Raw genomic sequence first — 140,399 nt, 5'->3', positions numbered from 1 at the left:
TGGTTTAAATATTATTACATTTTGACAGTATGGTAGTGTAGGATCTACAATACCGCCGCTTTAATCTATCAATAGTTGGTTGTAATACAAATACAAATTTTTTAAAAGTCTCACTTTTAAACTCAACTCATATATTCTGATATTGTTTGTTTAAATTAATATTCTGGATATTCTTATAATCCAAATATGATGTGTATTAGCGAACATTTTTAATTTGTTTTGTTTTCTATGTTTTACCCGTCTGAGCTTCATAATAATTCCAATATTATCTTATTATGCATTTATATATACATTTATATATAAGGCATAAACTTTTATGGCACTTCACATATTTACTGTTCGCTTTTACTTAGCGTTTATTTAAAATACTAAAATTAATTTAAAAACAAATGATAACAAGTAGTACAACAATATATGTCTTCATGGGTATATCATATTGTATATAAAAATATTAATAAAACAATATTGTTTATTCTATTTGAAATGAAATGATTTTCATATCCTTAATACCATAATAAATATTTTAATTTTATATTCTCTTTTTATTCTTTCAGGTAAGTTTAAATGTCTTCCCTCGATACTTGAGCACTCACGCAGCTAAGTACTTCATTTCAAACAATTATAAAATCATTTTTCATAAAAATATACATAATTTACTACTTGTTTACCTGAGTATATATTTTTACCTGTATATTTTTACATATTTTGAAGGGCATAAATTCAGAGCAAGAAACCCAGTGTAAGCAACATAATTGCTTAATAAATACTTTAGGTTGTCGTTAAATAAAAGCCCGTACAAATGTGTGAGATCGCGCGTGTATTTGCAAGGATACGAGCCTGAAATCAAAATCTCCATAAACACACATTGCACACATCTCAATGCCACTCCCACACCCTCACCCTCACCCCTCCCGTTTACGACACTTGAAAACAATTTTGAAAGGTGCTTAAATATGCATATAAAAATTGTTATGTTTATGTGATTAGTACGGGGGAGGCAAGCATAAATTCCCTTTAAGGGCGTTTCAAAAATAACAAAATTTTAAGAATAACATACTAAAGCCACAGACAGAGTCTCAGAAAAAAAACCAAATAAACAGAACCACAATGCAAACAAATAAAATAATGACAAATAATAATAAACATTAAGGATATGCAGGATATAAAATTTGCTGAAATATGTACAAGTATTTTGAACGTGTGTTTGTGAAAAATATTTAAATTTATTTATTTGGTATTTTCATCTTTTATTTTCAACAAATAAAAAATCTATTAACCACGCATAAATATGAACTGAAACACATTTTTATTGTCCTTTAGGCTTTTAAAATTGTTTCGAAAATCATTTATTTGCATTTTTAGTATAATTGAGTATTATTTGCGTTTTAATACACTTTTATATAGTTATTATGGTTTTTGAAAAGTTTTATAAAAAAGGTTTTCATAATGAAAGTGAGTAGAATGTGCATTTGTAGTGGTAAAGCGGATATAAAAAAGTCTATAACAAAATTATTTGGATCTTTATTAGCACTTTGGATTAAAATGATGTTTAAAGATATTACTTCCATATAATCTTCTCAGATTTTCTTTATATGAATTGAAGATTAATTTAAAGAACTCAAGTTTTTGATAGGAATTATTTATCATATGATGGAAAATATATACCTACGAAAGATGTTCATATAATAAAATAAACATTAGTAGTTGAATATGATTAAATCTCTTTCCAATACGCAAATATCCAATTTTATTGCTTTTAGACTTAGAAGTGCTCTACCGACGAATTATTTTTAGTGTAAATGTTTAAATACAAATATATTAAAAGCTTGATGTTATTATAAATATATTTTTGGCTCGAATATCTATAATCATTTATACTCAAATCTGTATCATCATTTGTTTTAGACTTAAAAGTATACCGCGGGAATTTGGCTTTTATTTATAGATTGGAGACACAACCAGATTAAATTAAAATGGGGAACTGGAAAAATTGACTTTCAATTCCTTGAACTTTTGTTTCCAAATAGAGCTGTAGTTCATAAGTTCGTTCTAATTTAAAAAGCACGATAAAAATTCTAGAATTTGAGCATTGAAAGTTTCTACAGCCTTGCCTACTTGTAGAAAAACACGATAAGTCATTGTTTCTCATTTGCCAGGGACGAATTCTAAGCCTGGGACTTGCAGTTCAATAAATTATATACGGAAATTCGAATGCTTCCTAAAGATCACTGATGAGTAAATGGCAATACTCAAAAAAGTGTTGTATGTTCATTCGAATTTCAGTAAATTAATTGAAATTTTTGTTGTTGTTTTCTCATTACTATTTAAACCCATCTAATAGTGTCTTTTCATCATGAGAGACATCACTTTCAACAGAAAAATTTAACAATGACCACATCTTTTTATAGACACAGTTTTTCAATGAAGCTATATACTACCACTTATATACGTCAAGCCTTCATCATATTTGCACTAATGAAAGAGTGAAGTGATGGTGTTTAAGGTTATCTGTATAAGTTTTTTGGATAAATTCTAAATGCTGCGTTTTCACTAATGGTTTTTTAGAAAACCCTAACTTTAATTTCAAAGTAAATTTTATTCATACTTTAGTGAACTCATACATAGTTTTTCTGGAAATTACAGTGATCATAAATATTGATGTTACTCATCACAATCTAACCGATGGTCTTATATTCTTAAGTGTAGTGAGACTAGATATGATTTTTTAGGGCTTTTACTTAACTGTAGTATGGAAAAACTGTTGCTTGTAGTACCTTATATATATATATGCATATATTAATTTATATAAGTACTCATACATATATAATATAATTATATATGTGAAGAATATAGAAACTGCTTTATTTAAAAAATATGGTTTGCAATCTTTCTTTATGAATGTTATATGATATATGTTTAGTTGAAAAGTTAAACAATTTTTTAACAATTATTTATTTTAGTGTATAATTTACATAAAATTTTTCTATATTTATTTTGTGTTCAGAAATATTATTATTGAATAATTACTCCTTGTGTATGGTACACGAATCCATAATTTATTTGATTTATTTTTAGTAAAGATTTAGTAAATACCAAATAATATTCAAGTAATGCTTAAGAAAATATTATTAATATATAAATTTATGTTAATAAAAAAGCTCTGATGAGTTTTTCACTTTCTTCTATTTATTACCTTTGAAGAAAATTTTTGATTTGTTGATATTTGCTTTTTATTTGCAATTCTCTTAAATGTCAGCAAATAAATCTCAATTAATGTTTATAAAAAAGTATAAATAACGAGCATAGAACACATAAATTTAGCAAAAATTTAAGACTTTTGTGTGATAAATAAATTTCTTTATAAGCCTTATGAATGTAGGATTTAACTTCTTTATTTGTAAATATGTGTGTATATATGTTAGCAAATGTAATATATGAAACTCAGTAGTACACTTACATATTATAAAATTTAAAATTTTTTAAAGTAATTCTATTTAAAATAAAATTTTAAATAAATATTAAAATCTATTTTTTTTTTGTTTACGAATTTCACACTGAATTAAATGCATAATTGTAGACAACTTCAAACAGTCAATAAAAAGTTTGTTTTTTTTTCTATTTACCATATCGAATATTAAAACACTTTTCATGTACGATGAAGCGCACTTAAGATTTCAATTTTTCCACAAAGACAACCAGAAGAGTAGGGAAAAACAAACAAATCCTCTTAAAATGTCGTATATATCCTTTAAGGCTGAAGCATAATTGCTGATTGATTACTCATCAAAGGCACTTTGTAACCAAAACAAAATGCAAAGTGCTTCGTCTTCATTCGCTTTTGATGTAAGTGTGCTCATAAAAATCCTACTTAAAGCAAATAAAAGCAAAAAATTATAGACAAAATTGACAATGTGGAAAAACAGTAAAGTGAAATGATAAAAGTTCAGAAGATAGTAGTAGAAATACCGAGAAAGTTGTATCTCACAATTCCACATTTTCCATACACACTCTCATGCACACTCTCATACCCATAAATAACGGCATGAAAATGATTGAGCATTACAAAACTGTCAAACAACACATTAATCAAATAGAAGAACTTGAGATACATTTCTTCTTCTTCTTCTCCGTGAAAATACCATATTCCCAAATGTCAATAATTTAACGTTAAGTAAAATTTAAAAAGAACGAAATCATGCAATCAGTCACAATAATTTGCCTTTTGTACGCAGGGCAAATAGACGAAAATCGCATGGGCACTGTATAAATATTAATATGCTGGGCGGGCATGAGGCTTGGAGTATTTATGATAAATTTGTTTTATATATAATGTATACGTAGACACTACTCGTTTAACATAAAAAGATGGCCGGTCATAAATTAGCTGATCTCTTAGTTATTTGTGCTGTCAAATCAATGCGTCAACATAATTTCTTTATTCCTACCGTGGCTTTATCCGCTTTTCTAAAGCAACTTCTGGACTCATAAATTATTTTATTGTTAGGAAGGAAAAAGAAAATAATGAAATGTGAAATTTATGACAGCACAATTCTCAAAATATATTTTAATGATTTCCGAACGCTTGTGCTGTACAGTGAATGTACACGCGATTATTAATTTAAACTGATTTTCAAAATTAAATACGTCTGAAATAAACGAAAATAAACGATAAAATACACACTCATGATGTCAGCTGTCATTTTAATATGGCAATATGGCAATATGACAACAAAAACAATACGACAACGAGCCGTTCTGCCATCCGCCATCTGCCATGGGTGCAGTTATAGTAGGCGTAAATATGCGTAGAACTCTGAAGGAAGGTAAAAAAAAAGAATTTGTTGGAAGAGTGAGAGAATTTTAAATTCAACAAAAGTTTCTTGTTTTTGTCATTGAAAGTATATCCTTCGAGCTGCTGCATAAACGTCGTTGACAAAGAAAAATTGTGTTTTCCTAACCTTTAGGAGAATGCAGCATATGTTCTATTGGAAACATTATTTGCAAGTTTTTTCATTGTCTGGCATGACAATAACTGGAAGAAAGAAACATAATTTAAAGTTTTGGCACAAACTGCTGCTGTGTTTCTTTTGTTATATAGTCGAAAAAAAAGTACGGAAAATAACACACTTTATCTTCTTTTTATCTTCATTCTTTACTCTCCATACAGATAGACATACTCGTTCTATATTGTTTTGCGCTGCTTTTACGTGCAGAATCTACTTTATTAACATATCCAGACGCAATGCATATAAATTGGCATATTTATTTTCCACTTTTTTTTCTTTTTTTTTTGTTCGTTCAAAGTTTTACTAATCTAACATATCAATTTATGCACAGATTTGACTTTAATATACTTTTGATTATAAATTTTTATAAAAGTATTTCTACAATTTCATATATCTATATGCATTTTACTTCATATATAAAACAAAATAAAATAAAATAAAAAAAATAAAGTAAAATAAATAAAAATAAAATAAAATAAAATAAATTAAAATAAAATAAAAAAAAATACAATAAAATAAAATATAATAAAATAGAATAAAGTAAAATAAAATAAAATAAAATAAAATAAAATAAAATAAAATAAAATAAAATAAAATAAAATAAAATAAAATAAACAAACAAATGAATAAAAAATACAATAAAATAAAATATAATAAAATATAAATAAAGTAAAATAAAATGAAATAAATAAAATAAAATAAAATAAAATAAAATAATCAAAATAAAAATATAAATAAAATAAAAATGAAAAATACAATAAAATAAAATTAAATTAAATAAAATGAAATACCATAAAGTAAAATAACACAAAATAAATAAATACATAAAAATAAAATAAAATAAATATTATAAAATAAAATAAAAATAGAATAAATAAAATATAATAAATAAAGTGAAATAAATAAATAAAATCAATAAATAAAATTAATAATAAAATAAAATAAAAATAATAATATTAAAAATAAATATAATATAATAAGTAAAATAGATAAAATAAATAAAATAAAATAAAATAAAATAAAATAAAATAAAATAAGGTAAATAAAATAATATAGCATAAAATAAAATAAATTAAAATAATATAAAACAAAATAAAATAAAATAAAATTTGATGTTAAATTAAAATGAAATAAAACAAAATAAAATAAAATATAATAAAATTTGATGTTAAGTCAATTGAATACTATGTTCAAAAATCTATATATCTTTAATTTCGTAAAAATGAAATTAAGTTAATTTCGAAAGTGTCAGATGTGTCTGAACATAGTACAATCATAAAACTAAAATGAAGTCAAATAAAGACAACTATTTCAGAAATATGATTATGATCGATAAGTGTAGATATTATTCTTAAATAACTTTTTATGTTATTGATCACGTAATTACGCTAGTATTTATGATTCTTGTACGTAAATGTCTCACATATGAAAGTTGAAATATTGCTATAATTAAATAAAATTGTTTAAATTTTTTCTTATAATTTTTCCTCACTTTTTCCTCAAATTATGTTTAGAAAACTTCACCTGTCTGAAAATTATTTAATTATTTTTAATTAATAACTGACCAGGCGCATAACTCATACGCTACGGTGTACTGTACATTAAAAAGTTTTGCGATGTTAGTGAGTTTTTATTTTGTTGAAAGTTTTATTCTGAGGTTACGTATTGTACCGGAGCGTAATTAAAATCACTGTGGTTACTCATAAAAGCAAAAGTTTCTAGTTTTTATTTATTTAAATGTAGTTTTTTAATTAATACTGCGTAGATTTTATTAAAATAATTTAATTTGCTTATTTAAATGTATTTATGCATGTGTAAACAATTTAATTAGTACACAGTTATAAATTTATTTAATTTTAATTTCATTAGAGCATAAAATGTTTTGAAACAAAATTTATTACAATAACGTTTAAATGTTCGCATGAAGACATCAAATTTTCTATATTTTATATATATATATATATATTTTCACTTTTTTTATATGTGATGTTGTTTGAGCATCTAATGCCGCGTGATGTAATCTGATTTAATTTGCCTTCACTGTTAAATAGTGTACCTATAACAGATAACCAGAATACCTTTGGGTCTTGCAAAACTTCAGATGGGATACTAAAAGTTTTATAAAACGTAATGTGATGTGATCTATTTTGACTTAATTTGTCTTGACTGCATAATAGTGAACCTATCATAGAGTACCAGAATACCTTTGTGACCTGCAACTACAAGAGACATGCCAAGAATTGTATGTAGCGTATTACTTATTAACTTTGTTAAGAAAACGAAACAGGTTCTGGAATAGATTTGTGTTTATAGTATCTATTTGTTCGTTTTTGCTTCTCAATTATCAATTGGCGAGTTCAGAATCTCTTCGGATTTCTATTAATATTTGCTTTACTTTGATTTAAACATAAAAGTTTTATTTAAGTGGTAATTGCAACTGTAAAGGATAGATTTCTTATGCCACATGTTTTTAGATATTACACGTCCTTTTCTCTCTTTATGTCCCTTCTTAAAAATCTATTTCTTCTAAAAGCCATAGCTAGAATTTTTTAAAACTTCTTCAATGAGCAATAAAAGCGAAGCGTAGCTTCTTTATGCAGCTTCTTTTTTATGGCAGTGCTTCGTTAGGAGTATTCAATTTTCATCTTAGATTAAATTTATAAACCGGGAATTATATTTCCTCATTTTTATACTGATATTCTAGTTGAATTAACTTTCGGAATTATTTAGAACTGTTTTTGTTTTACACATACAAGAAGATTTCAATAAAAAAAATTTTTTCTTTTAGTTTACAACAAATCTCTTACAGAACTGGACCAAACATTTCTCGCTTGTCTTATGCAAATTTTTGTTGCCTGACTTCAGGCGCAGTAGAGTTGGCAAACTTTTTATGTATTTGCAAGCGACAATGTTGCTTAATACATTTAAAAACTATAACTACTTTGATTGTTAAAAAGATTGCTTTGCTGAAAACAAAGTTTCTTAAGAAAATGTTATTATGTTTACTTGCCTACAGGCTTAACTTCAAAGAAAACTTTGCATAACTATAAGTAAAAAGGATAAAAATATTCTGTAAGCAAAAAACTAGGGCGAATACTTTGAAACAATGTTAATGAAGCTATATTGAAATAAATTTGCAAGTTAAAATATGTAGTAAATAATATTTTTTTTTTTATATATTTCTTTATGTTATATATTTAAACATTTATTTTATTTTTATTTTTTATATTAAAAAGCGCTACTGTTATTTATATAATTTGTGTATCTAAACTGACTCGAATGCCGACGTTGATATCCATTGTTTTGAAGGATTGTCTGCGGTGCTATTAATATTTTACTTACATGTAAGAATGCCGTCGTCAATCATTTTTCTGCTGCTGCTGTTGTTGCTGCTGCGGCTGCTTTGTCTTACAAGAACATACACTCAGTCACTCAGACCACTAAACACTGGAGATGAGCTATCATGCGAGCTTGTTGGTGGTTATTGACAAATGCTCTAATGCTTGCTTGAGTGCAAATGCGAGTGTGCGTTTTTTGTATATGCGCTAATGGCGTCTATTAGTGTGTGAGTGCAAGTAAGTGTGTGTGCTGCCGATGATGAGCTCATATTTCTTTTGTTATTTGCTCATTTAATGCTTGTCTGTGTTTCTATGTTTTTATGTTTTTATGTCCTTTTATTTGCTGAGTTGTGCTTACACTTTGCTTAATGATGAACAGCAGCAATGATGAGGCATGAGTGAGACCAAATAAATAATGAGTTTGTGGGTTGTTTGTGTGATATAAATAATAAATAAAAATAAGCAAAATTAATTACATTTATTTTGATACAAATTTTTATTGCCGAAACTCAAAACAATTTCCATTTAAAACAAAAACGTTGCCTGTACCCTCTAACCTCCGTTCTCAATTTACAATTTATGGCATAGGATTTACGTACATTCAAACAAAATTGTTTATTGCTTGCTGTGTGCGCTCATATTTTTTATTGACTCCTAAATCAATTCTACCAAATAGTCGAGTTTAACTCACAAAACCGCCGCAAGCACAAATCATAATAATTTGATTATTTATGGCTGAAATGAATACTGTGTGGCGCTTGCCACCACATACGAAGATGAACCGAAATTACTTCTTCCATACTTCTATACAAAATTTGCATGTACTTTTAATTTAGTTGCGAACAACAGACATACAACAATAATAACAACAGCAACAACAACAAATGCGTTTTTCATTTTGTGGCCAACAGAGCGTATGCGTTACTTTGTGAAAAATGTTTTGTCGTTTTTGGTAGGGGAATATCACTATTTTGGGCAATATAGGGTTATTTCGTTACATTCAGTTTTATTTTTTTCTGAATATGTGTTGAACATAAATTCAAAATGAATTGGTTTGGTTTAGCCTAAAATTGCCAGACATGCCCGTACTGCACAAAACTAATACAAAGTCAACCAGTCAGTCTGTTATTGCAGTGCTCAAAGGCATATTTGCTATTTTTAGCCTGAATATGAACTACCATGCAAATAAAACTGCATGCCACATGCGAAGCGTTATTGAGGAAAGGCAGACCCAACGCACGGGATATATTTACTGAGGTATTAATATCGGAATTGTACTGGTATTTGTTCTATGCTTCGTTCGGTCCATTTAAAAGTCACACACTGCGTTTGGTCTGTTTATTAAAATACAAATCTCTGCATGCCTAATGGTGTTTTGGGTTTTCATAAATTTATGAAATGTTCAGTTTGCTATGTCTCTCTCCTCTCATTCAGTTGTTCAACAAAAATTTGCTTATTTCAATTTTGTATTGTTTGGAATATTTTTATTAATATTTCTTTGAATTGATACTGTATTTTATTTATTTTTTCGTTTTTTTTTTTGTTGGTTTGTAATATAGCTAAAACATTTATAAGACCATTGGGACATTATACTTAAAGCATTACTTGCTGTGGCAGCCAGAAGTTATTTTTATTATGCATTGCAGACATGTAAATGCTCTCGATAAGTGCCCTCGTGGGCTTTAACTTAAGTAACAATAAGTAATTTTTACGAGTTCTATGACTGTCTCAATCAAAGCAATTTTCTGTCGCTTTTGTGGTACTTAAATTTTATATAAAATTTAATTTAAAAGAAATATTTTACTGTACAAAATAAAAAAATATTTGATATATAGGAAGTGTGCTAGTTAGGCTAAGTTGCGTTCTAAATGAGGGAAATTCTAAGTTGTGCCGATAATGTAGTGATGTGTCGATACGTGTTGATAAATGACTAAATGTGTGCAGTGCAAAAAATCCCAAAAAATCTTCCGTTTGGTTTAGCATTAACTTAGCCTAACTCGCACACGTCTTTAATTTTTCAATCCGTATGTTTTTAGCTATTAGTTCTTAAAATTGACTTTTAATATAAGCTTGATTTTATAAGTTACTGTGAGTCACACATAAACCTGTTGTCCAAACCGATATACCTTTATAAATTTATAATTGACGCAGTAAGATGCCAGCGTTTGTACCTGACATAGTAGTACTTCAAGTTCCTTCTAATTTCAACAGTAGTTTTGGTATTTTCGAACATCCCTTGTTTCATTTAAGAGATAAAGGGTTTAAGGCCACCGATCCTGATGTGATCTTTACATTTCTGACTAATTTGGTGCCAACTTGGCATTCATGGAATTATAAAAGTCGCTATACATATCGGATTCCAACTTATCACTGTTGTTACTTTTTGGTTGGGTTCCATAACAGCTTGGAAGATAAAATAAAAGAAATAAATTACTTCACTCGTAGTGCCCTGACGTAGCTACTTTGGTTGTATAAATGTTGGTTTGTTGGTACAAATCTGACTTAAACCTTTAGCGACTAACAATGCAATTAACATAAAGTAATTAAAATTCTGCTATACTCTCCAGCCATTGTTTTAGATTTTTGTATTTATGTTTTTATTTAAAATTTAGTTTTTTTCTGCATTTCCAACACTTGAAATGAGAGTGACTTTGTTAAAAGTTTAATTCAATGATTTAGTTCTGAAAATGTTAACTTAAAAAAGGTGCAAAATAAAATAACAGAAATGCTTGCCACTAACGGCAAACAATGATGGCGAAAGTAAGACTTCATGACTTTTGAAAATGTTCAACATGGCGGAACATAGCTTGAGATGGGACAAAAAGGTAAAACTCTGCGTTTGACACATTTGGAAGAGATTTTTCATTGTGTAGAAAAATTAAAATTAAATTAAAAGAAAAATGGAAATAGAATTAAATTTTTCAATTCTCGTTTCCTGAACTTTTTTACATTATTCCTATTTTCCATTTTTGTATGAATTACTGCAAAATGTTAATTAATTTCATTAAAGTCACATTTACAGAATCCTGTAAGACAATGCCAGTTGTCTTAAGGAAAAAAATTACCGAGGAAGTTTTACACTTAAAGCACGAAAGCGTGAAGCAATAAAACAGTTTAAAATGTTCCCCACTATACAAACCGATAGGGGAAAAGCGACTCATGCACTTTAAATGCGCGGAAAAGTTGAGGGCTTTAGATGAGTAGAAACAATGGCGACCATAGAGCAATTTAGACCCACAAAAAATAAAAAGAAAAAAAAAACGAAAAGTATCATTAGAAATGTGAACACAGAAAACAGTCACTTAGACTTTGTCATTTTTCTTCTCTCATTCCAAATTAAATAAAACATTTGTATGTAGGTGTTGTGTTCTAATAGAAATTGTCGGTCTCCATTAAGAGATGTCACTATGTAAAGCTCATCTGCCCTCAAAAATGTAACGGAATAACAAAACAACATTAAACTGAAGTAAAATAAAAAGAGGAAATTTGTATTTTGCGTTACCTGAAACGATGAAACGTTCCATTATCTCCATTAGCTTTTAGGTGTACAACTTTGAAATTTACTTTTCAAAATTCTTAAAATGTGTGCAAATCAAATTTACAAAAACAAAAAGATTTCCTCGACTTTCAATCACAAGGACACCCAATTTTAATTCGCTTCCGAATCGCTTCAACTTTTCAAATAAATTTAACCAACGACGTAATGCGTAAATGCAAAATATTTAAACACAAACGATAATAACATTGAATGCCAGCGAAACTTTTTGTACCTGCTGACGATGTCAACTGAAGAAGTCTATGGAACTGATGTCCTCACCGCCAGCACTATCCAGCACTGTTGCAGAAGTTGCAATTGGCTAGATGCTCGATGTTTACTCCTGGCTGGTGGCTGGTGGCTGATGGCTGTTGGGTGATGCCGCACAGAACAATTCCGCTTATTCCGCAACTCCAGCTGTCACGTAATACAGTTTGTTCAGCGACTTTAGTAAATTTTAATTGAAGTGGAATCGACATTTTGAATTTAAAATGTTCAACATAATTTCATTCGTAATCGTTAAAATTTATGCAAAATGTTTCACAAAAGTAATTGTCAAGTAATTTAAACTTTTAAATTGACAGCATTTTGAATAAAAATTAAATTAACTATGAAAATAATGACAGGACAAAGTTTAATGTTAGCACGAAACTGCTTCAGTGGGCTACTCCTGACACGCCTACATTTCTAATGTTTCACTTAATTAAATTCAATTTTTCATACGTATCCTAAGATGTACGCTATAATGACAATTGTCTATCTGTCTGTCCCCCGTTGTCTTGGTTATTTTAAAAATTTATGAGGGAGTAAAGATTATATTAACAAGAAATTGATATGTTGGAAGTAATTTCGGTAACTTCTCTCGTTAAGCTTTTTTGGGGATTGGAATATTTGAGGAATATAACTGGCAAATACATTTCTACATAATAATAATTTTTAAGAATAACATTACTGAAATATAAATCAAATTAAGTTGTATTCAAAATTTGTTTTCTAAAATTTACAATTCTAACTTGAAATAAGTAAAAAATTAGTGTTGATTTATGCCTAATAATTTGCTCCTTAAAGGTTCAGTCTTCTAAAAGCTTTTTTTAACGAACGAGTTAAACATGTTTACATCCAAAAAATACGTTTAAGTATTAAAATCACTAATTAAATATACATTAGATCCTTCTTTTGTTATAGTAAATATATCTGAAAATACATTCCATCGAATTTTAGGTAATGGAAAAGTGTTAACTGCGAAATCAGTTAATGCTTTTAATAGAAAAGTATTAACTACAAAATCAGTTAATACTTTTCTATTACTTTTCTGTAATTTTCTATTCTATTTGGAAGCACTCTTTACGATTCATTGTAAATCATACATTGTCCACATTTGAGTTTCTTTAATATAAATGCAAGACAACTTCTTCCATGAACTTCAAAAGAAATTTAAGAAGAAGACTTTCTTTAATTTATTTAATATATGTTGATAACAAAAATTAAAAGAAACATTTTCGCATGGACATGGGTGATCATGGATTGCGTTATCACCTTAACAAAATGGGTCCATCCGAAGAGATAAATAGTCGAAGCAGGCGAGATTTCCAATCACATTCTCTGTGACTGCCAGGTAGAGGTCACTGGGTCGAGATCTACTCCCCCTTCTGACATTAGGAGGCTCTCAACGGCCGACATTCTGGTTCGGTTAGGATCTGTTGCAGCACAAAAGATGAAGCATGATCGCAGTGCTCCTCTCCGTTGAGAACCGATACCCCGTTAATTCCTATTCCTATGTACAGATAAGCATATACATTCACAAAGAATCTCACTTTAAGTAAATTAGTTACACAGTAACCTGTTGTTACTGTTGTTGTTGAACAAAACAAAATTCCTTTTAGTCTTGGCACTGCAGCAGCTCATGCTCATGGTAAGCTCATTACAAATATTCCAGACCGAAACAATTAAATCTATTTATGACTTTGTGCTGCATTGTATTTTCACTTTTGCTAATGTGAACTTATTCTGTATTGTTTGTGAATTAACTTTTTGTTTCGTTTTAATTGCTGGAGGACATTTTTGGCTTTAGTTAACTTTATTTTGAACAATTGCAGAAATGAGGAAAAACAACAAACAAGAAAAACACACAAAAACTTATCAAGTAAAGCAAAATACTAAACAAAAATATTTTTTTATGTCAAAAAAACAAAAATAAATAATAGAAACGTTGTAAGTAAATACATTTAAAAATGAAATGAATTATATATTTGAGAGAAACAAAAGACTAAAATAATAAAATTTAATAAAACCAAATAAACAGTAGCCAGCTACGGTTAGCAACAAATAAAACAATAGCTACTGCTGCGCTATTTTTCAGCTTTACGAATTTTAATTCGGACGCCTGAGGATATGCAATATTTTTTGCTTTTAAGTGTGGGCGGAAATACAATAAAAATTACATAAAGCCTCCTGTTACAAAAATATATATCAAATGTATTTCTGTGCTTTTTTTTCGTATATATATTCGTTTCAGTGTTTTGCACTTAAATTCCATTTTACCTAATGCAATATATAAAAGCGATCTCAAGAACATCAGATAGAAATTTGGGTTAAAACAACTTAAACTTTGGCTTAAACAATAGAATTGTTATTTATTTTTATTATTTTATGTAGTATAAAACGAATAAGAAAAAATTGTTATATTTTGTGGCGTCTACATGGTCATAATATTAAATAAAACAAATAAAAGCTTATAGCATATATATCTTTAAGTATATATCGCTGTAACTGTTATTTCGCTTTTCTCATTCGTACGACTTTAACGACTTAAATAAAAATTTATTCAAGCAAAATAATTTCTGAATTCTACGTACATGTCTAGTGCATATATAAATGTATCTATATATCTATATACGTATGTATTTGTCTTATGATTATTTTTATTAAGAAGATATCAAGAAAATCATTCGAGCGCAATGTAAATTATTTGCAAAGGAATACGAAGGAATACAATGTATGTGAGATTATATGACGATTATATCTTATTATTGTCTTAGCAGCGCATATCAGCATGGATACAAAATGAATCTTTTGATTTTAGTAACAAATTGTTACGCACAATCGCAGAAAATCAAGTAATTTCAGTTGATGTGTAACTAAGATTTTTTCCAATATCGAAATAAAAGTATAATAACATGTAAGCTTGTGTATTTGGTAGAAGTATTTACATTATATAACATAAAATTTAATTATATGAATCATTAAATATAAGATGTGAGAGAATTTGAGAAATAAATATTACATTAAAATACTAAAAATTAATGGAAAAGTTGCTTTTGGGATATCAAAAATTTTGGATTATCAAGTACAAAAAATAAAAGTAGTAAAATTCTTATTTAATATAATGATACTTGTTTTGTTACTTCGAATTAAACAAAATGCATAATGAATATCCTGATAAAAGCACCTTATATGAAACAAGTTGGAGCGATTGTCTAATTTAAACTATTAACTTTCCATTACTTTTTCTTCTACTACACTAGTCCACTCACTCCACCTGGCCGAAAAATTGTGAATGATTTAAAGTTTCTTATTATATATGATATGTGTTTGTATATAAGTAGGTATACATATTATGTTCACATAAATGCAATACCATAATTGTAATATAACCTGACAACAACAAATGTCAATGAAAGATATGTTGGCGTCGACATATCAAAACCGACATATAACTTCTAAAATTTAATTAAATTGTGCTTTTAAGTTGTGTTATGAATTAAAGCAGTTAGGGTAACTAAATTTAATATCCTGATTATTTAACATTCTACATTTGAGAAATGCAAAATCCAACTATAAACACGGAAACTCTTTCAAATTCTTTCAAGTATATGAATAGCTCATATTTCGTTTTACTATTCCAGATACACAAAGTGAAAAATGACAATTTTCTACATAAATCCCTACAAAATCTCTGTCATAAACATCGCAGCATACAACGCGTAATGTGATCAAAATAAAATGTCGTTATGGTAAAATAAAATAAAGATACTTTTCAAGGATAGTGTCTAGCATTGAGAGGTTCTACTCAGCAATATACTAAAGAAATATAAAAAATAAAATAAAATAGTCAAAGATGTCAATGCTACTTCCCAGCAAAAGACATAAGTAAATAGCTAAAGCAATTTTATGAACTCATAAAAAAAATTAGATACATTAAAGATTTAACTAAAATGTAGCTGATATAAATCATAAAGGATAAAATTTTATATGTAATAAAAGTCTGCAATACCTGCGATGCTGCAATTAATCTTTAGTCCAATATTCTGCCATTGCAAGCATTGTATACGTGAACTTTCTGATTCTTTAGCAAATGTATCTGATGTTGTAGTTGTAGTTCTTTTCTGAGCTTTTACACAACACAACTACTTTAACATGGATTTTTCTGTTATTTTTAAATTATAGCTTCCATTAATTTCTGTATAAATATTTATGTTAACAAATATAAAATTTTTTATTTTTGTATATTTATACTATAAGCTAAGTTTTATCGTCGCCAGTCTAACTGCCGCCGTTCAGTAAACTTGTATCTTCAGGATACCAACAGACACCCGCAATTTTTATTGCTCTTACTTTTGTTGGCTTTCTGTTTTTCTTTCGCAGATATTTATCTTCTTTTGTGTTTCTATTTGAAATGATTTTGTTTGTGTTTTTCATCTTTACAGAAGTTTTATTCAAGTGAATTCTCTTTCTAAACTTCAACTTAAAGTGTAGTTGCTTTTGAAGTAGAATTTGTTTGAAGATATAATCATATTTGTGAAGAACGTGAAAAAAAAATGGTTTCAAAATGATTCATTGGAATAGCAATAGAGATTAAAGGCACAAGAGTCTTTTTTGAATTGCGTTATTAGAGTTACATTTTAAAACAAATTAAAGTTTTTTTAGTCTATCGAAATAATTCTTAAATTTTCTATAAGTAATAGACCACTGCTCTCAAAAATTTGTCTTTACCAAACAACCAAATTCCTTTTTGGCGTTTGCCAATATTGATACCAATACTTTTGTTTTATAAAAATCTTAAATCCTAAATATTAGGATTTAAACAATTTTCCCCAATCATGTCCATATCAATACCATGGCGGTGAGGGTCCATACCTTCCACTGTTCTGACCAATAGAGGTTGGCCCCTTCAATGGAAGCAACGTGATAGATGTGGTTTAAGAACAAAGTTTCAAGGGAATAATGACTGTACTCGTTACTTTAATTCAATGTGATGTAAAATATTTTAAAACGAAAACCCCAAAAAATTGAGAGGTGCTGAATAAGTCTCACTCACTTCAAAGGATAAAACTTAATTTAAACGAATAGTTACGATAGTTACGACGAAATTTTAGTGCAACCGTGAGTAGTTGCATACCTGTGTTAAGAACACCGTGGTATTAAGCTTTAATTATAGGTAATCACAATAAAAAACATAGGATCTATAAACAGTCGTATCAAACAGGCAAACAGTCCAGTTAGACGAAGCATATATGAGATGTTCACATTTTCAGTTTCTAATAAAATCATATATATTAAGCAAAGCAAGTTCTTCTTTTTCAAGTGTTTTTCTTTTTAACTTATACTATGTTAACACTCAGACTTATGGAATACCTTTAGCATGTTTTTTGTGGATTTTGTGTGCATTTAGTATAGATTTAGTATTAAAAATGACTCATAATACCAGAGATTTGTCGAGTTAAGAGTTAAGTCTACATATAACTTGTGTACGATTACTTCACATTCTGTAATTCAGATGTATGAAGAAGGGAGCTTTAGTTTCCCATTTACCAATGAATGGAAATATCGATATGGTTTTAATGAGGTATATACACATAATTTAGCATTTTCTTTAAGGACATCAAGAATATTTATTGATTTAATCAAAAAAGTAGCAGTTGTTTTATTTCTCGAGTATCTTAAAGATTTTCTTTAAACCTGATCCATGCCTAACGATTTATTTGTTCACTCTGGACTTGAAATTCTTTCAGTGAGTTGTTATTTTAGAGAACTTTTTAGTGAATTCTTTATATAAAAGTCATTTTCAAATTTATGTTGAATTCATTAAATTTAAATTCAATTTTGCTCTTTTCGTTCTGATTTAAATATGTACGTGGAACAACAATACAAGGAGTAAAAAAAAAATCTATACACATATACATTATGAAAAATAAACACCACATCTCCCGCCGTGCTCTGCCTTTGTGGGTCTTATAGGTTTCCACACACATGTGAATACCGCAATTTTCGCACACTTAAATGAATATGTCTCTATGCAAACATTTTTTGTGCTCAGTTATTTTGACATCAAATCGGTGCCACCTACACAAACACTCTTAATACATTTTGTCTCGTGTAAGGCTTTGAGGTTTGTGCAGGTTTGTGTAGGTTGTGTAATGTGTATTGACATTTCATGCCTGCTACCGCAATTATTTTTTGTGCACCGTACAGATTTAATTATAACTTTTGATTTGATTTGTGTTGTATTGCGTTGTTTTTTTTTAGGTGTGAAGTATTTTGTATTCAATTTTTGTAGGTCCTTCGCTTCCGCCTGCATTCATACATAAATTCATGCAAATTTAATCCGCTTTAATTTGTGGCTATTCATAAAAATATCACTGCATATGTTCCATTACACAAAGCATGTCCTCTATGTCTAATAATAATCCATTTGCAATAGTATGGGTATTATGCACATACCCGTGTATTAAATGAAAATGAGTGTGAAATGCTTTTAGGCGCATGCAAAATTCATGCGAAGTTGATTTTAATCTATTGTTATATTTTTCCACATCACAGTTTTTTTTTGTTATTGTGACAAATATTTAACTTAATCTCTTTTATTTCATATATTTTCAGCTCGTGGGTGGCGAATTTGACATGGAATTAAATTTTGTCATACAGGATGCACAGAATATAAAACACATGCTAGAATTACTGGATCATTGTCCATCTAACTTACAGGTAAGATTTACACTGTTTTTATTATATATATGAACTTAATGAAGAAATAGTGAATCATATCAATAACATATAAGACAAAATTGAAATGTGTTGTTATATATGGGGTATAGTATTTCTTAAAATCCTTATAACAGACACATTTACTTGTTTATGATTTATATAAGTTTAAAGCTCTGGACATAATTAGTGTGTTTTCTTTACATTTGACTAAAACCTTTTTTTTTGATATTTGATATTTTTATATTTTAACAGCTTCCCATAAAGGTACGCCCAATTGGTCTACATATATTTTATTTGTGTAATTAGTAACAATCACTTACTTCCCGAATATAGTTCACTTACTTCCCGAATGGTCATAATAACCTGTCTACGTGCTTCGATTGTACACAAATTGAAATGGTCATAATAAACTATAATATGTTAGTCATAATAGATGCAGAAGCATAGAAGCTATCATAGAATGAAATGGCACTGAGTTTCAGCCTTAGGCATTATTTCTTTCCAGGTTCCTCTGTTGCGTGTGTAAAACGTAAAAGCACCAACGTTCCCTTTAATTATAAAGTTGTTCTTTATATCTTATATATATACCTATGTATCTTATATATTAGCTTTTCACGTGATTATCACTGCTCCATACAATTTCTTCTATACATTCTCTTGTTGAAATTAAATAAATTCAGCCTTAATATTATTTTAATACATTACAATGATTCCAATAATTACCATGACAAATAACAAGTTTTTCCACAATTTGGTACATATTAATAATCACTTATGTGTAGATATTTTAAAGAATATTTATTCAATTACTTATTAATTATAATTCTCATTTAGTTTGATGAAATGTGCTTGCAAACAAACCTTTTCAAAAGGTCGAAAATAAATAGTTAAATGCTGTGCTTTTCAAAGATGTCGTCTGTACTAGTGATATGTGTTATCTATATATGTACATCAGAACACTTTCGAATGACGTTTCGAAGATTTTCGGTTTTGAAAAAATCAAGATATAAATTTAATTAAATATAATGGAATGGCGATTATTGCTAATATATTCACAATGCAGAATTTGTTCTCTTTAACTTTAAAATAGAACATGTTGAATTCTAATTTTCAAAAATTTGAAATTCTTTTATGCTAAAAAAGTGTGACTTTTTCTTAATGTATTTTCTGGATTTTAAATACATTTTCGCTATAGTAATCCCTTCCTTATGTCAACGTAATGAACAACATGAAATACCTTTTAGCTTCCACAAAACTTATATATCCTGTACTAATTTTTGCTCTTATCTGTCTTATGTAAATATTTTTTTGGCAGTTTCTATATGCAAGTGTTTATGCATAAGGTTGAGTATATTATTATATATACAAATACCATAGATGATACTGCCTTTAATTTATTTGCATGAAATTATATGTATGTGCCCGTCTACTTCAAAGCACAAATACCGGATTGCAGTCATGTTTCGAGAATGTTGCTTAGGTTGTCCTTTGGTAATTATTTTTCAAAAAAAAAAAAAACTAACCTAAAAATTAAATAAAAATAAACATTAAATTATGGAAGAAATACACTGCATAGTATACGAGCATATGAGGTAGCATAATGTTTTTAGTTGCTTAAAAAGGATATAAAAATATTTTTTTTGTTTTGTGCACTTTTTTTGGCTTAAGAGCCTTGAGCGTTCATTAATTCACGCATGTCTCCTAATACAAAATTACACAAACGTGTTCTCCCATACGTATTCACAATAGCACACAAATACATATGCAAATTGCCATTAAATTCACGTAGTTTACCCAATAGTTGTTGGTAGTGTTGACGTTCACGTTGGCGTTGACGGTGGCGTTGACGTTGATGTTCACGTTTATGTTTATGTTTATGCCTCCATATTTTGTTATTTTATTTCCTTTGTAGTACGTGTTGCTGCATTTTAAATGCGGTTAACTCAGGTTAGTTAGTGTAAACGCATAAAACAAAGTAATTTAGTACAATTGTTGAAACGAAGGTATCAGAACTGGAGCCACATTAAGTGTAAATTTAGTAACAAAATGTTTCACAATAAAAATGTAAGTATTGTAAATCTGAATATTAACTGAAAATTCTTTTGAGAGTATTAAATATACAATGTAATTTAAAATAAAATTTTACAATAGACTTTAAACATATTTTTTGTCATTATTGTAACATAAAATATTTACGTATTGCACAAAATATGTGTGGGTTGATAGGGTATTATACAAGGTATAGAGTATAGCCGCTTTCCAAATATTGATAACCTTATGATTGAAGACCTTTTCGGCCAGATTTTTTTCTTATACCATATATATCGATTAGTATTAAAAGTGGAGTCATATTTCGAATATTGGTAAGCTTATGATTGAAGACCTCTTCGGACAGATTTTTATTGACTCCCAAACTCCCAAATGACGGAGTTTGTAACATTCATATCGTTCATTTTGTGGAATAAAGAATAATTTCTCATATTTATATTATGCGACACACTACATCTTAACGTATTGCCTTGATCAATTGTAAAGAATAAAAGTTACTAAGGTTAGAACTCAAAAAAAAAATAAAAATATGCATATATGGCCCCGGGTAAACTAACTCATATTTAAGCAAAACTGCAAACCAATTGAAGTTTTAATATACAATTTTTAACAGAAATATATTTTATGAAACCTACACACTGCATAAAATTGTTTTAATCCTTTTAAGTGTAATCTATTTAGAAAATACATTTACTGATTATTTAATCAGATTTAATTATTAGCTTTCAACAACAAAATTTAAAAAAAAAATTCCATAATCCAAACGAAAACAATCTGCTATCAATCATTTTTGGGGATGAAAAATTCTCTAATCTTTTTTTGGTGTAACCTTTCAATTTGGAATAACATTGAGCATAATGATACGGCGACACACCCACAAAGTGTAGAATACAAAAGCGTTAAAAAAGCTGTCAATAAAATTTAACTTAAATTGAAGTGAAACAAAAACCGAATCCCTAAATCCATCAATTTGTTCACGTGTTAAGTTGACGAGAGTTTGGTATCGAAACCTTCTATAAAAGCGAGCCGGAATAAAAAGTTCCAGTTTGCGAAAGGTAACACCACCGATAAAGTAAATTTTTAACTTCTCTCCTCAGTTTCGCTTCCTCGGTTCACTATAAAATTGTGGTATGTTATGCGTTTTAGTAGAATTTTTTATACAAGCCGATTAAAGTAAAGGGTAACACTTCCTTCAACACAAAAAAAAAAAATTGAATATAAAAATAACCTCAAAAAAAAAAAATGCAAAAAAAATCGAAAAAATTCAGCTAAAAGTTAAAAAAAAATATTAAAAAGAAAAAAAAAAACCTTAGGAACGAGAAAGGAAAAAAATCGAATTTACTTTATGTTCACAAGTACAAGACCCATAAAAAGGATTTATTACACTTTTCTTCTTTGCAAGAAAAACACTTTTGTTAAATATTTCAGTGTCACTTTATTTTCTTTCTTCTTTCCTACCTTTTTTATTTTTTTATTTCTTTCTTTCTTCTATTCTTACCTTAAGTATATTTTGTTGGTGAAAAAAGGGGTATTTTAAATAAAATATAATAATGCTTTATGCATGTTAAACTTAAATACTTTTAGTTAAAGCAAGGACCACTCGAATTTGCATTGATATAAATTTGCAGATATTTTTTATGAGGTTTTTTATCTTCATTTATGCTCTATACTTTTGTTTTTGGGTATTTCTTGGTTAAATTTTTTTTTGTCAAGTATAAAAGTTTTATAATATAAGATTGACACCTTTACGTCAAGCTAAATTTAACACAAATAGTATTAAGTGTTTACCCTATTTAACATAATTTTTGGCGGTTAGTGTCGGTATGTTGATTTTGGATTGGTTTTAAAGTTAATCGGAATGGAGCTACTTCGGAAAAGTTTACCACAGAGCTGCCAGTAACCGCAGTAGAATATTACCCAAGTTTGTTTTTAAGAAATTCTAATACATTTTTACGACTTCTCTCAATTGTAGTTTTGTAACTATTTGTTTAATATTATTATTTTTGTGGGTTTTATATGTGAAGCTAAGGTTTGAAAAACCATATTACGTTCTAAAATAAAAATTACAGTATAAAATATGAAATCTATCTTAAACTTAAGAGTAATCTAGTGCAGTGCTTCCACATATCTTCAAAAATCTAGTATAAAAAAGGCAAAACAATTTTCAACTTCAGACATTTTTATATATCTTTGAAATTTAGTCACTTATCATAATTTGTTCGTAACTTTCTTACACAAATTTTGGATTTAAGTAAACTTGATTCACTTGAAACTTTTTCTACATGAGAATCTCTCGCACCTTTATTCTATAACAGTGCTGTTCTATTTACAAGATTATAGACTTTTACTCCCATATTCGAAGTAGTCACTTCATTTGGGCTATTTTACCTGCTCAGTCTCCTGTAGCCAGATGTTTAAATATCAAATAAATCAGAATCTTAAGCACCTTTATTTGGAGATAACAATCTTACATCAACAGATTGTAACCCTAATCGACCATATCCGTCTGAAGTGGTCACTTCATTAAGACCTACTACTATACCTGCTCAGTTTCCCGTACTCAGATATTTAAATAGAATCTCGAAATCTTACACTCCTTGATACGGTGACAGTGAGTTTCCAATACGGGTTATGACGTTTATGTTCCGTATTCGAAATGGTTACTGCATTTAAATGTACTACCTGCACCACATTTTGAGTCACTTCATTAAGGCCTACTACTATACCTGCTCAGTTCCCCGTACCCAGATGTATAAAATATCGAAATCTTGCACTCCTTGATACGGTGACAGTGAGTTTCCAACATAGGTTATGATGTTCATCTTCCATATTCAAAATGGTTATCTCAGTTAAGCGTGCTACCTGCATAGAATATTGTCAATCAATGATTTAAAACTTGGTAAATTTTAAATCGTCTCATACGTATGGTTTTTGTTACGATAAAATTAATGCAAGATACAAAATTTTGTATCTGTAACTTACAAAAATACTAAAACACAACGAAACCAAACGCAATACCTCGCTTCACTCACTGTACTCCATTCAACGTCTACTTCTGCATTCAACTTTATATGGACGTTCTTGTGTGCCTATGAGAAAGATAGCTTTGCCTCATCCGAAACCCAAATTATGATGAAGCCAAGAGTTCATTATTGCTTGTCTTTTTAATTCTTTTTTCTTTATTTCTACGAATTCATCAAAACTTGTGTGTGTTATGCATCTGGACAACCAAAATAAAGTCTGTTGGCATATCTGGGAAATAGTCTAGACCTAGGTTAGGTTATACCGGGATCGACAATGGCCCATTGTGTTACCATATAGAAAAAAACTCAGGGTCTAAAACCACCTATAACCTTTAGCAAGGCATAAGATGGTATTCAGTGTCAGGTGCTCTAATTGTTCTAGATTTTGAAGAAAGAGGGCTACTAAAGCTGGGCATGAGCAAAATGAGCTGGGTAAAAACATAGTGGATGAGAGGCACAGCATAGACCTTATATTTATTACAGCTTTGTTAAATTTTCTTGTAAATTTAATCAATTATTTTTTGGTTTGTCTTGTTTTTCTTTTTAATATAATTCTTAAACTTCAAAATAACTGAATCAATTTAGATTTCTTACAGATTTTTAATTATAATTCATATCCTTCTTTATCTGCTCCTCTTATTTAACATTTCCAGTAATTGTCCTACACACATACTCCCGTCAGAAAAACTTTAATAATTATGAACCTCAGAAAAACTTTTCAAAATCTATCATGAAAATTATTTTAAAAATCCAACTAAAACTACAAAATTCTTTGAAAATACTTTCTTGCAAACTAAGAAAAAAAGCAGGAAAAATAAGAGAAAAAGACAAAGGATTTTACAGAAAAGTGAAAAAAATGGAAAGCTTTTTATTTTTCTTAATTTCCTTTTTGCAGTTCGAGCAGAGATTTTTAGTCTGGAAATTCAGTCGTAACCATAGCCTTCGCATGTTTCTTTTGCGATTTTCGTTGTTAGCCTTGCGTCTTAAGATGCAATGCTCGTGGGAGATTAGCTCCTGATTGTTATGAATTCCGCAACATCTTAAGCTGTATTGCGATGTGCTGCGAAAGATTATAAATCGTCGGAAACAAAAATGTTCATCTTAGCATTTCCCAAGCTAAAAGCGATAATCCGCGCGCTGAGATTCCAACAAATTCAAAAACATTTCTTGCGAAAATTATAAACCAAATTTTTTATTAAAAGATTTGCAATTTTTTTTGCTTCACCAACAGACAGAAAGCTATGTTAAGAAATTCTGAGTATTAAAAACGAATGCAAAGAAATGCAGACTGTAGGTAGGACTAGATTTCTGAATGTATTTGTGAGAGGTGAAGGTCACGTTTCACTGAAAAACTGAAAAACTGAAAAACTTCCAAATTCCCGGGCTTAAGTGACAATCTATTCGATTGCTTATGTGCGTAACCCTGTACTCTGTACCCTGTATGTGCATTTGTAGTTGCTTGTGCATTTCGAAATTAAATTGAATTTTATTGATTGCGGAGGTCAACGGAGCGTATGATTGATATTTGTTTGTGGCAATATATGACACAAGCGACACTCAAACCGAAGTATGAATATGTGAAACGATGAAATTTGTTATATGCAAGCGAGTAATCAGTATAATACTTTAAATGGAATTGAAATGGATTTTATTTGCTATCACAAATACTCCTAAGAAATTGAAAATGTTGCAGTTGGTGCGGAAACCAAATAAAGCATTTCAAATACCATGAAATTTATAGTTTGGCAAGCACACTTTAATCAATCTCAAAATAACATGACATTTTCCAATAAAATGCAATTCAAAATAAAATTTAAATTCTCGTATTTAACCAAAATTATAACCCATCAGATAAAACATAGAATTGAAAAAGTTTTGCCATTTTCTGTACACTTTCATGAATTTGGGATGAAATGCTACAAAACAAAAACTTTGTTCTAAAATGAAAATCCTCATACTGACACACAAGAAATCCCGCTTAATTGTATGAATATTTACTTAGCGTTTGCTAAACATATTTTAGGATTCCCTCTACCTCAAAGTTCCCCACTACCACTGGAACCGCCAGTTTAAACGGTTTAAACGGTTTGAACGCACATGTGCAGTTTATTTACTGTTGCGGTTTTGTTTACCAAAGCAAATGTTGAAATGTCGAAGTTCCCACAAGGATGCTCCAGTCTGCGGAACTAAATGCTGTGTCATATCAAACTATTAAACTGTTAATGTTCGTTATTAATTTCAACGCGGCTGGTTGTCTGAACAAAGAAACTTTTGTTTGCTTAATTATTAAAATATATACTTTTCCAAGTCTAAATATGAAAAGTTTCGCAGTTCACGCTTCCACGCACCCATCTCCATATGCAAATAAGTTTTCTTTGTGGCAAGTTTCTATGTGTTTCATTAGCATTATTTTTCTTATTTGTTCATTGTTCAGCCCGCCCTCCGCTCCCCGTCCTCCGTAGTCCTTTTAGTGTGTAACAGTTGCACATACCCGTATTTGCTGTGTAAATAAAAGTGTAACTTCTGTTCACTTCTGTTCTGTTTAGGAGTGCAGTGGAGTAAAGTGCTCTTTGGAATAAAGGTAATTATACAATTGCAATGTGGCTGAGTTGTCGAACATTTTACTTTTAAAATATTCTTAACAACCACAGTGTTTAGATTATTTGTACTATATTATTTGGCAAGATGTTGACTGTTTAAAATGTCGTAGTGTTTATCTTTAAGTGTTTAGATGAAACTTTGGTTCACATCTTCGAAGTTACTAACAGTCATTTATAGTATATATTTGCTCCTAACAATCGTATTTTGTGAACATTATCATTGCCATTTAGAAGTTACTTCGAATGTTTTTTTATTTCAAAACTTTTTATCCGACACCAATGAAGAGCAGAATAAAATTTTAGACAATATGTGTATGTTATCCTTAACAAAACTTTTCCAATCATGTATAATATTCCATTCTTATTATTGCAATAAAATCAATTGTAGTTATTATTTCCAAATTCTTTGATTGCAACTTTAAAGAAGTAGTCATTTCATCAAAATTGTAGAAAGGTATAGTCTTTACTGCATTTGAAGTATTGCTTGTATGAGTTTTAAACAATTTTTAATAATATTTTATTTCAAATTACTACTTTTTGTAGTTTATTATTGATTTTTTCTCAATTAACAAACCTGAAACTGTATTCATCGCGTTGAATTTAGTTAATTTAATAGTTCTATCTTCCAAATTGATGAACAATCTGACCAACTGTCAAAATCGTATTTACCGTAAGACCTGTTTCTTCTGATAGCCCAAGCTAGGCAAATGTCTGGTCTCTCTTGTTTTAAACTGCTTTGATTTTATGTTGGAAAATTGAAAGGCTTTCAATTACAATAGTGACCGGTTGACTGTCCGGCAACACTTCCTCCAGCGGTAAAAGTGAGAATATTCCCGAGATAATGTAAATGCCTCCTACCCTATACCTATCGTATAAGGCGACTTAAAACCTGGCGGCATTCCAATTTTGTTTGAAGTGTGAGTAGTAGTGAGTGAGATTCACTTGCAGCATCCGGTCCGACGTATATATTTGGTATCATGAGTGTCAGTGCCCACAGTTTTGGATGTCCTGACCAATTGAGATTAACAATGTGGTGGTGGATGTGTTTACACTCAAACTTACAAGGAAACAATCATTGTATTTAATTTTATTCGTCATGGGTGCTGTGACGGACTCAAAGATCAGCAGAGGTTGGGTAGACCTCCCTCCTTACCAAGGCGAAAGTTATGAGAACACATAACTTCAATTGGTGTCGGCGTAAAGTCCTTGGCATTTTTAATGAGACGTTTATCCGCGCATTATCTTGATATATGTGGTTTCTAGTACACCGTGATCTTAAGCCTTCAAAACAAGTAAGCAAACTTAACACCACTGGATTCTGTCCGGCAATACTACATCTATTCTTAATGTGATTTGCAATTAGCTTGAAATGCCTTGAGTTATTAAAAAGTGATTTAAACTGAATTTTTTTTCTGGCATTTACAATAATCATAATATAATTCTGTAGACGTTCGGTATAGTCTATTATCTCAATGGGTGCATTGTGATACCGTTCAAAACTTGAAGGGTTTAAAGCTATCTGAAACCTATAATAAAGCTTAATATGCTATTCAAAGAGAAATCTTATAGGTGTCCTTAATGACTTTAGAAAGTAAATACTTACAAAATTTCACTGACGAAGCTGATGTGAAGTAATTTTTTCGTTCTTTTCACAGTCCGTGCCAAGAATCATCAATAGGTAAATTCAATTTTCTGGCATGGATACTTAACTAACAGTGAGTCGTTAGTAAACTCACTATATGCAAGACTGGTATCTTTACGGGATATCTCAATGTCATGGTTGGATTCTTTTTTTTTTGGTTTAAGATGGCCCAACTATCGTAGTTAACTGATAAAATTTTTAGTGGTGAATTTTCGATACTCTAAAACTATTTTTATTTTTTTTTATAACATTTTTTTTTTCAATATTCTCTAATTTCGGAAATCATCTTTGTACCAATTGTAGTTATATTCTTTATCTTATTTATTCAGTTTTTTTGGTGGTTTGTTTGGTAGTTTGTTTGGTAGTTTGTTTGGATCTACATTTCTTTCGTTTTATATTCAAAGTGTCAGGCATTTCAATTGTTTATTCAGTGACACATCTCCTATTGCTTTTTAATAAAAACAAAATACCGAGAAAAGAGGAAGAGGAATACATTACAGACCTAACTCCATCTCAACAGTTGTGTACTATGGTACGTGTTGGTGATAAATATACATCTGTATGCTAATGTATACGCATATATATGCATTACTTTTTCGTATTGATAGCAACCAATTCCATTGAGAATACTTTTTTGTGAAACTGAACTCGAAACTGAATTCCTTAACAGTTTGGCATTCCTATTGCTATTTCATGTAGATACTTATGTAAGTATGTATACATATATATATGTACATAATATATTTTTTTGATATGTTATTGAATCGAAAATTCAATTTAAATTTGCAAATTTAATGCGATATTTGCATTAATAGTTTTGTTATTAGATAAGCATACAAATAAGGGAAACCATGGGTATTCATAAAAGTGAGAAGAGTTGTAAATTTGTCAGGAAATGGTATCTGTAGGTTTGAGAGGTTTGGTTAGCTACATTAGTAACTACCCAAATTTGTTGTAGCAAATCAAATCATAAATTTTATTACTCTTATGTTAGTTGAAGTTTGAAAAGATGACATTTATTCTAATTTATTATTGAAATCTCATAATTTATGTTAGGTAAATATTTATTAAATTTTTTTTTAAATTCTCTATTGTGAACAAATAACTTTCAAATAGAGTAATAAATTGATTCAATATTAAATTATACACTGAAATAATTTTTTAAAGAAAACTGTTGTTTTGTTGCTGAATTAAGTACACAAAAGAATAGCTGGATGTTTTTCAAAGTAAACACTTCGTAAATGTAATATGAGTGTTAATTACAGATTAGGATTAAGTCCTTTTCCGTGTTGCAGACTCCATTAAAAAGTGCAGAGATCATAAAAAAAGGATTTTGTTTGTTAAAAATATCCTGTTGCGAGGAAGCATAAAATAGTTTTGTGCTTGTAATTTCATGCTGTCATAAATAAAAAATGCTCTACATAAAGTAGTGGCAATTAAGTCGTTAAATTAACGAAATTAAGATAAATGAGTGAACAGACAATAGTATTTTAAAAAAGTTGTTAAAGTGTGTATTCAACACAAAGCAAGTACTTCATATAAAATTATAATAATAAATTCTATATGTGAAGTACCCATAGAATTTCTAATTGTGTGCATCTGAGTTTGAGTTCAGTCCTGAGTATGTGCTTTATGGTTTGAGTTTAATTAAGTAGCGCTTAGTATTGAAGTTCTTTTTCAAAAACATAAGAACTTATTTTTCTACTTACTTTGTGTAATTAAATAAATTATTATTGCTTGAGTGCATTTTTATTTTAATTTTAATAACTTTAATTTGATTAAACAGTCAACTTTTAAACTGTGAACTGAACTGCGAATAATATTGTTAAGTATATTAAAACGAAATATAAATAACAAACTTAAGTAACAAATTGTGTCCAGTAACAGGCGATTCAAGTTACTTTCTTGAAATCCGGAAGTTCATAATTTTGCTCATGGATTGTGTACAACTTAGTTGCGTTTTCGAATGCCATAACACGCGCTTCCAGACGATCTTGTTTTACGTTCCTAACGTTAGGAGGTGGTGCCTTAAAATTATTTGTTAGATTTTAAAATTCACACAAAAGAGATAAATTCTTTAATTTACCGTGCAAAAGATACTGATACACAGAAGTATCACCATAATAATTAGTATTAATTCAAAAAACCAAGGAGCCTTCGGAGAGGAAATAAGTTTGGAAATCCAAAAGGACTCACGCGCCTCAGTCACAACAGGGTTTGGCAGCCACATATTGATTTCGCTTTCCGTCTGTAACGATTAGATACAATACTTGTTATGTGATAATTTTTTTTTTTTATCTATCTGAAATGTCAATTTGACACATATTTAAATTTTGAAATGCATGGCATGCTTTTCGATTACAAAGAATAATTATAAGTAATATCTAGTAAGCGATAATTTTTATAGTTGGTTTAAATTGATTTTGTTAAATAAAAACAATATTGAACATTTCTATTTCTCATATTTAAAATGTTATAGTCAATAAATATACAACTGCATATATAACTACAGTAATTTAGTAAACCAAAACTCACAATAGTTTGGCTTTAATGTTTTGAGTATTCACAATAACTTATCTCTGATACTATAGTAATTATTTCGAGAAATAGGTGACTTCTGCAAAAGCTGCAGAGATGTAAACAACAAACACCTTTTTTGTTCCTGTATACTACATAACAAGTAGAGGTTATATCAGTCGGAGATTATTTCATAAATTATGAGCGCACTTTTACAAAGGTTACCACAATTTAATATACTTGAATCATTTAGTATTACAATCAGCGAATTTCACCTAAATGGTTCAGTATTCAAAACTATTCAACTTTATTAACTTATTAGATAAAGTAGACTTACCTATTTACTCTTTTGCACTGTTTGATATAAATGACCTATAAAGACTAGGTTTTTTCAGTCAATTGAGAGCATTACATTCCAGTTGCCTATAAACCCATATAGCAGTACCTATGTGGATCGGTAATGTTTCGGTGAATTGTGCTGTTAGTAATATTCGTGTGCACTATTTGAAAAATATAAATCTCTGTGACTTTTATGTCACATTTTGACCGTTCATCGTTGTTCTAGTTCTCTACGAGTTATTGACGGCTTCCGAATCTATTTAAATTATAAGTATTTTGACTTATAACGCAAGATTTATGATATTATTTAATGAATTAATATGCAAAAGTTGTATTTGCTATAGTTTAGTAAATAATTACTGATAACATTTTGTGTACCTAAATTTTGTAAGAAAATGGTTTAGAAAAAGTGTGTAACGAATTGCTTCTATCTACTGAGTATAATTCACAGTGAATACGCCACTATTGTGAATTTCATGCATATTTTTAATATATTGTGTATTACAATGCTTGTTTAACAGTGAAGCAATTAAAGTTTTAAAGCTGCTTTTTTTGATCCATAAAATTATAAAATGAAAAAAATTAATGAAAATTACTTTTATTAAGGACAACAAAATATTTGTTGTAGTTTAACATAATTGTTAAAAAAAACTTTGTTTTTGTTTTATAAATTGTACGATAATTGCTTTTATGTATATGATTATTTTAATATAAGCTTGCAAAAGTATAAAATATAATTATATCTGCCTTTATTGATCCCAAAAATACGTATTCGTTCATATATATATTTATATATTATATGAACTCATGCGTAAAAAATAAATTGGATATTAACAATGGAGATTATTGTAAAATATTCAAATTTTTGTAAAAGAAAATTTTATTCAGCAAAATCATTTTGTTATTGGTAGTTTAAAATTATTTAAAATAATTGAGTTCACAATACAGCAGATTATTATTCAAAATTAATTAATTTAAACCAAATACTGCGCTTTGGTTGTATTAACTTTTATAATAGACTCGTGGCCAATAGAAAACATGATTGAAATGAATTGAATTTTCTTTTTCTATATAAAAGTAAATAACATTTTTTTTGTTGGTATTTCCGTAAATGAATTGCACTCCATTTTAAACCGAAATACCAATAAACTTCACTAATAAAAACGATTACAAAAACTTTAAGTGGAAATGCTGTTGTGTTCCGCTTTCAATTTTCATGCAAATTGTGGAAAATTCTTTTGTTGGTTGTTTGGTGTAAATACGAAAGCAGACAAAAATTTTCATTTACAGTATGGAAGCAAATCAAGGAAAACACGAAAAAAATGTGAAAGAGAAAACAATTGTAAGCAGAAAATGCAAAACGCAAAACAATAGTGGAAAATTAACATTTAAAGTGAATTTCGTTTGCATTGTTTTAGGCTGCAAGACAGGAATTTTTAACAAAACAAAAACACAAAAGAAAATATAATTAAAGTTCAATTAAAGCAAAATATGTGATGAAAAACATAAAGAGTGAGTACTACTTAAGCTTCAGAAATCATATATTGCTAAATCATTTTAAGAAATAAAACCCAATGAAAATATGATGTAGTTCATGCTACTGTGAATTGTCAATCTCTCATTCTATTGTGAACACTTCAACGTTGTAAAGCATGCTAACAACTACTGTGAATAGTCAACTCAAAAAATTATTGTAAATTAAGAAAGCGAAGTAAGCCGTTTGAGTAAACAAAATTATGATTTTTTGTATCGTGTGAATACACAATCTTCGTATCTTTCGGATCTTTAAATCTTTTAGAAATTGTAAGCAGTTTTCTTTTTTTCTCTTTGCTTGTTGTAACACGAATTAGTGTCTAAATCACTTTTAGTCAATAATGCCTGTAATCAAGTGGTCTATTGAATTATGATAAGCAGTTACAAGCTGTTGCAGTGATTCTATAGAAGTATAGTTTAAAGCCTAGCACATCTGCCTGAATGCAATTCCAAATTAGTGTGAGCATTCACAGAAACTAACAATTTCATCACTATATCTTTGAAGTACTTTACCATCATATCGACTCTCAGGCTTTTGTGATATCATCCATTTTAATACACCATGTGTAGAAATTTTTTAATTTGAGGTGCAGCAGCATGACCTTAAGAAACACAACCGCAAAGTAGTTTAAATCTAATTACTCTTTATAAAGAAGAGATTTATTTTTCACTCCCATCTTTATATAGATGTATTAACATTTGATTGGAGAAAAACTTTTTATCACTTTTTTTACTTTTGAGATTTCTAATATTTCTTTAAATATTAACTTATTTTATAATTTTTAAATAAAGATAATTATTTTATCTTTTTCTTTGAAATATCACCAATCATCTTCAGCAATGACTTTTGAACTTCGAGTTTATCACTGAAAAGTTAAGCTTTGTTATGAAATTTCGTATCCTTCTAATGTTTGCCTGCCAATTACTTATCCTGGGCCATATATTCCACATAATAGGTAGTTAGTAGCTTGTTGTCTGTATGTGGGCAGATACCAGGCACGTCTTCATATCAAAATTAAATTCAGCATTGTTCATGCGTTAAAGCTACCACGAAAATTTATCACGAATTGTTACGTTAATATTAATATTCCTTCGGCCAAGTCGACTACCAAGTCGGAATGAGAAAGCGAAGGTACAAGGGAACGAAGGAACCTGGATGGATTTAAGCATTTGTCATGTACTATATTGTAGGTGTGCATACATTAGCAAAGCAAATATAATTGAATTAAGCGCGTTGCCATACAAATTGTAGCTTCAGCCAACCAAAATTTACATATAAAAGCCGAAATGATTAAATGCCACAATCCTTTGTTGCTGACTATTTGCTGTTAGTGTGACTCATATAATGATATATGTGCAGATAGAGAATGGATTTAGTAGGGCATTGTTATGTAAATTATAGTAAGTTTATTTGGAATACAAATTAAGACGAATAGCTGTACGAAATTATGCCGTTTACCGTTCATGTCGTTAGGGACAATAAATAGAGAAGATAGAAGAATTAAAAAAAATTTTGGTTTTTTGTAGAATCTACTCGTGCATTCAATTTTTCTATATAACATTTAATTAATTTATTTTATTTAGCTACTGCAAATTTAATTAATCTGTAAAACAGCAAAAAGTTGTCAAGTCAAAACTAAGTTGTGTTTTGTTTAAATGTTCTCAACTTTTGCATTCACATTTCATTTAAAGGACTTTAAAACCAAAATAAAAATGTTGGCTTGGTTTGGAGTAACAATTTAATTTTGTATTCCACATAATTACAGAAAGTTTACATTGCAAGTCGAACTTTGTAAACAACTAATCAAGCAGGCCCACACCTACGAGTTCCGAACTATCTGTACGAGTATGCAAACTTTTTCTTTGTCCTCGGAGGAGCCATTGGATTAGATGTGAGAGTGGCCTCATGTTGGTGCATTTCAGCATTTCAGAAACTTTGTAATTGTAATGTCAAATTTTTTGAATTCAATTTTGTTATTCGTATTGCTTGTTTTAGTTGAAATCTCAGTTCTCAGTTCTCAGTTCTTTTTGTGGATATTTTATATGTTATTTTTGTGTTACTGTGTGCATGACTGACTACTAAGAGGACCAAGAGTTTGAAGTACGTCAAACGTTCCAGGCTAGTGGCTATAGTTTGGCAAAAGTTGGATGAATTAAAAATTTGCATTGTTAGGGAAGTAACAAGAAGAATGTAATTATTTTTTAGTTTTATTTTTGGTTTCTCTATTTTTATTTCTTGGATAATATACATACAATTGCAGGAAGTAAGACCTCACTTTTTAAATATATTTTTGTTTGGGTGAAATTTTAAAATCTTAAAATTAAGATAATATTAAATAACGAATTATAGTAGGTATATGTTAAATTTAAAGAAATTTTATAAAACAATATATAAAATGACCAAGTTGAGTAATGAATAAGTTTGTAAAATGCAGTTTTAACCACATGAAACCATTAAATGTAGTTGCTTGTTATATTTCCTCAACTGAAACAGATTCTCCTTATTATCACTATTATTATACAAAACATAATAGGGAGCACCTTTATTCGGACTTAGACTGATTTTCTTAGGACTCAGTATTACTTTCTGATAGATTCAAACATTAACTGCTCGTGGCAATGCAGTGAACACTGTATCCAGCACTATCCATAACTACCGAAGGATTTCTTTCACATTGGCTGTATGCAGAAAAGTTTTAATCTTCTCCATATCGATGTTTAATTATTCTGACTCGTGGATTAATTCTTTGTCGACAATTTTGTATCTATAATTTATTCGAGCAGGGCATTATCTAAGAATATTTGTCAGTTGTCAAAAGACAGTGTTATCACGAATCCAAATTGTTTTTAAGTCGGATCTCTTCGGATTTAGAAGATATTCAGAAGATATTAGAAGATTTAGAAGAAAGTGACAACTGTAAGTATCATTATCTGCAAGATTTTATCCCCTGACATGGTTCCTATTCTTCGTCAATCTGTTAGCAAAGCCGTGAAGTAGTAAAGTAGTAAATTTAAATTGTTAAATTTTTTTATAACCAAAATTAGTAACTTATCTTTTGTTATATTACATTTGCTTCATTCTTTTGTTTTCTTTTTTTTCAAAAAACATTTAATTTTTTACAAATGTCGCGTATTTAGTGTTACGATTTATTCCTCATTTCCTGCCATTCTTAGTTTTTGCTAGTTTAGGCAAAAGCAGAAGTAGCTTTTCCGCATTTGCCAAGTGACGTACTTTGCTAGGAAAGAGGTTGCAATGTGAATGAAGCTGCATGTAAAGTGCTGCATTTGCATTTTTATTTAAATATGTTTTTTTAATGTTTTCTCATTATATTTAGAATACCATTTGCCAGCATTAATAAAAACATTGTGGTCCTGTTTTCCCTCCGGTAAATATTTCTTTGGAGTTTCCATGCAAAGTGAATTGCTTTACTTAAGTAAATGATGTTCTCACCTATATTTGATGTAGAATGGCGGAGAATTCACATCTTACTGGCATTTATGCATAAATGGAACTGGAGCGAAAACAAGAGTAGTGCTTATTAGAAAAATAGGTTAAATATTCTCACAGTTTTCCTTTCTTATGAATATGCATATGCGATGTAGGTATAATACACCATATTTTGTTTCTTAAGTGCTAGTCACAACTGTTTGGAACAATAAGTATAAAAATATGTTTTGCTTTAAAATTCCTACACTATATCGAAACAAAACAATCGGGAAAAAAATATTTTTATAACTCATAGAAAGTATAACCGATGAATTACAGATAAACACCTTTTTAACTTAAATGCAAATGTGCATTCCTTCATTCCTTAAATTTAAATATAAAAACATTTGAAAATTAATCCCTTAATCGGAACGTATTTAAGCACTAAAGTACTGATGCTGATAAACAAGAAGAGATCATTCCAAAAGCTTGTGTTTCTGTAAAATACGCTAGGATACCCTTTCTCGCAAAGATATCCGCTATATCGATTCCCTTTATTTGAACGACGATTACGCAATTGAGATATGAGAATTGTGGAACCTCAGATCAGCTTGAATTTAATTGTTCAAAATTGGTTAAATTTGATTTGACTTTGATGCGCCAGTTTCTATAATGCTGCAAACTTGAGGAAAGTCTAAGCTTGGAGTCAACTCTATGTTCGGTGTCATATCGACTCCGAACATGGTGCGTGGCTTGTAGACAGGCTCTTGTTCAAGATAGAAAGTAAGAAATTTAGTGGAGTTACGCCTCATGGTTTCAAGCAGCATGGAGAATTTCGGAAGAATCCCGACCACATATGAAGTATATTTTGGCAAGTGAAAACAGGTACTCCTTGTAGATACTCCTTGTAATTCATCTATTTTAACGCCTGATCGTGCTTGGCTGTCAGTTGCCACGACTCAGAGAAAACTGTTCTAACTGTGCAGAGTAGCACTCTTTTTTGCGGTCTACTCGAACTGCCGTTATATCTGTTGCGATTACAAACTCACTCTGTATGTAAATAAAATGGGAAGTAGCAACATTACATAGTTAAGTAAGATGGTTACTTGTGAAATCAACCCTTTGAGAGAGATTTCACTATATTACGCTCCTGAATTTAAGAAAAAAACTTTCGTTTCAAAATCTATCAGATACTTTCCATTAATATGGAAAACTATTTTTAATCCTAAACTCTTCAAAAGTTTATTGCTCTCAACAAATAATACCTTCTCTACTTATATGCTTTTATCTAATACACCTCCCTAAAGTAATTCAAAAATTTTACATTTCATTTTATTCTATACGTTTTTATCTATTTTTATTGCATCGTATTTATTAAAAGGACATTATGCAAATTTTAAATAAATCACATCGTTTAGTCCTTTACCCTTAGTGCAAATATGCACAGCATTTTATTTAACAAATTCTATTTTGCAATTTATTAGATTTTGAGTATCTGTGATTTTCCCCACTTGCCTGCTGTGGTTCCTACTTCACAGCACTTCCAGCACTTCTCACTGCATATTTGCTTTCTTTGTGTACATCCACAGACATGTATCAATAAAAAAAAATAGAGTAGAGGAAACAGAAGGCGCCAGTAAGTGGAGAATATAAAGCAGTAACCTGCGGGCAGCGCCGTATGTTGTTGCCAACGTTGGCAGTCTTAAACAGTAAATTTCCGTATCAGTCAAAGCAGATTTCCTATTTGAAATGCACGAGAATATTCTTTTTCTACGCAGAGTACTAGGCAGAGAGGAAGACGAAGTTTCACAATACTGAAGCAGGGGTACAGGGGTAAAAAATTGCATTTGAATGCAATCCAGAGTAAAACGATAGCAGCTCAAAGATCTAAATAGGAGCCAGAAACTAAGAAATGTAAATAAATGTACTACGAAGATAGGAAGTAAAAGACTTAAATTAAAAGTAAATAATGCAAATGCCTTAAAAAAAATAAATTTATTGAAATTCGATTTAAAGTAGACGATTTCGATATTGCTTAAGCTGTCTGTGTAGATTGATTCCGATATATTCCATAAAGTTGAATACAAGGACAGGAAATAGATTAAATAACCAAAAAAAAAAAAACGGAAAGTCAAAAGAGCGACAAAGAGTAATGTAAAAAAATGTCATTACTTAACGACTGGAAATTCTAAAAATAAAAATAAAATGAAATCAAAAATACACTTTTTTCTTCAATTTTATATTAAAGAACAATTTATCAGGATATATTTAATACACCAGAGCTCATCAAAAATAATGGCATTCCAATTAATTAGGAATTTAATTTAATATTTTTTATCCTTTCCTTTATTGCTATGCCTATTTTCTGTGCTTCTTACTGGATATCACATAACATCGAAAATTATTCACTCCAACTGCAATTGCCCAAAAATTTAACCTTTACTCCACTGAAATTACAAAAGCAAATTAATATTCCAAATATTTTAAGAAATTTACAACAAATACAACTACGGCTTGAATAATTTTTTGTATAAAATTCTTATTTACAATTCAGTTATGACGGAAATAACACAAAGCCTATTATTACAGAGCTGTAATGGCGGCTGTCTCCTTTTCCGGTTCTGGTGCTTGTTTAATGAAATCCGCAGTCTCACGCTGCTTCTTCTATCCTTGCCTTTTCCCTTTATTACAACAAAGTGGAACGGCGTCAATTCAACTTAAGTTTTGTATAAATTTTTCCTTTTTTAAATTATAACAGCAAATAAAAATAATAAAGTAAGACATTGACAAAAAGTGTGCCTAAAACAGAAATTTAATTTAAAAACCTCTTAGGGAATTATACACAAAAAAGAAAAACTTAGAAAATATTAATAAGAGTGAAGGAAGGAAATGCACGAAAAAGTGGAGTAAGTTAATAAGGCAACGGGACTCTTAAAGAAAATATTTTGAGTTGACAAATTAAATTAAGTGAACTGCATTAGGACAATAAACTTTTTATTCTATATTTTTTTTATTCTCTTTTTAAGTAATATTTAATTAATTTTTTAAATAATAAAAAGTACTATCTCTGTTAGAATACAAGTTTTATATAGTTAAAACGAAACCACAAACAGAAACCGAAGCTAAAGCTGAAGCTAAAATGCTTCATTCTATGTCAATATAATACAGCTTGTCCGATTTACATCGACTTAACATAAACCCTCTCGTATGGCAAATCGTTTCTGCCTCTGAATTATGGCGAATACTTCAGTGAATCAAGCCTATGTTGGTTATCTATTGGTAATTTCTTCGATTAGCTTATACCCAAGCCTCGCTTAGGTTTATTTGTTTCATTGTTCCTCGAAATTATGCTTTTTTGAGGTTATATTTTTTCATTTTGTCTATGATCGTAACGAATCGGTTTATGGTTATAATTTTTTTGGGAATTATTTCATCGACTATTGTTTCAGATGCAACATCACATGCAGATGTTTCCGTCTGCATCTTTTTATATACATTTCGATTCGTTGACTTTATTGATTTGAAAAAAATATTTTGAAAAGTATCCACAACTAAAAACGAATTGAGTTAGATAATGCATATCTAATATGTTGGATTGTATTATTATATTATATATAAAATATATAATATTAAAGTTGACAAATTTTAAAAATAAAATAATAAATAAATGTAATTCTTAATTCTAAAACATAAGAAGAACATTGAAAATGTGATCAATTTTATTTCAAAAAGAATGCTGTTGTTGCTGTTTCTAACCCAACTAAATAAATGTTGGTGCCACTATATAATCCATTTTGCTTCTCTTCTTATATATACTTCTTCACAGTTTTTTAGCTTAAACTTAAATAAATTAAATGATATGAATAAATACAAATACAAAACCGATTCAGTTATGCCTAAGATGACATCGTATTTATTCAAAATTCATTGTTATTATTTGGTACATATATTTTGCATTTGCATTGTTGCTTTTTACTCAGGTCTGCTTTGCAACTGAAATATGTAAACTATGACGTGAAATAAAAAATAAAAATAATAACAATGGCATGGTATTAATATTAGTGAAAAAACAAATAAAATCAATGTTAGGCTGAAAAATTTTTAAAGCAAACAGCTAAAAGTACGGTGGGGTTCACGTCCAGGAGCCACTTATCGAATTCGACAGGCAAGTGCCGTTCAACACTCCCAAAAGGGACTACGCGAGTTGATCTTTGCGTGCTATAACAACAACAAACAACAATTATTTTCAGTACAAGATAATATATGTTCTAAATATCTTATATGTAAAAAAAAGCAACACTTAAAATTAAAAAATCATTATAAGAAACATAAATAATCGCATTTCTTTTTACATGTAGAAAGTCACATAAATTGAAACCAACAAATGTTAAAATTCTCAGATATTTTTGATATTTTTTTTACTTCGAATTGAGAAGGATGATGGGTATGGGTGCTTGCTCAAATTAAGTGCTACTGCGAAGCACTACACCTACAGGATACATGTTTTATGTAAACAAGTCAAAACAGCAGGTGACAAGCTGGCATTTTTCAACTTAGTACGCTTCGAAATGGTAAAAGATAAACGAAAAAGGAAATTAAATTAAAATTTGAAGCACTCCCCTCACTCCTCTCAACCGCCATGTTGGTTTTTTCTTATTTGCTCAAGCAAAGTTACGCAAATGACTTTACTTATGTAAAAGATACTTTATCAGTATTTTCTGCTCCTTTTTTTTCTTCTTTTGTTTAATTGCGCCCTCATTAAATTTAATTAAATTTTCATTACAACAAAATCAATGTAAATAATGTCTAATATATATATATATAGGTGGGAATGTGTGTGTGTGTATGAAATAGCAATTCCAAGCCAAAAAAAAAAAAAGCAGAAAAGAAAAGGAAAAAGTCAAGCAAACACACACACAGAAATGTGCAGCAAACAAATTATTTTGTGTTTTCCAACTTTTTTCAATGTATTGGAGTTCATTTGAGCAGTGCCGTTCGTTTTATTCCATTTCATTTTATTAGTTTCTTACTTTTCTTTCCATTTTATTTTGATTTACATGATTGTTTACATTTCTCTTGAACAACAATTTTCTTCTTACATTACTGTTGTTTAAGTGTGTGAGTGTGTGAGTTTGCGTATGTTAAACTACACACGTACATATACTACGCTTATACGTATTGTATTGGATGTGATGCTTGATTGCTAACTTTATTCTAACGTATTCAGTTTCTCATTCTCTTTCTCATACTCGTTCTCATACTCGTTCTTCTGTTTTATTTATTTACAGGCTGAGATCTGGAGTGTGTTTATTGCGATTTTACGCAAGAGTGTTCGCAATTTACAGGCATGCACGGACGTTGGATTAATCGAGCACGTACTTGTGAGACTGCAATGCTCGGAAACGGTTGTGGCAGGTATGTGATTTCTTCTTTTTTGGTACTTTTTTGTTTACTTTTGTAGAACTTTGTTAGAAGTTCTTCTTAACTTTAATTTATTGATTCTATTTCTTATATTTTTTAAAATTTATACCTATGAGAAGTTAAAGCTTAAATGAAAAGTTTACATTTCCTCCAAAATTTATCTTAATGAGGTCTATATTAAAAAAAGTGATATTAAATGAAGCATTTTTTACTTAAATATTTTTAATAAAAAAAAAATAATTTTTTTTTTATTTTTATACATATTTATAAATATTTAAGAGATACTGTAAATTGCTTTTTAAATATTTAATTTTTTGAAAAATAATAGAGAAAAATTTAGGTTTCATTCAAATCTTTAAACATTTACAAGGTTATTAATATAATATGTTAACGAAAAAAAAAAATTGAAATGAAAGTACTTATAAAGAGGTTTTTCGAAAAGTAGTGAACTACAACAAAAAAATTTCATTTTATATTATTTTAATTAATTGAGTTTTCGGCTGACCATGCAGCTGTTTCGAGTATTGCCAAATACCCATCATCAGTGGTCTTGGAAATAATTCTCGTATATAATTTTTTGAGACTGAAAGTACTTTCGATATTATGGATTATTGTACAGCTCAAGAGTAGTCAATAACAGGAAATCTTGTGTAAAAAATTGATTTACTCACTCATGATATAAATTAGATTTGGTAGATTAGTTGCTCGCAACACATAGATCACTTAGTCCTTAGTGGTACCTGATAGAGAGAAAAAGTTTTTATGTTGATTTATAGTGGACAGAAATTGATGGCTTTAAAAAACCGAATAAGAGGTTACAGTTCCAATCCTGATAGAAATTAAATTCGAAATTTGATTAACTATTTTATAATATATAAGTTAGGGTAGGTTAATCTAGCTCTTGTAAAACACACAAAGAACCACTTGGCCCTTACCGATACTAAGGGTGCATACTATAGGGAGTGCGCCTGAACATAATGTGTTATTTTTCAATCGATTTCTCTGAAATTTGAAATAGAAACAAATTAAATATTAATTAAATATTAAATATTGTTATATTATTACTTATTATTAATGATTAATATAAATGAGGTATATTAAGAATATATTTTTCATAATTATTTAGTAATTTCTGACAAGTGAAATATATATACTAAATAGACCATATATATAGTTTGAAAGACCATTTTTTATTTCTTAAAAACGTTTAAGATTTAGCTAATGTTAAAAAAAATTTTATGGAAGTATTCATCGTAGATAGAACTGAAACAGCCATTAAAAAGTGGATGAGTTTTTATACATTTTCACTTATAAAATTTTACTGTTAATTAAAACTTCAAATTTTTTTATGCAGAATTAATAATAATATCTTAAGCTTTAAAAACATAAAAAGTCATCAGATTTTTATGATGAATAAGTAGTAAAAAAGTTGTAAGGGTTTAAAGTTGGTACAATTTTTAAGAAATCTCAATTTAGTTAAAAATTTTTAAAATTGCAAGTAATCATCAATTTTATGAGTATTTTTATAAAGGGTGAGTGTTGCAATAAGCTTTCTAAACCTTCTTAATATAATAAAAGTATTTAGTACAAGCAAATCCATTTCCCTATATATTATATTTCTTTTTAAGTATCTAAAAAAATGAAAAAGTTGACCATATTTGGAGTGGTTTCAGTAGGTGTATTAAAATACATTCAAAAGAAATTCAGAACTATATTTATTAAGAATTTCATTAGAATACTTTTACTGGTTAAGAAAATACTGAACTTTGATTGACTTATTTTAATTCTACCATACACTGCTCAAAGTGCGGCTCTTCAAAGTGCCATGGTACATCCGAACAAACGACATGCTAAGAGACCTTAGAATAGACCCGATTAAAAATATACATAAGAGACAGAGCCCTGAAGTTATATGCGAAATTAGGCAGGCTATCCTACTTACCACTGTCTAATCTTAGAGTAATCACTCTCCGCAAGGTGAGGTACGCTGATCTTAGATCAATCACTGAATAATCATAAAGTTTATAGGCAATACATAAATTAGTCAATGAGATGGGTGGGACCCTGCAGTACCCTCAGCTATCAAAGAGTAAAAGTGTACAGTTGCGCTGACTCGAAAAAAGGATCAACATACATACTTGTTACTATTATTACGAAATTCTTTAACAAAAAAATGTATCCAATATGATAAAAATATGTTATATTTTATGCTTTAATTTACAAATCAGTAACTTTGCACTTAATTTAATTATAATTTAAATATTCTTACTGGCAGAAACGAACAGTATAAAGACTCTCATCCGCACATTTTCTAATCCAGCAATTAAATCTATTTAAATGGATTCCCCACACACTAAAATGTTTTTACTGCAGCCAAAAGTACATTTTTACTGAGACAATATCAAATCTTCTTCACTCTTTGATTTTGTTGAGTCAATGACACTTTTCAGACTCGAACACTCAGTCAAGTGTAACTGCTGCCAATTTGAAAGCACACTGTCAAGCCAAAGAAATTTCATTTGTCTACTAGCACTCGTACAAAAATCCCATACACCCCACCCCTCCATTCACTTACTGATACCAACCCACACTGTATGCATTCTGCACTTACACTACACAACCAAACAATGACACACGCACTCACATACACTCACATACACTCACAATGACGAACGTGACATTTTCCATATTGAGCTCATCATCCACACAAAGTTTTACCAGCTCAATTTATCGTATACACAAATGAGTGACACCATGGCAGTTGAGCCAGTTGAACCAGTTGAACCAGTTGAACTCTGACAGCGTACGAGGGGGTCATGACTCATGGCATAACCGAAAAATCAGCGTCACAGAAACAAAAGTGTAATTAACTAGTCAGTTGGGTAAACCACATGTAAAGTGTAAAATACGTTAAAGAAAATGACAAATAGAAGAGTAAAAGGAATTTTAAATTAAATAAAAAATTATTACAGTCGATTTTATTGCTCTTGTAAATGAAATGAAATCCTTATTGCAGTTTGAGATTGACAGGACATGGGAGTTTTTAGCATGTAATATAATATTGGTTTAATGACTCTTAAGTGACTTTTATTAATTAATATTATGATTGCCACTACAATTTATGCTATATATATAGCACAACTGAGAGTTCCAAAGACTCCAAGAGTTAGGCTAATTAGTTCAAAATTTTTTATAGTTTTAACCAGTGTTAATCTTATTGATTGAGTTAAGTTGATCATGCCTTTCCAAAATGTGGTTAAGACAAAAATGTTGACTCGGAACAAATATGCTGTCATGTCAGATATACAGACAGACATCAAACCAAGTGGCAGAATTATTTGAATATTTATTTAATTTGTGGGATTGCTTTCATTCACGTATTTAACACAGACGTGTGCGTTGTGATAACGCTAATTCGAAGTAATTTGTCAATTTTTACATTAAAATCCTTTGTCTGGAATTCGAGCCAAGTAGCCGTTCCTCAATGGTATTATTCAATTTTGCTTGCCAAGAATTTTGCCAGCTCTTTTTAGTATAAAAACATATTATAGAAATTTTAGAATTGCAAAATTTATAAAAGAATAATTCACTCTAACGACGTATAAAAGCACAACTCATTAATGCGTATACTAATGATATATAGTGTATTTTATATACTAATTTATAAAATTTTAATTTATTACTACTTTAAAACAAAACAAAAAGCTGTTTACAAAATGTTTTTTGAATCAATATTCTCACAAATTTCGCAACTCCAATGAGGTTTTTGACCGGTACATATTCTGCATAGACAAGGGATTCGCAACTGTTCCGTAAATGTGAAATAAGTCGATTAAAGTAACTACAATATTGGTATGTAGCTAAACTCAATGATGGGAACAGTTTCTACAGAAATTATAGTTACGAAAAGCAATTGAAGACTGCCTTCCGTATAATAACTGTCAATGTTATACACATTGACTTCCGATGAAACTGTCGATGTTGTACACAATTACTTCCGATAAAACAAATTTTCTTTCGATGGCAGTGCAAGATCACTGACCTTGTATAGATATCTCACTGAAATTTATACTGGCCACACCTAAACAATTAACACTAAAATTTGGAAGACCCTCTACACATTTTCTTTTAAATCTTTGCGAATCTCTTCACTATTCTCAAATGCCTATCTTATCAATTCCATTGCAGTCATTACAAAATATGACCTAAAAAGCGAAACAAAGTACCTATGAAGCAACCCGAAACAGATTAACGCCTTTATTTTTGTTGACTGCTCAATACTTTTCTAAAAATGCAATGATTGGCCTGCATATCATAACTACTAATGCAATATCCTGATCTCAACTTTAATTAGTTATACATTCCTTAATTATTTGTTTGTTATTTATTAATCATATGATGCTACCTCATGTTAAGCGTATTTTTGTATAGGTTAATGTCATTACTAAATTAACTTTTAAAACAATAGTAAGAAAAAATATATCTTTATCTTTTTCAACTTTAATTTAATGTTATAAAATAATTTTTTCTATAAGTCACTAAGAAACATTTCTGGCAAATGTAGATTCGCTCAAATTTGAATTTTTACGCTTTGAAATTAGATTCTATAAGACACGTTATCATATTCTATCGAACCCTCTAATATCACTAAAATCCGTATAGACATAAAATTTGCTTTTAACACAAAAAGCGCTCATAAAAAGTAGAGGCATATGCCACAACTACACAGAGCTACACAGAGCGGAAGCCATGCACGCCTGCCTGCCTGCTACCAGCTAATTTAGCATATGTGCAAAGACTTGCCAATCTTTATGGCTGTAAACGCACACACTCACACATACAAATACAATAAATAAACAAGTTAACTTCAACAGAAGCTGTCATGTGGCAACTTCATTTTGTTTGCGCCATATTACATTGTTTTAATTGTGAACGCTCATATTGGCATCGTAATGAGGACAGTAAATTCGGTTTATATACTCACATGCACGTCTGTGTACGTTCGAGCGAAGAGATGATATGCCGACGAAGTCAATAAAAGCAGTGCAATGGTGACGTACGTGCGTATGTATGTGTGTGCCTTGATAAATTGATATAAAAGTTTCGCTCGACGTCGATGCTGAAAGAAATCCCTGTAACGTATGTTGGGCTGTAGAGAAGGAAATTAATTTGAATGACTGTAGCTTAATTTGAGGCAAAGGATTATGTGATAAAACAAACGAAAATAAATTTTTCTACCATAAGATTGCGTTAGTTTGACTTGATCCAGACTTGATTATATAGTAGAACAGTTCTTAGAATTTTTAAAATATGTGACTAAATGCGCCATAGAAATCAATTTAATAAAAAAAAAGTTTTTATTAAGAACTGAAAATAATTTTCTGAGTTTAAATTAAATTAAAATGGTGTTTCCTAACTCTTTTTAAAAGAAAGATTGCGTTAGTTTGACTTGATTCAGATTTGATTTTATAATAAAATAGTTTATAGAGTTTTTAAAATATGTCAGTTAATGCGGTATAGAAATCAATTTAATAAAAAAAAGTTTTTATTAAGAACTGATAATAATTTTCTGTGTTTAAATTAAGTTAAAATGGTGTTTCCTGAATTTTTTTTATAGAATTTTTTATTATAATATGATTTAATATAATTTTATTTGATTTGATTCAATTTTAACAATATATATACGATTTATTTTTGTTTTGTAGTTTAAATAATTCTTAGTTATTATACTTTTATCTCAAAGAATAATACAATAAATACAATAACATTAATTTAACAAAAATATTCATCAGTTGCATATTAATAAAAATTGTTTTTATTCCTTTATATTGAAGAGTAAATCAACCTTTTGGGCACATATTTATTTCTCATTGTTATTACATCACTGATGATTTTCTACAAAACGTGACCAAAATACTCAAAAACTATAACTTGATTCTCTCACTTAAATAAAATGTATATTGTAATAAATATATAAATATGTAGTTAGTCATATATTGTACCAGCCAGCTTCTTACAATGCCACATATAAAGTAGCAATAATAAAAATACGTGATATGCTTAAAATGCATTCTACACGCCATATTACTAGATTTTTCTCAGTGTATAACAACATGAAAAAAATAACAGTTCAAATATCGATAAACTGATTTTTCGAATTGGACAGCAAACTGTGAATTGAACTTTAATGGACAATTTTTTGAATGCTCCAACAAGCAACTAACTTTGAACTTCAACATGACTCTAGTGGAGAAGGAGTAGAACACATAAAAGTGCATATTATAGTAAAGTGCAATTACATTTAATGTAAGTACATATGTGCTGAACATGATTGAGTTTCTTAAAGTTTTCACGTACTTGTTTTTGTTTTAAATACTCGGACAAGTATTTTTAAAAAATTTATTAAAATGGCTCTATATGATGACAATGTTCGCACTCTACAAACAGTAATGTTACCTATAACATGTTAGGCTAATAAATTGCTTTTTCCAACAGATTATACAAATTTTGTTCTTGTTAAAATAACTTAATTTAGTGGCCGCATATTGGAATGAAATTTTAAAGCCATTAGAGAAGCACTTTATCATACGTAAAGTATAGGAGAATTAATGATTTCTTTATCTTGTCTAGAATGTTGTTCAAATGAGCAAAAACAATTTATCTTCCTCCGAGGGAAGTATCATGTAGTTTATTATTTTTCTATTTAAGACTAACTGAGTAGACTTTGTAAAAAAATTTTTACGGCTTATTAACTAACTCAGTCTGAGTCTCTAATAACAAGTATTGAATCATAAGATATATATGCAGATAAACTTAACAATATATATAATTCTATAACCAGCTTAATTAACAATATATAGAAGCATCAAAGTAACAAGCTTGAGGTACCATATATTTAAAGTGAGACATCTTTCTCAAAAAAGTTGCAGAGATTTAGCACATCTAGCTTTTTACTCTACATATCAGCGAGATGGAAAACTGTAGTTCAAGTTGAGCTAAAGCTAAATATTAAGAAAAAATTGAGCTAAATATTAAGAAAAAAGCAAAATATCCAAAAATGGATAGTTTACCTTTGTAAACTATCCACAATTTTGTCAGTTTAATATTCTAATTAAATTTATTTTGTCGGATCTTAACCTGACTACAGTTGGTGTTGGTTATCCTTATTTTTTCTTCTGTCATTCCCTAATGCTTTGGTTTCATGAAAGCTGCTAAGCATTGCTTATGCAAACACAGTCCTAATAATCTACCTAACTACTGTGGAGCGGTACCATGGTGTGCTCCTAAACGTTCTTTACACAAAAGCTATCATTACAACCTACTTTACTTATAACGGTTACTATGTGGTGTCATATTACCATAGCTATAAAATTATTGGATATAGTTTAATTTCTCCTGTATGTAAATACTTATCTGTATACTGTCCCATATTATTTTAATATTTATTTATATTTCCTTTTCATCTTCCGTAATTCAAATTTTAAGTAACATTTCATTTCTTCTTACAGATTTGCTTATCGAGATGCTTGGTGTCTTGGCCAGCTACAGCATAACAGTTAAAGAACTAAAATTACTCTTCGGCACAATGAAGGCGTTTAATGGCAAATGGCCACGTCACTCCGCCAAACTACTGAATGTACTCCGTCAAATGCCACATAGAAATGGGCCAGATGTGTTCTTTAGTTTTCCAGGACGCAAAGGATCGGTATGTACTTGTACAATTCTACTGGTAGTGTAATATGACTTCTATTTACATGTGCACGAGTATTTTTACAACTTTGTGCCATAATTTTGCTTTTTATTACCGTTGCAACAACAAAATTACAACAACTTGACTGCCTTTTTCTCTCATGAATATATGAGGTACATAATGATTTCGTTAGGCAAAAATTGAGTTTGCTTTTTGTACGTTTTATATATTCTAAGTCGTATATATATATATTTGTATGTTGATGTGGTACATTTGAGTGCTGCAGTATTCATGTTTTACTTATATTTACCTTAAAATATTTTACAACATCAACGTGGAGCGTCAATTTTATGTTTCTCGGTTTTATTATCGTACAGAGAATTGCCTTGTTGCATTATTAATACAAAACAACTTACAAGATGGAAAGGTTAGGGAAGTATGTGCCACAATTCTACTACAACACACACATATGGCATATGCCGTTGTGGGGCCTTTATTTGTGTCCATTCAGTAAATTTCTTCTTTTATTATATTGAGCATTATTTTCGCGAGGAAATCGAATTTCAGGCGTAATGTGCTCCATAAAAATGTAATAAAACATGAAATGCAATAAGTAAACATACATAAAAATTAAAGTATATATATGCCACAATTCAAGAGTTGGAAAACTTATTAAGAGTTTGAAAAAAAATTCGCCGTCAGTACACTTTTTCTTTCTTCATTTTGCATAACACTTCAGCGTAATATTTTGGACATACATAGTTTATGAAATCATTCTATAAAACCGACTTCTATGAAGCACTTGAATATACACACAAATTGTTATTATCACGGGTGTACATTTTGCTCAAAGGGTAGTAAGTTCAACATTAATGGAAAAATTCTCTAAAACTTCTAAATTTTTATCTCGCACTCACCTTCGGAAATTCTCTAGAGCAGTCTCAACTATTCTCGTAAAAATTTAAGTGAAACACTGGTAACAGACTTGCCAATAATTTGTGCAAAATTTAAATTTACACCATTCACTACACACTACACACTCGTTTTTGCGGAAATATTTCTACTAAAATGTGTAAAATTTTTACTCTAACCTCAGGGGCAGGAGTATTGCAGCGCGAGTTTAAAAATATATTAGAATATCTTTCTCTCCATTTAAATGCAACTAAAAATAATTTTCCTACACGGTCTTATTTTTTCCAATTTTTTTCAAATATATATTACTGGTTCAACATTAATATTTAAACTTAAAATTCAAAATCATCAAAAGTTAAATCACTTTTCTTAAAACTTTCGCTATTTTGTGGTTGGCAACTCTTTTGCAAAAACACTAGGGGGAATGTAAAAATGTGAAACATGTTCCCTAAAAGCAAAAAGGAGGAGACTGGTTTGTATTCATATTTTTGCAACTTTCTAAATTGAAATATTTTTCATTTAAATGCGGTAAAAAATCACAATCATGACTATTATGGTATTTTACTAGACAAGCTAAACTCCTGAGATCTAAACGGCGCTATAAATCAATTTTTCTCATTTCCTTTCAATTTGCAGTTACCAATACAAGTTAAGACACCGTCTCGAGCATCGAGCATTGAGCATCGAGCAACAAATTCGTATAAAAACATAATTGATTTACGACTTTATTAGAAACAATGCCCATTTGTACGCTATGGTCTGGTAACTGCTGTGCCTATGCCATATGTTGCATATTTTAAGGCGTTTACTTGTTTTTCATTTTCGTTTTGCTTGGTGCGTTTTTTCTTCATTGCTGTGCCCATAAGCAACCCATTTACTAGACTGAAGTTGAGAATACAACTTGTTATATAAATTTCGACAAATCGGAAATAAGTTTAATACAAATTCAAAAGTTGGAGATTCTTATTCTTCAATGTGGCTTCTGCAAAGAAAGGCAAGCATTCCTTTTTGGTTAAACTTTTACTATAAATTATGTGTTGTGGTGCGATGTTCTGATTGTTGGTAGAAATGAGCTAATAATTGCTATGGAAAATATTCTTTGTGGTCAGAAAATGGTTAACATTTTAGTAAAATTTCTTGAAGTTTGTAAAAGTTTTTAAGATAGTAACCAGCTTAATAAAGATAGTTTGAGTTTATGAAGAAATACTTCAATATTGAAGGAATGAGATGAAAGAATTCGGAAAATGGAATGGAAAAATCCAACAGAAGTTTGTTAACGTAATTATTCTTAAAATTTAATTTAGTGAATTATAACTTAATCATTTAATGTTAAGTGCTAAAACTTTATTCAAAAATTAAAGAAAACAATCTTATCAACCTTAGTGTGGTTTCTTTTCTAAAGAATTTTTATGATACGTGAATTCCTGATTCAAAATTTTTCTGTTCCGATAATATAATTATCGCTAAAAAAAATAATAAATATTGATTGTTCTTCGAGATAAGAATGTAGAATCAATGAAGATTCTTGCAAAAGTAGTAGCCCTGCTTCTTACTAAGTCTAGATATTTATATAATAGACTAAAGCTTGATAAAACTTTATGTACCATTTGGCAGACGCCACTAAGTTTTTGTGTATCACTGCCTATTAAGCAATCAGAAGGAAAATTATGTTGCTGACTTCAGTCCTATTGAAATTATTTCTCTAGTTCTATATAGATTTGTGGATGACCAGATTTATTAAGGTTTGACACAAATTGTCTCAGTTTCACACTTAATTCTTGCTCTTAATTAATTCTTGTATTTAGACTTAATTGTATATAAATATCCATATATAGAAAATAACTGATAACTATAGTTTATGCCTGCGCCTTTATCTAGCAAGCCTTTTATTAGATTTTTTTGAATCGACTGGAGGATATCTTGAACTTTCTTCAGAATTTAACAAACCAAAAACGTTTTTTCCTTTTTTCAATGCAGTTAATTCCAATTACTGATTTTGCAGCATAGGCACTAGTTACTTGATCAATTAGGAGGAAAATTTTGGCCTTATTTTTTACTTTGATCTACGATTGTCTGAAATCGTCTTTATTTTCCTACGTTTTTTATTTCTAAAATAGTTTACGAAGTTTTATATTTTTTATTGGTGGGGAATTAAAACTTAAAGCATAACGGAAATTTTTTTTTGTATATATATTTCACAAAAAATAGTAATTCTCATTCATATGATTAGTTTTTTAAGGCTTGAAATTTAAGTGTTTATGAGACCATATAATAAAAAAGACAGAAAAGACTATTGAAATTTTTTATTAAAAAAAATTTTTTTTTTTTTAAAAAAGTTTTAAAATAGAAAAGTCATCTCACCAATCAAATTATGCTAAACCAGTATACGTAAAAAAATTTATGAAACCCATATCAAGTTTATCATTTATGTTGACTTATCATTAAATTTATGTATATTCTATAAATTTTGTTATGCGTTCAGTTTTCGAAAGCCTCATGTAAGCTAATTTGTAAAATTATTTCAAATCGTAATCCAGCTCTTTTAAAATATGGATTATAAAAGAACTTTTTCTGATTTTATTAAAACTAGATAGTTTATTTAAAATACTTCTGAGTTCATAATAACATTATGATACAATGCCCACTCCACCGTATTTTGACTAATTTATAATTCATATTAAAACTTTGACCGAAACGCTAAATCTCATAGAAAACTAAAATCAACTTCACCTTACATATCCACATTCTATACACAGTTAGACCGACTTTATTTAAAGGATAATGTGCACATGGCAACCCTAGCAACCAGTTTAGATATGAAGCAAAAGTTTTGGCAACAAATTTTGTCAAGTGTTGACGTGGCACAAATTAGTGGCAAGAGGCAAACCTACTGACGGTACTGACGGCACTAATTATGACAGCAAAATGATTAACCTGCAGAAAGTTGTTATGACTCCCAACAATAAAGTGAGTTTTAATGAAAGTTCTGAAATCACCACAGCCCATTTTTCGATTTTCCGAACTTACAACAACGAACATGGCGTACAAAATGAGTACGCCGGAAACTTGGGATTGAAAACTCATTTTTATTTTGAAAAGTGCCTCATTAGTTTTAATTTGCAAAAATTTTCAAAATACAATTAAAAATTTTTCTGGCTCCACTATATCATTTTTCTCTCGGTACACTTCACTTGAGTTTCTTTTACACAATATTTTCTTTCTTCTGCAGGCGATGGTATTGCCGCCGTTAGCTAAGTGGCCATACGAAAATGGTTTTACATTTACGACGTGGTTTCGCCTGGATCCAATTAACTCTGTGAATATCGAACGTGAGAAGCCATACCTTTATTGGTAAGTTCAGTGCAGCGTAGCACAGCTGCTTTGAAATTTTTGTGAAAACTTTAAATTTTGTATTTGCAACTCATTAATTTTAATTTCATTTCATCTCTCTCTTTCACCGTCTCTCCCCCTTCCTTGCATTTTTATGGTACAGTTTTAAAACATCGAAAGGGATTGGCTACACTGCCCACTTTGTTGGCAATTGCCTTGTACTCACATCGATGAAAGTCAAAGGCAAAGGATTTCAGCATTGTGTAAAATATGAGTTCCAGCCAAGAAAGGTAAGTGCTCGATGATAAATGTAGAACTTAAGACTTTTTTAACATGAAAAGTGAAGCACTTTTATGCTTTATTCTATACTTATTTCTGTTTTGTAATCATTGAGCTGCTATTGAACTATCAATGCAAAGGATATTTATTAAATCAATTAAATTATAATGAGCAATGAAAGAAAATCAATTTATTTGCTATAAATAAGAAATTATAACGAATAGTTTTTGTTTTTTTTTTTTTTGAGATGCTTTTAATGAATGTCCTTGCTCTTAAGTTGTCTCCGCTTAAGTATAAGTACTAAAGCTTTTAGTTGCGAGATAAAAATAATTGATAATTAATTATTTAAATACGTTCCTTCATTCCTTTATTATTTCTACAGTGGTATATGATTGCGATAGTGTACATATATAATCGTTGGACAAAAAGCGAAATAAAGTGCCTGGTAAATGGACAAATGGCGTCCAGTACTGAAATGGCGTGGTTCGTTTCAACGAATGATGTAAGTCAAATTAATAAATTATTTACTTAAGTAGTTTAAATTTTAAAATAATGTTAAAATAATTAAGATTTCTTTGAGATAATTGAATTTTAAATTAAACTTTTAAGAAATGCAAATTATTATTTGTGTCTACGATGAAGAAATGCTGTAAAAATTGTACGACTTCTTTGAATCCTCCATGTTGTTAATGTTCGAGTATATCTGAGTCGCTTGAGATTATTTGAACATGATTGCTTTGAAATAGTGCTGTAAATACTCCGCAATCTTTTCGAAGCATCGATATAAGTGGCATCGATATTTTCGAATAATTTGAACCGCTCGAAAGTAATCGAAGCGAGTGTTTTTCAAGCATTTACTCTTATAGTGTTTGCTTAAAATGAAACAAAAATATAATAAAACATAAAACACATTCGTTGTCTATTTAGTTTAAACAACTTTAAGCAGTTCGAATATGTTAGAACTTTTGTAATGAACGTTTAAAGTGTTCGAGTCTCGATCCGAATATTCAAATTACCCGAACATCACTATTCTAAAGAGTTTATACATGTTACTACAATATCAACTAAAATAAAGATTATTAAAAATGTTTGTAACCTATGTTACTATATAACATATATATAACGCTTATCTTTTTCTGACCGTCTACATTTTGTTCATGATAGCATTTCTTCTACGTGTGTTATATCTATTATAGTGTACTTTACATAAGCAATGTTATTCTTACAGCCATTTGATAAATGTTATATTGGTGCCACGCCAGAATTGGATGAAGAACGCGTATTTTGTGGTCAAATGTCAGCAATATACCTATTCAGTGAATCACTGACTGCGCATCAAATCTGTGCTATGCACCGCCTAGGGCCAGGATATAAGGTAAGTGTCATTAAATAACATTTAGTAATAAATTTTCATTGAATTTTAAAAACACAATTGTAAATTGTTTTTTTTTTGTTTATATTTTAAATGTAAAATATTTATTATATATGTGATTTCTATATATACATTAAGACCGAAAAGTTTTCGGAAATTCTCATTTAAAATTCGCGCGCTGTATATTTTTCGATATTTTAAGTTTATGTAGTTTGGCAGCACTGTCCTTAATTACTATGCCAAAAATGAGCGCGATCTGTCAGACAGTTCGTTTACGGCAGCTGTTGAAACCAGTTCACCTCAGTAGGGCGTTGCGAAAAAAACAATGGAAAAAAATATTGAACAAAGAGTTTGCATCAAATTTTGTGTTTCGAACGAAATTTCGTGTGCAGAATCGTTGCGAATGCTACAAAAGGCTTATGGGGAATCAGTTTTATCGAAAACTCAAGTTTATGAGTGGTACAAAGCCTTCCAGGACGGTCGTACGACCGTCGAAGACATTTCGCAACGCACTACTGAGGTGAACTGGTTTCAACAGCTGCCGTAAACGAACTGTCTGACAGATCGAGCTCATTTTTGGCATAGTAATTAAGGACAGTGCTGCCAAACTACATAAACTTAAAATATCGAAAAATATACAGCGCGCGAATTTTAAATGAGAATTTCCGAAAACTTTTCAGTCTTAATGTATATATATATATTAAAACAGTGTGTTCACAATTGTTGTTACTCTCGAACTATATTCATTTTTTTTATTCTTTTACTTTTTTTTATCAAACACGCTACGCACACATCTTTCTAATACATCAACGCAATGACACCGCTAAAAACAATCAAATAAAAAATAAATGTTTTTTTCCAAAAACTTTTTTTTAAAATATTTTTAATCTTCATGTGCTACGCAATTACATAAAAACAACCAAAAAAACCACAACTATATCCTTCTAGTCACAATTCCGCTTCGACAACGAGTGCTACCTGAACCTGCCGGACAATCATAAAAGGGTGAGTCAAATCAGCAGTACACATGCAGAGCAAGAGGCTCAAGCCATCGATTGGGCAGATGAAAAGCTTGATCTGAATGCAACATTTGCTAAGATACGCGCTGTTGTAGTAGCACGTAATGCTTCCACAAATGCTGTATTGAATGCCTTAGGGGGCGTGGTCGATAAACAAGCACATACAAATACTACTCTTACTACTACTGCTACTACTCCCAGTACACCTACTACACCAACTACATTACCAGCAAGTGCAACAGGCAATGTCACTAGCGAAGGCACTAAAGTCGTTACTGATCCTTTAAGTCATTTGCCCACAGCAAATGTGTCCTTTGGTATTTATTTGATGTTCATTTTTTATTTAAACTTTATTAATTTTTAAATTTATTTTTGTTTGTTTTTCTTTTCTTTTTTTATTCGCTTTTATCAACATTTTCCGTTTGCTTTCCTGTGTTTATTAATTTGCTTTAGAACAACTGAGACGGAGTTCATTGATATCCAACGCCAGCGGCGAGTTATCGAGAAGTTTTGCCGGCGAAACGGAAGAAATTAATCAGCTTAAAGCTGTAAGCATGCTTTTTATTTAGTTTTGATTATTTATTTTATTAATTTCATTATTTATTTAAGTAATAATTTTTGTCCTCATATTTATGTTACAAAATGAATTTCAAAATAATATTTTTTTAATGTCTTAATAATTCGTTTAATGCGTATCATACTCGTCAACTAATATATTTAAGTATCTTATTATCAATATTTTTTACGTTGAACTTAACAGTTTAGTACATAAACTAAAAATTTTATCTTAATTAAGTGCAAATGTTCTACACAAGAGAGCTTGTACATTGCTTTGCTCTGAACAACATCAATTCAAACAGAGTTCGATTTGCAGATACTTTCACCGAGTTCATAATTCCAATTTTATATTGTATATCCATCCACTTATGTGCATTACAATGGCTTTAAATTTTTAATTAATCGAATTATTAGAGCGTAAAATTCTACTTGCAATTAAAAACATTTTCAGTTTTTGATTTTTTAAATTTTATATTTTGGTTTTGCAAAAATATTCGTAGTCCACATGTTGGCAAAATTTATGGTTTCGAGCTCGTCGATAGTCCGATTCTGTACTTCATAATGCACCTTCACTATTTTGCACTATGATTGCGCTAATTGAATACTTAAAACTCTAAAATGCTGGAAATTGTGTAAAGTTTATGATTTAGGTTTCTGAGCTCTCATCTACATATATATAAATTCGAATTAATTATAAACATGTTTCCGTATGTAAACGCATTCGAACTACAAATAAAACCATTTTATCAAAATTTAGTTCTCCAATTGATGTTTTTCAGTTTCTTTTTGTTTTTTTTTTATCCTTTGTTAAATTTATGTTATTTGCTTTTCTATTATTTCAATCGAATAACAATGTTTTCTATTATTCTATGGCTATTCTATGGAGGTTTATGCACCACTGAAAGCAGCTAATTAAAACACCGAATTTGTTGTGCTTTATAAATAAACACTTATCTAAAATCTCTTTTTGTCATATTCATGGCATAATGTGCTTTTATATAAGATTATATGTAAATAGAAATACAGATTACATAAAAATATATATATTTCATACAAATGTATACTACATACACTGAAAACTGCCTTAATGGATACTCCTCTTAGATGAAAAATTTTGTTAAACTAAATTCTTTAACCATTGTTTAGAACAATTTAACCATTGGACGTACATAACTTGATTCATAATGAACATCCACTTGAGAGAGTTTTCAATGTAACAATAATAATTTCCTAATGGGCTTATCTAGTGATAAGCTATTCGCCCGATTTCAAAGGATATGTGATCAATAGAATACTTATGCACCCCCAAATTAATCTTTAATCTTAAAATATAGACTTGAATTGTTGTTTCAGAAAACAGTACAATTTGCTTTATAAAATATTTAATTTTAATTCTATATATATGCCTTTGAAGAGCTTTATAACATATTATCTAAAATCACTACTTTTTTAAATAAAACAAAAGGAAAAAAATGAAAATTTTTATATAACTGTATCAATTAGACTATGTTGATCCCTTTTTGCTTCAGACTATATTCCCATATGGCACGGTTATGCAGATATTATTCAGTTACGAAATATTACGTTGATCACACATAAAAAAAATATTGACGCCATCTAGTGGTAGCTGGTATAAGTTAGATAACTTTTTCTAATAGTTATTGATAATTTCAATGAAAATTTTGTTATAAGTATAAAATTTATGCTCTGTAAAGACATTTCAATGTACCATGTACCATGGTATATTAGGACGAATGACATACTTAGAAACCTCAAAATTAATCCGATCAAAATAAACGTAAAGGATATAGCCCTGAAATTATTTACGAAAACTGATAGACTTACCAACACCGCGTTATCGAATCTCAGAATGGTTACAGGATCCTCGGGGAGGTATGCAGATCTCAGTTATTGCTTAGTCTGATGAAGTGGTAAACTATAATCCAGTCGAGGCGTAGAGAGGTGTTATGAAGAAACCTCGCAGTTAATAGCGAGTAAAAATGCTCAAGTGCACTAACTCAACTAGCCTCAACATAATAATTCAGGATAAACCTCTGTATACATAAAGCATAGTTTAAAAAACTACCCAGAACAATCTGTTTTAAACAGAATCTGTGCCCAAAGGTCTTTACAATTTATGCTGGAATATAAATTGAGTAATCAATTAACGCCATTTAAAATTAATTATTATAATTGTTATCACAAATTATTTGTTTTTTAAAGTTATTGTTATTATTATTGTTTTATTATTATTAGACCTCTTTAAAATATTTAAAAATTTTCTTATTGCTTTATTAAATTCTGAGGAAAAGTAAACATACGTGTACTTCCTCGAGGGTGTATAAAAATTATGCTTTCACCAAATCTGTGCCTTACATTAACACTACTCGTCATTAGAGTAAAAGTAGTAAAATAATGTGTTTGTGCTTTGTGTATCGCAAAATAAAAAATTTGATAAAACATATTTCTCAGCCAAAAAAAAAAAACTTTAACAGAAAAATTTCACAGCCATTTTTTCACATAATTGAATTTTTATATTTTCTTCTTCTTTTTATCTTTATTTTGTTATGCTTTGTCAACATTTTTGACAACATTTTTACGGGAAAAGGTATTGTACGACGGCAAACTATCGAATGCCATCGTCTTCATGTACAATCCTGTGGCAACCGATGGTCAACTGTGTTTGCAGTCATCCCCCAAAGGAAATGTTTCATATTTTGTACATACGCCGCATGCACTTATGTTACAGGTAAGTAAAAATGTAACTATATATGTGAAGCTCTTTTGTATACGTAGTAAAATATAAAAAGGACCTTACGAATTGACATAAATAATAAAATACAAGGACATTATTTAGAGTAGCTTGGGTATACGAGGACGGTACATATGTTATTGTTTGTAGTACTATAAAGTTGGTTGAGGAAACAAAATTGTTGTTGTTGTTGCTCTCATAGAATTATATTTAACACAGAGCAGAACAGAAGAAAGGGAAACAAAAGCGTGTCTTGAAATGGATAACACAATATATTGATTAAAAAAGATATATATATATATATCAGTAGCTAATAAAGCTGCTTTAAAGTCTTTAAGTTCAATGCATATGAAAGACATGTCGATATTTTATTGCAATACATCTTAGGATGAGAAGAACAGGAAGATTTCTTCTCTTTGCTTTTCTAATGGCAGGGATACCGCAAGCAACTCCGAAGTAGATATGCTAAGGAATACATTTGCTATATTCGAAACTTGAGCACTAACCGCTCAAGTCATGCAAACTGTTGTAAATCTTTGTGTGGAGAGTATTTTAATAAAAGATTGGAAAATTCAAAGATACTTAAACTTTCATATGCTAGCTAGCCTACCATAAATCAGAAAAAATCTAAAAGTATAATTAGAATGCCTCATTAATGTGAGAGCCTTACAGTGCTTAAGAGTTCAAATGTTCCAGATGGTATTAAACACGAACATACGCCCAACCTAATAATAATATTACACCTAACCTAATACTGAATAGAGTTCTATTAAATGTTTTATTTTTGACATAAATATTTCAGTTTTTCCATTTTTCTCTATTAACGAATTAATATGTTCCCAATTCTTTCTCATTATACGTATTAAAGTATATCTTTGGTCTATGATTAAAAATTTTATTATAAAGAATTATAGTGGAAATAACATTAATAAAAAAGATATTCCAGTTTCGCTGAAGCGAATCGTTGAGCAATATTAGCATGGCTTTTTCCGTATTACATTTCTAGATTTGGTTCTATGCACAAGGAAGAAATAAACTCCAGCAATAAATAATGCCATTACGAAAGAATTATAGTTAATTAATTTCTTTAATGGAAACCATATCGTCTCCACTTCACTATTTTGAACTGACTATCTATACAAATATAGATTTATCTAAAAATGATGCAGAGTATATAATAGTTTCATTGAATTTATATTGAATTATATGCATATGGTATAGTAAATAGTTAGGAGTTGAATGCACGTAAAAAGCTCAAGTAATGCATTCCATAGTTATGATACTCGTACCTTAGTTTATATATATGAGCACGCTAACTCTTCCAAGAGAATTTTGTGCTCGACTTGGAAAGTTGAGATAGATACTTGTTTTCAATGGTTGTAGTAGTATAACAGACAGATATTTTACAAAATTTATGTTGTAAGTTAAAATAAATATAATGCTTTATTTGATGCCTCTTAAAAACTAGAAACTATAAAATTCTATTTGCATTACTTTAGTAACTTTAAAGAGTTTCATGTTACTTGAGAAATAAAAAGTTGTTAATTTTTCTTTTCTCGTCCTCGTCTTTTTTCCAATCCTGTATTTTCGGAACAACAACAACAGGATGTTAAGGCTGTTGTTACACATTCAATACACTGCACACTAAATTCCATTGGTGGTATACAAGTGCTCTTTCCGTTATTTTCACAATTGGATATGGCGCATGAGGGCATCAGCGATATCAAACGTGATCCAAGTCTGTGGTAAGTTCAAAGTACAAGGTTTTCTTTACATTTTTACAGCGATATTTTTCCTTTTTGTGTTTATTACAAAGAAGAAAGTGCAAAGTTTTTCTTTTCGAAATAAAGTTAACTGAAAAAGGGCTTAAAAGAATTTTAAAAGTGCACTTCTGACACGCAAATATTGTATTAAATTTATAACAAAAATATAAGTACAACTAATAACGTAAATCAAAATAAATTTTAATAAAAAAGTTTGAAGTATTTTCGTTTCCTCGTATAAATAAAACTAGTTTAGTCTTCATACTATATACATAATACAAGAATTATCTTAATTTTCATAGTGTACATATGTCAACATATACTCCAAATGTGTGTGTAACGCATAAACTCTGTGGAAATGTGCTTGGATAGAACTTGTGTAAAATTAAAAAAGTTACTCATACGCACAGTTGTGTCGATCTAAAGTCTTTTGAATGCAACTAGAGACGCATTATGCGTTTTATTTTTTGTTGCTTGGAAATTGTTATTAACATTTTAAAACTTTTATTTTTATTTTGCTAAGAATTTTTTCTATTTTGTTGTGTGCTTTTTTTTCCTGTCTAAGTAACTATGTAGTAATTTTTCGCCAAGTTGTTCGCATATGTTTTCCCCCTTAAGCGCTAGGAAAATGCTGTGACGTGTGCATTATTTCATATTTTCCAACAAAAACAAAAGTGAAGGGAAAAACGTATAAGAGTGCATGTGCATCGCAGAAAAGCTTCTACGTGCGACTACACTTTCGTGAAATTTTTATATTTTTTAGTTTTAGTTACTTTAGCAATTTTCCCCAAACATTTGAAAACTAAGTCAGAATTGCGTATCTTTGTGCACTTTTGAAAATTATTTATAAATTTTATATTACATTTTATGATTTTCCTTTGGAAAATGCTTGCAAACACTTTGCGCTTTCTTCTGCCATTTCAATTGCATTTCCTTTTCAAGTAATTGTGTGCTTTATATTGCATTTTACAACTTTTCTGCTTTTCCACTTTCACAGTTCTAAGCTGCTGGGTTTCATCTGTGAATTGGTGGAAACATCACAGACTGTGCAACAACACATGATACAGAATCGTGGTTTCTTGGTAATATCCTTTATGCTGCAGCGCTCCTCACGAGAACATCTGACGCTCGAGGTTTTAGGCTCCTTTCTGAATTTAACAAAATATTTAGTGACATGTCTGTCCACGAATAGTGATTTGCTGTTGAAGCAGGTGAGTCCGAATTTTATATTTGCTAAGAGTTTTCACATTTGTGTTTTATGTTTTAATAAAGTAAAAATATATTTTGCTTTTTATGAAAAAATATGCCTTGAAAAATGAGTTTTATGTAAAATTTAATAAATTGAAATAACCTTACTTACAACCTTAAAAAATTAAAATAAAAATAGTTGAAAAGATAATAAATAAGATTCATGAAATTTTTAATATTCAAATAAGGACTTTATTTTAATATAATTATGATAATATTAATTGATTTCTTAATTACTAAATAAAATTAATTTCGTAGAACTCAATTGAAATTTCTCAATGCATATTAATTATAATTATATGTAGGAAAACTACTATGCATTAAATTATCAAAATTGTTATACGAAAATATATAATTAAGTATAAATATGGCATGTAAATTTTGTAAAACGATGTAAAATTATTAATTATAAAAATAATCAAGTGTCAATTGTCAATTGTAGCTTAAAATTAAGTATTATTTGCTCTAATTAATATAAAACGATTAAAATTGAATTATTTTTATATAGTAAAATGCATGACAATAATTTTGAATTTAGTATTTAAGTGATTAATTTGAAAATATTATTTCTTTTCTTTTTATTTTTTTTTTGTATGCAGTTTAACATGGGCTTGCGATTTACATACAAAAAAGTAAATTTTATGATTTATTTACTTAACGATTTCAAATTTTTTGTATTTTCTTGAATTTATTTACTTTAATTATTTGAAAACTTATAACTCTTTTTGGTAATTTTAATGAACTTTTATTAAATATTTTTTAAATAAATATTATTAATAATAAAATAACTATTATAAAATACTATATATCATATCTGAAACAATTCATATTATACCATTTCCCCAAAAAAAGGTATTATTATCTCAGTTGTGGTGCATAGTATTCCCCATCGGATAAAAACACAAAAATTCTATATAAAGATATGTTTAAAACTCATGCATGACAGTCCTACAAGACTTTAAGTTTAGTGGGTTAGTTGTTCGAATCTATTGCAATGGTAATCGGAAAGAAGAGATATGAAAATTGGAAAAATGTTGTTTCAACATTGAGAGTATTTATACAGACTTTACAAGTTATTTGTTAGAATATGAAAATAACAATAAACTGGCCGTTGTTTTTATTAAATATCCGTTTTTTAGCATTTCCTCAAATTTAATTTTAAGCTAAAATTTAAGACTTAGCTAGAATAGTGAGTGTTAGAATGTAAAAAGCAAATTATAAATTCACAGTGTATTGGATTCTTGTACTGTTCAATCACAACTCTTTATATATGAATTATTAAATACTGTATCGTCTATATCTATATTGAATATAGATCACATGCCTACTGATCTAACATTGCTTAAGTTATACTGCCTTACAGCATTGAGCTTATGTACTTTCTGATGAGAAAGTTGTAGCATTTAATTGGTGATTCTGAATATTCTTAAAATTCTTTTAATTATTGTATATCAGATGTTAATGATCTCTAAAATATTAATAATTAATGTTTCATATAATTTTCTTGGATAAGATATGAAAAAATTGAATGATTTCAATAATGAATATTATATTTAAATCATAATGCTGTCTATCTCAGACACGATCGACAACAGTGTTTATGTTATAATCATATAATATTATTGTCTTATTTTTCTTAATATTGGAAAAATAACAGAGTATACAATATATTATGGTAGGGAATTAAAATCGATTGGTCGATAAATACTTGATAAAAGTTGATTTCTAATAGAGATGGTTTTTGTTTAAAAATATATCAAAAAAACCTAGATACTTTTTCGATATCACTCAATCTATTATGGTAGTGAGTGCATTATATTTCTGAAAAATGAACTGCATGTTGAAATATAGTATACTGGATAATAAGATCAGAAAGGAAGTTATTCTCTGAGAATAGATCCATTTCTATGATCTATGATTAATAGTATTTAATAGTACGTTTTTGCGCTTCGCACAAAAAGTGTAACAATTATAACTGTCATAACATAGGTCTATCTAAAATATTTGATTTATAATAGTATTACTATGCATAATACATTTGCAAAAAACCCATATTTATTTAAATCTTCATTATTTAAATGCAACTGAATTTTTTATATGAATATTTTAACTTCCATTTAATTTTAAAATAATTTTTCATTAAACAGAAAAAAATAATTACATGAAATTATTTTTAACTTAAAAATTAATTATGAAGAATGTTTTTAATACATTTCATATATTTTTTTAATGAAACCATATAATCATATTCTTTAATATTTTTGTAACTTCAATATGCTAATTTCATTAATTTTACTTATTTTGTGCTTTATTTTTTATTTTCCAATAATTAATCCTTTTGCATGTAATTCTCATTTTTTAAGCTTAGCATTTTTTTCAGTATCAAAGTTTCATTTTATATATATTGAAATTAATTAAATAGAAATCAAAGTTTTTTGTATAAGTAAATAAGTTTTGTAATAGTATTGAAAACTAATTGAAATTTTCTTCTACTTTTTACGAATTTTTCTTTTTTTTTAATCCTCATCTATGCACTTAAACTAAAATACAAAATAATACTAAAAATAATCCTTCGCCTACGATTCTACTACCATTTCTACTACTACTACTACTACAATTTCCACTATATAACCTACTACTACTACTACTATTCTACTACTAATTCATCTACTCAAAACGTGTCTGCATAATGCATTGTACACTCGAATAAAAATCTAAACAAAATTAAAAAATTCTAGTTCTATCAGGTGAAGAAATGAAACATTCTACTTTATGTTTTGTGCAAAAATTTTTAAAGTGTTATCCTTTCTGTTGAATTGAATTAAAGTTGAATTAAACTATACTCGTATATTGATGTAGTGTAATTGATTGTATTTAAAGTTTTTTAATTAACTTAAATGAAACTGTACATTTGTAAAGTTGAAATTGTATAAATTTACTTTTAGCCGTTAAATTCGTACTTGTAATTTTAGTATTAAATGTAAATTTCTTTGAGTGTAAAATGTATAAAACTTAATTATTATTTTGCTAATTAAAACGTTCGTCTTACTTGCATTTAATGTATAAGGCTTACGGCTGTTTAAAATTATGCATTTAACTTCATGCTCTTTTTTTTTCTTTGATATTTTTTTACAATATATATATTTATTTTTTATATATCTTTTATATATTTTTCATATGCATTTTTTAATACTTTTAAATACGATATATTTTTCCTGCCTATAGGCACGCTACTTTATACGCAATTTTCGAGCAAAAGCGCTATTTTATACATAATAAAAACATAATAATTCCAGGCCATATCCTTTTTCACATATCAACTCGTATAAGCGGGATGTCAGTGGCATTTTTCCCTGCATTCATCCATATAGGATTAAAATGCTGCTTTACTTAATAATTACCAAAAGTGTATATCATTTTTTCCGCCTTTCATTGAAATAACCTTAATTCCAACTTTATAGGAAGCAAATATTTTTGTATATATAAATAATAATAAAAAAAGAGGAAAACATTATTCAATTCACTTTTTTTTTATAAAAAGTAATGATTTTTTTGTTGAAGTTTAACACATTTTTAATTGGAAGCGTTTTTTTTCGGAGAAATTTTCCAATTGTTGCTGCTGAACTTTTGAAGTAATTTTTTCAACGAATGCAAAACTTTCAAAAGTAAAAGTTTCCATTTAAAATAAAAAATACCTGAGCTCATTGCCTTTTTTTTAAACTTAAATCGACTGAATTTTTACAGAAAAATATGTGTTAATATTAAAACAAAATACACAAAAATTTTTACTTTTAATTGGTTAACAATTTAATGAATTCATTCTGAATCCAAGTTTATTGATTGCTGCCCCTTTTCAATGAGATATTAATCAGAAGATTCAAATGAATTGAATACCTATTACTATTATTTGAGGAATACTCTAATTTGTCAGTGGGATGGGTGAGACTCTGCAGAAACCCCCAGCCATCTAAAAACAAACTAACTCGAAAAAGGCTTAACATAACATAACATAACTATTTGTGCTTAAACTATTATAATAGCTGGTCGTAATTGGTAAAAAAATGTTTTGTAGTAGCTATATAAGGGATCAGCAATATCTACATATATATTGTTATAAAGCTTATTACTAAGCTACGTTCGTAAATCTACTGTAACAAATAAGAAGCCTTTTACTGCAAAACATATAGCAATTCAACCTTCTATCGGAGCAATGCAAGTACATATTGTATTCCAAAACAATATATACTCCGTGGAGTATAGTTTAAGTAACTCAGCTTAATGTTATACCTATAATGTTTTTAATACAACAGTTCCTACATATAGTAAAATGTTAGCTAAAGTATACTAGTAGAATGATTTACTACTTTTGAGTAGTTGTTTTAAAATCCATCCCCACTAATTTTTATTTCAAAGTCTGTTCATATTTTTATTATTAATATAGGACGATAGACCCTGCGACTGTCGGGTCTATTGTGTTGCGTTTTTTTTATATAGCGTATGAGTTACCTTTCTTTAATTTAATTTTTCAATTCAAATTAAAAAGATATTTATGGTAAATATCTTAAAAGATATTATAGGGAAAAATAATATCATATGCATATGCCTAGCCAGAAAGCAGGTTAACGAAACAATATTTAAAAACGTTACCTTTAAAACTGACTAGCAAAAAAAGATTATTCAAGTAGTAAATTAAATTGTAAAATTACATCCATATAATTTGCTAAGAAAAACGCTCTCAAACGTGATTGGACTTTCAAATACTATCAATATCCATCCATGTCAGATTTCATGGAGAAAATTTGAGGTCATCCAAAATAAATAGAAGTTTTTAAAAATAGCTGTTTGCTTATATTAATGCCATCTATTAGTTATTACTTGTGTCAATAAGATTAATGTGAAAAATACTTTTGCCCAAGAGAGATAAATGGCTTGTGGACGTAAGAGTCCTTTAAAAGACTTCCATTATGATCCTGAAAAACAACCGATTAAATGATTTAAAATACTCATTAGAGCTTTTTCTTTTGCACGCTTTTAGAGCGTCAAATCAAATCGTATTTAGTAAGAATAAATCTTTTCATTAGAGTTAGAGTCTGTGTACTTCACCTTAGCATAGAAAGTAACACCCAAAATTACTAATTCCGCTGCTGCATTTGATATGAGAAAAGCTCGCATAGAAAAAAATCGAATAATATTTTTTAAGTTAATCATGTAGAGTATTAAATTAATAATTAAAAATTAAAAATAATTTGGTTTATATTGTTTATGTGTATAATAAATATTTAATATTTAAGTAATATTATTTAGTGTAAGCAAATTTAAATAAATATTTTAATCCTGATTCATTTAAATTGTCATGCATTTTCCCCTCAGACGTTATTTTTATTCGCATTAAAATAAAAATGAAATATTTATTATTTAATTAATTAAATGCATATTATACATATTATGTATAAATGTTTAATATTAACAGTTAATTAACTGTTGCATTTGATACGAGTATAATATGCATTGATGTATTTTATATTAGAATTGAAAATAATTAATAAATGGCTTTTGCCTGTGTTCTTTTTTTGTAATTTTATATTTTCTATTTAAAATTTTTTCATTTCCGTTTAATTTGTTAATTGCTGTTTCCTGTTTGCTGCATGCGTCGATTTATGCAATTTGATTGTTTCAACTTTATAAAATAAATCCAAAAAAAAAAAAATTGTCGTTTGCATTGTGCATCCTACCCGACTACTTTGTTAAATAAACCTGCAAATATCATTACATGTATGTATAAATATCATTTAATACCAATGTTTAAATAATTTACATAATTGAATTTTTAAATGTTCTTTAACCTTATCTATCTTTATATATATTATACATATATACTTTTGAGATATATGTGCTTATCAGAATGTCACTTCAGTTTGAGAACAGTTTTTACTTGGCTAATTTTAGTTGTTTTGTTTCTCATTTCTCACATGGCAGTTGCTAGATCATGTGCTCTTCAATCCGGCCTTGTGGATTTATACGCCAGCCAATGTACAGGCGCGACTCTACTCATATCTAGCCACAGAGTTCCTTAGTGATACACAAATCTATAGTAATGTACGACGTGTTAGTACAGTACTCCAGACAGTGCATACTCTCAAGTATTATTACTGGGTTGTGAATCCACGCGCGAAGAGCGGCATCATACCAAAAGGTTTAGGTAAGTTAAAGCTGAGGATTGCAATAAATACTAATGATTCCATATCGTACATATTTTTTTAAATTTGGTATAGATGGTCCTCGACCCGCACAAAAGGATATATTGGCAATACGCGCTTATATTTTATTGTTTCTAAAACAATTGATCATGATTGGTAATGGTGTCAAAGAGGATGAATTGCAAAGCATTTTAAATTATTTGACAACTATGCATGAGGTAAGAAGATTATTTATTCGTATAGATAATATGTGTATAACAATTAAAGCAATTATCATTTAAAAGTCTGTAGTCTTTATAAATACAAAAATGATCACTTTTAATAAATTTAGTATATAAAAGTTCAGTAACGATGAGATAGAACAGTCTATAAAACACAAAGTACGTTAAAATAACAAACCATTTGAAATAAGGAGTAGTGAATATTGTCAAGCTTTCCTATAGAAATTTCAGTTGATATCTAACAATATTTAGACTTCTCAATTTTTACAATATAAAAAGTAATTTTTATTTTATTAAGATTGAAATTACAAATGTACGTCAATGTTTCTTGAACCGTACTACCAGATTTATTTCGTATAGAAATAAATACTCTGTATACAACCTTCTTATATACACGATATAGTTCTTGGGGTTGTGAAATCACAAATGTATGTAACAAGGATGAGTGTAAAGTAAGTTATATAAGCACAGAAACTTCATCAATCATATCTAACATTAGGAATTATATAGTTGATTATACAAATGTCTTTAACATTCGAAAATTAATCTCAAATAACTGTAATATATTAATTATATCATTGATTTTCTAAATCCCTACATTAAATTTCACTAATTACTTATGTTAATTTTTATTTTGTATTTTACAACATAAAAATGTTTTTTTTTTTTTTGAAAGGATGAAAATCTTCACGATGTTCTGCAAATGTTAATTTCGCTTATGTCTGAGCATCCCAGTTCAATGGTACCTGCATTCGATGTTAAACATGGAGTTAGAAGTATTTTTAAGTTATTGGCCGCCGAAAGCCAGTTGATACGTTTACAAGCTCTTAAATTACTTGGTTTCTTCTTATCCCGCAGCACACATAAGTAAGTAATAACTCATATTCCATAAAGAATAGATTTTTCTCTGTTCCTTTTCTTTGTTCTTTTTTTCTTTTTCTTCTTCTTCTTAAACACATACTCAACAATTTATCAACTATTTTTTTTTAACCCTTCATCTCCATTTATTTTACACCATTAGACGAAAGTATGATGTTATGTCACCGCACAATTTATATACGCTATTAGCTGAACGTCTGCTGCTGTATGAAGAGTCCTTGTCATTGCCAACATACAATGTGCTTTATGAAATTATGACAGAACATATATCACAACAAATTTTGTATACGCGACATCCCGAACCAGAGACCCACTATCGCTTAGAAAATCCAAGTAAGTGAAATTTACAATTTAGCATGTTTATACATGAAAATGTAACACACTCAGCTCATAACTACAAATAAAAATGTCCTTTTTGGGATTTCAAGTATAGGTATATTAAAAGCTTTTTGCTTTAACATTTTTATTAAATATTTTTCTTTTAAATCCTGTTGCTCATATTTCTATGCTAACGATATTATTACTTCTATACCTTTCAGTGATTTTGAAAGTCGTTGCTACACTTATACGTCAATCAAAACAAACAGAGTCACTCATCGATGTGAAAAAGCTTTTCCTGTCCGATATGACTTTACTTTGTAATAGTAATCGTGAAAATCGTCGTACTGTCTTACAGATGTCAGTTTGGCAAGAGTGGCTGATAGCAATGGCCTACATACATCCCAAGAATACAGAAGAACAGAAGATCTCCGACATGGTATATTCTCTATTTCGTATGTTACTGCATCATGCCATCAAGCATGAATACGGTGGTTGGCGCGTTTGGGTAGATACATTAGCGATAGTACATTCTAAAGTTTCATATGAAGAATTCAAGCTACAATTTGCGCAAATGTATGAACATTACGAACGACAACGCACAGACAACATTACAGATCCCGCATTGCGACAAGCGCGCCCCATAAGCACAATCAGTGGTTGGGAGCGTGAGGAACAACATCAACTGCAGCACCAGCATAAAGAGCATCAACAACTTGCTGCCGTTAAAGACTCAATTTCAGTTGCCTCATTAGAAGATGTACCACCAGTGGAAGAAGAAGTTGAAGGTGAAGATACTGAGGTAATCATACAAGAAGTGAACGAGGTAGAAGAGGAACATAAAAGAGTGACATGTGCCTGCACTGATGAAAATAGTAGTGACTCTGTTAAACAGAATGTTCCAGAGAAAGAAACTGAACTGGAAAATAAAGTGATGGAATCTACGAAATCAACAATATCAAATATATCTGATGTCTATAATGAGCACATTAAATCAGAAGTCATAGTTACCGCAGTTAACTGCAATGGTAATGCCTCCTCTACCTCTACTGCTACGAGTGCGACAAGCTCTCCAACCAAACTAAGCCCGCAGGAAGCACTACAGCAGACTTTAAACATTGCACATGAAGATATTGAAGAACTAGAACTAGCAACTCTAACAGACACCCTCGATGCCGAAGAGCACATAAAACAAGTACTGAGCACTTCAGAGCAAGCACTACAAGACTGTAAATTAGTTGCAGATGAACTGCAAGAATCATCTTCAGTGCTTAAGGATGAAGAAATCGAGCTGGCTGTAAACGAGGTGGTTCAAGGTGTTTTGAAAAATGAAAAGAAGCAATCAAAAGAGCCGTCCGCAGTCGACACTGCTCAAAACGATAACGACAATGTTAGCCTTTTGAATAGTAAAAACTTGCTGAACAACAACACCGATGAAGTAACAGAAACTATAGAGCTTATAGCTAACAAAAATGAAATCGATAATACCACCGCCCTATTAGAGACACCGGTAATTGATACACAAAAGACTGAAGTAACACAAAATGAAGAGAACACGCTAAACAACAATAACACAAACGAAAGAAGTACAGAGTTAACAATAATAGCCAATATGCCGAAAGAAGATGAAATGGACGTTAGTTCGTCCCTTTCTACAACAATTGAGACAACGGAAGAAATAACCTCCATGAGCCCTGAAACAACAGTATCAAGTGCGTCCATAACGGAAGACAATCTGCTAAACCTTCAGGACGATGCAGATATCAAGGAAGTGGAAACAGTCGTGAGAGATGTATTAGATACAGTTATAGACAGTGTAATAGACGCGATAGTTGTAGATGAAATCAAGGAGAAAAATAATAATGAAATAAAAGAAAATGATGGAAGTAATACAGATACCGTAGCAGCGGAAGCTGTTGCTGCGCCAGAAAAGGAAGTAGCAAAGCAAATTGTAGATGATGTCCTATTAACTGCACTAGAGCAAACAAATAATATTACAGATGAAGGTATTTTGAACGATGTTGACAAAGTAGAAACTGAAGTAGAGAATATAGTCGAAGCCAATGAAAGTAAAGAAGTTGTTACAGATATAGTTGACACTATAGTAGAGAACTTAGTTGATTGCACCATAAATGATTTGAAAGAGCAAAAAGCAGTAGTGGAAACAATCACATTAGAAGAAACTGAAATGTTAGAACCAACTGAAAATTTGATTGAAACAGAAAGCATAGTAAACCCAGAACTGGATGCCAAACCAGCATTTGTTAGAGAAGTTGATTCCACTACACAAACTACACCGAAAAACTATGCGAATGACAGCAATGGTTTGGAAATGAATCAAGTTGTCGAAATAGTCCAACAAACAGAGGAAGAGACCCAAACCACACAAGAAGAACTTCAAGAAGAACATTCAGATGCGACGACGGATCGTAATGGCCAGCAACAGACTGCGAGCACACAAGTCGAAAATAATCACTTTGGTGAGTTAATAGAATGATTTATATTGAAATATTTATAAAATATTTAAACAGAATATCTGAAACAGAAGTTATAAATAATTAAAGATTGTTTTTAGTGATATTCTCAATCAGTTGAAAGCTGTTTTGTGCAGCTTTACAGGTTTTGAAAACTATATTTAATTTTAAAAATTTAATTCACACTGCAGTTTAGCTTATATGGATTCCTTAATTATTCAAACAGTTAAAAAATTGATGTCCCTAGTAGTACCGTCATTATTCTGCCACTGCATTAACAGCAATGAATTTTGGTTGTGCTCTGTAACATTTGTTGCTATTCGCTCGTAAAATTCTATTAAATTATTTGCTTTTAAACCAGCAAAGCAGCATAACTACAGCGCGCGGATAAGGTTTACGTCTGAACTCCCTTGATTACATTTGTCAAACGGAGTTTTTTTCTATTCGAGTATATTTATGTTAAATGCTTCCTTTTGTCTGTTCATGGTGACTGCTCTGCACTATCTTGGTTTATTATCGTCCTTCCACGCTTCAGCAGATAAAGCGCACCCAAAAGAGTAATAAAAATCTCAGCTGAAATGCACAGCAATTTGGTTGACATTAATGACAGCATAGTCGGTTGTAAAAAGTATTCTACGTTTTACAGCACATTCAATTAAATACACAGCAAATGATGCACCAGTTGCCCTGCCCTCGCCCTCACCCTCGCCCTCGCATTCGCCTTCAGAATTCGCGAATCCGCAAATCATCACCCGATGGAAGTATTGCAACTGTGCAGCTTATGGCACTTTTCAGTTTTTATTGACATGCCGCAAATTTACGCTTCATATAAATTTCGTTTACGTTTTGCTTTGGATTGTCCTGTCCAAGTTTTAAAAATTTGCCGCATTGACGAAATTCGAAAAAAGGGGAAGAATATAAAAAAATACGGCTTTACAGTTTGTTTTACATCCTTTTTATGTGACCTAAACTCACAATTATAGGATTGCCTCTTGGCAAAGCATAGACTTTTCGCTAAAATTCAAGATTTAAATTAAAAGCGAAGTTTTCCTTTTTCAAGAATTCAATTTGAATGTTTTTTTTTTGTTTAGAAAACAAACAACAACGTTCAAAATCAGGTTCAACACGACCTATGTTCAGTCCCGGACCCACGCGTCCACCCTTCCGCATACCAGAATTCAAGTGGTCCTATATACATCAGCGTTTGCTATCGGATGTGCTCTTCTCACTGGAAACTGACATACAAGTGTGGCGTAGTCATTCGACTAAGAGCGTTTTGGATTTCGTTAACTCCAGCGAAAATGCTATTTTTGTCGTCAACACAGTGCATTTGATATCGCAACTGGCGGATAATTTGATAATCGCTTGTGGTGGTTTATTGCCACTACTGGCGAGTGCTACATCTCCAAATGTAAGTATTATTTAAAAATTTTCGTAAATATAAAAATTATTTGAAAGAAAAACTAATTAATTTCAATTACATTTTATTTAAATTTCTTTTTATTTAAGTCTGAACTCGATGTACTGGAACCCACGCAAGGCATGCCGCTTGAAGTTGCCGTTTCATTTCTACAGCGTCTCGTCAATATGGCGGATGTGTTAATATTTGCGACTTCATTAAATTTCGGCGAGCTGGAAGCTGAAAAGAATATGTCCAGTGGCGGAATATTGCGACAATGTCTGCGTTTGGTATGCACGTGCGCAGTCCGTAACTGTCTTGAATGCAAGGAACGTAGTCGTTACACTGTTGGTGCAATAACGCGTGATATGCCCGGAGCAGCACATTTACAAGCACTGATACGTGGTGCACAAGCTTCGCCTAAGGTAAGATTTTCAAGTGTAAGCGAAAGAAGTACGTTGAGTTTAGATACCGACCTCTTAATGCATAACTGCAACCCTGTAATTTCGCAATAACAATTTATATACTTAAACCTGTGCATTTGTAATACTTCTCAACTGTGATTCTATTGTTAAATCCCCAATTGAAAATTCCATTCGAAAGCTGTTAGCAAACGCAGCTGAGCATAAGCGAATGTAAAGTTAAAATCAAGTCAACATTAAGTGAAGTAAACTTGCATATAATTGCCCTTTGAATGACGTAATTGGTTTTAAGTACGATTATCTAACGAAGAAAACTAAGAAAATTGTCTTAGTCAGAAGTTGTCATTTCCCCCCTTCTACATGTGTTCTGTTATTACATATTTTATTTATGTTATTTGCATATTTTTAATTTTTTCTTGCAGAATATTGTTGAGTCAATAACAGGTCAATTATCCCCAGTCAAGGATCCGGAGAAATTATTACAGGATATGGACGTTAATCGTTTGAGAGCGGTTATATACCGTGATGTGGTGAGTAGTGATCAGATGTCTTTTAAATTTTATTTATTTTTAATATAAAAATTTAAAAGTTTTAATATAATAGTTTAGCATAATCGACATGGTTTTTGGGAGTGCAATCATGCCTATAATAAATCACAAAGATTTGCTTTAAAAACTTTTGAATATAACAATACTTTTGAACATTTTTTGATGCTATTAGTAAGCACTTTTCCTTGAATTAAATAATATTATAATAAAATCGCAATGAGTACTAGCAATTTTGATTAAATTAAGCTACAACATCTTCCGTTCTTTTAGCACCTTAAGGAGAATGAAAACGAGGTCATAAGCGCTTGTCTCTTCTTTTCCTCTCAGACAGTACTGAGTAATTTTTAGTATTCCTCTTCTATTTTTCTGAGAATTTTAGTGTTTGCAGACAAATTTTATGAGGTGGCTTTCTCTGAGTATTCGCATTTGTGGTAGCTGATTATATGGGCTACTAAATTATATTGTAATATATTAAAATCAAGATTTTTTACTATTTGGTCACTTACTTTTTAGGAATCATTCAAGATAATATTTGTCGTTTGCGAAGTAATATGTCTCTGATCAACTAGTTTGCACATTGGTAGGGAAGCACTGATGACACATTGAAATTATATATCTAGTTCTCCTTTGCTAATAACGGAAAGGTAAAATTCCAGATATTTCTGAGTTGTACAGAAGCAAATATTACTGTAGTTATATCAGTGTTACGTCTACATTTGTACCACTGTCTATAGCCTTAGGAAAAAATATTTATCAATTCTTTGCATAATTATAACTTCCATTTTTTCCATATTTATTTCAAGACCTCCTAACTTGTACATAGTTTTTCTTTCTTTTATATATATTTGTGTGTATTCAATTTTGTTTATATTTCACTTTCGTTTTATTTCTATTTATTAGGAGGAAACAAAACAGGCTCAATTCCTTTCACTAGCAATTGTTTATTTTATTTCTGTTCTGATGGTCTCAAAGTACAGAGACATATTGGAACCACCTGCAGAACCACAGATACAACGTCAATCACCAGTGATGCAGCGTACAACTGGCGGTAAGTGCTAGAATTTTTTTTATCTAAAATTTATTTTCGCTTTAAAAATTCTCCGAACTCTTGAGTTACAATTTTATTCAAGAAAACTGTTTTTTGAAGCACCAAAAATTCACAAATTTTTTTAAATTCAACTTTTTACTAACAAACAAAAATGTTTTAAAAAGTCTTCAAATATTTTGTAGAAATAATACATATACCTAATAATGAAAAAAAAAAATAAAAACAAACCTCACATAGAAGTTTAAATTATATTATATGTATTTTTTATTATTACTTTTATAATATTTAATTTTTTTTTTGTATTTAATTTAAGGGGGTAGCTATTGTTGTATTAATTTTAAATTATTTTTATTTTATATAAAATTGTACAATATTAGAAAATTTTATGAATAATAAAAAACTTTATTATAAAATTGTAATATAAATTATTAATTTTTTTTTTGAAATGTATTTATTTAGTTTTATATAATTTTTAATTATTATTTATACAAATTTCAAAAATTTAAAAAATTATCCATGTGTTCTAAAAATGTTTTGATTTAGTTTTAGTGTTTTATTTTTATTATTAAATATTTAATTTAAGAATTTTTATAAATATATACATTTGTATATAAATATTTATTTACATAACATACTGAAATGTTACCCTCTTCAAACCAAAACAAAATATACATAACGCCTACATATATATTCTTCCGCAATTAGTCAGCCAAATTGTAAACATTTATTTTAATATGTTATGTACAACAGTATGTAAATTTGTATATCATATCCCTTTTGATTTGATCGTAAAAATTGGCAAATTGCAAAAATATTTTAAAATGTGAAACATGATTTGGCGCCAGTATTGCTCTAATCATTCTTCCCATATATTTTCTCTTTTCTTTGAATTTTTCACGCTGCTTTGTTTGGAATTATGTAAATAAAAACAAAATTAATTAAACAACAATTCGACATCATTGAAACTATTTCAATTAATTAAAATGACATATAACATATGACATATGACTTCATTGAACTCATGCATAAATTGTAAATTAATAAATAAATTAAACCGCAAACTTCACTGTACATTATGTCACAATACGATACGAAACCATGTCGTCGTCACCTGTATGAAATGTTATATTTTGTGCAATTTTAATATTGTGTATGCAACACGTAATGAAATAAAAATTAATGTCACCTATTAAACGCAATACAACACCGATTGCGGCTTACGACCAACAAAATCCCTTCATTAATTAAATATCCTTTACTTTGCAATCTCTTCAACATTTTTTTTCGCTTGCAAAAAATCAAAATTCACAAAATTCACACTTCCTTTCTTAAATTGAAAAAAAAAAATAAAAAAAAAATTAAATTATATTCCTATTTTCTTTGCATTTTCTGCATAAAATGCTAATATTCTTTTTTTCTTTCTCTTACCACAATTTTCTTTTTTGTTTTGTTAAATTGCCTAAATGCCACTTGTGCTTTCACACAAATTTTTTCTTCCTACTCTTTTTCTCTCTCACACACAACCGTAACCACAACCTGACCTATATTGCTATTTCCTCTTAGAACCCCCAGCTCGTCCCTTGTTTCCTCAATGGTCGCATCATGTATATCCACAATTTTTGCCTGGTTCACATCAAAATCATGTAGCAGCTACAACAACTGCAACAAATATGCAACATCAGCAACAACAACAACAACAGCAGCAACATTATTATCAACAACAACAACAACAACTTGCCTCGCCACCACACCAACAATTACAACAGCAACAGCATAATCTCAATCATCATCATCACCCACACCAAACATACTATCAGCAACATAATCACTTGAATAGCAATCATTATGCTGGCAACATCTCACCGCCGCTAGCAACACAATCAACAAGTTCCTCAACATCATCCTCAGCAACATCACAACCAGCCTCCTCCTCATCGCTATCGAGTTTAGCCTCACAACCACATCATCATCAGCAACAACAACAACAGCAGCAGCAACAACAACAACATCGACACGGACAAAAACATCATTATCATCAGCAACAACAAAATACGAGCCACTTTAGTATGATAAACAACGCGAATCAAATGCTTAATGGGAAAATGTCTAATGCAGCAACAACAACAACAACGCATAATCACCAGCAACATTTCAGTAGTAATGCAGCAGGCGCAGCTGTTGCAACTGATATTAATGGCTCCACTAATGGTGGCTACCATTATATGACACGACCTATGCATGGAACGGTGCAGCCGATGATGAATGGCGGCTCACATCAGAATGGTGTTGTCGTGGATTACCACACACACGGCATGCTTAATGGCGGCACTAACAATAATAGTAGTGGAAACCTTGGAATCGGTGCTGGTAGCGTTGGTGCACCAATGATGAATAATATGCGTAATATGCGTAATGGTCATGCAACAACGGCAACAACTGGTACTACAACTATGGGCACTGGTCTGGGTGTAGGCGTTGGAGTAGGCGTTGGTGTCGGTGTCGGTGGTGGGTTGCCATATAAAAATAATGGCATTAATAACAATTATCGCTTTAATGGACGCACATCCGCTGGAACAGGTATTGCTTGTGTGTGTTTATATTAGTTTAGATATAGCGAAACAGTTGTTTAGTAAAACTAGCGTCCTAAATAGCGACAAGACAACCTTGTACTATGTGTTTAATTAAAAATGTAATTTGGCTAGTATTTATGATTAAACGAGTTGCTTTCCTTTCAAGTGCTCGATAGTTTTAGTGAAACTTTTATTAAAAAAACAAACTTGAACTATTTTTATTTTGCCTAGTTTTTCAAACTTATTTCTTTAACAAATCTTTCTTTTCGTTAACTAATATTTTCATTTTTATTATTAGCTGTTTTTTAGTATTTTACGTTAATATTTTGTACTATTTTTTTATAAGTGTTTTCAAAAAGAAAAAAAGCTACCTTCTGCCTGCACCTTAAACGCATCTTTTGCTGTTTTTGCTGCAACTGCATATATGCACCTAACGCAGATCTCATCTCACAAATGCACCATTTTTTGTTAGTCTTTAAGAATTACATATGTACTAGTATATACAAATAGGATTTATATATATTAATGGATATTTTTTATTATATTAATGTGTTAAGAGATATATTTAAACCGTAAAGCTTTAGTATTAAGATAAGGGTCACGTCAATAAGGATGCTATAAGTTTAAGATAAAATATCGGTATAAACTATATAAGTGGCTGTAAAGCATGTTACCAGCAAAATGTTATTCATATGTTAATCATATGTTAATGTTAAACATATTTATTAGGGTTTATAGCACTAATACACGAATATTAGAAGTTTATTACTTGCAGCTGCTTTGTTTCTGTATTATATTCATATTTATTTATCTTTGAAGTTATTTAACTTGATAAGTTAATCATCGTTTGAATTGTCAATGAAACATTGAAGTTCTATGCAAATACTATAGAATTGCAATTCTTGGTGCTTAGAACATTTTCAAATATTATGACAACATAAACAATAAGAATGTTAAATGCAATCGCTTTGTAATAATTTTTAATTGAGTTTTGTCTATATATTCTGTGTAGAAAATATTCCAAATCATCAAATAAAACTACAAAAATCCTCAGTGAATTAAACTCTGTTTTATATCCTTAAAAAAAGTTGTCATCGACTGATATAGAATTATAGCAGCACACCTTTTTTGTTGGTTTATTAGGGTTAAGCCTTTAACTCCTTCAGCAAATTTTTTTTTGAAAGCTATCGAGTGGAAACGCATTGCTCGAAGTGTTAGTATTATCTTCGGCAGGAGTCATATAGATGAATCGCGTGTTCAGTTTATGTTGTAGTAGCCTATTGAAACTTGGAAACCAAGCACATACACGGAAAAGCACATGCATGGAAAACAAGCACATAACGAAAGATGCATAACAGCATAAGAGAGGACGCTGAGGTAGAGCTAGGTAGTATAAGAAAGGAGATGGGTGGAAATACTTCAAATTAACATAGCGCGACATGGTGAAATGTTATCACCTTAACAGAACGGCACTATTAATCAATAGGGCTAAAGTTAGTGTGTTTGCTGGGTGCAACAAATAGATGAGTGACATCATATGAAGCTCTGCGGCAGTTGATGCTCATATTGGGAATAGCCATTTTTATGCGTGACAAGTAACTGTTAAAAATATACACACTGTTCCAAACGTTGTTATTGTAGGTATAATCGCAAAACATTTAAGAACATATCTCCAAATACAGTTGATACAAAGAGACGGCCTAATAGTGTGCCGCCAATTAGTAAATAAAAAAAATGTAATTTTATGTTTACGTGGGTTTTCTAAACTATAAATTCCAAATATTTGAAACACAGAATGTTTATAATAGATAAATTTAACTATATAATTTAGAAGAATATCCGCATAAACAATATATCTTTTTTAATAAGTAGTAATTTTTAGACTTTACTCATTATTTCAAAAGAGAATGTCAAAGAAAACATAAAAGATAGTTTATTTCGATTTGAGATACTTTTTAGTGAATAGTTTTTTATACTAATATGTGATGAAAGTAATATTCTCAATTATAACCTCAATTCCCCTAAAATTGTGTACATTTTCATAATTTTATTATAAAGTAGGGTGAAAATATTAGTAAAATTGTTATTTATAACTGCCGCAAAAATATGCTCTCCGGTCGACTAAAGCATTTTTTAATATGAATCTCCATTTGTCTTCAGTAGACATCACTTAAGGTTTATTATAAAATATATTTGGTAGCTGCAGTGCTAACAAAAATTTACTGCAGCGAAAAAGGAATTTAATAACAGAAGCAAAACTGCAAATTAGTAAAAATATTACTCAGCTAAGGGGGAAAATACAAAAGAACTTAGTTAGGGACGTTTGTCCTTCCTCAAAAAGACCAGCAGTAAGGAAATTGTCCACAAACCTTCATCAGGCTCTTGTAAAAAACACATTAATAAATACTTTATCATATGACGACCCAAATAAGATGGTGTAACGATGCTAATTTGTTACTTCATTATATTTAATAAATGTAAATGATATATAATTCTGCATTTACTTAAATTTGTGAAAAATTAAAATAAATTCGTGACATTTTATTAAAAATTTTTTTATTATACATACAATAAATTTTACTCTTACTTTTTTTGGTAAAAAAAACAACCACTAGCAGATGTAGCACATATTTTGGGTAGATTTATTTTTATGAGATAATTTTATATATTAAAGTTAATTACTATTTGATAAGTTAAATCAGTGATGTTTCATCACTCAACTCAAATATAAGGATTCACCATCAAAAAACTGAATTTGAAATAAAATGAAATCAAAATAAAATAAATCATTTAAGTTCTGTTTGTATGGAATATTGTTTAATTAAAACAGAATATTGCATCTATGAAATTGTTTACATTTGATAATTTTGTGAGTTTTAGGATTAGGCCAACTTTTTGCTGTTTGTGTGTCCGTTTATGTTGGCATCCTTTTACACCAGAAGTGTAAAGTGCCAACAAAGATCACTTGTAAATGCATTTGTGTTGCACGCATAAATCTGCATATGAAATATGCTTAGCTTTGTAAGCGGCAACGAGCTTGTGTCCCTGTATGTAAATTTACATTGAAATATGTACTACGTTGCGTATGAGTGTTCATTCATTTGCATGTTAATGACACCAGATATTGTTACGTACTGTACATTTTTACGTTTGTTCGTACATGCGTTCGTACGTATGTTGGCTCATATAACCCATCTGTCTTCATAACTTTTCATCAGCAAATATGACATTCTAAGCAATCCACAAAACACAAATGCAACAACAGACTTGCATATGAATCATCACTTTTCATATATAACGTTTGCTCTTAAGAGCTTGTCAGAAAAACGTGTCGACTTGGCTGGCAACTCACACTCCTATCCTATATCCTATATGAAATGGAGTTGCAAAGATATTTACCCAGTCACGCCGTACTGAGTTTGGAAAATTTTGTTGAATATATATGCGTGGTTTTGCAGTGTTGCAATTTAGCCAAAGGCGCCAATTTAATGAGAACGAAAGGTAAATTTTATCCTTTACGAAGGATATGAGCTTCATCATTTTCAACTGATTTTAATTGCATCTGCAATAAAAGGATTCATAATATAAAGTTCCCTAAATAAATAATTATTTTTGATGCTTTGTTAAATAAATTAATTTTACTGATTTTATTTCATAGATAACGGATTCACATATATTATATAGAGAGTTTGTTCTTTACTTTAGCTGTATTTGTATTTATATTAGAATTGTTTTACGCAAAAATATTTTCACTTATTATAATTAAATTATTCTATTTATACGCATATGAACTATAAATTCTGTTTATATATTTATGATTTCACTATTTGAATTAAACACTATTTTAAAATATTTATTATCTTAATAATCGACGATTTTTTCTGGGCAGCCATTAGTTAAATGTTAATTAAGTTATTAATTAAGTTATTATTTTAAAAACAATTATAAGATTTGCTGGTATTTGAATAAATATGATTTTATTGTCTCACTTAACATCTTCTATGGCAATGATTCATATCAGTTAAAATATTATCTAAGCATTTTATTTTATAATATATCGTTATAATAAAACCGGAAAAGGGATAAAAATCAATTAATACCTTTAAAATAGACTACGTATATAAGGCAACTGTTAGACGTAAGAGCAGATAAATTACTACATATAAGTCTTAAAATGTTCTCAATTTTTTTATTAAAATTATTAATATGGACAACAATATTCTTACTAGGATATCATTACACTCAACAAAAATAATATATTTGTAATAAACAATGCAAATTCCAATAATATCGAACTCAATCTCTTTATATATAAGTTTAAATCTCAAAAATATTTAATAAATACAGAAAATTTGAGGAAATTGCACGTTCTATACATAAATCTATGTTCAATTTTAGAATATAAGTAATTAATTTTATTTATGTACATATAAAATAATACCAAAACTAATATATTAATTTGATTATATACAAATTTGTTAAGTGCATGTTGCAAATTTATGCATAAATGACCAGATTGCTTCAATGCACTACTTTATGAATTATTTCTCTTATTTTATTAACGATTTAATTTGATTTTGAATATATTTGAATTAAGTAAATTTATTTTAATAAATAATTTAAGTTGCTGACATTTTTAATCACATTTTCAGTTAAGAGTAAACTTTTTCTTAATAATATAAATTACAATTTAGTTAAATATACTATAGGAAGAATTCCGAAGTACTTATCTCAAATTGACCATATAAAGTAAAATGTTGAAACAAAAGAAAAAATTAAATTAAGAATTTCTCAACTGCTCAACTGCTCAACTGCTAAAGTACTTAACTTTCTTCATAAAAACTACACACTCAAGTTTCGTATAAAATTTTTCTTCTAAATAATTGCTCTCAAGTGACTTCAACTGCTCGGTACTTACTGCCAACTTTCTGTATCAATTTGCAATATTTTCTATAAAAACGAAAACTTTCTAGAAGTATTGTAATTAATTAAAAAAGTAATTTAATATATTTACTAGTTATATTATTACTTTGCTCTTTCTTTCGTAACTGCAAAAGATTAAACTTTTAGTCACTTTAAGTTTGACTTAAGCAACGATACCAACAACAACAATAGCAACAACACCAACAACAATAGCACTTGTTGCTATATTGTTTGTTGTCTAAGGACTTTTGCTTGAGTAAGGACAACTTTCGAAAACAATTTATTGTCATACTTATAAAAATGTTTTTCTCTACACATTGATCTCTTTATATGAAAATAATAAAAATACAACAACAATATAAAGTCTATAATAAATAATTTTTTTTCATTTTTCAACTGCAATCTGCTACCTACAATATCCTTGCACCATCGGTCAATATACGTTGTGCTCTTTCTGCATCCTTATTTTTATCCTGCAACAACTACTTGAACCTCCTGCAAAACTACAATCATTATATTGGCGTTGGTTTGTATTGACGTTGGCATTGGCTACAATTATTGCATATACTACACAACACAACAACGACGACAACAACAACGACGACATCAACATCAACATCAACTAAAACAAAAACAACGAAAATGCGCTAAAATGATAATAATCATTATAATGATAATCTGCAATAACAACAAAAAGGCTCTCGTGCCATACAAGATGGTGACTACGAAATAATTGTAGTTGATGAGAATAATCCGTCTGTGCTTGCAGATAATGATTCGCATTCGAGTGGACCTCCTTCAATTAAGGTAAGTAACTCAAATCGACTCTTAAAGCTTAAAAAATAAGTATAAAATATGTGCATACCGAAAGTAAAATATATCTGCTGCTGTTGAACTTAAGTACAAATAAATTACATAGTGGGTTGTGTTGGAACGGCCAGTGGTTTTTATCTTTTTGCTCAACAAAAATCATTCAAATTAATAAAGATTAACTAAAAGCATGAAAATTGAGAAATATTTAAATTAATCGATTTAATATCTTTATTAATATCTTTATTTTTATACAATATAAGTGTTTGGTATTAACTTTGTGCGTTTAATTCAATTATTTGGTATACTCGTATATTGCATGATGCAAGCCTATTCCAATATTGTAAGCAATTATGCTAAAATATTTAGATTTAGATTTAGTAATAACAAGTATGGTACCTGCCAACTTGTAGTATTCTTAGTTAGATTGAAATATGTTCCTTATATGCACGTTTAAAACATTTGTGGAATCTTTCGGAATAAGGTGGCCTTGCCTTCAATTTCCTATTAATAGAATCTTAACATTAGGACAATATAATCTACAATCATCGATATAATTCGCTATTGAATTTAATCAAATATTCTTATCTTCTGGTAAATTGAAATCTGATCATAGAGAAAACTGTAATTAAGAACTTAATAAGTTTAATGCAAAAAACATTTTAAAATTAGTATATTCACATGATTTCGTTTTCCTGCCTTTTTTATTGTAAATGGAAATTATTTCTGATGATGATGTTTTGAATTTGGAAGATATTATCTATATTCGTAGACATACATAGTTTATTTTTAACTTTATTTCGAAACCCTAGTCATGCGGTAATTGCTATATTGATCTAATAATTAATATGTGCTCAAGTTCCCATGTTATTCCAATACCTTTTTTATAAAAGCCCATTTTGGGTCATAACATATGCTCTTATGTCCAACAAAGAGCGAATTTGTCTAACAACCGAAATAAAATTCGGTGGTCAATATTTTATTTTATTCTATTAATAAAAATTCCGGTTAGGAATACTTTTAGAAAGTTTGCTCATATGTTCTATTGAAAGCAAGTGGTTTTTAAATCTTATATTTTTTGCAATAACCACAGAAAGCGAGTTGATCTAACAACCGATATATAGCTCTAGTGATTAGTATGTGCTCAAACTCCCTTTTTATTCCAGTATCCTATTTATATCTAATTTCAAAAGATAATGCTCTCTTGTGCTTTTATGTACTTATTAGATCTTTAAATCTATAGAGTTTAGCATAGTTTCTCTCTCTCTCTCTCTCGCTGCTTTGGGAATATAAATTGAAATACTGTGTGAGTGTTATTATGCGAGGAGTATGATGCATCTCGAGTGAGGTGATCTGATGTGCTAAAGCTAATATTATGTGTTACAAATTCATACTTTTTTATGTGAATTTTATTCCATTAATTTTTAAACTTAATGCAGTGACATTATTATATTTTAATTAAGTTTATTATTACAGTAATTATTAATACTGATTGTACATACTTTTTTCATAACAAAATTGTTCACATTATTGATATTTATTCAACATTTCTGTATATGTATATGTTGTGAAATATGTATTTAATTTTTACATTATTTTTAAGTATTTGTAAATTAATTATATTAAAATTATTATAAAATTTATTTAAAAAAAAAAACAATTTTAAAAATATTAATTTGCATGACTAAAATATTAAAAAAAAAACAAATAAGGTTGGACAGACGTTTAGTACAAATACAACACAATTTACAACAACGACTCCAACCACAACAACAACAAATGCTTATAACACCAATACAACTTTAAATACACCAACAACAACAACAATGTCGACGAGTAGTAAAATTATAAATAAATTACAACAACAGCCCCTGTCACCACCCAAACCAGTGGTGCCACAAAAATTGCCAAAGGTAAAAAAAAAATCAAACACAATTGCAAAATGTCGTCCATTTTGTTTAAATTATTGTTTTTCAAAAAAAAAAGAGAAAAGAACTAAAAATAAAATTACACATTTTAATTGCAAAAAGTCAGCAACATAAAGATTTAGTAGATTCCTCATATTCCTTTCAGCTTTTAAATGTTAACAATTTGTTTGTAATATTTTTTGTTTTCATTTTCAATTATGTTTCATAAAGAATTAATGTTTAATATTTTTTTATATATTTTTTATTGTTAAATATGTTTATTTTTTTTGTTTTTTTTTTGTTGTGTTTTTTATGAGCCTAGATACATTTTATTTTTTTTGTGAACTGTTAATTGAAAGAGATTTTTTGTTTTGCGTTGCTTTACATATTTTTGCATATTCGTTCGATTTCATTTCATTTAAAATGAAAATCAATTTAATTTAAAACTTTTATATCCTTTTTTAACATTTTAACTTTAATCTATTAAGCGCATTTAATATATTTTTTCATTTGAAATTACTTCAATTAATTTCTATTGATGCATTTAAAAATGGCGGCCACACGCCATTCGCCATACGCCATGTTGTTTTTTGTTTTTGTCAACAATGTCGCAATTTCGCTTGAATTTCGTTTCATTATTAAATATTTTATTTTGTTTAATTTAATTTTTTTTATTATATTAATTTTTTCATTGGCATAATTTTGTAGGTTTTGTGCATTTTTTCCACTATTTACCTACCACTATGAGCAGTAATTTCCCCGCCCTGCAATTGACACTACACGCCGCCTCGCAAATGATTGCATATTGTTGCAGATTATTGAATAATTTTCAGCATTTGTTTCCATAATTCGTGTGAAAATTCGAATCGAATTATTGAGTCGGGAATGGTTGTTTATGAGCAATTATTTTGAATTATTATTTGACTTTTAAAATATGGCAATATGGCAACTCCTCGTATTGGCTTTCGTACATTAAAAATTGCAAAATAAATTTTTCGTTTTTCGAAATTACTTCCATATTAACAACAATTTACTCGTAATGTGGTTAGTGAGATTTAATTGGATTTCCATGTCAATTTATATTATTTATGAAATGCATTTAATGGATTAATAATAATAATGAGTAATAAATATTTTATTTAGATAAGTTAACACTGCTGCTGACTATTTAATAAATTATTTACGGTAAGTACGGTGTTGTGTCCTTACTTACTTACTCACTTGGCCATAACAACCCGTTGCCAAGTTTCGGTCAGACGCAGCATGTCTCCCCAGGCGCCTAATCCAGGTTCTTACATCAAATCCAGTTGGTGCTCCCATAATGTTACGTCAACTTAGCCGAATAATCCATAGCAAATGAACAAAGACAATTTTGATCAATCAGGTTTCACGATACTGTAAAAATATTTTGTGCTAAGATAGCTTTCTGAAGAATTTAAAATCCTCTCGAAGAATAATCCATTCGGACACACGACAACTATTGCAAGAAATCAAGTAACTTAATCTAGTAACTGATTGCTCGATATTATCTTCTTAGAAGTCATTTAATTAAGCAACACTTGTTGGTAAGCACAGTTTTTGAGTTCCACTCAGCCGAATAATCCACTATAACATACAACAACTACTATTTAAGGCGATTTTCATCTAATTAATCTTTAAAATCTATTGAACTACAAACTATCTTTTCCGTCTATTACTGTTTCAATCAATTATTTGACAACACTTATTTGATAAAGATGATTTTAAATAAATGTTGGGATCCAGTTAGCCGAAATATCCACTATAATACATACCAATTAGTACTTGATTGCAATTTTCATTTAATCAAATTGTTTTTAAAAAAATTGTCAGCTATTTATTACTATTTTGTGTATATAATATATATTTTTACGGTTTATTTAGTTAATTATCTGACAATATTTATAAGGTTGGGATATCTCCCCCAAGTAGTTGGAATCCATATAACCGAACAATCCCATATGATAAAATGTAATTTATATTTGAGATTACAAGTAAATGACTTTTTGTTTGTATTAAAATAATCTGATTTCTCTTGTTGACGGTATAGATATTGTTTATTAAATCAAACAATTATTTTGGTATATCCAAGCGATTAAGTATATACCAAAGACTTTCTTGGTTAGTTGAATAGAACGTACAATCCAAATTCCCAAACAATAGATGTGAAGATGTGAAATCCTTTCTGTGGATTATTTTAAGGATGTGTCAGAGAGATGTATCAATTTTGTTTAATAAACATCATAATGTTTAACAGTGGAATACCTCAATAATTGGGTCAGATTTCTTTTCGCGACCCGGTTTCAAGGTATTTCACATATGTACGAAGATAACTTAATTTAATTAAAAGGAGAAATAAATATTCTTCACAAAGAGCTATATTTATTCTTTTTGTTATAAAAAGTTAATAAATACCATTAAAGTTTTCGCATATCTTATTTAAACCATATCTGAGAATATAAAGAACTATTTTCAAAAAGTTCTGTGTCAAAGAGGAATTAAATATGAAACATTTTAGCCTTAAGTTAGATTTTACTTTTTGACTATAACAACAAATGACCAAAAGCCCACATCCACATCCTTTTTCTCCTTCTCCTACTCCTATTTCTTTTCTTAGCACATATCCATTATATTCATTCCTTACTATGCCTTGACAACTTTATATTTTCATTGTTATTAGTAAACATGAACGAAACTACACTTACAAGCACCACTTCTAGGAGCAATTTACAACTATATAAAATATGTCAGAAAAGTGATAGTGTGTATCTCCCTTCTTCCCTCCAATCAACTGAGCACTACTTACGAAAATAAATTTATTATATAATAAACTTATATGTGAACTATTATGTAAATTTGCTTTTAACGCTTCAGCAAATTTTGATACAATTTGCAACAATTTTTGTCAAGTATTTGTATAAGAAAATCTCAGTAAAGCTTAAAGGCACCGAATGATGTCATATTTTATAATTCTCAAGTGCAGCAGATACAAATTTGTGAAGTTATGCGATATGTACATAATATGGAATATAAGATATTTGCATTTTAATATGTTCTTTAGCAGAATATATACTCCTTGCGTATTCGTTTTCGTATATCTGCAGTTGATTTGAAGTATAATCCTTTTGATATTAATATGCAAATTTCAGTTATCCTTATTGGTAATAATAACTAGCAGAATTGTTAAGCTCTTAAATTAAATATTTAATTCAATGAATTCTCTAATTTGTTCAGCAAAAGTTCCATAAAATTTTTATAAAATAATATTCATCTGATGACAAACTTTTCAAATGAAATGCATTCTTCCGTTTATAATAAAATATATTTGTAAAAATTAGTAAAATTATGCTTCTCTTCTTCAAAAAATCTTTTCTTTATATTATCAAATCAATTAGTAAAGTTTTTACAAAATTTACCATTGTCTTGTTTCATGAAGGATATAGAAGGATATAGAATAAAACTAAAACTACTACTGCACATATGATACTCTAGTAAAATTTAAGTCCATCTCTATTGTGTAGAGCTGCTGTTAGTAATTAGTTGAAGTAACTTTCTGACAATTTCACTTTTCTTGCTACGATGTAATACTTTCGATGTAGTTTATCTCTTCCAAGAAATTGCAAGAATACCATGAAAATTCCTAAAGCAATGTTAACTGTTACTTTTGGAAGTAAATTATTAAATTTATTATTTATAATTATTTTCAATTTAAAGCTCAGAGCTTTTTATATATAATATAAGAAAATAAGTCGCCCTTCTAAATAAAATGAATTTTTAAATAATAACTTTAGAGTTAGTCATGAGTTAAAAGTTAAATTCAATTTTTATATAAAATTTTCTTAGTTCTTAAATTATTAAATTAGCTTATATTCGATACACCCACTTTTTTGGAATAATACAATTTAAATACATCAATTTTTCTCTGGAATATTTTCTCGTTTGCTCTAGATTGTCTTATTGTGAAACCTTGTTGCGTTATTACTTCTCAACACAATACATACTTCAATTATCCTGCTTTGGGCTCATAATTAAGTACCTTTCACTTATACAACTTTATGCAATGTGAAGCTTTTCTTCTACAGAACGTATCCAATTACTTAAGCAGTACAGTTTCCCAAAAGTAATTAGTTAGTCGATAGGTTGGTCGGAATGTGGTCGTAATTCCCAGCTAATTTACTTGTTTCTTTATGTGTGGCATACTCAAGTGACTTCAAGAAAGTAAAAATGTTAACGAGATTGAATTCGAATAGTTGCAAATTAATTTCAATAAATCAAAAGTTGAACTGCAAATTGGCAAATTGGCTATTTTGTACGGAAACAATTTCCGAGTTCATTGATGTATGGCAACATTTCATTAATTAAGCCCTTAATGACTTATTTCTACCACAAAACCCAACAACGATTTGTGAGAAAAACATTTGAAGTGGTAACAGGTAACTGAATAACGAGCAATTAAAACCAATTTATAGGAGAAACAATGAAAAATGTTTAAGATGGGATTTGAAAAACATTCCAAATTAACAGTTTTTGCCTTTCAAAGGAAATCGCGGAATAAATGTTGTGTACTTATTTGCAGGGACTCAAAATCAATTATTCTCTAATGCCTTGGGTATTAACAATAATTAAACTTGTCATTTATGACCTGGCTGTAAACAACTTCAAAACTATTTTTACAATTTAGAAATAGTTATTGCAAGTCGAAGTCGTCTATTGCTCATTGCGATGCCGTCACGTTACGAGATGTATAAATGAACTACTTTAACCAACCTTTATATTATAACACCATATGTTATCCTTGTTAAACCATTTTGTATTCCAGACGAAATTAAAACAATACATCTACTTCTGATATCGGTAAACAGCCGCTGAAAATAGGGAATATTTACAACATTAAAAATATCAAGTATTTCGTGAAAGTATTTAAAAGATTTAAGATATTCATTTTTAAATTTCAATTATTTTATATATATTAATCTATTTCTGATTATTTATATGCTTTGTCATACCTTTCTTTTCGTATATTCTTTTTTAATAATTATTTATTATTATTTATTAAATATTACTTTATTGTTGACATTATTTTGTATAATTTAATATTATTATTTCTTTTAAAATATCAATATATCATATTAGACTCCATTTGTAAAATCACAATTTTGGCACCTATGGTACTTCCAAAGCAGGAATACTTCTGTCAAGATGAATACCAATATAGAAGAAGCATAATAACTTAAATTCACAAATTTAGCAAAAATCAATGCATCGTTTGTCCACCTTTGTTTAATACTTAAATATAAGATACATAGATTTTATTAACAAATTAAATTTAGTACTTAAGCACACTAACATTTAGTAACTAATAATATGTGTAACACCTTAACACACGCACACAAACGTACACGACACGTTAAAAAAACTGTACTTCAATTAATTTACAACATTAACACAACACTAAACAACTATCTAAGCTTAAGTATGTAATGAATTGTTTATGTTTCCGTTTCCGTTATCATTAGCATTAGTATTAGCATTAGTATTAGCATTAGCATTAGCATTGGCATTAACATTAGCATTAAGCGCAGAGTGTGTACTCGTATGTTAAGTTATGTTAAGCAGTCATTAAAATGTATCGACATTAATCAATTCATGTGTTTGTACGTCTCTTATGTGTTTAAACGTGAATATCATTAAACAGGACTCAATGATATGCACGTATCTGATAGAATAATAGTAAAAATATTCTAGTATTTATTAAGCTTTTGTTTGCAAGAATTATTAATTACACATAAACATGCACGGCAATACTAACACTTAATCACTTCAGCCATGGGGGTGGTATATTAAAGACGTACTTTATTAATAAATAATAATTTAATCACTTGAACTTCCTTAATTGAAAATATTATACCTTAAACTTAATCCTTTCACCTTTGCGTTGTAATTAATGCATTTGGCATTTGTCTTCGTGATGTTAATCGATTAGTTGAAAGGGCTTAAGTCCTCCTTTTGACTTAAAATAGCAATTAAATTTATTATTTACATATTTGCCTAGCAGTCAGCCAAGCACTTTCATATAAACTCACACTAACAATGCTATGTACTCACATATGAATGCTTAAATGACAGACAGACACTTTGTTTCACCTGATAAATCATATCAAATTTATTTCAATTTTAATAAAATAAAAAAACAAGTTCATCACTTAAAAGTTTTTACTTCTATTTCCTAAAATCTGATTGACATTTTGTTGAATTTGGCATTTTGACAGTTTGCATTTATCAAATGACTAACGACGACAAGTTGGCTATCCTTCTAACTGTCCAGCCAAATATCCAGATATCCTGTCTGCAATATGTTTGCGTGTTTATGTAAATGACAAATGCATGATGACATTTTTATGGCTTTTTGTCTCATTTGGTGGAATTCAAATTCTAGCTGTTCCCAGGAACAGTTCGCCTTATAGCATATTTTATTTGCTTAATAAATAATTAATGTGCAACTGATGCTGATATCTGTCATGTTCGATTGATGTACGTACGAGTATTTACATTGCGGCTGATCAGTCAGCCTGTCAGTCTGTAATCAATTCTACTTTGCTAACATGTCAACCGGAAGTTCTTGCATATTTGAGTAATCAATTCGTATTAGCAATGAATAATCGAAATTTAATTAATTTGTATTTTAGTGGATTTCATCCAAAAATCCAACATTTCAATTAATTAAATTATGAATAATGATTTTGCAGGCAAGTCTTTAACTGCAATGAACTTGAAGTAACAACACAGTGACTTCATAACAATTTCAAACGAAAATTACAAATTGTTCTAGTAATAGATACACACGCCAGATACATTGTTAATGTATCTCAAGTGTGAAGTTATCGAACGAACTTCAGAGTCTATTTTGTTTTAAAATTTGTCTCATATTAAATTTTTGTTTATCATTCTTATATACGTCACCACCTAATGTACATGCAACATAAATATCCAATATACGCACTTTGCCCTAAATACACTCACTTCAAAAACTTTACCATCATCAACATCACCGGCTCATCTTGTCACCGTCGCTTCTATTCACCATTTTGAACATAATTTTGGCTTAACTAAATATTTTCCATACATGACAAACACAATAACGCACACTTTTGAAATATCCATTTGTAATTGTATTCCAATTCCACAGAGTGTTGACTCCGATGTTGGCTCATTGAATATGAATTCAACTGAAAATGAAGTTCCTGAAGTGGAGTCATCGAGTGAAATAATGGTCGATGACAACAAACCCACAAACTCGAATGACGAAAGTTGGACAGATGTCAATTTAAATGAAGATGCCGGTGTACAAGCAAATGTGGGTGGCATGATTGTAGGCAGCGGTGTTTCATCGAATGATGTCAAATTGCGTAGTCTTGATGGCATGCCACATGCACCACAGCAGTCACAACAACAGCAAACACAGACACATCATCATAGCGCAAATGAACGTGGTGATAAACCAGATTCTGAAATATCTGTTGTGCGAGTACCGGACAATTATGGCTCTTCATCTGGTGGTGCGACGAACAATGGAAGTCAACGTACACGTCCCGATGACTTGCCGATGAAACCACAACTTGTATCACAACTACCTATGACTACACCGTCACGAGAGGCTAGCTTAACACAAAAACTAGAAGTAGCGCTCGGTCCAGTATGTCCGTTGCTGCGTGAAATAATGGTTGATTTTGCACCGTTCCTTTCGAAAACTTTGGTAGGCTCACACGGCCAGGAGTTGCTAATGGAAGGCAAAGGCCTAACTACATTTAAGAATTCACAGTCTGTTGTAGAGTTGGTCATGTTATTGTGCTCGCAAGAATGGCAGAATAGTTTGCAAAAACACGCTGGACTTGCCTTTATCGAATTAATTAATGAGGGTCGTCTACTCTCCCACGCTATGAAGGATCACATCGTGCGAGTTGCCAATGAAGCGGAGTTCATACTTAATCGTATGCGTGCAGATGATGTATTGAAACACGCTGACTTTGAATCACAATGTGCGCAAACATTGTTAGAACGCCGGGAAGAGGAACGCATGTGTGACCACTTAATAACTGCCGCTCGTCGACGCGACAATGTCATCGCTTCCCGTTTGCTTGAGAAAGTGCGTAATATTATGTGCAATCGCCACGGGGCTTGGGGTGATTCCAGTGGTTCTGTGCAAAAGCAAACTTATTGGAAACTAGACGCTTGGGAAGATGACGCACGTAGACGTAAACGCATGGTGCAAAACCCACGTGGTTCATCACATCCGCAAGCGACTTTAAAAGCAGCTCTTGAAAACGGTGCACCTGAAGATGCTATATTGCAAACCAGAGATGAATTCCACACGCAAATAGCAGTTTCGCGAGCACATCAGTCTACACAGCACAATGCTGACTTATTGGATGACGCTGAGTTACTGATTGAAGATCGTGAACTAGATTTAGATCTAACTGGTCCTGTGAATATAAGCACAAAAGCCAAACTCGTGGCTCCTGGCATAGTGGCACCAGGTACTGTGTCCATTACTAGCACTGAAATGTTCTTCGAAGTAGATGAAGATCACTTGGAGTTCCAAAAAATTGATCCCGAAGTGTTAAAATACTGTGATCACCTGCATGGTAAATGGTATTTTTCTGAAGTGCGTGCTATTTTCTCGCGGCGTTACCTGCTACAAAATGTCGCTTTGGAAATTTTCTTGGCCAGTCGCACTTCAATCTTATTCGCTTTCCCCGATCAGCACACGGTCAAAAAGGTCATTAAAGCGCTGCCACGTGTTGGTGTTGGCATAAAGTATGGCATACCACAAACTAGACGAGCTTCGATGATGTCGCCACGTCAGTTGATGCGTAACTCAAATATGACACAAAAGTGGCAGCGCCGCGAAATATCGAATTTTGAGTACTTAATGTTCCTGAACACGATTGCAGGGCGCACATACAACGACTTAAATCAATATCCAATATTCCCTTGGGTGCTAACTAACTATGATACAAAAGAACTGGACTTGAGTTTACCTTCGAATTATCGCGATCTCTCGAAACCGATAGGTGCATTAAATCCCTCTAGACGTGCATATTTTGAAGAAAGGTATGAAAGTTGGGAAAGTGATAGCATTCCACCATTCCACTATGGCACACACTACTCAACCTCAAGTTTCACTCTCAACTGGCTAGTGCGTGTCGAACCATTTACGACAATGTTTTTAGCGCTACAAGGTGGCAAATTTGACTATCCAGATAGACTATTCTCTTCCATTTCATTATCGTGGAAAAACTGCCAACGTGACACTTCGGATGTAAAGGAACTTATACCAGAATGGTATTTCCTACCCGAAATGTTTTACAATTCTTCCGGTTATCGACTTGGCCATCGTGAAGATGGTGCACTCGTTAACGATGTGGAGCTGCCACCTTGGGCAAAGAGTGCCGAGGAATTTGTGCGCATCAACCGCATGGCCTTAGAATCGGAATTCGTCTCGTGCCAATTACATCAATGGATCGACATAATATTTGGCTACAAGCAACGTGGACCTGAAGCTGTGCGTGCTACTAATGTTTTCTATTATTTGACTTATGAGGGCAGTGTGGACTTAGATGGCATAACAGATGCAGTCATGCGTGAAGCAGTAGAAAATCAAATTCGCAATTTCGGACAGACACCAAGTCAGCTTCTGATGGAACCACATCCACCACGTAGTTCAGCAATGCATCTGTCACCTATGATGTTTAGTGCTATGCCTGATGACTTATGTCAAATGCTTAAATTTTACCAAAATTCACCGATAATACATATTTCGGCCAATACCTATCCGCAACTATCGCTGCCATCTGTGGTAACAGTAACTGCCGGTCATCAGTTCGCAGTCAATCGTTGGAATTGCAACTACACCGCATCCGTCCAGAGTCCCAGCTATGCAGACACACCACAAACAGCAGGATCCAATCAGCCACTAACGGTGGATCCAGTTTTGTGTAAGTAGTTATTTGAAAATATTATAAAATTTTTTTCTTGCATATTTTATGTCCTCATAACTTATTCATACATTTTGTTTTTCTTAATGATTAGCTGCACAAAACACGGGTCATAACAATCCAATGAACCGTCGGCATTTGGGCGATAATTTTAGTCAAATGCTGAAAATACGCGCCAATTGCTTTGTGACGACTGTCGATAGTCGCTTCCTGATCGCTTGCGGTTTCTGGGATAACAGCTTCCGTGTATTTGCAACCGAAACAGGTTTGTTATGAGATTTCATGTTAGGAATACTAAATTTTGAAGTGCAATTTTTCTGTGTTTAGCAAAAATTGTACAAATCGTTTTTGGTCACTTTGGAGTTGTTACTTGCTTGGCGCGCTCAGAGTGCAACATAACCTCAGATTGTTACATTGCATCTGGTTCTGCAGATTGTACAGTATTACTTTGGCATTGGAATGCGCGTACGCAGAGTATTGTGGGCGAGGGGGATGTGCCTACGCCACGCGCCACTTTGACAGGACATGAACAGGCTGTGACATCGGTTGTGATTAGTGCAGAACTTGGTTTAGTTGTGTCTGGATCAACAAGTAAGAACCGAGTTCAAGAAGATTTTAAATGTCTTATTTAGGATTGTGATAGGATTTATATTATTTTTAATTTTTTGGTTTTTTTTTTGTAATATTATTAGATGGCCCTGTACTTATACATACGACTTTTGGTGATCTGCTACGTTCACTTGATCCCCCTATGGATTTCTACTCACCTGAACTCATTACCATGTCTCGTGAGGGTTTCATAGTTGTCAATTATGATAAAGGAAATGTTGCAGCCTACACCATCAATGGAAAGAAATTAAGACATGAGACTCATAATGATAATCTGCATGTAAGTTCTGATGCTATACGTGTTTTATATGTTTCTCTATATATTAATTAATTTCTAAAGAGATATAAATGTATATAAAAATGTGTACATATATGTAATACGGATTAAATATATAATTTATTTTAATATGCTTTGTCTACTTTTTGTATTTTGCAGTGCATGTTGCTCTCGCGTGATGGTGAATATTTGATGACTGCTGGCGATAGAGGCATTGTTGAGGTTTGGCGTACCTTTAACTTAGCTCCTTTATATGCGTTCCCTGCTTGTAATGCAGCCATTCGTTCACTGGCTTTGACGCATGATCAAAAGTAAGTATATCCTCTATACCAGAAAAGTTCTTTGCCATCTTAGTTAACAATATTATTGCCATACTATATTTTTGACTTTATGGCTTTAAGTTATTTTTATGTTAAGTATTCTTGATCTTGGAAATAAATATTTATTTTATTAACTTTCCCTTGTTATTAGCGAATGCTATACATTTCATGTAACTTAATTTCATAAAATTTTTATAGAAAGTGTAAAAATATTATTTCAAACACCTATAGATAATTTAATCGAATGTTTTTATATCTCCTATTTATATTTATTATATATTATATATAATATATATTATTATATTGAGACTAGTTGAGTCAGTGCACTTGAGTGTTTTTACTCTCTATTGACTGTGAGGTTTCTTCATAACTCCTCTCAATACCCTGACTGGATTATTGTTTATCACTTCATCAGACTAAACAATAACTGACCTTAGATCTGCATACCTCTCCGAGGAGCCTGTAACCATTCTAACATTCGATAATGCGGTGTTGGTAAGCTTGTCTGTTTTCGTAAATAATTTCAGTGCTCTATCCTTTATGTATTTTTTGATCGGATCAATCTTGAGGTCCCTGAGGATGTCATTCGTCCTAATGTACCATGGTATCTTGAAAAGTCTTCTTAGAGCCTATCTAGCTCATTAATTTTTTGCATACATAGTTTAATATTCTTGTATTTTTCTCATTTTAGATATCTCTTGGCTGGACTTTCGACTGGTTCTATCATTGTGTTCCATATAGACTTCAATCGTTGGCATCATGAATATCAACAACGCTACTAAACTACTACAATAAAATACAGGCAATCAAGGACTAAGTTCTAAAAGACAGAATTGAATTTGGTTTGGTTGTAAGCAATACAAATGAATTTCCTGAAAAAATATGCAATTCGTTAATAGAGACAACCCTCAGACGTAAAAGCTAACAGACGTCTAACAGACGAAATGTAGAAATTGAAATAAAGCTGGAATATGGAGTATTAAAACTAGCACGAAGTACTTAAGAAACAATTATATTATAAATTAATGACAAGGTAGAAGTTAAATAATATGTTTGTATTTTATTTTGAAAATTAAGAAAAAAACAGATCATTTAAAGCAAATTTTATTGAAATTATAATTTTATTTACAATTTTTAGGCTAGAATTTATGCAGTTTTCCAAACAAAATGTTTTGTAGCGTTTAACGATTACTTTTGTGGTCTTGAAAATGCGCTAAAAATATTATAGAATTTAAATTAATTAATTAATTATAAAAATAAAAGATAGTTTAAAACGGCGAGTACAGTTAATTAGTATTTAAACATTGAGAAAAAAGTAGTAAAAAAGCAAAACAAAAAAAACAATAAATTGTTAAATTAAAGCGTTTATAAAATGGAACTAAGCGGCCAAAATTAGAAAAACAAAAATCACAAAAGGTAACCCTTAAGAAAAAATACTAAAAAAAATTACTAAAGTAGTAGATTTCTTAATCTAGTAATGTTGTTAAAGGAACGCGGGCAATGCAGCTTAACGAATTATACGCTAGTCTAGTAAACGAAACAAGTTAGTCAGTTTTTTATGCAATGTAAATAAAAAATGGCGCATTTCACTTTTATTCAATTTGAAGTGGTTTTTTTCTGTTTTGTTTCTCATTTTTTATTAAAAGTAGTAGTAAAAATTTGATAGCACTTTAACTGACGTCCATTTGTGTAACATAATTTCTATTAAAATTACAAACGTCCACACATTAACTTCTTCCTCATAATTCCTTTATATGTGTTGTAATAATTTTCTTAGTCATAATTTGCAGTTTGCTGCCTTGAAAAGGAGCAAAGTGCCAAAGCGTAAAATATCCCTCCTTATAGCGAAAGTTTAGAAATTTTAATTTAAAAGGACTTTGTTAGTAAAAAATATTGCTCCACTACAATCATTAATATATACAAAAACAAAAACAATATTTAATTAATATCGAACTTATTTAGGTTGTTAATTTTGAAATAAATTTAATTTGATTAGAATTATATTTCAATAAAAATATGTTTTATTTTCAATAGATACTATTTCATGAAGACGTTACATAGATATTTTTATTTATAAAGTCACATAAGTGAAAAAAAAATTCGTTCAACAATTACGAAATGAAAACCTTTACTACACTGAACACAAGACAAAGTATCAACTAACAGCACTAGAAAAGTAAAGTACAGTATAGGAAAATATGGAAAGAATATCAATAACATTACTGGCATATTCAGTTTTTTAGATTTTCACGTCAGAAACGATCTGAAAACAAAACATTTTACAGAATAAATTTCTGCCCCTTATTAACTGAATACTTTTCATAACTTTTTTGATAAACTTCACTCAAATATTACAGCTATCTATCTACTTTGGCTTTGGACGTACGTCCAAACCTTCACAACTACTTGTATCGATGTCACCTCAATATTACCTACCACACTTGTAACAGAAACCTACCTACCTATCAAATTGTGTATCAACTATCTATCTCCAACTAATTTTGGCATACACGTACGTCCGAACCTTCACAACTGCTTGTATCGATGTCACCTCAATATTACCTACCACACTTATAACAGAAACCTACCTACCTATCAAGTTGTGTATCATAGAGCGATTCTATAATGAGCACAAGGTTTCTCACAACATCTTGCAGTTTATAGAATTTATTCAACTCTACCTAACCTACTTAACTATTTGAATATATACATTGCTTTTACGATATTCCCAATTTTTATGGAATTTTTTTAACTTTCAGTGAGTTTCTACCCTTTTAACTTAAGGCATATGGGTCAAAGTGTGAAGGTCGATTTTTCACAAATTTTTTTGTTGAATTTATTCAGGTAGTCCCTCTAGCTTCATATGTCATCTATGTCTTAATAACGTATTCGATTGATTCACCTTTTCAAAATACTTCTAATAAATTTTATACTAAATATATGTCGTCCTTGATCGTATTCATTAGCCTTAATTACTTAACACGAAATTAAGAATGGATGTTATCTTTGTAACGTTTTCGTTAAATATTTGCTTATAAAAAATTATAACTATTTAAATATATTAATTATATTACATTAATATTTTTTTCCAAAATTTTTAACTATTATTATAAAATTATTATTTAATATTTCGTTAGAATACTTTAAACAAAATTTATAAATTTTTATGAACTATTTTATGTTATAGTTTATTAAAAAAAGAAGTTTTAAAATCAGCATAGTAATCACGTTAAAAATTAAAAAAAAAAATGTTAAAATTCTAAAAATTATTTGTTAAATTTGTGCACAACATAATTTTATGTTTAATTCATAACATTTTTTTATTATTAATCATATCTTATTGTATTGTATTTAATTGTATTTTATGTGTAAATGTGTTTGTATGAATTTTTAAAATGCATACTTTTTCTTGTGCAAATAAATATGGTTTATGTACTTTATATTATATATGAATATATATATAAATATATATATATATTTATTCAAAAATATAATTAACAAACTATTCTGTCCAATATGCAATTGTTTTCATTTAAATAATATATATAAATATTTAAAATTAAATTTAAAGTAACAAAGCAGTAAATTAACATATTTTGTAAATAGTTTAGTAAATAAAATATTTTAAATTGTGGCAATTTTAAAAAAAGCTAAACGTAAAATATTTTAAAAAATTTATAAAACTAGCAAAATATTGCAACAAAAAAACTAAACAAAAAAAGGTGAAGGATTTATATTTATTTGTATAATGTAAATATAGCTTAAAGTCTTTTAAAAACTTATAACAAAATAAATAAACTTGAATATACAGCTAATAAAAAAATCAGCCTAAAAATTAAATATATTTTGTTTAAACTAATTTTGATTTATTTCAGATACAAATTTATTGAGAAATATATATATATATATAAATAAAATAATTACAAATATTCCACATAGTTTTTTATAAGAGCAACGCGTAGATTTTATTAATATGCAGTATAAAATAAAATATGGCTGAAGTTTTAATACAAATATTATGAATTTAATATGAAATAAATTATAAATAAAAATTATTGAATTTATTAAAGCACAGAAAATTTATAGAATACACACACACATATACTTATAAAAATTGAATCATTAAAAATTTAATAAAAATTATTAAAAAAAGATAAAAGTTGATTTAACATTTATACTGGAAAAATAACTTAGAAACAGAGTCATTTATACTTCTAAGTAAAAACTTAGTAACTGCGTTACACAAACACACTTACAAACATCCATACATACACAAAAATAGTACCACAATAAATCAATAAACGTAAATCGTAGTCACTTTTTAAAAGGCTTTTATGCTACAAAAGTTTATATAAAAATAAAAATATTTAAAATAATTTAAAACTACAAGAAATAAGGTTACAAAATACAAAATAGTTCATAAATAAAAAAACATTAACAATAAAATATATTTTGTCAATAATGTTAAATATTAATAATAAAAATACTTGAAATAAATAAATTTATTTGCAAAAATATAAATACACAAACACAAACTTTAAAATACAAATAAAATTTAAATTTAACGTTAATTAAAATTATTTAAATTATTATTACTGCTAAATTATTATGTAAAGCTAAATAAAATAAAAAAATATAATAAAAAAAATTAACATAAATTCATATTGATATGGTATTAATAAGTTTAAATAAAAATTAACGGCAAAAATATAAAATAATATTAATTAATAAGCTAATTAATATTATTATGTTCAATAAAGTGAAAATTTTTGGTTTAAAAAATATAAAATAAGTGGTTTTTCTTTATGTTATAAATAATTATAATTATATTAAAAATTGAATAGTAACTATGGGTAGAATAAAATAGATTAGCTGGGTGTACATTAAAGGTAATACAAATTGTAGTATTAAGTTTACACTGAAGGTTAAGGAGAACGCGTTTGATTTGAATGTCGTCCCTAATTATAGACGCAAAACTGCAGACACAAAAGTGCGGTAAACACGTAGATTAGATTATCAGGTACCTTTTTTAGAGTCCTGTAGCACAGGCCCTAAAAATACAATCCACCAATTACAAGGTTACCTAGCATTCCAAATTCTAAGAATACATTTTAATTTAGTGTAATGAAAATTCATATAAATAGGATGAGATTTTTTAAATAAACTCAGAATAAAATCAATTTTCGAAGTTAGAACATCAAATAGTTTTTTCAAATTTCGGTGCTACTATTAAGTGTATCTGTGATCTAAAACATTTTAGTAACCGAACTGATTTTAAAATTGTGTGTTATTGATAAATTTGTCGCTGAGTTTGAGAACATATAAAAATAAAACATGAATGAGTACGACTGTTATGAAGAGCAGCATCAAATTCATTGTGAAATCGAATACATAATTAACTCAACTAAACGAAAAGCGTTGTCAACAAATACAATTCAAGAACATATGGAAAAGGTACAGAAGCTATGGAGTCAATTTCAACAAAATAACGAGAATCTACAAACCGGGCCAGAAGAATTATTTGAAAATTATCTTTATTCCAATTTATACCCGAAGGTGAAAGCAAATGTGAGTAAGGCGAACAAATTTTTAAAAAATTTGATGCAGAAAGCAATTCAAAAGGCTCCAGCAGTGAATGAGAAAGTTCCAATTAGTTGCGACAATAATACTAAATTATTTGAAAACTATATAAAAGCCGTAATGGAGATGAGAGAATTAATTGAGAGCGACTATAAAGATACTGGTACTCACATAAATGAATTGGAAAAGCAATTCAGAATAATAACTAATTTATATAATAAGATTGATCTACACAAAAATGATAGACTAGATGAAGAATATTTTGAAATAGAAGAAGACTTCAATACAACCAAAACAAGATTAATAAGGGAACTAAACGAAGAAAAAAACGGAAATTCGCTTAAAGTTAAAAATATTGAAATTCCGTGTTTTACAGGAAAGATAGAGAAATGGCCTTCATTTTATGATCTATACCATAAATTAGTCCACAAAGACAAACACATTTCAAATCTCGACAAAATGTATCGACTAAAAATTTTAGTAACAAGTAATGCAAGCAGATTAATTCAACATCTTAATGTCTCACATGAAAACTATGACGCTGCATGGAATCTGTTGTGTCGGAGATATGGAAACGAAAGGGAAATGTTTACTAGAATAGTAGATAAGTTATTAGAACAACCGACAGTTAAAAGTGATTCAGTGGAAACCCTGAAAAGCTTAATTGATACTACAATCGAATGTATTCATGATCTTGAAGCAATGGGTATTAAATTGAATGATACAGATCCAGTTTTGGCAAGATTAATCATAAAAAAACTAGATAAGGAGGGTCTACAGTTATATGAACAAGATATCAAAAAAACAAGAAATATTCAAGATCTAAAAGATGTAGTGGAACGTCTCGAACAACTGTATGAAGAACGAGTAGCTGCAAAAAAAGTAAATAAAGGGGCAAAGGATTCAAATGAATCTTTTCGTAAGCACTCAACCGCAACATCCTCAAGTATCAACACATCTGGAGATTCTGATGAATCAACGAAGGAGTCTAAAGCACTCACAATTGCGGACCTTGAAAAAATGATTGAAAGGTTGAATTCCAAGTTGCCCAGTCTTTCAACTAATCTTAAAATTGAATATGATCTGAGCACAGGAGAACTAAATCCTGTTTTTGAAGAACCAAAATCCCAGAAGCAGAAGGTCAAGAAGGAAGAAACAATTGAGAAGAAACAATTAAGTACAGAACTAAAAAGCTCAGAGGAATTCGATGGTTTCGAGATTGTTCAACATGATCTATGTACAGAAACAAGTTCTAGTTCAAGTTCTGAACAGAATTCAAAACCCAAAAAGCGGCAGGCCCAGAACGACAAAAAAATTAGTAAGAAAAGAACTTGTATTGTTTCTAATGAAAAATTAAGAAGAAAGGGAAAAAGCTTGGATGATTTTATCGAGCTTCTTCGCCGAGGTGTGAAGTATTACAATAGAGATGGTGTCAATCCAGATGCCATCATCTCGACTGAATACTCGAAAAGTTTTAATGAAGATAATATAAGAGCTCGATATAGTAATCAACCACCACCACTTACCTTTTTAAGATTAATCGAAGATGTTTTCCAAGCATCCTGGTGTTGGGAATGGTTCAGAGATGAGTATGTATTATTTGAACCCGACATGTGAACAATAAGCAATAAGCGATAAGTATAGTAAATACAAGCAAATAATGTTAATAATTTAAGTAAAAAAATTAATTAATTTTATATTCCTCAAATTAATTAATTTATTGATTTCATGATTTTAGAAAATTAATTACATGATTCTGAATCTTATCTGATGGTGTTATTTATTAATTGAAAATAATTGAAAAAAGATATTGTAAAATCATGTACACAGAATATAATAATATATTAAAAATTATTGTAATCGCTATAATCGTTAAACTAAAGAATGTAAAAATATCAAAAACCAAAATTATTGATACTGACAAGATATTAATTTGTCTTCTTAAAACGAGATGTTCAATAAAATAACAATTTATTCTTTAAAATCATATTGTTTTTTTTTATTATCATATCCTAATTATTGTTGTTTTTTAATCCGGTAAAAGAAATTTTCAAATTTTTTCAATTTAATGACGGGGAACAAGTAGCAGAAGTTATAAGAAAAATCACAAGGAAAATCGTACTTCGTCGTACTTTTTTAGAAAAAAATAGTGCTAGAAGATATACCTAATACCGGTAGTAATCCCCAGTAATAAAAGAAAATAAAAGGAACTTAAATAATAGAAGTAAATAATAGAAGTACGAAATTACTTGAAAAATAATTGAAATAAGATGACAGGGAGGAAAATGAATGAGATTATCAAAATATCTCCATTTACGTTGTAGAATTAGAAGAATGATTTGGAGAATAACTCGATACGATAAAACTGCATATCATCGGACTATAGTTATTTGTAGAGACATCTAGAGATCCAAAAACTCTAGTGGGTGTAGTGCAATTCCTAGAGCAACTATATGAATTACGAACCATAAAACTTTAAAGACCAAAAAATAACAAATAGAAATTTGATAAGTCTCACCGCCAACACATACTTTGCATAAACACATATTTCTATATATATGTGTCAAAATTTTTGTCAAAATAATTGAATACAGCCTTAATATATCCACAAACGAAAGTGCATAAAAATCCCATTTGGATTATTATTGCATCATTGATGACTTTGGGGAGGTGACACACTGCAATTTGACATTCAATGTATCCAAGTATGAGTAAATGATGTGCAACATCATTACATAGATTTTTTTGCCTTTAGTGTTCTATTACTGTTTACGAGGTTCCCGCTATTCTCGCTGTTGTCAGTAAATAAAAAAGAAGAAAAAACCGGTACATATGTGGTGCTTCGGGTAATAAAATAACTGACACATCTTTGTACGCAGAGTATTGTGGGCGAGGGGGATGTGCCTATGCCACGCGCCACTTTGACAGGACATGAACAGGCTGTGACATCGGCTGTGATTAGTGCAGAACTTGGTTTAGTTGTGTCTGGATCAACAAGTAAGAACCGAGTTCAAGAAGATTTTAAATGTCTTATTTAGGATTGTGATAGGATTTATATTATTTTTAATTTTTTGGTTTTTTTTTGTAATATTATTAGATGGCCCTGTACTTATACATACGACTTTTGGTGATCTGCTACGTGCACTTGATCTCCCTATGGATTTCTACTTACCTGAACTCATTACCATATCTCGTGAGGGTTTCATAGTTGTCAATTGTGATAAAGGATATGTTGCAGCCTACACCATCAATGGAAAGAAATTAAGACATGAGACTCATAATGATAATCTGCATGTAAAAATATTATTTCAAACACCTATAGATAATTTAATCGAATGTTTTTATATCTCTTATTTATATTTATTATATATTTTATATAATATATATTATTATGTTGAGACTAGTTGAGTCAGTGCACTTGAGTGTTTTTACTCTCTATTGACTGTGAGGTTTCTTCATAACTCCTCTCAATACCCTGACTGGATTATTGTTTATCACTTCATCAGACTAAACAATAACTGACCTTAGATATGCATACCTCTCCGAGGAGCCTGTAACCATTCTAACATTCGATAATGCGGTGTTGGTAAGCTTGTCTGTTTTCGTAAATAACTTCAGTGCTCTATCCTTTATGTATTTTTTGATCGGATCAATCTTGAGGTCCCTGAGGATGTCATTCGTTCTAATGTACCATGGTATCTTGAAAAGTCTTCTTAGAGCCTATCTAGCTCATTAATTTTTTGCATACATAGTTTAATATTCTTGTATTTTTCTCATTTTAGATATCTCTTGGCTGGACTTTCGACTGGTTCTATCATTGTGTTCCATATAGACTTCAATCGTTGGCATCATGAATATCAACAACGCTACTAAACTACTACAATAAAATACAGGCAATCAAGGACTAAGTTCTAAAAGACAGAATTGAATTTGGTTTGGTTGTAAGCAATACAAATGAATTTCCTGAAAAAATATGCAATTCGTTAATAGAGACAACCCTCAGACGTAAAAGCTAACAGACGTCTAACAGACGAAATGTAGAAATTGAAATAAAGCTGGAATATGGAGTATTAAAACTAGCACGAAGTACTTAAGAAACAATTATATTATAAATTAATGACAAGGTAGAAGTTAAATAATATGTTTGTATTTTATTTTGAAAATTAAGAAAAAAACAGATCATTTAAAGCAAATTTTATTGAAATTATAATTTTATTTACAATTTTTAGGCTAGAATTTATGCAGTTTTCCAAACAAAATGTTTTGTAGCGTTTAACGATTACTTTTGTGGTCTTGAAAATGCGCTAAAAATATTATAGAATTTAAATTAATTAATTAATTATAAAAATAAAAGATAGTTTAAAACAGCGAGTACAGTTAATTAGTATTTAAACATTGAGAAAAAAGTAGTAAAAAAGCAAAACAAAAAAAACAATAAATTGTTAAATTAAAGCGTTTATAAAATGGAACTAAGCGGCCAAAATTAGAAAAACAAAAATCACAAAAGGTAACCCTTAAGAAAAAATACTAAAAAAAATTACTAAAGTAGTAGATTTCTTAATCTAGTAATGTTGTTAAAGGAACGCGGGCAATGCAGCTTAACGAATTATACGCTAGTCTAGTAAACGAAACAAGTTAGTCAGTTTTTTATGCAATGTAAATAAAAAATGGCGCATTTCACTTTTATTCAATTTGAAGTGGTTTTTTTCTGTTTTGTTTCTCATTTTTTATTAAAAGTAGTAGTAAAAATTTGATAGCACTTTAACTGACGTCCATTTGTGTAACATAATTTCTATTAAAATTACAAACGTCCACACATTAACTTCTTCCTCATAATTCCTTTATATGTGTTGTAATAATTTTCTTAGTCATAATTTGCAGTTTGCTGCCTTGAAAAGGAGCAAAGTGCCAAAGCGTAAAATATCCCTCCTTATAGCGAAAGTTTAGAAATTTTAATTTAAAAGGACTTTGTTAGTAAAAAATATTGCTCCACTACAATCATTAATATATACAAAAACAAAAACAATATTTAATTAATATCGAACTTATTTAGGTTGTTAATTTTGAAATAAATTTAATTTGATTAGAATTATATTTCAATAAAAATATGTTTTATTTTCAATAGATACTATTTCATGAAGACGTTACATAGATATTTTTATTTATAAAGTCACATAAGTGAAAAAAAAATTCGTTCAACAATTACGAAATGAAAACCTTTACTACACTGAACACAAGACAAAGTATCAACTAACAGCACTAGAAAAGTAAAGTACAGTATAGGAAAATATGGAAAGAATATCAATAACATTACTGGCATATTCAGTTTTTTAGATTTTCACGTCAGAAACGATCTGAAAACAAAACATTTTACAGAATAAATTTCTGCCCCTTATTAACTGAATACTTTTCATAACTTTTTTGATAAACTTCACTCAAGTATTACAGCTATCTATCTATTTTGGCTTTTGGACGTACGTCCAAACCTTCACAACTGCTTGTATCGATGTCTCCTCAATATTACCTACCACACTTGTAACAGAAACCTACCTACCTATCAAATTGTGTATCAACTATCTATCTCCAACTAATTTTGGCATACACGTACGTCCGAACCTTCACAACTGCTTGTATCGATGTCACCTCAATATTACCTACCACACTTATAACAGAAACCTACCTACCTATCAAGTTGTGTATCATTGAGTGATTCTATAATGAGATCAAGGTTTATGACAACTTCTTACAGTTTATGGAATTTTTTCAACTCTACCTAACCTACTTAACTATTTGAATATATACATTGCTTTTACGATATTCCCAATTTTTATGGAATTTTTTTAACTTTCAGTGAGTTTCTACCCTTTTAACTTAAGGCATAATATTTAACGTTTTTGTTAAATATTTGCTTATAAAAAATTATAACTATTTAAATATATTAATTATATTACATTAATATTTTTTTCCAAAATTTTTAACTATTATTATAAAATTATTATTTTATATTTCGTTAGAATACTTTAATCAAAATTTATAAATTTTTATGAACTATTTTATGTTATAGTTTATTAAAAAAAGAAGTTTTTAAATCAGCATAGTAATCACGTTAAAAATTAAAAAAAAAAATGTTAAAATTCTAAAAATTATTTGTTAAATTTGTGCACAACATAATTTTATGTTTAATTCATAACATTTTTTTATTATTAATCATATCTTATTGTATTGTATTTAATTGTATTTTATGTGTAAATGTGTTTGTATGAATTTTTAAAATGCATACTTTTTCTTGTGCAAATAAATATGGTTTATGTACTTTATATTATATATGAATATATATATAAATATATATATATATTTATTCAAAAATATAATTAACAAACTATTCTGTCCAATATGCAATTGTTTTCATTTAAATAATATATATAAATATTTAAAATTAAATTTAAAGTAACAAAGCAGTAAATTAACATATTTTGTAAATAGTTTAGTAAATAAAATATTTTAAATTGTGGCAATTTTAAAAAAAGCTAAACGTAAAATATTTTAAAAAATTTATAAAACTAGCAAAATATTGCAACAAAAAAACTAAACAAAAAAAAGGTGAAGGATTTATATTTATTTGTATAATGTAAATATAGCTTAAAGTCTTTTAAAAACTTATAACAAAATAAATAAACTTGAATATACAGCTAATAAAAAAATCAGCCTAAAAATTAAATATATTTTGTTTAAACTAATTTTGATTTATTTCAGATACAAATTTATTGAGAAATATATATATATATATAAATAAAATAATTACAAATATTCCACATAGTTTTTTATAAGAGCAACGCGTAGATTTTATTAATATGCAGTATAAAATAAAATATGGCTGAAGTTTTAATACAAATATTATGAATTTAATATGAAATAAATTATAAATAAAAATTATTGAATTTATTAAAGCACAGAAAATTTATAGAATACACACACACATATACTTATAAAAATTGAATCATTAAAAATTTAATAAAAATTATTAAAAAAAGATAAAAGTTGATTTAACATTTATACTGGAAAAATAACTTAGAAACAGAGTCATTTATACTTCTAAGTAAAAACTTAGTAACTGCGTTACACAAACACACTTACAAACATCCATACATACACAAAAATAGTACCACAATAAATCAATAAACGTAAATCGTAGTCACTTTTTAAAAGGCTTTTATGCTACAAAAGTTTATATAAAAATAAAAATATTTAAAATAATTTAAAACTACAAGAAATAAGGTTACAAAATACAAAATAGTTCATAAATAAAAAAACATTAACAATAAAATATATTTTGTCAATAATGTTAAATATTAATAATAAAAATACTTGAAATAAATAAATTTATTTGCAAAAATATAAATACACAAACACAAACTTTAAAATACAAATAAAATTTAAATTTAACGTTAATTAAAATTATTTAAATTATTATTACTGCTAAATTATTATGTAAAGCTAAATAAAATAAAAAAATATAATAAAAAAAATTAACATAAATTCATATTGATATGGTATTAATAAGTTTAAATAAAAATTAACGGCAAAAATATAAAATAATATTAATTAATAAGCTAATTAATATTATTATGTTCAATAAAGTGAAAATTTTTGGTTTAAAAAATATAAAATAAGTGGTTTTTCTTTATGTTATAAATAATTATAATTATATTAAAAATTGAATAGTAACTATGGGTAGAATAAAATAGATTAGCTGGGTGTACATTAAAGGTAATACAAATTGTAGTATTAAGTTTACACTGAAGGTTAAGGAGAACGCGTTTGATTTGAATGTCGTCCCTAATTATAGACGCAAAACTGCAGACACAAAAGTGCGGTAAACACGTAGATTAGATTATCAGGTACCTTTTTTAGAGTCCTGTAGCACAGGCCCTAAAAATACAATCCACCAATTACAAGGTTACCTAGCATTCCAAATTCTAAGAATACATTTTAATTTAGTGTAATGAAAATTCATATAAATAGGATGAGATTTTTTAAATAAACTCAGAATAAAATCAATTTTCGAAGTTAGAACATCAAATAGTTTTTTCAAATTTCGGTGCTACTATTAAGTGTATCTGTGATCTAAAACATTTTAGTAACCGAACTGATTTTAAAATTGTGTGTTATTGATAAATTTGTCGCTGAGTTTGAGAACATATAAAAATAAAACATGAGTGAGTGCGACTGGTATGAAGAGCAGCATCAAATTCATTGTGAAATCGAATACATAATTAACTTAACTAAACGAAGAGCGTTGTCAACAAATACGATTCAAGAATATATGGAAATGGTACAGAAGTTATGGAGTCAATTTCAACAAAATAACGAGTATCTACAAGCCGGGCCAGGAGAATTTTATGAGAAATATCTTTTAGCCAATTTATACCCGAAGGTGAAAGCATATGTGAGTGAGGCGAACACAATTTTAAAAAAATTGATGCCGAAAGAAATTCAAAAGGCTCCAGCAGTGAATGAGAAAGTTCCAATTAGTTGCGACAATAATACTAAATTATTTGAAAACTATATAAAAGCCGTAATGGAGATGAGAGAATTAATTGAGAGCGACTATAAAGATACTGGTACTCACATAAATAATTGGAAAAGCAATTCAGAATAATAACTAATTTATATAATAAGATTGATCTTCACAAAAATGATATACTAGATGAAGAATATTTTGAAATAGAAGAAGACTTCAATGCAACCAAAACAAGATTAATAAGGGAACTAAACGAAGAGAAAAACGGAAATTCACTTAAAGTTAAAAATATTGAAATTCCGTGTTTTACAGGAAAGATAGAGAAATGGCCTTCATTTTATGATCTATACCATAAATTAGTCCACAAAGACAAACATATTTCAAATCTCGACAAAATGTATCGACTAAAAATTTTAGTAACAAGTAAAGCAAGCAGATTAATTCAACATCTTAATGTCTCACATGAAAACTATGGCGCTGCATGGAATCTGTTGTGTCGGACATATGGAAACGAAAGGGAAATGTTTACTAGAATAGTAGATAAGTTATTAGAACAACCGACAGTTAAAAGTGATTCAGTGGAAACCCTGAAAAGCTTAATTGATACTACAATCGAATGTATTCATGATCTTGAAGCAATGGGTATTAAATTGAATGATACAGATCCAGTTTTGGCAAGATTAATCATAAAAAAACTAGATAAGGAGGGTCTACAGTTATATGAACAAGATATCAAAAAAACAAGAAATATTCAAGATCTAAAAGATGTAGTGGAACGTCTCGAACAACTGTATGAAGAACGAGTAGCTGCAAAAAAAGTAAATAAAGGGACAAAGGATTTAAATGAATCTTTTCGTAAGAACTCAACCGCAACATCCTCAAATATCAACACATCTGGAGATTCTGATGAGTCAACGAAGGAGTCTAAAGCACTCACAATTGTGGACCTTGAAAAAATGATTGAGAGGTTGAATTCCAAGTTGCCCAGTCTTTCAACTATTCTTAAAATTGAATATGATCTGAGCACAGGAGAACTAAATCCTGTTTTTGAAGAACCAAAATCCAAGAAGCAGAAGGTCGAGAAGGAAGAAACAATTGAGAAGAAACAATTAAATACAGAACTAAAAAGCTCAGAGGAATTCGATGGTTTCGAGATTGTTCAACATAATCTGTGTACAGAAACAAGTTCTAGTTCAAGTTCTGAACAGAATTCAAAACCCAAAAAGCGGCAGGCCCAGAACGACAAAAAAATTAGTAAGAAAAGAACTTATATTGTTTCTAATGAAAAATTAAGAAGAAAGGGAAAAAGCTTGGATGATTTTATCGAGCTTCTTCGCCGAGGTGTGAAGTATTACAATAAAGATGGTATGAATACAGATATCATCATCTCGACTAAATACGCGGAAAGTTTTAATGAAGATAATATAAGAGCTCGATATAGCAATCAACCACCACCACTTACCTTTTTAAGATTAATCGAAGATGTTTTCCAAGCATCCTGGTGTTGGGAATGGTTCAGAGATGAGTATGTATTATTTGAACCCGACATGTGAACAATAAGCAATAAGCGATAAGTATAGTAAATACAAGCAAATAATGTTAATAATTTAAGTAAAAAAATTAATTAATTTTATATTCTTCAAATTAATTAATTTATTGATTTCATGATTTTAGAAAATTAATTACATGATTCTGAATCTTATCTGATGGTGTTATTTATTAATTGAAAATAATTGAAAAAAGATATTGTAAAATCATGTACACAGAATATAATAATATATTAAAAATTATTGTAATCGCTATAATCGTTAAACTAAAGAATGTAAAAATATCAAAAACCAAAATTATTGATACTGACAAGATATTAATTTGTCTTCTTAAAACGAGATGTTCAATAAAATAACAATTTATTCTTTAAAATCATATTGTTTTTTTTATTATCATATCCTAATTATTGTTGTTTTTTAATCCGGTAAAAGAAATTTTCAAATTTTTTCGATTTAATGACGGGGAACAAGTAGCAGAAGTTATAAGAAAAATCACAAGGAAAATCGTACTTCGTCGTACTATTTTTAGAAAAAAATAGTGCTAGAAGATATACCTAATACCCCAGTAATAAAAGAAAATAAAAGGAGCTTAAATAATAGAAGTAAATAATAGAAGTACGAAATTACTTGAAAAATAATTGAAATAAGATGACAGGGAGGAAAACTGAGATTAATGAATTAGAAGAATGATTTGGAGAATAACTCTTTTATACGATAAAACTGCATATCATCGGACTATAGTTATTTGTTGAGACATCTAGAGATCCAAAAACTCTAGTGGGTGTAGTGCAATTCCTAGAGCAACTATGTGAATTACGAACCATAAAACTTTAAAGACCAAAAAATAACAAATAGAATTTCTCACCGGATTTGAGATAGGATTTGATAAGTCTCACCGCCAACACATACTTTGCATAAACACATATTTCTATATATATGTGTCAAAATTTTTGTCAAAATAATTGAATACAGCCTTAATATATCCACAAACGAAAGTGCATAAAAATCCCATTTGGATTATTATTGCATCATTGATGACTTTGGGGAGGTGACACACTGCAATTTGACATTCAATGTATCCAAGTATGAGTAAATGATGTGCAACATCATTACATAGATTTTTTTGCCTTTAGTGTTCTATTACTGTTTACGAGGTTCCCGCTATTCTCGCTGTTGTCAGTAAATAAAAAAGAAGAAAAAACCGGTACATATGTGGTGCTTCGGGTAATAAAATAACTGACACATCTTTGTACGCAGAGTATTGTGGGCGAGGGGGATGTGCCTATGCCACGCGCCACTTTGACAGGACATGAACAGGCTGTGACATCGGCTGTGATTAGTGCAGAACTTGGTTTAGTTGTGTCTGGATCAACAAGTAAGAACCGAGTTCAAGAAGATTTTAAATGTCTTATTTAGGATTGTGATAGGATTTATATTATTTTTAATTTTTTGGTTTTTTTTTTGTAATATTATTAGATGGCCCTGTACTTATACATACGATTTTTGGTGATCTGCTACGTGCACTTGATCTCCCTATGGATTTCTACTTACCTGAACTCATTACCATGTCTCGTGAGGGTTTCATAGTTGTCAATTATGATAAAGGAAATGTTGCAGCCTACACCATCAATGGAAAGAAATTAAGACATGAGACTCATCATGATAATCTGCATGTAAAAATATTATTTCAAACACCTATAGATAATTTAATCGAATGTTTTTATATCTCTTATTTATATTTATTATATATTTTATATAATATATATTATTATGTTGAGACTAGTTGAGTCAGTGCACTTGAGTGTTTTTACTCTCTATTGACTGTGAGGTTTCTTCATAACTCCTCTCAATACCCTGACTGGATTATTGTTTATCACTTCATCAGACTAAACAATAACTGACCTTAGATATGCATACCTCTCCGAGGAGCCTGTAACCATTCTAATATTCGATAATGCGGTGTTGGTAAGCTTGTCTGTTTTCGTAAATAACTTCAGTGCTCTATCCTTTATGTATTTTTTGATCGGATCAATCTTGAGGTCCCTGAGGATGTCATTCGTTCTAATGTACCATGGTATCTTGAAAAGTCTTCTTAGAGCCTATCTAGCTCATTAATTTTTTGCATACATAGTTTAATATTCTTGTATTTTTCTCATTTTAGATATCTCTTGGCTGGACTTTCGACTGGTTCTATCATTGTGTTCCATATAGACTTCAATCGTTGGCATCATGAATATCAACAACGCTACTAAACTACTACAATAAAATACAGGCAATCAAGGACTAAGTTCTAAAAGACAGAATTGAATTTGGTTTGGTTGTAAGCAATACAAATGAATTTCCTGAAAAAATATGCAATTCGTTAATAGAGACAACCCTCAGACGTAAAAGCTAACAGACGTCTAACAGACGAAATGTAGAAATTGAAATAAAGCTGGAATATGGAGTATTAAAACTAGCACGAAGTACTTAAGAAACAATTATATTATAAATTAATGACAAGGTAGAAGTTAAATAATATGTTTGTATTTTATTTTGAAAATTAAGAAAAAAACAGATCATTTAAAGCAAATTTTATTGAAATTATAATTTTATTTACAATTTTTAGGCTAGAATTTATGCAGTTTTCCAAACAAAATGTTTTGTAGCGTTTAACGATTACTTTTGTGGTCTTGAAAATGCGCTAAAAATATTATAGAATTTAAATTAATTAATTAATTATAAAAATAAAAGATAGTTTAAAACGGCGAGTACAGTTAATTAGTATTTAAACATTGAGAAAAAAGTAGTAAAAAAGCAAAACAAAAAAAACAATAAATTGTTAAATTAAAGCGTTTATAAAATGGAACTAAGCGGCCAAAATTAGAAAAACAAAAATCACAAAAGGTAACCCTTAAGAAAAAATACTAAAAAAAATTACTAAAGTAGTAGATTTCTTAATCTAGTAATGTTGTTAAAGGAACGCGGGCAATGCAGCTTAACGAATTATACGCTAGTCTAGTAAACGAAACAAGTTAGTCAGTTTTTTATGCAATGTAAATAAAAAATGGCGCATTTCACTTTTATTCAATTTGAAGTGGTTTTTTTCTGTTTTGTTTCTCATTTTTTATTAAAAGTAGTAGTAAAAATTTGATAGCACTTTAACTGACGTCCATTTGTGTAACATAATTTCTATTAAAATTACAAACGTCCACACATTAACTTCTTCCTCATAATTCCTTTATATGTGTTGTAATAATTTTCTTAGTCATAATTTGCAGTTTGCTGCCTTGAAAAGGAGCAAAGTGCCAAAGCGTAAAATATCCCTCCTTATAGCGAAAGTTTAGAAATTTTAATTTAAAAGGACTTTGTTAGTAAAAAATATTGCTCCACTACAATCATTAATATATACAAAAACAAAAACAATATTTAATTAATATCGAACTTATTTAGGTTGTTAATTTTGAAATAAATTTAATTTGATTAGAATTATATTTCAATAAAAATATGTTTTATTTTCAATAGATACTATTTCATGAAGACGTTACATAGATATTTTTATTTATAAAGTCACATAAGTGAAAAAAAAATTCGTTCAACAATTACGAAATGAAAACCTTTACTACACTGAACACAAGACAAAGTATCAACTAACAGCACTAGAAAAGTAAAGTACAGTATAGGAAAATATGGAAAGAATATCAATAACATTACTGGCATATTCAGTTTTTTAGATTTTCACGTCAGAAACGATCTGAAAACAAAACATTTTACAGAATAAATTTCTGCCCCTTATTAACTGAATACTTTTCATAACTTTTTTGATAAACTTCACTCAAGTATTACAGCTATCTATCTATTTTGGCTTTTGGACGTACGTCCAAACCTTCACAACTGCTTGTATCGATGTCTCCTCAATATTACCTACCACACTTGTAACAGAAACCTACCTACCTATCAAATTGTGTATCAACTATCTATCTCCAACTAATTTTGGCATAATACACGTACGTCCGAACCTTCACAACTGCTTGTATCGATGTCACCTCAATATTACCTACCACACTTATAACAGAAACCTACCTACCTATCAAGTTGTGTATCATTGAGTGATTCTATAATGAGATCAAGGTTTATGACAACTTCTTACAGTTTATGGAATTTTTTCAACTCTACCTAACCTACTTAACTATTTGAATATATACATTGCTTTTACGATATTCCCAATTTTTATGGAATTTTTTTAACTTTCAGTGAGTTTCTACCCTTTTAACTTAAGGCATAATATTTAACGTTTTTGTTAAATATTTGCTTATAAAAAATTATAACTATTTAAATATATTAATTATATTACATTAATATTTTTTTCCAAAATTTTTAACTATTATTATAAAATTATTATTTTATATTTCGTTAGAATACTTTAATCAAAATTTATAAATTTTTATGAACTATTTTATGTTATAGTTTATTAAAAAAAGAAGTTTTTAAATCAGCATAGTAATCACGTTAAAAATTAAAAAAAAAAATGTTAAAATTCTAAAAATTATTTGTTAAATTTATGCACAACATAATTTTATGTTTAATTCATAACATTTTTTTATTATTAATCATATCTTATTGTATTGTATTTAATTGTATTTTATGTGTAAATGTGTTTGTATGAATTTTTAAAATGCATACTTTTTCTTGTGCAAATAAATATGTTTTATGTACTTTATATTATATATGAATATATATATAAATATATATATATATTTATTCAAAAATATAATTAACAAACTATTCTGTCCAATATGCAATTGTTTTCATTTAAATAATATATATAAATATTTAAAATTAAATTTAAAGTAACAAAGCAGTAAATTAACATATTTTGTAAATAGTTTAGTAAATAAAATATTTTAAATTGTGGCAATTTTAAAAAAAGCTAAACGTAAAATATTTTAAAAAATTTATAAAACTAGCAAAATATTGCAACAAAAAAACTAAACAAAAAAAGGTGAAGGATTTATATTTATTTGTATAATGTAAATATAGCTTAAAGTCTTTTAAAAACTTATAACAAAATAAATAAACTTGAATATACAGCTAATAAAAAAATCAGCCTAAAAATTAAATATATTTTGTTTAAACTAATTTTGATTTATTTCAGATACAAATTTATTGAGAAATATATATATATATATAAATAAAATAATTACAAATATTCCACATAGTTTTTTATAAGAGCAACGCGTAGATTTTATTAATATGCAGTATAAAATAAAATATGGCTGAAGTTTTAATACAAATATTATGAATTTAATATGAAATAAATTATAAATAAAAATTATTGAATTTATTAAAGCACAGAAAATTTATAGAATACACACACACATATACTTATAAAAATTGAATCATTAAAAATTTAATAAAAATTATTAAAAAAAGATAAAAGTTGATTTAACATTTATACTGGAAAAATAACTTAGAAACAGAGTCATTTATACTTCTAAGTAAAAACTTAGTAACTGCGTTACACAAACACACTTACAAACATCCATACATACACAAAAATAGTACCACAATAAATCAATAAACGTAAATCGTAGTCACTTTTTAAAAGGCTTTTATGCTACAAAAGTTTATATAAAAATAAAAATATTTAAAATAATTTAAAACTACAAGAAATAAGGTTACAAAATACAAAATAGTTCATAAATAAAAAAACATTAACAATAAAATATATTTTGTCAATAATGTTAAATATTAATAATAAAAATACTTGAAATAAATAAATTTATTTGCAAAAATATAAATACACAAACACAAACTTTAAAATACAAATAAAATTTAAATTTAACGTTAATTAAAATTATTTAAATTATTATTACTGCTAAATTATTATGTAAAGCTAAATAAAATAAAAAAATATAATAAAAAAAATTAACATAAATTCATATTGATATGGTATTAATAAGTTTAAATAAAAATTAACGGCAAAAATATAAAATAATATTAATTAATAAGCTAATTAATATTATTATGTTCAATAAAGTGAAAATTTTTGGTTTAAAAAATATAAAATAAGTGGTTTTTCTTTATGTTATAAATAATTATAATTATATTAAAAATTGAATAGTAACTATGGGTAGAATAAAATAGATTAGCTGGGTGTACATTAAAGGTAATACAAATTGTAGTATTAAGTTTACACTGAAGGTTAAGGAGAACGCGTTTGATTTGAATGTCGTCCCTAATTATAGACGCAAAACTGCAGACACAAAAGTGCGGTAAACACGTAGATTAGATTATCAGGTACCTTTTTTAGAGTCCTGTAGCACAGGCCCTAAAAATACAATCCACCAATTACAAGGTTACCTAGCATTCCAAATTCTAAGAATACATTTTAATTTAGTGTAATGAAAATTCATATAAATAGGATGAGATTTTTTAAATAAACTCAGAATAAAATCAATTTTCGAAGTTAGAACATCAAATAGTTTTTTCAAATTTCGGTGCTACTATTAAGTGTATCTGTGATCTAAAACATTTTAGTAACCGAACTGATTTTAAAATTGTGTGTTATTGATAAATTTGTCGCTGAGTTTGAGAACATATAAAAATAAAACATGAGTGAGTGCGACTGGTATGAAGAGCAGCATCAAATTCATTGTGAAATCGAATACATAATTAACTTAACTAAACGAAGAGCGTTGTCAACAAATACGATTCAAGAATATATGGAAATGGTACAGAAGTTATGGAGTCAATTTCAACAAAATAACGAGTATCTACAAGCCGGGCCAGGAGAATTTTATGAGAAATATCTTTTAGCCAATTTATACCCGAAGGTGAAAGCATATGTGAGTGAGGCGAACACAATTTTAAAAAAATTGATGCCGAAAGAAATTCAAAAGGCTCCAGCAGTGAATGAGAAAGTTCCAATTAGTTGCGACAATAATACTAAATTATTTGAAAACTATATAAAAGCCGTAATGGAGATGAGAGAATTAATTGAGAGCGACTATAAAGATACTGGTACTCACATAAATGAATTGGAAAAGCAATTCAGAATAATAACTAATTTATATAATAAGATTGATCTTCACAAAAATGATATACTAGATGAAGAATATTTTGAAATAGAAGAAGACTTCAATGCAACCAAAACAAGATTAATAAGGGAACTAAACGAAGAGAAAAACGGAAATTCACTTAAAGTTAAAAATATTGAAATTCCGTGTTTTACAGGAAAGATAGAGAAATGGCCTTCATTTTATGATCTATACCATAAATTAGTCCACAAAGACAAACATATTTCAAATCTCGACAAAATGTATCGACTAAAAATTTTAGTAACAAGTAAAGCAAGCAGATTAATTCAACATCTTAATGTCTCACATGAAAACTATGGCGCTGCATGGAATCTGTTGTGTCGGACATATGGAAACGAAAGGGAAATGTTTACTAGAATAGTAGATAAGTTATTAGAACAACCGACAGTTAAAAGTGATTCAGTGGAAACCCTGAAAAGCTTAATTGATACTACAATCGAATGTATTCATGATCTTGAAGCAATGGGTATTAAATTGAATGATACAGATCCAGTTTTGGCAAGATTAATCATAAAAAAACTAGATAAGGAGGGTCTACAGTTATATGAACAAGATATCAAAAAAACAAGAAATATTCAAGATCTAAAAGATGTAGTGGAACGTCTCGAACAACTGTATGAAGAACGAGTAGCTGCAAAAAAAGTAAATAAAGGGACAAAGGATTTAAATGAATCTTTTCGTAAGAACTCAACCGCAACATCCTCAAATATCAACACATCTGGAGATTCTGATGAGTCAACGAAGGAGTCTAAAGCACTCACAATTGTGGACCTTGAAAAAATGATTGAGAGGTTGAATTCCAAGTTGCCCAGTCTTTCAACTATTCTTAAAATTGAATATGATCTGAGCACAGGAGAACTAAATCCTGTTTTTGAAGAACCAAAATCCAAGAAGCAGAAGGTCGAGAAGGAAGAAACAATTGAGAAGAAACAATTAAATACAGAACTAAAAAGCTCAGAGGAATTCGATGGTTTCGAGATTGTTCAACATAATCTGTGTACAGAAACAAGTTCTAGTTCAAGTTCTGAACAGAATTCAAAACCCAAAAAGCGGCAGGCCCAGAACGACAAAAAAATTAGTAAGAAAAGAACTTATATTGTTTCTAATGAAAAATTAAGAAGAAAGGGAAAAAGCTTGGATGATTTTATCGAGCTTCTTCGCCGAGGTGTGAAGTATTACAATAAAGATGGTATGAATACAGATATCATCATCTCGACTAAATACGCGGAAAGTTTTAATGAAGATAATATAAGAGCTCGATATAGCAATCAACCACCACCACTTACCTTTTTAAGATTAATCGAAGATGTTTTCCAAGCATCCTGGTGTTGGGAATGGTTCAGAGATGAGTATGTATTATTTGAACCCGACATGTGAACAATAAGCAATAAGCGATAAGTATAGTAAATACAAGCAAATAATGTTAATAATTTAAGTAAAAAAATTAATTAATTTTATATTCCTCAAATTAATTAATTTATTGATTTCATGATTTTAGAAAATTAATTACATGATTCTGAATCTTATCTGATGACAAGATATTAATTTGTCTTCTTAAAACGAGATGTTCAATAAAATAACAATTTATTCTTTAAAATCATATTGTTTTTTTTATTATCATATCCTAATTATTGTTGTTTTTTAATCCGGTAAAAGAAATTTTCAAATTTTTTCGATTTAATGACGGGGAACAAGTAGCAGAAGTTATAAGAAAAATCACAAGGAAAATCGTACTTCGTCGTACTATTTTTAGAAAAAAATAGTGCTAGAAGATATACCTAATACCCCAGTAATAAAAGAAAATAAAAGGAGCTTAAATAATAGAAGTAAATAATAGAAGTACGAAATTACTTGAAAAATAATTGAAATAAGATGACAGGGAGGAAAACTGAGATTAATGAATTAGAAGAATGATTTGGAGAATAACTCTTTTATACGATAAAACTGCATATCATCGGACTATAGTTATTTGTTGAGACATCTAGAGATCCAAAAACTCTAGTGGGTGTAGTGCAATTCCTAGAGCAACTATGTGAATTACGAACCATAAAACTTTAAAGACCAAAAAATAACAAATAGAATTTCTCACCGGATTTGAGATAGGATTTGATAAGTCTCACCGCCAACACATACTTTGCATAAACACATATTTCTATATATATGTGTCAAAATTTTTGTCAAAATAATTGAATACAGCCTTAATATATCCACAAACGAAAGTGCATAAAAATCCCATTTGGATTATTATTGCATCATTGATGACTTTGGGGAGGTGACACACTGCAATTTGACATTCAATGTATCCAAGTATGAGTAAATGATGTGCAACATCATTACATGGATTTTTTTGCCTTAAGTGTTCTATTACTGTTTACGAGGTTCCCGCTGTTCTCGCTGTTGTTGCTATTTTTGTTGTTTAGTTTATCGATAAGTGCATTACAATAAGCAAAAAAAAATTGTATCCGATTTGTGTTGAATATGAAAAAGTCAGTAAACACGTAGATTAGATTATCAGGTACCTTTTTTAGAGTCCTGTAGCACAGGCCCTAAAAATACAATCCACCAATTACAAGGTTACCTAGCATTCCAAATTCTAAGAATACATTTTAATTTAGTGTAATGAAAATTCATATAAATAGGATGAGATTTTTTAAATAAACTCAGAATAAAATCAATTTTCGAAGTTAGAACATCAAATAGTTTTTTCAAATTTCGGTGCTACTATTAAGTGTATCTGTGATCTAAAACATTTTAGTAACCGAACTGATTTTAAAATTGTGTGTTATTGATAAATTTGTCGCTGAGTTTGAGAACATATAAAAATAAAACATGAGTGAGTGCGACTGGTATGAAGAGCAGCATCAAATTTATTTTGAAATCGAATACATAATTAACTTAACTAAACGAAGAGCGTTGTCAACAAATACGATTCAAGAATATATGGAAATGGTACAGAAGTTATGGAGTCAATTTCAACAAAATAACGAGTATCAACAAGCCGGGCCAGGAGAATTTTATGAGAAATATCTTTTAGCCAATTTATACCCGAAGGTGAAAGCATATGTGAGTGAGGCGAACACAATTTTAAAAAAGTTGATGCCGAAAGAAATTCAAAAGGCTCCAGCAGTGAATGAGAAAGTTCCAATTAGTTGCGACAATAATACTAAATTATTTGAAAACTATATAAAAGCCGTAATGGAGATGAGAGAATTAATTGAGAGCGACTATAAAGATACTGGTACTCACATAAATGAATTGGAAAAGCAATTCAGAATAATAACTAATTTATATAATAAGATTGATCTTCACAAAAATGATATACTAGATGAAGAATATTTTGAAATAGAAGAAGACTTCAATGCAACCAAAACAAGATTAATAAGGGAACTAAACGAAGAGAAAAACGGAAATTCACTTAAAGTTAAAAATATTGAAATTCCGTGTTTTACAGGAAAGATAGAGAAATGGCCTTCATTTTATGATCTATACCATAAATTAGTCCACAAAGACAAACATATTTCAAATCTCGACAAAATGTATCGACTAAAAATTTTAGTAACAAGTAAAGCAAGCAGATTAATTCAACATCTTAATGTCTCACATGAAAACTATGGCGCTGCATGGAATCTGTTGTGTCGGACATATGGAAACGAAAGGGAAATGTTTACTAGAATAGTAGATAAGTTATTAGAACAACCGACAGTTAAAAGTGATTCAGTGGAAACCCTGAAAAGCTTAATTGATACTACAATCGAATGTATTCATGATCTTGAAGCAATGGGTATTAAATTGAATGATACAGATCCAGTTTTGGCAAGATTAATCATAAAAAAACTAGATAAGGAGGGTCTACAGTTATATGAACAAGATATCAAAAAAACAAGAAATATTCAAGATCTAAAAGATGTAGTGGAACGTCTCGAACAACTGTATGAAGAACGAGTAGCTGCAAAAAAAGTAAATAAAGGGACAAAGGATTTAAATGAATCTTTTCGTAAGAACTCAACCGCAACATCCTCAAATATCAACACATCTGGAGATTCTGATGAGTCAACGAAGGAGTCTAAAGCACTCACAATTGTGGACCTTGAAAAAATGATTGAGAGGTTGAATTCCAAGTTGCCCAGTCTTTCAACTATTCTTAAAATTGAATATGATCTGAGCACAGGAGAACTAAATCCTGTTTTTGAAGAACCAAAATCCAAGAAGCAGAAGGTCGAGAAGGAAGAAACAATTGAGAAGAAACAATTAAATACAGAACTAAAAAGCTCAGAGGAATTCGATGGTTTCGAGATTGTTCAACATAATCTGTGTACAGAAACAAGTTCTAGTTCAAGTTCTGAACAGAATTCAAAACCCAAAAAGCGGCAGGCCCAGAACGACAAAAAAATTAGTAAGAAAAGAACTTATATTGTTTCTAATGAAAAATTAAGAAGAAAGGGAAAAAGCTTGGATGATTTTATCGAGCTTCTTCGCCGAGGTGTGAAGTATTACAATAAAGATGGTATGAATACAGATATCATCATCTCGACTAAATACGCGGAAAGTTTTAATGAAGATAATATAAGAGCTCGATATAGCAATCAACCACCACCACTTACCTTTTTAAGATTAATCGAAGATGTTTTCCAAGCATCCTGGTGTTGGGAATGGTTCAGAGATGAGTATGTATTATTTGAACCCGACATGTGAACAATAAGCAATAAGCGATAAGTATAGTAAATACAAGCAAATAATGTTAATAATTTAAGTAAAAAAATTAATTAATTTTATATTCCTCAAATTAATTAATTTATTGATTTCATGATTTTAGAAAATTAATTACATGATTCTGAATCTTATCTGATGGTGTTATTTATTAATTGAAAATAATTGAAAAAAGATATTGTAAAATCATGTACACAGAATATAATAATATATTAAAAATTATTGTAATCGCTATAATCGTTAAACTAAAGAATGTAAAAATATCAAAAACCAAAATTATTGATACTGACAAGATATTAATTTGTCTTCTTAAAACGAGATGTTCAATAAAATAACAATTTATTCTTTAAAATCATATTGTTTTTTTTATTATCATATCCTAATTATTGTTGTTTTTTAATCCGGTAAAAGAAATTTTCAAATTTTTTCGATTTAATGACGGGGAACAAGTAGCAGAAGTTATAAGAAAAATCACAAGGAAAATCGTACTTCGTCGTACTATTTTTAGAAAAAAATAGTGCTAGAAGATATACCTAATACCCCAGTAATAAAAGAAAATAAAAGGAGCTTAAATAATAGAAGTAAATAATAGAAGTACGAAATTACTTGAAAAATAATTGAAATAAGATGACAGGGAGGAAAACTGAGATTAATGAATTAGAAGAATGATTTGGAGAATAACTCTTTTATACGATAAAACTGCATATCATCGGACTATAGTTATTTGTTGAGACATCTAGAGATCCAAAAACTCTAGTGGGTGTAGTGCAATTCCTAGAGCAACTATGTGAATTACGAACCATAAAACTTTAAAGACCAAAAAATAACAAATAGAATTTCTCACCGGATTTGAGATAGGATTTGATAAGTCTCACCGCCAACACATACTTTGCATAAACACATATTTCTATATATATGTGTCAAAATTTTTGTCAAAATAATTGAATACAGCCTTAATATATCCACAAACGAAAGTGCATAAAAATCCCATTTGGATTATTATTGCATCATTGATGACTTTGGGGAGGTGACACACTGCAATTTGACATTCAATGTATCCAAGTATGAGTAAATGATGTGCAACATCATTACATGGATTTTTTTGCCTTAAGTGTTCTATTACTGTTTACGAGGTTCCCGCTGTTCTCGCTGTTGTTGCTATTTTTGTTGTTTAGTTTATCGATAAGTGCATTACAATAAGCAAAAAAAAATTGTATCCGATTTGTGTTGAATATGAAAAAGTCAGTAAATAAAAAAGAAGAAAAAAACCGGTACATATGTGGTGCTTCGGGTAATAAAATAACTGACACATCCTTGCACCCACACAGGAAGGATACATCCAGGCACAGGTAAATTCACATGTGTTTGTGACGCACACGGTTTCACTCGTACAAATTTATCCTTTTGATGGTTCTGCTCACGTCGACATTTGCTTTACGTGATTCATGACAGCAACATTTTAAAGATTCAATCAAGCGCATTTGATGTGCTCCATCTGCCTTTAAAATTGAAATTGTGACATGAAGCGTGCATATTGAATGCCTTCAATATATTAAGTTTATTGCTGTTGTTACTGTTATTGTTGTTGTTGTTGTCAGAGTTATTCTTTTTTCATCAGTAAATCCAGTAAATCCTCTTCCTTTTCTTCTATCTTGCCGGTGTTATTGCTTTTTGCTTTTGTGATGTTGTTTATAGAAGACAGCCTCCAAGCTCTGCATAAAAAACATTGCCAACAAATTGCAACGCGGATTTCAAATTGTGCCTATAAAACTTTGGTACCCATAAATCAATCCCGCGATTTATTAGCTCCACACAAGTGCATGAAAGCATTAAATGCATAAATCCATGTACGAATCAAATGACCTATGAACACAATCTACGCTAATAAATTACACGAGAGTGAAAGAGAAGTGTAAATTATAAATATTTCACTTCATATAGAGGTGAGGTGAATTCCTACTTCCGTACTTCTATAGTTTCAATAGTTTCAATAGTTTTCTAGATAAATAATAATATCGGATTATTTGTTGAGTATTTCTTATATTAAAAGCTCAATTAAATAAAATTGTCTTAGGAGTGATTGTATGCAAAATTTTTTCAAATAACTTGTGAGCCCTCTAGAGGCTCTAGAGAAATCGTGTTACATGTAATATACTTATGTCAAATTAGTGACATAAACGTAAGACCTAATGGGACATTTACAAACAAAAAACAACATTTTTAACTTCATACATATCCAAACGCACCTGACAGAATCGCTATATTTAATCGGTGAATTGGAACACCTCTCAAATTTATAGATTTGTAAGGGAGACTATAACCACATATGGTATATGTTCGATGCTTTTGTTATTTACAATAGAAAGCACAATATAATATCCCTTATTATCGTAATAATAAGAATAAGTAATTATTGGTGTAAGATGACGATTCCAATTGTTCACAGATCGTTTATGACTCCCGAAGCACGTGACGACCAACCATCTGGGTTGCCATCTCCTTACAGGTTTGAATTATTAAATAACAATGATCACTTCTTACTTTTAATATATTCGGTAAGTATGTGTGGTTTATGTATAAATCATATATAATTATTACTAATTAGAAAGTATCACAAATTGTATATATTGTCAAGAGAAAACTTAAAATGAGCATTAGAATATGTATATTTTTATTATTATATAATATGATGGAAAGATACATTTTTAGCGAATATCTGTCGTCGTTGTGTACTTAAGATACATTTGCATTATGACATAAGTGTGTGTATACTACACCAAATCTAAACAATAATCGATTTGTTTATTTACTTATAGATTTTCGAAGTAATCGTACCCAGAAGCTATGATATACAGCAAACTGCAAAACAGATTGAGTTACTCATCATAAAATAAATTGTATCTTTTACACTTTTGACACTTTTGAAAACATATTGATTAAATTATTTTTTAGTTATTCGAGATTATAAGAGATCATCTGCTTGAATTCATCTTTCATTCCTATTTCAAATATTGTATTAATTTTTTTAAGTTTCAAATGAGGTCTTTCAATTTAGTTGCCAGATCTCATTCAAATTTCAGAGAAACATTTAATGTAAATATGATATAAGGGATGTGTATATCAATAAATAATTTTTCCTTTACCATCATCAAAATTGAAATGCAGAACAAAGTCCCTCAACTTATTTCCCTCAACAGCGTTATTTGGAGCGTATGAAATCCGCTTCTGATCCTTCGTTCACGGTTGACACGTTTAATAGTCAAAGCGCGTAAACTAATAAAATTGTTTGATTTAATTTAACAAAAATATAAACAAAATTATTATTAAAAAATGATATAAACATAAAAATAGTATCTTAGCAATTTCAACGTTCGTTAGTTGGTTAAACTCTAAGTCGTCCGGCAATCACAGCGAGTATTTCAGAAAGATGCTGAGCTATTGGTGGCCTGCAAACTTTCAGAATTGCTAACTGTAAACTTATAAATTCAATTTTTTTCCTGCGAATTTTTTCTCTATTTGAATTCGGATTTATTAGAAATGCACTTTGACACTTGAGGCAGCAAAAATGTCAGGAAATTTTACGCCACGTCAAACGAGAAGTGCCAGTGCAAATACAAGGAAAAATTGCTAATTTTATTTTTTTAGTGGGGTTTAAAACATTGTATTTTATAAATTGAAATGTGCCACAAAATATAATATTTTTTTCTGTTTCTGTTCGTTTGCATTTTTCATTATTCGCAGTTGTGGAGAATTTTCCATTTGCCGAAGCACAAGAAATTCATAAGATGAGCTTCCACTCTTCGCCTGCGCCTGTATCTCATGTTCCCATGTTAGCTGGGAGGCAAGGCAAATCGGTTGCAAAATGTTGTAATTTCCATGTAAAACTGGCATCTGCGGTTAGCGGATGGAATGGCATTTGAAATTATGAAAATAAGGTATAAGGTAAAAACTGCTGCATTTGTGATTGTCACTGTTGACCAAGTTAATGCTTCAAGCATGAAATTGCCGCCTCGAATTAGCATTTCGCACAGAATATTAAAAATATTTTTGCATCCGGTTCGTTTGAATAAAATAAATAAATCTTTATTTAAAAATTTAATCTCGTAAACTGAAATATTTTAATTTAAAAATTAACATTTATTTTGAAAATCAAAGAGAATCCTTAGCATATACGAGTCTGACCTCAGGTCTGTCTGTGTGTGCCGGAGTGTTAAAATATGTACTCAATTGCTTTCTGCTCATCCCGCTGTAAATTAAATCAATAACATATATCCGCCAACCAAAGTAATTACAGGAACTTAAATTATTATAAACATTCGACGTTTTTAAATATCACCCTTAACGCCTATTAATGCAGTTATAATTCTTTAATGAATCCAACCATGCATGAAGCGATACCACATCGCCGACACATTTTGTAAATGTGGTGTGGCATTTAAAATTTTTTTCCCCATTTATTAAAATTATTTTTTAATATTTCATGCATTAAATTGCACATGCAAAATAAATCGTTGCAATTTAATATTTGAAGCATTGACAGTTAATAATATTACTCGTACATTTAATATACCTTCGAGTACTACTAAATACATTGACGTCAAAGTGCCTCCGAGCTATGCTTTATTAAATTTAAACCGGAAACCTTTTTGCGCCCAAAAGTCCATCAAGTAAATTGACAAATTGTGGCGCCCGATCACATGTTTCCGTAGAAATATTGTAATTAAATTCACTCTAAATCAATTTCATTTAAAACATTTGAAAATTTTATTAATTGGTGTCGAAAAATAAAATTTACAAAATTATTTATAGGTTTTTTCTGAACATTTCGGTTTGGAAATTGTGTCTAAGCCAAAATAAATTGTGCAATATGCATGTGTATGCATTTTACCAATAAAATAAATTAATTAAATTTGAAAATAATTGAATTTGAAGTTCAGTAATATTTACTTAGTTACATTAAAATTCATAATATTATAACCATTATTATTACAACTAATAACATATTTCACACGTTAATGCTAAACTACGAGTACATACTCTAATAAAACGAACTCAACATTTTTCAATTTGGTATTTTTATATCAAAATATACAGAAAATGTCGACTCCAAGTCGAAATTTAAGAACCAAAAGTTGGAAAACCATTAGAATTTTTACATTTATTTCGATTTTTCAATACGAAGGATTTAGTACGAACTAAATTTAGATTTACCATTTAGAAATCGGAAAAAGTGGACTAGCACAGAAGTTAAAATTGCTTATGAATCCATTTTGTTAAAGATGTGGGACCTATACAAGTCACTGCAAGGTTAGTGCTGAACGATATAATCGTACATCGTAAAAGACATCATTTCAGCTGCTTAATCCGATCGAACATTTTTTCTATGCATTATTATTGCATATAAGACGTGGGTTTATGAGTATGACATGCATCAGACGAGTGAACGGCGTTCACTGGAAGAGACGAGACCACACTATTTCACACCTTCACACAATCTCATTATTATATGTAAGTTTTTGACGAGAAACGGTAGAAATGCTATAGAACAGCCATTGAATATGTATATGCAATTTATTCCTTTTAAGAAGACTCTAGAAACATCACTTCGGTGTCACATTTAAGGAGCTGAGTTGAGTTAATAAAAAAATTGGTTTATTAAAAATGTTTCGAGCCAATGGAGAATACTTTGCAAGAAATAATATTCAATATCTAAAAGAAAGTCGTAATATCAATTATCAGAATAGTTTCTTGAAACTTGTTGATCAACGTGGAATTTTGGCCGAATACGATGCTATTACTAACATAATCAAGGTGTTGTCATATTCAAAGGGAATAAAAGATGGAAAATGACGATGCTTTGGGTATATATTTGGAAGATATCACAGCAATCGAACTCACAAAGGCGTAGAAATTGACTGAAACCCGAAAATATATGGAGAAGGATAATAGTGTTGAATGGATTATAACGATCATAGCAGCAAGCATAGTAGCTGGCGGACGAAGTAGATGGAAGGAATTTATTCCTATCATACGCTCTCTGAAGGCCTGACATGTTTTTGCTTTAAGTTGGAAAATATTATTAACATTTATGTTTATAAAAGACAAGACACTAATAGTAGTTTATTACTTAATTAATTTTGCGAAAATAAATATATTTAGTCGCTATGGTTACGTTATATTTTAAATGCATTTAGTCATACTGCATTATAAAAGATATTTACATTTTTAATTGAAGTTATGCAAAATGTGGATTTTATTATAAAAATTATTTTCTGCAATTGTTTTTTTTTTTGTTTTGTGAAAATTATTATTTTGTTTCGTTAATTGTTTATTTAATTCGTTAAAATGTTGTCTTTTTCCCGCCATTAAGAGTTGAAATTTAATTTGAGTGGCTAACCACAGAATAAACTTAATTTGTGTGGTTAATTTGCTAAATTATTTAAATATTTAATATTGATTTTGTAATTGCAGCGCAAAGTGCAAATTAAAAATTCCATTAAATTTAAAATTATATGACAGACGTCAAAGTTTTGGACCAAATCCGTGTAAATTGTGCTCCAACAACAGCACAAAGCGAAAGCTACGCTTACTGCTTAGCGATTTGATTGCAAAATTAATTATTTAACATTAATCAAAATTTCAGTATTTGCAGTCGTCGACGGCAACAGCATTGCCAGTATTGTCAGTATTGCCAGCATTGCTGAAAGCTGATAGCTGATAGCGGAATTTGATAATTATTATGATAGTAATGACGTTTGCTATTTTATCCCATGAATTTGCCAAAAACAAAGATTAACTTCGCTTCATGCCAGAATGAATAGCTTCTGTGCTGTTAACATTTTAAGCTGATAAGACGAAGTGAATTTCGGTAAGTGTAGGCAAGTAACATATCTGTGTACAACCCCCTCACTTATCGCTGGAATGCATGGCAAACTCATTTACAACACACACGGGTATAAAAATACATTAACTTTCTATGAAATTTATCTGAAATGCAAATATTCTCATTGGAATTGCGGTTTGAAAGTTGATTAAACTAGCACAACTCGGTATTGCATAAAACGGCATAAAGTTGAGCAGTTCGTAATGAGTGGATAAGCCTCTGCGTACCATGTGCTTTGAGTCTTCGCATAATTACCAGGTATATTCTGCTGCACCAGCCTCGTCCTTATTGGGAATACTTAATTTCGCTGCATATCTCAATGCGTTTGCTTGTGAATTATGATCCGCTTTTGTGCACGCAAGTATTGGCATAGTAACAGGACTGTTAATCGAAAACTGTTGACAAAAGGACATACAAATTAACATTCTGTGCATTGCTAAGGCATATGTTCAATATGCAACATTAATGCCAAGAATCCCCATTAAATTGCTGTTCGAATTGCTAATAAATTAGTTCCGATATGAGATGCAAATGAAAAGTTATTTCTTGTTACATACTGCTAATTGCAATCAGAGTAAATCTATGTCAAACATAATGAATGTAATGAAAATGCAGAATATAATTCAATATAAAGTAAGAGATCTAAGCTACTCTATTACCAAATGGGAGCTTCAAATAATCTGCAAAATTATTGCTAAGAATTAGAATAAGAATTGAAAATATAAATACTTATTTATATAGTTTAGTTCAGTGAATTATGTAAAATATTATAGTTAAAAGTTAGAAGAGACGATGGTAAACTGTAACACACGAGATCATTTGTGCTCTCCCTGAATAACATCTGCTAAGGTAATCTAAAGAAGTTGATGCTATTTTAAGGTGTATTACACCTGACAATAGTGTAATATACCTTTATCATTTTTACTGAATAATAACCCATAAATTTTACTTACAAAAGAAATTTCTATTCCTACAATAGATCAATCCTACAATCAATATATATATAAATGTCTTTAATCTAAACATTTTCAATAGAAAAAACTTTACAAATCATGTGACTCGTGGGTCATTTTGGCTCACTTCTTATTTTTGATTTTGATTTATGATTTAATCAAATTTTTTTTTTTTTGTTATATGTGAGATATTTTAATTTTCACTTTAATTTATTATGTATATTTTTTTTTTGAAACGCATAAGTTAATAGTTTCCAAATAACGTGCTTAGCTTATATATTCTATTGCTTGCAATGGTGCGTCAAATTTAAAGAATACGGAATCTTTGAAAATTTGAGTCATGCATCAGATCTTGTTCTAGATAATCCAATTTTTTACCAATGGTATATTCTATAACAACCATTAGAAATAATGAAGGCATATTGTTTTCTGATAGGCTCCTTCTTCAAAGAAAATTTTCACTCTTATAAAATCATAATGGGACTGTGAAATAAAAACTAATTGCATTACAAATTCTTCAAATACCTTTTCGACTTTTCCAAGGCATTTTTTGTAAATTTTTTTATTAAAATATTGTAGTGAAAATTTTGTTGAAGTTTAAGAAATTAGAAAAAAGTATCATGAGTTTTTTTTTTCACATTTTTCAAAAAAAAAATTATTTTTGCTTGTTTTAACAAATTTCTCACATTTATCATTCATCCTTGTGAACATGTTTTTTATGAGCATTTGAACATTTCACCTGCCAACATAAAACGCTGACCACAAAGTGAACTTTTTCCTCCAATAAGTGTTTTCCTCCACTCAATGGACAAAAAATTTCACGGTAAAGCGAAGCGGAAAGTGTGTCATGTGAGATTCGTAGTAGTGCCATCTAATATTTGTACGTTTTTCTTAACAAATTTGCTTTCTATTACCAGAAAAACTAAATGAATTCTGTAATTGCAGAGCCCTTCAGATACTCGTATCATAAAAATATGAAAAGATATCTCAGATGAAGTCAGAAGAGCAAAGTTTCATTGCTAAATGTATTTCAACTCAGCATATAATTAAAGCACCGAAATGCAAACAGTTGCAGTTTAATATTTGCGGACATGATGCCGAACTGGAGCTGCTGAATATGTATTTACACCTACATGGGTAGATATGGATCTGGAAATACGCTGTGTGTACTTTACATTGCAAATACACTTAAACTATTGACAGAAGCACGCTCGTAACTTAAACTTATTTGCCTTCACCTGACATCAACTAACTAAAGTAAATAAAGGGAAAGCCATTGGTGTTGCTGAAGCACGCAAATGCCAAGTATTACGTGACATTTCTGTTGACAAGACCATTAATTATTCTCATTTAATTTGGTTAGTTTGCTGCTGTTAACTTTATAAGCATTAATGATGCCGAATGTTGCACTATGAATGCTGCATGCTGCAAACTGCAAAGTGTAAGAACGCAACAAAAGCTGACCCAATGGACACTTAAACAGGCACAAATGGCCCGGTTGGGAAATATGAAGTTGCATTTGAGTACACAACTTGCCATGTAACTACACACAAGGCAAACAGAAAAAAAAACATCTGTAATGTTAACCCTAATATTGCTTTGACTTATTTACACATTAATGCATTTGTGAGTAGTTCAGCTGCAGTCAAATTCGTTTGATCCTTCCATTCCATACGTATGGTCTGAGTGTATGCGTATGGTCTGAGTGTGATTTAGTGACTGTGGAGTTGTGATTTCGTGCTCAGAAGTGCATTTGCCTTCGTACACATTTTGGCCCTAAATCAAGTGGTTCATTCGAAGGGAAGTGCATCTTTTATAGGTTAACCGAATTGGAAGTGACTTTTGTATTTGGCACCACCTAACCAAACGCATAAAATAATGGAAATGTGTTATTCGCCGCAGTGAGAATTGCAATGTGTGCAGTAATTGCAGTTTATTGTGATGTGGCAAGTGCATCACATTATATTTGTAGCACACATTATCGAGAAGGTAAATTGTTTTCATTATTGTTATAATTATATATAGCAAGATTAATAATTTGAATATATAAGTACAAAGACTTAGTTAGTTGGGCGTAAAGTACAAAGACCATCCAACTAAAAATAGTTGGATAATTAGTTTAAATATAGAAGCTTAAATTAGTTTTATGTATTTCTCAGTTATATATTATAGCATTCAATTGTTACCAAGTATGTTATATAAATCACGTAAACAGAGTTAGGGTTTGAGTACTTGAAGCCTCCTATAAAATAATCTGATATCTGATGAGATAAACTATCAGTCTCAGCGCTTAACATTGGAAGATCATATGCTGTCATTAAGAGACTAATAACATTACCAAGATATATAATATATTAAGACATGCTGAGTGAGATTGTTATTATTTTGGTTCACACCGATATCACTATTTATCCGGATGAAATGTTTAACAAAAAAAATTTAAAGATTACTTAAATAATTTTTAGTTTTTGACCTGTCGATTTTAGAGAAGTATCAGAAGTTGAAATGTTAAAATAGAATATCAAAATAGAATATCAATAATCTATGTGCACAGATTATTTGCCACACCACATAATAAAAAACATTATTTTATTTTACGAAAAATAAAGTATTTCCTAAATTATGTAAAAAAAAATTAGTTAATTATGTAAAAAAAAATTGTTTAAGAAAGTTGGGTACTTAGCGGTAATTTAAAGTTAAATAGATGAAACGTTGAACACCCAACGGCAAAAGTGGTAGATCAATAAATAATTTTAAAAAAGAATATCCAGTAACTTGAAGACAATGTCAAAAACTGTTATCAGAATTATTTAGTACAAGTACGAGTACTAAATATAGTACTGGAACTAGAATATAAAAATGACGATCATGACCACAGAAAATTAATGTAATACTAAAGCCATGCAATGATTAAATATATATGGTTGAATTGTGATTAAAGAGAGGATATAGGTTTTGTATATGATACACACCTCTCTGTGTTATATAAATTCTGACAAAGGAAAAGTAATGTATTCATAGGGTTAAGAACACTACTCAATATGGAAGCATGCTATTATTCAACAGTTATGCGGTGGGTCTTCAAGAACTAATAATAACAAAAGTATGCAAGATCAGAACTATAAAATGCATAACATTTTTTTAACAACATATTAATACAACGAAGTTAAGTACAAAATTGTTGGGGAAAAAATTGTACTGAAGTGCTCAAGAAAATTGTTCTCAAGAAAAGCTCAAACTCAAGCCATATAAATTTTACGTGTTTTTCAACTTATTTGATTAGAAGTATAACTGCTTTATTAACAATAATGGACTAGGAATCAAATTCAATTACAATATATGCTTTAAACTGATTTCATGTGGATAGAAATATAAAGGCTTCAAAAGTGAGAATGGATAATGTGTCTCAATCAGTTGCAATTAATGCTTTTCACTGATTAGATAAGACTAGAAATTGAGGTGGTGGTTCAATAGCAGAGTTGGTATACTCATCCATGGTCAGTTAGTTACTAGTTATTAGTGAAATAATTCTTTCAACTCTTCATATCACAATATAACTAATGATGAAATTAGAACTTTAACTATTTCAGAATATGATAGATAAAGGGTTCAATTTAAAATTACGTTAACTTTATATCGTTTGCAGCCCTATGCTCCCCCTAAGAGTTAAAAAATTCATTATATATCAATATAACTTTATTTCGTAATTCATTTATATATTTTACAAATGATTCTTTGTTATATTTCTAGTCAGTGGAAAGTATAAAGCAAATATTTTAAGTATTTATCGTATCAGATAGGCCATCCAAACACATTAAACACTTACGATTAAATGCCGTGTATCCATCTTGTAGTAAATACACAAAGTTTAAAATAATTTCAGTTTCTATCCTTTCACAATACAGCAACTCATTTATAATGAACCAACCATATATCTTAGTAATCTTTTATAATGGAACTTTACAAGTTCGCAAACGATTTGTTCATTTTAAATCCATTTAGCAAATCTTAACAAACATTGCCGTTGTCGTTGTCGGTGTCGTTGTCGGTGTCGTTGACGTTGACGCTGCTGTTGCAGTCACTGTTACCATTGTATTGAAAATCCTGCCATTAGCATGGCACTTGGTTGACTAAATCCTTGCGCATTTTTGCAAAGGATATTCTAAAGCGAACAAGCAACTGCCAACCAGCAACGAGCAAGTACCAACTGGCACAACTGGCAACTACCAATGTGCCAACCAGTAAAGTCAACAAACAAACAATAAACCCAGCAACGTGGGAGCGCATTTCCGAAAATTAATTTTTGCAACCATTGTCCGCATTCGCAGGAAGCACCGAACGCATTGCCAAGAAATCGCTGCAACTCCGTGCGGGCGCGCAGTGGAACTGCAGATACAATTTCACACTTCTGCATCAGCAGCGAAAAGCAAAGAAACGGACAAAAGCTTAAAAATTATTATAAAAGGGATTAAAACGAAAAGGCGAAATGAAAATATATGACATGAGCTCACCGAAATGGAGCAACAAAGCAAACAGTAACGCAACGGTGAAGACAACAGCAATGCATTATGCTTGCATTATCCTTGAATACATAAATAGAAATGGCGATGAGTTACCAGCCTTTTGTAACAATAAAAGCTGGCACGATATTAAAAAAGACGACTTTACCAGAGTAATTGAAGTAAAAATGTTGGGGAGGGTGTATGAGTGTAAAGGACCGTAGGTTCAACTGCAGTGCGCTATCCTGCATAGTCCTACCTACCCACTTGCTACACTGCAATAAAAATAGAATTTGTTTAAAAATACAAAAGACTTAAGCAAGTTGAAATGTAAAACAAAAATATCTGCTGGTTTAATGTGTGACTTCTTTGCAGAAGAGAAGAGAAGAGATACGGATACAATGCAATGCACGGATATAGAAGTTAACGGAAGTGAAGCGGTACAGCACAAGTTGTAACTTGTACGAGGTTATATAAAAATAAATAACAAAGCGGCTGGAAAGTTTGCCTGTCACTGACGGCAGGAAGCTCTAGCTGAATGCACGTGCATCGAAGACAAATAGAATAAAAATATTTATGTTAATGCAAGGATATGAGCTGTAAGCGGGATCAGTTCGTAGAGAGGCCATTTGCTGCAAATTTTATTTATTGCATTTTGTATGTGAGCTCGTGTTTGCGTGAATTGCTTTTGTGACTGTAAGCCAAGATAAATATGGTGTATACATGGGGTTTGTGTATCCATAAGATGACATTCTGTCCGACATTCGGATCCTATTGACTTGTTGAAGTTTCTGTTTAAAATGGATTTCATCATCAACTTAAACTTACGCATAAAGAAGTCAATCCCATTTTCATTATTTTGTGTTTTTTGTTTTTTTTTTGCTTTATTCAATGTAGTCGTTATTTCGATTGTTCAGCAGACATGACTTCTTATAGAGTAGGATAGTAGTATTAAGTATTGTATTGCTCTTCTTCTCATATTTTACATAATATCGCTATCAGTTGAGATACAATGAAGAAAAGAAACTTAATAAACAATTCTGTACATTAATATGAAACGAAATACTTTCAATTAACATAAGTAATAAAAAAAACATTAGTAAAAAGAAAACTTTCATGAAAAGGAGATACTACAGTGTTCTTTTACCATTCAAATTTATGAATTAATTATTATATTTAACTTATGTCATATGTATTTTCCAAAAATAAGATCCTAGAACACTGATCTTATAAGCGATCAATACTTAAGAGTGTGTCATGAAGCCTGTAGTATTCATTTACTTTTATTCGAAGTAGAGCTGCATTTTGCAGCCATGTGCTATAACCCAGAGAATATGAGAGGTGTTTGTTAGATGTCATCAAAGAGGAAATTATATCCAAAAGTATAGTTTTAATTGACATCGTCGGTATTCTTTGGAGTTTCAAAATGTGGTTTATCAGCCTCGAAGTTGTGTGAAGCTTTCATGATAGAAAATTTCGTTAAATAAGTCTGAGCTCTGTCCTCTCCGTAATCCCATTCAAGATAGGAAGTAGAATATTGCCGATACCATAATATTGCATATCTATCATAAAAGAGTTGTAAAATCTGTTAGGCACTACTCGGTACTGTGATACCCGACTAAATGTGTTAAACAGGTATCACGGAATTCAAGCGCACGCAACTTCGACTGTTCTGAATACAAGGTTAGCTCCATGCAGAAGTGTTGTGGGGGCTGTAGTTAGAACTTAAAAGTGACACAGAAAGAATGTTAGCATGAAGTCTTTCACTCGCTATGGAGAGTCATTTTCTTAAACGAGCCTTGTGACACAAAGGGCTTACCGTCCCTTTGTTACCGGTAAAATTTATATCTATATTTAGTAATTTTGTCAACAAATGTCACAAAGCTTGTCTTAACTAACATCTGAAGTTTCAAATGTTAGCTAAACATTAAGTGAAAAATAGCTCTGTATAGTATATATAGTATATATATTATGATATTTGTTATATTCTATTAGTAGCATTAGCAGTAAAACTTTTTTACTAAGAACAACAATATATATTTATTTACCTAGTGTAATTTATAAAATCATTCTTATGTTAGCCAAACCTTAACCTATGCAATAATAGGGGGTTTAGAGGGGTTAGACTGAAGTGTAGTAAAGAAAACTGATTATTATATATTAAGATCTTTGAATCCAAAATCGGGCATCTTAATCTCAGAAGACTAAATCTATTTTACTTGAATTTATTTTGTGTATTTGCTAATGCATATATTTATGAATCGGTATTGGTTTCTCTTCTTTTTTTCAATTATTTTCAAATTTTCATTATTTCTGATTTAATACTACCAAAACTGGATTTATTCCCAAATGCCGCTGTAGAAATTATAATTTCAAATCGAAAATGTTATCGGTTGCATTTTTCAAATTTTAGCAAATCGATATTTAATCATTTGCACACTAAATCCGAAGAATTGAACTCAATTTAGTAGAGCGAAAAATGTTCATCAGCAATGTTCATTATTGGAAAATTGCTAAATCGAAAAATTGTAATCGCTAAAGGTTTTGGTTCGTTTTGATAAACGAATTTTAGTGCAAACTGAAAAATGCATAGAAGAAGGATGGAATGAAATGCACTTATGTACGAATACTTATTTTATGTTGAAAATAGGAGGAAATTGTGAAATAAGCAAACATCGATGAGACCACAAGAAAAAGAGTCATCAACATCAGAGACAATAAAAAACAAAAACAAATGCACCAATTGCAATAACTACATAAACTGCAGAAGTAGTTGTTGGCTAAAAGTATTTTCATAAGCTCCAATGGAACACTTTCAGCACACAGCGCTGCTTTAAACCAATTTTCATAGACGCACTGCAACCACATCCGGCCAAATGGCACAGCAAGTGACGCATCCGCTTCCGTTGCCAGCTCATGGGGTATGATTGGAATTTGTGATTAGGTTTAAATGATATAAACGCGTTGCAGTACGTCTCAACGAGCACTACATATCAATAGTTTACCGGAGCGGTAAATGAAGCGCAACGATGATGACAGCGCGACGTCGTATTTTGAATTGGAAGCTTTTATTCGTGAGAAGTGAACGGAATTTATTTTGATGAATTAAACTACACAAATTAACTGAAATGTTGGCTACACGAATCTCGTCACTGTTGCCAACTAATTTGATTTAACGCGTGTAGGGGTGTAAGGGTGTGGCAACACTGACAAAAGGTGACACATGTGTTACGTTTGTGGTTTGCAAGCTGAGAATCTTTACGCTTAATTAACGCGAACGATTCTGGTATTAGGTACTTTTGCCAGAAATTCGGTTGAAGTGAAAGTGTGCGGCGTGACTAGATTGCACATTATGCTC

General features: G+C 29.5%; 1 protein-coding gene across 2 annotated transcripts; it reads left to right on the top strand.

Annotated features, from left to right (window-relative positions):
• Window positions 1-18,753: 18,753 nt before the first annotated feature.
• On the top strand, window positions 18,754-99,174 carry LOC119671755 (neurobeachin). Of its 2 annotated transcripts, XM_038082520.1 has the most exons (30): window positions 18,754-18,863; window positions 41,282-41,408; window positions 48,923-49,119; window positions 53,246-53,367; window positions 53,510-53,636; window positions 54,008-54,127; window positions 54,854-55,000; window positions 55,946-56,333; window positions 56,470-56,564; window positions 59,183-59,323; window positions 60,932-61,071; window positions 62,087-62,300; window positions 68,284-68,536; window positions 68,610-68,752; window positions 69,432-69,622; window positions 69,777-69,967; window positions 70,174-72,432; window positions 73,518-73,837; window positions 73,936-74,250; window positions 74,670-74,777; window positions 75,696-75,843; window positions 77,407-78,420; window positions 84,034-84,143; window positions 85,859-86,059; window positions 93,258-96,066; window positions 96,161-96,331; window positions 96,394-96,657; window positions 96,759-96,955; window positions 97,112-97,263; window positions 97,964-99,174. In XM_038082520.1, the coding sequence occupies exons 1-30, from the start codon at window positions 18,780-18,782 to the stop codon at window positions 98,052-98,054; spliced, it is 10,839 nt and encodes a 3,612-aa protein (XP_037938448.1). In that variant the 5' UTR covers window positions 18,754-18,779; the 3' UTR covers window positions 98,055-99,174. The 2 variants fall into 2 exon arrangements, with proteins under 2 accessions (XP_037938448.1, XP_037938447.1); XM_038082519.1 differs by lacking the exons at window positions 18,754-18,863; window positions 41,282-41,408; window positions 48,923-49,119; ... (4 more) ...; window positions 55,946-56,333; window positions 56,470-56,564 and having other exon boundaries at window positions 59,189-59,323; window positions 77,416-78,420.
• Window positions 99,175-140,399: the final 41,225 nt, after the last annotated feature.

This window comes from Teleopsis dalmanni, chromosome 1 (genome assembly GCF_002237135.1).
Source record: "Teleopsis dalmanni isolate 2A chromosome 1, ASM223713v2, whole genome shotgun sequence".
NCBI classification, from domain to species: Eukaryota; Metazoa; Arthropoda; class Insecta; order Diptera; family Diopsidae; genus Teleopsis; species Teleopsis dalmanni.
This window is presented reverse-complemented; position numbering and strand designations above follow the sequence as displayed.

Excerpts from the sequence above, each read along its gene's own strand:
- LOC119671755 (XM_038082520.1), top strand. The coding sequence starts at position 18,780 with ATGGAATTAAATTTTGTCATACAGGATGCACAGAATATAAAACACATG. Across the intron at positions 53,368-53,509 it reads GAGAAGCCATACCTTTATTG|TTTTAAAACATCGAAAGGGA; the intron begins GTAAGTTCAGTG and ends TTTATGGTACAG. Across the intron at positions 96,067-96,160 it reads AACGGTGGATCCAGTTTTGT|CTGCACAAAACACGGGTCAT; the intron begins GTAAGTAGTTAT and ends CTTAATGATTAG.